Consider the following 139,218-nt stretch of genomic DNA (forward strand, 5'->3'; position numbering starts at 1 on the left):
GTAATAAAGGGTTATTTGGACTATGTTGGAGGGAGAAGGTTTGCTTGTCTTTTTAAATTAAGTTGTTGTTAAGGTCATGGCAGTCAGCCTTTAGGTTGGCCAGATGCCTATCCTTCCTCTCTAAAATCCGACCTACTTCCTTACTACTTCTTGGTAATACTCAGACCTTTTACAACCAACCATTTATCATGAAATAAGGCAGCTATCTAAAGAAATACTATCACGTACCTCATTATCAAATCAAAACATTATTTCACTTCCTCTATCACTCACAAATCCACCAAAACAAGTGAACAGAACCCATTCACCAACCTGAATTAAAACATTCTATTCTGTCGACTTTAAAATTGCTTTGAAAGGACTGAGAAGTGAGCATCTAAAATACTTAAAAACTATAAGATTAAAACTTCATTCATGGCCAACCATTTTATAAGGCACTCAGCACACTACTATATCGAATATTTTTTTCCACGTTCTTGGCCTCTTTTCTCCTCCCCTACTTTACATTTCTTACCCCCACAATTAGGTTTTGGGCCAGGTGTATGAGGCAGTGTTTAAAAAGACTAATAAAACTGTGACAGAGAGAAATTCGGCGACATTTAGTGTATAAGAGACATCATACATCTTTATTTTTTAAATCAAATTATAAGTGTCTTGAGTCTTTCCAAAGCTTTGAAGAAATCCAGTATTGAACCAGTTTCCTAGGATTTCCTTTTCCTTGAGATAACCAAGTATTCTTGGTGTCTGGCACACAGTAATCTCTCTATGTGTTTTCTCTATCATTGTCATTAGTATCATCCTAATTATCATTGTGTAATGTGCCTAAGAATAACTTGCGGGCCACATATGGTGGCTCACACCTGTAATCCCAACAATTTGGGAGGCTGAGGTGGGCTGATCACGAGGCCAGGAGTTTGAGACCACCCTGGTCAACATGGTGAAACCCCATCTCTACTAAAAATACAAAAATTAGCCAGGTGTCGTGGCACATGTCTATAATCCCAGCTACTCATGAGGAGGAGGCAGGAGAAACGCTTGAACCCAGGAGGTGGAGGTTTCAGTGAGCCGAGATCGAGCCACTGCACTGCAGCCTAGGTGACAGAGCAAGACTCGTCTCAGAAAAAAAAAAAAAAAAAAGAATAACTTGGGAACTTACTAAAATGTAAATTACCCCCTCCAACATGAGAAATAATGAATCAGAATCTCTAGGTGAGGACGTGAGAACCTGAATTTGAATAAGCATTCCAATAAGTGATTCAAAAGTTAGGGGTACAGTTAGAAAAAGGCAATTTTTTATCTTTCCAACACAAAAGCCTAGAGAGAAAATAGCACAATGGGAAATTTCACATTTTATCTGGCTTCAGGTGCAGTTTTGCACAAATGTGTTTGGGTTTGAGATTCTGATAATTCTTTACATAAAATTAATGAAGGTGTGTAATGAATAATGTTTCTAATCTTACTCTTTCAACAGCTGCACTCATCTTTTCATGGGCATTTTTGGGGCCAGAGCTGCCTGCTCATTTCTATTCCAGGCATGAAACTCAAAACAGCCCTTGCGGTAAATAACCCATGAAATATCAACAGGTTTGTTGGTGTATCTGAATTGCTACTACCAGGATTTTGACATACTAAACTTCCTAGACAATATAGCTTTCTTCCTTGACCATTAATATGGGATTGTTTTTTGTATTTTAACTCATACATTCTCAATGAGAGTAATATTGTTTTCCCAGGAAATGAAATTTGTTCTTGAGGGGAAAAAAGTCTATTATCCTTATAAACATAGCACAGGTAGACATATACGCAGGGGAGGGGGAAAAAAACTTTCTTCTACTTTCTTTATGTTTAGTCACCAGGGCCTGCGAATCAGACTAACAAAAGACAGATTAACAGGAGAAAATTACAAAGTTTATTCATTCATGCAACATGCGTACATGTGGGAGAGCTTGGCGATGAATAACTCAAAGGGGTGTTTAGAATTTGGGGCTTATATACCATTTTAGTAGGTAAAGGGATAAAGGCACTTATGGGAAACAAACGACTTTTTGGAAAGATAAATGCATTTGCAGGAGCACAAACAGGCAATAAGAAAGTTTGTGAAAATGTCTACACATGACAAAATGGTCTTTCATCTCCTTAAGGGTCATAAAAGTTCCTGGAGGAGAGATTTGGGGTAGGTTTTATTTGTTTTCTCCCTTCTGGGAGTAGATCTGCCCTGAAAAGGATTTGTGGCAATCTTGTTTCCCAGAAGTTGCTCCTTTAGTCAGAAAAGGGAAGCTTCAAAATTGCTTCTTTCTTTTTCCCCTTTTCTAAATTTGTTTGATCTCAAATGTCTTCAACTTAAAATAATCTTTTTACCAATGTAGCATATTTTGGAATGGCATATTCTGGTTCCCTTCAAGTACATAAATGGATAGACAGTATATATATGGTAATAAAATTTATGGAGGAAGGACAATTTAAAAGAAAAAGTCTACAAAGATTCCTTGGGGAGGAACAATGAAAAAAGATTAAGAAATCCTGCTTCAACTGATCCCAATTGATTTTCTAGTCTTTAAAATAAAAACTTCGAAATTTGGAAAATAGAAAAGACAGAAAATACCAAGAATTCTGCCACATACATATAATACACACACACACACAGCATCTTCAAATATGTAGATAGTATTTGTTGTACCAGAAAATAGTCTAACCCCTTTACATGTATTAATACCTTCAACAGGGTCAACAATCCTGTGAGGTAGGTACTATTATCACCCCCTTTTAACAGATGAGAAAGCTAAGACACAGAGACATCAAGTAATTTGTCTAGGGTCACACAGCTAATAAATGATAATACAAGGATTCAAAGCCAGGAGATTTCGCTTCAGTATCTATTACTCTAACCACTAAAGTATATGGCATCTCTTTGGGTATATAACCTAATCTCTTTCCTATGGATACGTACGCAATTTATGTATTTGCAAAAAATGAGACTTTGTGCACGTTTTACAACCTACACTTGCCTTTTAAAAGTATATGATGACATCCTTCTATGTTGTAAAATAGGCTTCAATATCATTTTTAGTGACTACCTAGCATTTACTTGATACTGATAAAACAGTCCTCATTTATTTAGCACGCAGCATATGCTGAGCCCTCTGCCATGTGCTTAACACATATTGTCTAGCTCAGTTATCATAATAGTCTCTTTAGATAATAATGAAAAATAATGTCTTTTTGGAATAATATTTGTAAAAAATAGTAATAATGTCTAGTATTCATTGAGTGATTCCTGTTCACTGGACATAGCTCATGAACCTTATCCACATGGCAGCCTTTAATGCTGTTTTATAGTAGCCCTGTAAGATTGACACTATTATTATTCCCTTTTTACTGATAAGAAAATTAAGACTGAGAGGTAAAATTATCTACTCAAGATGAACAGACATGAGGTGGCAAAGCCTAGACCCAAACTCCGATGTTTGCCTCTAAAGTCCTCCACCATACTCTTATACACTCCTGCTCCCTCTAGGAACTGTAGTTTATTTCATTTGAATGTGCTTTATTCCTTAAAGGCAAGTAGACTTTCTGCTATCATAATGGTTTCTTGGTTTCCGGACCTTGACACGCTTTGGCCTCTGAGAACCATTGAACCATTGACACTCCATATTGCTAATTGTGATCTTGCACTCCCTGACCTTTCTATTATAAAATACAACTTAACCAGCTATTGTCCTGTTGCATTACAACACTGGTGTTATTAACACTATATAAATGTGATGGTGGGCAAATTCACAATTCTTAATCTTTCCCTCTCAGAGCAAAAACCCTCTGACACTAGCCCAGAGGCAAACAGCATGAGGCAGAATCCGTTATAGGTGTTCCAACAAGAAGGCTGAATTAGCTAGTAGCTGATGTGAGATTTTCTATACATTTTCCCAGTCCTTCACCTCAGAGCTCCTCTCCCCCATGGCTCCTGATCACATAGAACAGGTGGAAACAATAATTAGTTCACCTCTGCCTCCTGGATGGCCAAGCACACCCAAGGGGCTCAACACTCAGCAGGTCATAACACTCAGATGAGATAAATGGGGAGCCCTGCAGGCATGGCCACAGATGCTGAGTTACTTCGGTGAGCTGGAGTGGCAGGTGCTTCTCTGGGGCTTTGGATATCTAAGACCAATATAGGACCTTGGTTCAAGCTCCTGCTCTGATCCCTGTAAGAATTTAAACCTATTTAGGCTTCACTTTTCTCATCTGGCCCTTGAACTCAAAGTTGTCTAAATTTACCCCTAAATTGTATCCTGAGCAATACTGCAAAAATGAGAAATGCTATAGGAAACGAAAAAGAACACTATCTTCTTAGAAAAAAAAAAAGAGAGAGAGAGAAGGAGATACATTCCCTGGCTTTATCATTACAAGATTGATGACTTTGGGCATTTATTTGACCTACAGATTTCTGAACATAAGTTTCTTCATCTGAAAAGTGGAAGAATAAGTTGGGCACAGTGGCTTATGCTTGTAATCCAAGCTACTTGGGAGTCTGATGAGGATTGCTTGAACTGTGGAGTTCAAGATCAGCCTAGGCAACATAGCAAGACTTTGTCTTTTAAAAAAACCATCAAATTTGCAGAACGGTGAAAGAATAGTCATCAAACTTAGATGAACTAATGATCTGAAGTGCCAAGAATATGAAGAGTGTTGGAAATTGTCTGCAAAGATGGCCACTAACAATTTCTCCCATATCTGTGCCTGCAGGCTGCTCTTGCCATCAATATGGGCTAGCAGAAGGACTTGCTTTGACCACTAGGATGTGCCAGAAGGGATGGTATGCGAGTTCTGCACCTAAGTCTTAAGAGGTTTGCCAGTTTCTTTTCTACTTTCTTTTGAAATCCGTCCACCACAAAAAGAAACCCAGAATAGGCTACTAAATGATGAGTGGCCATTATTTTTCCCTGTCCTCCAAATTTTTCCCGTATAATCAGAATAGGAGAAAGTAGGGATATGACTGTGGTATGTATATTCAAAATTTCTCAACAGATACAACATACCCTGGAAACAGAGGGAGAAGCCAACCTGATTAAGTGCACTTAATACGAGTTCTCTGCACTCAAGAAGAGGTTAAACCTGGGATGAACAAGGGACCAGCCTTAGATGGGGTAACTCACTGACCTTGAATGTTTCTTTTGCTCTTAATTCAATTTCTTGGACCCAGAGCTGGATTATCCATATGGTGTAGTCAGGATATTAAATGATACGTCCAACATGCTTGGTTGAAATAACTGCCACTAATTAATTTGCATCAATACATCAGCGATTCAGAGAGCCCAGAAAAACATTTGGATTCTCCTTTTAATGGATCTCCTCTCCTTCCAATCTCCATTCATCTCTTGTCTCAATAGCTCTTTATGTATCTTAATCTTGGTGGAGCTTCATCAATTAGTGTAAAAACTGAATTGAACACTTCTCTTCAATAGCACAGTGTAGAAATTAAAAGCACATGGTCTGAACTCAGAGTTGAGTCCACTTGTTGTAGAACAAATTACTTACTTTCATATATTAATTCTTTCCCTCTCAATTGATTGGGTAGAATTTACCCAATCAAAATATAAACATGCCTGCATCGAGACATACAAAAATGTTCAAGTAGCATTATTTGCAATAGACAAATGTTAGCTTAACCCCAATTCCATCAATTGTGGAGCAGATAAATAAAATTTGATACACTAACATAAGAAAATACTACATAGCAATAAAATCTTAAAAATTATTATTACCTGCAAAAGCATAGATACATTGCACAAATGTAATATTGACCAAATGAGCCAGACACAAAAGAAGATATAATTCCATTTTGATAAATTTTAGAAGAGGCAAACTAATGCATGATGTTAAAATCAGAGTAGTGGTTACTTTTGAGGAATGAAAAGGGATGGTAGTTGGAGAACAGCTTTTAGGGAGTTTCTGGGGTGTTGGCAATTTTCTATTTCTTGATTTGGGTTGTGATTTTATAGGTATATTCACTGTAGGATAATCAATTGACCTTATGATCTGTATATGTTTCTATATGTATGTTACTCTTAAATTTAAAATCACACACACACACACTCTCTCTCTCACACACACACACACACACACACACACACAGGTTGAGCAGGACAAATGGGCTTAAAATTAGTTCCCAAGAACTGTGATTTTCTAGGACCCTCTCCCCTGCATGCTGCTTTCTCACCCCCACTAACTCACCATCCTCTAAGAGAATTCCCATTCTCAGTCTTTCCATCTTCTTGCTGTCCCAGGTAGTAGTGGCTCAGTCCCACCTATGGTTATGTAAGGGCATGGACAACCTTAGCACATGCCTCATCCAAGCTCTGAATCACCTATGGCACCACTGGAAACAATCTTATTTAAGAAGCATGGTAGGAAAAACTGGGATGTATTCCTCTACTTTTCCTACTTTTCCTGGACTCTGATGTGCACTGACTTGCCCTCCTATCAATAGGCTATGGGGGATGAAAACACTTCATTCAGTTTAGTTAGAAGAAAACAGAAGTAGAATTACAACTTAGAGTGCCATCTGGTGTATTTTTGACACAAACAACTCTGCTAAGAGCCATGGACTTTAAGGCCTTTCCCTGAGGGATGTTATAGACCTATTTTTGTTATTGTTGTTGGAACGAGCCTTTGACAGAGTCAAGTTCCTATTATGTATCAATTTAAAGAATACAGAAAGACTACTAACAGTAGACATTTGTCTATGATTTTGGCTGTGGTCCCAAGCAAGCTATGTTTGGAGAATTTCCTACCATGGAAATTCTAAAAAAAAAAAAAAAAAAAAAAATTAGACTTCTCAGACTCCTTTTCACCTTAGACATATGACCTGGTGTCCAACATTGTAAAACAATTAGAAGTACCTGCTGTCTGAGCATGGCATTAGAAACTCAGAAGAGAAGAAGTTGATATTCTGCCATTTCCATTCCAGTGTCTGCCTCTAATCTCTAAAAGCAGTAATGGCAACAATTCTAGCAGAAAGGTGCAAAAACTGTGAAGGTTTTGAGATTTTACACTACTCGCTGGCTACCAGGTTAATCTGCCATTTTAAGGAATGCTGGTAGAAGACATGAGACTCATGGGTCATAGAAAAAAGTCTCTACTACTCAAGGCACATCAAACTACATGAACATCAGCATGTACCCTGTTGCCCTTGACCTGCATTCTTTTAGAGGTGATGTGGATGGGCTCACAGAGATGCCTGAACACACAATGGCTGTGTTACAAAAGAGGAACCTGAATCCTTTAAAATGGGCAGTAAGCATGTCTGCCCTTTGCTCTGGAGGAAAATACTATATCTTCCAAGACTTTTGCTACATGAACATACTTGAAAAGTTAATCTGGAACAAAGGCAAACCAGTGCTTCTGCTTCTGCTTGCAAGATGTGAAGAAATGCAAGACACCAATGAAGAATTGTCTCCTAAGACAGGTTTCAATAGCCAGTGTTGGCTCAATGATTAGTGACTCACCCTGACAATGGTGCCAGTGGTGTGTCCACCAGACCAGTTCTGCCGCATAATTTTCATCATTGGCCCTGGCTGCATTGTCTTCAAACCTGATTCTTGGACTCATCTGGAGTTTGGGAGCTCTAGCCAATATTTTCTGCTTGGTTTCTTTCATTCACGACTATTAATCCTGTCTAAAACACTAAAGAAGTGGTTGCTTCTCCTTAGAAAATGCCTATACACACTCATTTCTTGTCCTTTATTTTGGTTGATTCATTTAGCTTCTTAGACATTGGGTAAATCATCTGCCTTCCCATTTGCTAAAACCAGGTGTAAGATCTATCCTGGGTTCAGTCTTAAAGAAAAAGGAACTGGGTATTTATACCATCCAGAAGGCCTGGACCTGGGGTAAAATCTTCAAATAATATAATTTCTGAAAGTGTTAAATCCCTCACCTGCAAGTTTCTAGAATCTTAGAGGTTTTATCTGAATCTATATGAAAAAAACACTTTTTCATGAGGACCACGGATGACAGTGACTGTTGGTTGGTTGCTTACTCTGCAACAAGGCTTCCTAGAATAGTGTTTCTCAGTTCTTGTGAGATACAATTTTTGCTCCTTGATTTATACAAGTACATTTATACTAGTTGGGTAATGATCTAAGTTTTAACATTTCTTGTTTAATGTACACTTCAATGCTGAGATTATAAAATAAAGTGCTATATCTGAAGGATTGCTTCTCAAAAAGTTCATAATATAGACTTTCTGATCGAAAAGTGTTCTGCCTCATCCTTATAGTAAAACAAAATAATATTTTTTTAGCAATTTTCCAAAGTGAATTGTACATATTATATCATCTTCCTTCGAAGATAAGCTGCTTTGATTATGTTCCCATTTCTATGGTTTACATTAGTTAAATGTCACATTGCACTCTCTTAAAGAATTATAGACTGCTAGAGTCAGAAGGGGCCTTATGGATCATCTTCTGGTTTACTGCTCAATTGAAAAAGGAGGAGGGAATTCCACATGTTACAAATTCTTATTTGTACTACTATTTTTTTTTTAAACATAACATTTGCTATATTTTAATCAAAGCAAAAAAGTAACACTTGCTTATTTTTTTAATTGGAAAATAAACATGATTCTAAAAACTCATTCAGGGAAAATTCACTATCAATAACTGTGTGTATTTTTCCCAATCATTTTATTACTCTCTTTGTATATTTTCACATGCTTTGATTTAAAATGCATATTTCATTTACATCTTGATTGTTTTACCACTAAGCTGCATGTCACTTTTTGTTATTTAAGTGCCAATGTTTCTAAAGATGTGAAGATGTTCTCCCTCTTTCCCCTGAGTGGTGAGAATAGTGTATTAGTCAGGGTTCTCTTAGACGGACAGAACTAATAGGAGAGAGATATATATATACATCCCACAATAGGATGTCTGCAAGCAGAGGAGAAAGGAGAGCCAGTCTGAGTCCCAAAACTGAAGAACTTGGAGTCCGATGTTCGAGGACAGAAAGCATCCAGCACGGCAGAAAGATGTAGGCTAGGAGGCTAGGCCCATCTGGTCTCTTCACATTTTTCTGCCTGCTTTATGTTTGCTGGTGGCTGATTAGATGGTGCCCATCCAATTAAGGCTAGGTCTGCCTCCCCCAGCCCACTGACTCAGATGTTAATCTCCTTTGGCAACACCCTCACAGACACACTCAGGATCAATATTGCACCCTTCAATCCAATCAAGTTGACACAGTATTAAACACCACAAAAAAGTTAAGTTTTATGAAATAATTGTATGATATTAAATTGTTTTCAAATTTATTTTTTACTTTCATATGAATAGTCTGTCGTTAATTTTTTCCCAAAAGCAAGTTTGAATTGGGCTTCCTTAGATTTGAATGGAGTGGTAGGCATACAGTGTGTATGGCTATGATCAAATGTAAAGTTAGATTTTATGTGTCTTTACTGATGTAGATTTGTTTCCTGCTGCATTAAATATCTTTATTCTTCAATGATATATTTTTTCTTTTTTTTTTTTTTACAGTGAGCAGGAAGACCAAAATAAGAACATATTGGGGAAAGACCTAAGGTTTTACCATCTTAAGCCCAGATGATTGCTTCGAGTCTGTCTCCTCTCCAAATCATCTTGAACACAGTGGCCTGAAGCCCTTTTCAAAATGGCCTTTTACAGAGGTGTATTAGTAAGAGAGAAGATGTATTTCTTTTACAACTTTTAAAATTTTTATCATTATACAAATAATAGATTTTTTTCAGAAATATTGGAAAAGTAGAGAAATAATACCATTCAAAAAATAAAGAAAAAAAGAAGAAACTGAAGATCTCATATAATTCCATCCCCCATCATCCAAGAGCTTCTAGAAGTCAAATCATTCTCCAGGCACTGAGATAATGCTAAAGGAAGTTATTTATATTGCAAAAGCTTCCTTAGGCTAAGTCAATACAGATTTTAATCAAGCTATTATCAAATCTTAATGAAACATGTGCTGATAGATGCATTTTGTTTCATCTCCTAGCCTGCATTGAAAATGTCTCTTTTCGGCCCTGCCATCAGGGCTGAAAGAGAAACGAAATACTTAAGTAAAGTGCATCATTGTCCAGAAAAGTAAGCTTGGAAATTTGCATGCTAAATGCCCTGTAAATACAAAGACAGATTTTGCTTCCCCCACCACACACAACTTCTTATTGCTGTATGTGTGAATTTATGAACTTACGGGATAGCTTAGAGGTATCTCTTCATGTGTTTCAGCCTTAACTACTACTTCCTAATTGAGAATTGTCTTTTACTACTAACCATGATGATGACAATTTGTTGGGTATCCATACAGGCTAAGTACTTTAGGGACTAGCTCACGAATATTTACAAACTCTCTTTAAAGTAGGATTATTCTCCCTGTTGTATAGATGAGGAAACAGAAATTAATTTACTGGCTTAAAGGCCACACGACTGCAAAGTGGCAAACTAAGCTTCCCAGGTCTATCTGGCTACAGAGCTTTTTCTCTTAACTGTTGGAGTAGATAGCTTCATTTTCTGCCAAAGTGGCTTGTGCTCATGGTTCCAATAATCCAAGTACAGAAGAATATTTTGGATCAAGAGAGTGTAAAGGGTCATTGTCATTGACTCAATCTTAATTTTCTAAAGATCATACCTGATGACCTAAAATTCACTTTCTTGGGGTCAATAATGGCTGTTTGGTTCAATACAGGTGCCTATTGAATTTTTTTAATATACTTTAAGTTCTGGGATACATGTGCAGAACGTGCAAGTTTTTACATAGATATACATATGCCATGGTGGTTTGCTGCACCCATCAACCTGTCATCTACATTAGGTATTTATCCTAATGTTATCCCTCCCCTTGCTCCCTTCCCCCTGAAAGGCCCCTGTGTATGATATTCCCCTCCCTGTGGCCATATGTTCTCATGGTTCAACTCCCACTTATGAGTGAGAACATGCGGTATTTGGTTTTCTGTTCCTGTGTTAGTTTGCTAATAATGATGGTTTCCAGCTTCATCCATGTCCCTGCAAAGGACAGGAACTCATTCTCTTTCATGGCTACATAGTATTCCATGCTGTATATGTGCTACACTTTACTCAGTCTATCATTGATGGGCATTTGGGTTGGTTCCATGCCTTTGTTATCATGAATAGTGCAACAATAAGCATACGTGTACATGTGTCTTTATAGTAGAATGGTTTATAATCCTTTGGGTATACACCCAGTAATGAGATTGCTGGGTCAAACGGTATTTGTAGTTCTAGATCCTTGAAGAATTGCCACACTGTCTTCCACAATGGTTGAATTAATTTACACTAACACCAACAGTGTAAAAGCGTTCCTATTTCTCCATATCCTCTTCAGCATCTATTGTTTCCTGACTTTTTAATAATCGCCATTCTAACAGGTGTGATATGGTATCTCATTGTGGTTTTGATTTGAATTTCTCAACCGACCAGTGTTGATGAGGCTTTTTTCCCATATTTGTTGGTCGCATAACTGTCTTCTTTTGAAAAGTGTCTGTTCATATCCTTTGCCCATTTTTTGATGGGGTTGTTTTTTTCTTGTAAATTTGTTTAAGATCTTTGTAGATTGTGGATATTAGCCCTTTGTCAGATGGATAGATTGCAAAAATTTTCTCCCTTTCTGTAGGTTGTCTGTTCACTCTGATGATAGTTTCTTTTGCTGTGCAGAAGCTCTTTAGTTTAATTAGATCCCATTTGTCAATTTGGGCTTTTGTTGACATTGCCTTTGGTGTTTTAGTCATGAAGTCTTTGTCCATGCCTATGTTCTGAATGTACTGCCTAGGTTTTCTTTTAGGGTTTTTATGGTTTTAGGTCTTAAGTTTAAATCTTTAATCCATCTTGAGTTAATTTTTGTATAAGGCGTAAGGAAAGGGTCCAGTTTCAGCTTTCTGCATATGGCTAGCCAGTTTTCCCAACACCACTTATTAAACAGGGAATCCTTTCCCCATTGCTTGTTTTTGTCAGGTTTGTCAAAGATCAGAGGGTTGTAGACGTGTGATGTTATTGCTGAGGTCTCTGTTCTGTTCCATTGGTCTATATATCTGTTTTGGTACCAATACCATGCTGTTTTGGTTACTGTAGCCTTGTAGTTTTTATACGAGCAATTTGGTAAGATAACTTCTGTCTCCCCTCAGCCTTTACTGATGAGATTTCAGATATAAGAACTTCATATTGGAATGGATACCAACACATACTTTTGGCTCTGCACTTTTCTTTTCATCCTTTTCTTCTGCTTTGGTTATATGTGTGGCAAGGATACATGTTTATACATTAAAAAAAAAAAAAAAAAAAAAAAAAAAAAGAAACAGGGTCTTTCTCCATGGCCCAGACTGGAGTGCTGTGGTGGGATCATGGCTCACTGTAACCTCAAACTCCCTGGCTTAAATGGTCCTCCTTCCTCAGCCTCTTGAGTAGCTGGGACTAAGGTGCATGCCATTGCACTTAGCTGTCTATACATTTTTGCAATTGTCCACTCTCTTCTTGGACTCGGAGAGTAGCAGGAGGCAATGAGAGGTTTCTTGTTTGCTGACCTAATTTCTGGTCCTTTCTTGTTTAAAACCTGGATAAGGATAGCAGATAATGGAAAATAAGTCTAGGAGGCTACACTGATTTACATAATAAAGAGTCAGACCAGAAAGGGGAGATGAAAACACAGACACACACAACCCTGCACAGGCTGTGTTTGAGAGATATTGGTAAAGTTGGAGTAGGGGAGGAATACAAGAAAAACTTTGGAGCCGCTGCCATTGATAAGATACTAAAAAAATTTAGCACTACACAAACACGCTCCTCGGCATCTTTATGACACACAGTAAAATTTACATTGCTCTCTAAAGTTTGGATGCTGAATAAATATTTCTTGAATGAAAAAGTGTGCCAAGAAAAAGTTACAAGGTAGCAGAACTGACTCTAGTTTATTCCTCTTCCTCCCAAAAACCAATCTTCCTTCCTGCACCCTTGATCCCATCCTGTCCTGCCTCCTTGAGGTTCTTACTTTCTTCATTGTCTCTATCCACCTGCTATAGACTTCTGTTTCCCGCTTTCTACCATCCCCTTTCCTCTGCTTCTCCACCCAGAGGAAGAAGCTACTCTGCCCTCATGGCCCCGCGGTGACTAATCTAGTCCTCACCTTCCTTTGGGATTACTGGCCTGCAGTTGTCACCCCTATTTCCTTCTCAAAATTTATTTCTCAATTCCCTGTAACTGGCTTATGAGCCCACTCCTTTTCTGAAAATTCACACTCCATGACCAGTAAATTGCAAATCTAATTACCTTCTTTCAGACTTTGTTCTTCTTGTGATCTCTGCAGCGCATGGCCCTGTTCATCGTTCCCTCTCCCTGAGATTCTCCCCTCTGGTGGTTCAGAGCACCAGCTGTCATTATGGCTGCATCACTCCATTATCTCATGAACAAATGAAGAATGGGATAACATGATCTATCTCATAGGATTGTGTGGACTAAGCGAGATGATGCAAGCAAATCCCTCCGCATAGTGCTGGGCAAAGAGAAGGGTCAGTAAGGGTTAGCAACTGTAATTACTATTACCATCCTCAGTTATTTCTGGCTCACTACTGAGATCATACTTTCCTGGGCCCTCTTTCTCCCATTGCCTGGTACAGATAGGCATTTGTTAAGGTTCAATCTTTGGTGCTCAGGCCTTCCCCAATTACTGTCCTTGAGGCTCTGATCCATTACCTTGGTTTTACCTATCACCGCTCAGCAGATGACCCTAAATTTATACCATGAGATTAATTTCTCAGGATTACTAGGCATTTCCATTTGATTCATCTGCATTCATCTCAAATACATCACCATCTCACTATAGCCTATACTATTGCTTGATATCTTTTTTTGTTTGTTTGTTTGTTTTTGAGACAGGGTCTCACTCTGTTACCCAGGCTGGAGTGCAGTGGTGCAATCTCAACTTACTGCAACCTCTGCCTCCCGCGCTCAAGCGATCCTCCCGCCTCAGCCTCCTGAGTAACTGGGATTACAGGTGCATGCTGCCACACCCAGCTAATTTTTGTATTTTGTATAGAGACAGGGTTTCACAATGTTTCCCAGGCTGCTCTCAAACTCTTGGACTTGAGCAATCTGCCTGCCTCAGCCACTCAAAATGTTGGGATTACAGGCATGAGCCACCACACTCGGCTTTTTTTTTTTTTTTTCATTTCTAATAAAGATAATACCACTCCTTTTGTAGTCTGGGCTCAAAAACCTTGGATTCCTTCACTTCACTTCACTTGGACATAGTACTAGATGCATTATAAATGTGATTTCATTTAATCTGCATGAGAGTTCTATTGTATTTACTCATTAAAAAAATGAAACTTAGAGAAACTAATTAACCTACCCTTAAACTACAATCCTTTCAACCAAAAGTGCCCACTTTTTGTGCTTACTCTGCCACTTGATATCTTACTTTCATAATCACGTATTCCTTTGTAATATGTAAATAATGCCCATTTGCTTTCACATGGCATTTCAGTTCCACTTTAATTTTAACCCTTATTGTCACACATTTTACAGATTTGCAGTTACTTCTCGTAAATTCCTTTCTGTGTACCACTTCTAGAAACAAAATCCTTCATCCTTTGGCCTAATATGTGTCTTCCTATCTCCCAGGATTATTAAGGGAACCAACTCATATCATGCCTGGGAAAGTAATGTGCAATTAGTAAAAGTAGAATCTAAGAAACCTAGGTAATAGCAAGCTAATCATGTTTCCTGATCAGAATGGAACAGATAACTAGCTGTAGTACAGTCTTCAATGACTTGGATAAGTTATTGGCACTTTCAAGGTCTGTTTCCTCTTTTATAAAGTAAGGAAATTGGACTAAATGATATTTCTGGTACCATCTGATACTAAAACTAGAAGTTTTTTCTTGCTCAGAGGACACCTTGTTTTCTACCTCAAAGAACGATAGTAGTTTCTCTTAATAAAATTATTAAGTCAAAGAAAGACAATATCAACAACTTATTAGAAGTTCTCCTTCCCTTTTTGGAGAGGGGCATGCATTTATTTGTGTTCACTCAAGCCTCTGAAAATATAAATAATATATTATGATAGAGTGAATTATGATGACAAAGTTTGGCATTTAATCAGAAAAATGGAATAAATTAATGTATAAAATGACCAATCCATGATTACACTCCTTTGTAATGCTGTAGTTCCTCAGACACTGGCATGAAACTATGTGGCTTCATCCAAAGTCTATGTTGTACTTACTTTCAAATGGCAAATGACATGTAACCTCCTAAAATTCATACGTTAAAGTTCTAGTCTCCAATGTGACTATATTTGGAGAAAAGGTTTTTAGGAGGTAATTAAGGTTAAATGAAGTCATACAGGTAGGTACCAATCTGATAGGATTGCTGACCTTACAGAGATCTCTCTCTCAGCCTTATGTGGGCATAGCTAGAAAGCAGCAATCTGCAAGCCAGGAAGAGGATCCTTACCAGGACTGAATCAGCAGGTACCTTGACCTTGGACTTCTCTGTCTCCAGAACTGTGAGAAACAGATTTCTGTTGTTTAAACCAACTAGTCTGTGACATTTTGTTATGGCAGCCTGAACAGACTAAGACATAGTGTTACAGCATTATGAGCCTAAGTGTTAAGCCCAGAAGCACATGCCCAAATATGTACTTAGGGATTTGCAATTTTTAATATTTGTCCTTGGAAAGGTCATGTCTTTGCTGATATAGCCATAGATAAATTTAAGCGTTGCATTTTAAGATAGTATTATTTACTCCAGTGAAATATCCAGTGGTCACATTTTTCTTTAAACAGAATTTTTTTTCCTGACCAAAGAAAATTTAAATACCAATACAGTACCATCTTGTATATCTACCACTTTTCTTTAAAAGGAAGTTGCTCAAACCTACCATAAAGCTGTTAAATAACAGCAAAAGTCTATGATGGAAGGGTTTCTATTGCACTGGAGCAGCCCCAGGGGAGATGCAATTTTTACAGAATATATTTATATATTTTGATTGTGAGGATTAGATGCTGTTCTATGACCTCCCACCAGGTCTCCTTCCACCTTTCTGCCCTTGTAAACATATATTTTACATTTGTAAATCAGCCTGCAAAAAAAAAGTATTTAAAAAAAATCTAACACCCCAAACACTATTAGTATTTGCTCCACATTCACCAATGGCTTATGTACCTAAATCAAAGGGGTTAAATAATATCAGCAGAAAAGAGAATTTACATTTTTCATCAAATGTCTCTCTGTATATTGAAATGTTTACTAGTAGTAAGCTTTATATTAATACCTGCAAAGCACATTATAATTTTTCAGAATGCTTTTTCACTTCCTTCATACCTACTTTAAGAGCAATCTAGAGCCATTATTCCCTGTTTTCCAATGGGAAAAAAAAAGCTCAGGTAGATTAGGTCCAGGATAATTTGTAAATGGCAGCAGAGGAAAAGATTCCATGTATTTCCCAAACCTCATTCAGTATCTGGATATGGGGACATAATGGATACAAAATTGTCTTAGTTTAAAGTAACAGGAAGAAAGCACCAAAATAAATCACATGAGTGGAAAAAATCAACCATGCCTGCCGTTTCCAGTTTTGAAGCAGTTACTTCCTGCATTTAATGACATGGGCTAAATTACCATAGTTATAATTCCTCAAATAAAAAGAACAGGTTATTTGGAACTTACTACTCTTTAATAGCATAGACCAGTGTTTCTCAAACATTTTGGCCTAAAGGTTTCTTTATGTTTTTTAAAACTATCTTTAAAAATGATTGAGAATTCCAGAGAGCTTTTGTTTTCATGGGTTATATCTACCCATGTTTACTGCATTGAAAAATAAACCAAAAACTTTAAAAATATTTTATTAATTTATTAAAAAATAGTAAATTAATGACATGTTAAACTAAATATTCACATTTTTATTACAATTTATTTCTCAAAACAAAAATTAGTGAGAAAACTGTCATTGCTTTCTATTTTTACAAATATCTTTTGAGTCTGGCTTAAGAGATGACTGGATTCTCCTATCTGCATTTGCGTTCTAGCTGTGGTGATATCATACATGTAGCTGAGACACTCCACTGCAAATCCATGAGAATGAGAGTGAAAAAGCCAAATAATGTGTTTGTGTGTTTTTTAAATAGTTTTGATCTTATAGGCTGTCAGGAATCCCTGAGCCATATTTTGAGAACTACTGGTATAAACAATAACAAAGCCAGAATTTTAAGAACATGTGTTTTCAATAATATAACAATTTCTGACATACATACTTTTAAGTGCATAATAATCTCTGAGAAGGATATTTTTTTTCCAATATAATCATTTGAGTCCTAGTTCTTTTCTTTCCCTGGATGCTTTGTCTTTAGAGATAATTCAGAGCCAGGAAATTCTAAATTTAAAACAAAGAACAAGGACTCCAGCCTATCTAGTGTCAGGAAGAACAGTCAATGAGAACACCACTTTGTGTGCATACACCAAACAACTCCAGTACAGTATATGAAAATAGTTTTAATCTCCTGATTAAGGTAAATTCAACACTAAATGTTCTCTTTTTGTACCGTCAGTTCTAAGAAATAAGATCCTAGTCGGGCGTTGCCAGATGGGGAGATGAGAGATTACTCCAAGCTCGTGGCCTTCGGGGTGCCTTAAAGATAGAGTGACAGACCTCCATATTAAGACCAGTCAGAGGCAGGAAAGGTCCTCTTCGTCTGGAATACCAACACTTTGAGGCTATGCCAGCTTCTCAGAACAGATCTAGCTCTGACGTTGTGAAACAGAATAAAATCTGAGTGCTGGCTCCATATTCCCCATTCAGTGAGAAAGGTATTAATGTCTTGTCACTTGTCATCAGCTGGGAAATACTCAAACACAGCATTAGTTAATGAACCAATTTAGAATGTAATGGCCTATTCCTAGGTATGGCATAAACTAAGCAAATGACAGGGCAGTCACCATCACTCACTTCATCACTCTTCTTTATGAAATAATGTGCCTTTCCTTCGTCCCTCTCTTCTTTATTCTTACCTTTGTCCTTTTCTTAAATACTTAAATTGTACCCATCATGAATGAGGTACTGTAGCAGATTCCAGCTCATATTTATCTGGCTGCCAAATCTGGTTTCTCTTTTTTTCCATTTTTTATTTTTGGAGACAGGGTCTCACTCTTTTGCCCAGGCTGGAGCGCAGTGGCACTATCACAGCACACGGCAGCCTCAACCTCCCGGGCTCAGGTGATTCCCCCATGTTTGCCTCCTGAGTAGCTGGGACTACAGGCGTGCACCACCATACCTGGCTAATTTTTTGTATTTTTACTAGAGGCTGGTCTTGAATTCCTGGGCTCACGTGATCCACCCTCCTCAGCCACCCAAAGTGCTAGGATTACAGACGTGAGTCACCACGCCAGGCCTGTTTATTTTTAATTACTAAATGTTTTTTCTTCTAAAACAAAAGGAAAGTATGTCCTTTATAGAAAAATTAAAGTTAGAGTAAAGTAGAAACAAGTCCATCATAATTGCCCATAACCAATCTCTAGGAGGCCATTTAAATAATTTATCCTGGATTTGCTCCTGTATTCTTATCCATTGGAGATTTACATACTTGAGATATATATGCACGCAATTTTGTATCCTTGTTTGCTTAACATTGTATCATAAGCACTTTCAACGTCATTAAAAGTCCATCATAAACATAATTTTAATACCCAAAGTTGGTGATAAATATCTCAGTGCAGGAATCTTCTTCTTTATTTCAGATTTCCTTAGGATAAATTGCTTCTTAGAAGTGGAATTACTGTGGGCAATGGGAAGAGTACATTTTAGAACGTTCCTTGACACACTGACAAATTGCTTTCCAGCAGTGTAGCAAAATCACACCACCAGATAAGAGGGCTGATTTCATTGGACCCTCACCAATAATGAAGAGATGTTTATTGATAAGCAACATTTGTTAATATTACTGGTAAGGGGAAAAAAACCCTATCTTTTAAAAAAGTCTGGAGTTGGTTTAGTCTGAGACAGTACGGCTGCGGCGTTTTGGTCTTTCAGATAAGTTCTTCTGCCAGAGCTGCAGATTTCAGTGTATCCTGGCATGAGAGGCTCCGCCTCCACCTGCTGCCACTGTCCTCTTGGAGCTAAAAGATATCTACTTACAGATAATATTGTGAAATTATAAGAATTTCAGCATAAGAAGATGGTTGTTGCATATAATCTTCCTGGCACCAAATAAATCTGTTTTAGAAACTTGGAAGAGAAACTGACCTAGAACAAGCTCATCTTGAAGGGGAAGTTAAGAACCCTACTTCATTTGCGTGAGTCCTGGGACCACGTCGAACTGGCTAAAAATGTCACTTGCAAGTACCATACAGAAAACAGAAACGTCACTTTGGCGGATTATAAGTTTGGACCACTTTTCATAAGACTGTGTTATGACTCGAATCTTGAGGAATTTGCAATGGAGCTCATGAAAGATGAGCATTTACAAGGGTTCTCAGACTCCACACAATTTACTATTTTGATGGATATGTTATTTACCAAAAGCAAATATATAAGTGCTTTGAAAATATTGACAGAGATGAAAAACCCAGATGGGAAGTTCACCAGTATACCTATGTTCTTGCTTTTGCAATTGGCTACAAAATGAATAGCTCTCAATCTTTCAAAGTCTGTACTACATTAAGAAATGAGGCCCCAATCAAAAGAGTTCTCTCCAGGAGAGCATCCTGTTTCCTGTGGCATTAGAACCAGGTGGCAAAAGCTATGCCCATTTTTTTCTCACATCATGAATCCAGAAAGCATAAAGTTTACTAATTTAGATATGATAATCCATATCCAGTCAAATATGTTAGCAACTGTGATAGAGATAACAAAGGGTGTTGCAGAAGGAAGTGTATCAAGATTCGTTGAAAGGCCTGAGTTCTCAGAGGAACTGCTGGCCAAAGTGAGGAAAAAAGGGAAAGATGCGCTCGTCTTTGTGGCCAGATATCATGAGATGTATGGAAAACCGCATGTCGTTGTCCAGGTCACCACTTACACTTTGGATCCTCTGCCTTGCGACACCCCTTTAAAAATGCAAGGGACGGGAAATCCCACATGTTGCCGTAAAACAACAGGATGGTCACCAGTTAGACCTTCACCCTCTCTGCTAGTCCCTGCTGGCTGAGTAAATCCTAGTTTCAGTCCACCCGTGGGTATGAAGGACCTGCTTCTAGTGAGTTATTGGCTTCCCTAAGAAACAGGCATCACACTTCACCAGACACTACAGTGACACTTGATTTCCTCCCTAAAATCACTGAATGGTGGCATGCTGCTCTCTGAGAGGTTATGTCGTGTCACTGTGAAGATCTAGATACAAGCACAGAAAGCTTAGCTCCTTCAATAAGCAGGCTTCCCCTGTGCACACTATTGAGGAGCCTTGAAGGAATATGGTCACTGTCTCCAGTCCAGCTTCCAGTACTGGAGTGGAACCCCGCAGGCACCATCAGGAATGAATTTCACTACAAGTGTGGTCAACTCTGATTTGCAAGGGAGTAATTACTTGCAAATTATACCCTTGCTGAATTCAGGAGTTCCAAAACCCTATTCTACCATATCAGAAAATAGCCCAGGATTTCCTCACTGCTCTGCCTTCATGTATTCTGTAACTTGAGCCGTCATTTTCTCATCTGCAAAATAATAGTGCTTATGTGTATTTGCATATATATTTGAAATCTTCATTCAAGGTTCAGTAGGGTAGAATTTTCTCAAAAATAAGAGAAATAAAGGTTCTGGAGCAAAAAAAAGAAAATCTGGATTTTAAATTACTACTGAGATTGAATCTTTAAAAATGCAAGTAAAACTATAGGTCACTTAAAACTTCTCTAAGATAAATGTTGTATAAATACACTGGTGCTTGCTCTTCATTAACTCAACTAATAAAAGGGAAATAACTTAAATCATACGTAAAGTTGCTATATCAGAGTTCTTGGTCGCAACACTGAAATCATTTCTGGCTGACTGAACCAGAAGAGAAATATATTGGAAAGTCATTAAGTAGCATACCAAAGAGACAGGAAGTTTGGCAAATCAGGCTCCTTCCACAGGAAGGGAAGCTTAGCAGCTGAAATTAGAACAGGTGGGTCATCACACCATTCAAACAGCTCACTGAGGACACCACTGGCATTGCCACAGTGTCACCTCTGGCACTACTGTCTCTGAACACAAAACCCACTTCACAGATAATGGAGACATTTCTAAAATGTTTCTTCTTGAAACACATAATCCAGACTCAAATAACGGTACAGGAGTCTCTGAGGCTGGTGTTGGGTCACAAAATGATACTCTAGCTGCCAGGGATCGGGAGACGGTGGGTATTGGGCCATTTTGGCTTTTATATAAATTTGGATGCCAGATAGCAAGACCAGGATCAATGACTGCTCTAAACATGTATGTGGAATTTTTTGTTTCATAATGCTTTTTAGGAATCTGGCTAACCTTCTTAATTATCACTGAATTTTAAATTGTCCAGGAGATCATGAGATCATCTGGTCCAATACTGCAAACTCAAATGCCTACCATATTCTCAAATGTCAGTGAGGTGGGGGTGTATGGGAGTGGTGGGGACTGTGGAAAACTGAAGAGTGTCTTCACAGTCTAAAGGGGACACCCGCTATTCAGCTCCAGCTGATGGCTGCTAGAACTCGCCTTGGACCAAATATCTGATGTTACAATTTTACAGAAAATGTGAAAAGTCTGAATTTCTGTGAAGTCTCCTAACTTCAACATTTGGAACCAACTTCAAACTAAGAAAAACAACACTGTTGCTTCTTAAAAATCAAGGCTGCAGGCTGCCTCCAACAATCAAACCTCCTCATTTAAAAGAAAAGAATTCAGGAAGATGAGGCTTAAGAAGGTGAAATGCCTGAGACCAAACAACTCAGTTGGTGGCTGAGCCAGGGCTAGAATTTTGGTTTCCAGAGGAAAGACTAAGAAAAGCCAGTGTTTTGCCACCCCACTCTGCACCCATTTCTCTCACTTGGAGGTAAGCTCCCAACCAAGCTCAACAAAAGCGACTCTATTTCATCCAGCAGCAGCAACCTTCATAAAATGTTTATCAATTAATAGAACCTGTCAAGCCAATAGAAACAGCCTTCAGTATTGGATCAGAGTTAAAATTTAAGCTTCTACTACTTTCTTGGTGATTAACCTGGGAAAAATTATTTTACTTCTCTGTCTCTCGTTCATGGAAAAAACAAAAACAAAAAATGAGTCCTTTTATATATAGGTTGTAGCAGATGGAATAAGATCTTGTGTACCGACTGCCTAACACAGTGCCAGAACTGTAGTAAGAACACTGCATGTGATAGTACCATAACATCCAAGAGATATTCTAATAATTCGTATTTTCCAAGTACACACAAATTGGGGGTAGGGGGAAGAACTAAGGTGCTTCATGGTGGGCGTAGCCAGTTGTGAATAAATATCAAAAAGGAATTCCTGATATGAGGTATAAGTGGGATTTTCAACTAAAACCCTATCCTTCCCCAGACTCCAGTGACAGTTTAACGGTCAGCTGCATCAAGGCTTGTGTACTGTGCAGTCTTCAAAGGCACCACTCCTGTCTATCTCGGTGAAATTGATGGTGGAGCAAAGGGGACTTTAGGTGGTTCCGGGCTGGGGAGAAGACGTGCAGGGTTTCAGATGCGAAAGTGGCACCCAACCGCTTCACTCTCGCTCTAGGCCATCCGCAGGGGCCCTGCTTCCTTCCACCTGCGGGCTTTTTCTGCAGAATGCGGGAAGCTGCCGCCGCCAGGGAGGAGGGGGCGGAGGCAGAGGCGGAGGCGGCACCCAGGGGCCGGGGCAGGGGAGGCCGGGACCATCGCAGTGACAATTTATTTTCCTGCAGCAGCGGCAGCAGGGACGGCTGCTGAAGGTTCGAGGTCGGCCGGCCTGCGCGTGGGTTTGCGAGGAAGCTGTTCATCCCCTGCGCTGAGGTGTCCGACAGTGAGGAGGAAAGCGACGCACGGAGCCCGCGCGAGTGGAACCAGCAAAGCTCCATCGGTCGGCACAGGAGAAGGGGGAGGAGGCACGGCCGAGGCAAACGAGCGGACGCCTAGTCGCCGGGTACCGGTATCACCCTGCTGCAACGCCTTCCAGAAAAAGCCACCGCGGCCCGGGTTGCAGCGGCCGGACGGATGCCAAGGCCACACGGCAGGCGCGGGGGCAGCCGTCGCAGTCGCCGTCCCACGCGCGCTGCGGACACCCAGGGTTGCTGGTGAGTAGCGGCGCGCGCGCTTGAGAGAGAGCGCGCACCGGACGGGGAAGTACGCACGGCGGGTGCGTGTGCCTCGTGGCCTGGCGCGCGCCGGCCCTTCCGCTGGCAGCGTCCGGTCCCGGGCTGGCTCCGGGGGAGGAAAAAGGCACTTTGGCGGCTGATCGCTTCCTTCCTGCCAGTCCTGCGATCGGCCGCCTCCATCGGCGCCGCCTGCATGCGCCGCTCCGCGGGGCCCTCGGGGTTAGTTTCACCTTGATAGGGAGGCAGGAAGCCCTGGCTGCTGGTGGCGGGGCGGGACTCTGGCCTGACCTATACGTGGGTGCGCCTGTTTTTCTGGTTCAGCCCTGGGTTGCAGCCCTGGAGATGATGTCGACCTTGGGAGAGACCACTGCACTGTCTCTAGCGGCGCGGTGTGGAGGAGGGAAGGGCGAGGGTTAGAAAAACGGACCTTTACCCTGGCCGAGCAGGTGCCATGCCTTTCCGGATGATGTTACTTTTGTGCCGTTTATGAGCGACTAAGACATTGCGCCGCACCTGAATAACTTAAAGCCTTCACCTAAAGCCCCCAGTGAGATGCACAAAGAAATGGAATGTCTCCAAAACATATTTTTTTCAGAACTTTCTCTAAAACAACTCACGCTGCTGATACCCCAGAGCCAAAGGTGCCATAATTGCTGAAGTTTAAAAGAAAATTTATACAAGGAATAAGTAATTCAGGAAACGGAACCCAATCTAGAGGTTTGAAAAAAAAAAAAAAAAAATCCAGTGCCTGGGAAGTGGGGTGGGGTGGCCTGCTTCCTGGAAATCTGTGTTCCGTAGTAAGTAAAAAAGACAGCTTTCAAAGTAAGCCCCAGTGAGCACACTGCTTTCCAAACATCCTGCTCATTACTGAGAATAACATGAAGTCCTGGATTTTAAGCTATTTCCGAAGACATAATAGATATCACTAGGATGCTGGTTTATGGTCTCATGATTTAAGGCCCTGTCAAGGTCATTAACGTAGATTTGTTCCAGCTGATAAATTATACCTGAATGTTTGATTGTCCGTGTCAATATTTTTGAGGGTGGGTTTTGACGGTTGTTTTACACAGAAATTAAGCCACCGTGTTTTGTTTTTATCCCGACCTTGTTTCCATTGGAAATTTTGTGTTTTCAGGATGGATGCTACATTGTACTTCAAAAATATACTCTGCCACTGGATTATAGTGGGCATTGTGTAACTACGCTATCCATATCTTTATTTTTAATACAAGTTAATGTCGCTGAGCAGTAGACTCTTTTTGTTTACCATTTGCACCATGAGAGCTTCTCCATTCAAAGGCGTAAAATGTTATTGGAATCTACCTGGAAAATGAATTGGCTGATTGTTTTCTGTTCAGAAACGCATACAGCAAATTGCCACGGAGAATCTGCTTTTGCATATACTTTGGCTGTAATTTATGTAGCAACTGGTTCTTGGGAATTTCAAGAAGAAACTTGTTTTCTTATCCCCACCTGTAAAGTAAGCACCAAAATTTAAATTATAAGGCAGATAACCTAAGTCCTTTACCCCTATCTCAACCTTCAAGGCCTGTTTCTTGGTACTCTTTCCCTGTTTCATAGGAGTCTTACGGTTTGTGGGAGGCTTGAAGGGAGTAATGAGGGAGCTGTCTCCTAAGGATGTCCTCAGTAGAGAGATTTGCTTCTGGAGGAGAGAGTGTCTTTGGGGTTGGTTCTTAAGAAGGACTGATAAAAATATTATAAAGGATTGTTAATAATAGTTCCCTCTTCTTACTTTCAGCACATAGGACTTAATTAACACCATTTGATCATTTCCTTCCTTTAGGACCCTTCCCAGCTGTAAGAATTTACTGCTACAATCCAAGAAATGAGATTGCATTTTACACGAAAAGAAGGCTGATAATTCTTGCCCAAAACATGAGAAGTAGAAGGAATGTGAGATAAAATAATGTAGATTCCGTCCAGGAAGTGCTAGGTGCTTTCCTCGTGGGTACATTTACCAATTAGAGACATTTTAATTAATCTACTGGATTTGCGATTCTGTCTACTACTAACATCTTTTTCTTGACCTTATGAAAGATTTATAGATGGCTTCAACTGAAACTACAGGAAATGACTCATGGTTATCCCTGAAGATATTAGAGCCAGCTTTCCATTCCTTAGAGCTGATGCATAGCAGCTCTTTGATAAATATTTGCTACATAAATGAAAAATTTTAGAATGTCTTCCTAACCAAACTACATCACCTCTTTTGCTATTGATTTTTTAAATCATAACTTTATATGAGTCACCAAACATTCCATCAAATTGAATCCCAGTTCATATAATCAATTAAGAAGGCCAACATCCTCGATTGAAGAAACAATAATAAAATCAAAACAAAACAAAAACAAACAAAAAATACTATTGGTACCTGTTGACTTGCTTATTCCAGCTATCTGAACATGTGAACAGTCCAGTTGAACGTGTGAATGTACATTCAGAAATCCTGAGTTGACATCAGAATGTTCAACTCAGGAATAATCTGGATGTAGCTACATCTGGATGTGGCTTTTGTCAGAAATTATTTGCATTTCTAAGCAAATCAGATTAACTTCTAGTACAATCTTGCATCTCTGCATGTCAAGTGGACAGGCCAATTTAACATTTGGCATATTGCTGAGTCTTCAAAACACATATTGTTTGATTCTTTAACTTTTAAATTAAATCCATATTATTTTTTCTATTGATGTGGTTGGTTTAGAGACATTAAATTAGACTGGTGGTTACTTAGTAACTTGTGTTTGGTGGTTACTTAGTAACTTGTGTTTATTAAAAGAAGCCCGTTGATATAAACACCAGTACTTCTTATGTCTTGATTTGCTCTAGTTAACCTTTCAAGGTACTCTTTTGGAAATGGGTCCATTGTCTTGAATATTAAGGATGTTATGACTCCTTTTTTTTGTTTGTTTTAATTCTGACTTTCCATCTCCCATCATTAGAAAGTCTCCCAGTTATTCAGGTTCCAGTTTCAGGGTGACAGATTAGAAAGCTATCTGAAATTTACCTGGATATTAACTTTCTAGTGGATAATAATAATGCAAATCTTATTCTTGAAATTCTTCCTCTTATGTCCTTCTCTGATCAAGCTTGTTTCATTCTGAACAAAAGTAAAATAAGATTCTCAATTTATTTTTAAAAATTGGGCTATGTCCAAAGATAAATACATAGAAGTAAAATATTATGTAAAATAAAAAACTGCTTATCACTGTTCTGAAGTAGCACAAACACTGCTATTCTCTGCATAATGAAACGTGGCCATTCCTATCAAGTATTTATTTGATAAGTAGGCTCTTGAGCACTTAAACAGGAGTTAAAAGCAGGTTTCCTCCATGTCGTATTAAGGCTGGGGGAGGAATTTTGATTTGAGGTGGTAGCCAATTGTAGGTTCCTTGAAAGGGAGCAGGTGTGAAAAGCATCTTGTCAGAAGAACTCTTTGGCAGTTGGGTGGAGAGTGGATTAGTATTAGCGAGTGGAGGCGACAATCCAGTGTCTGATGGTGACAGCCTGATCTCAGATCCCATTGCGATGGAGAAAAGAAAACCTCAGGCAGATATCAGGATTCTTTGTTTTATGTAAAAGAGATCGAAAACCTGTGGCACAAGTGTGATCATTAATACCTTCCATACCCACAGGGACATCACCAGTGGATTACAGCATTCTTTCCTGTGGAGCCCTGGTGTAACCTCAGAATCTTGCAAACATTTGACAAATATTTATTAATAGCTGTTCGTTATTGAAGATGTGTATATGCCAGGCACTGTACTGCTTTAACACAAGTTTATCTCAATGGTGATGGAGTGGTTGGAAACAGGATTTTTCCCCCCACTTTCTAGTTGTGTATCCTTGGACAAGTTACTGACTTCTGTGAGTCTCAGTTTCCTTGCTTTTCAATTGAAACATTAGTTTCTATCTCAGAAGGTTTTAGGGAGGGTTAAATAAATAGCTGTAAATACAAAGTGTTTAGAACAATGTCTGGCACAAAATTAAGTGCTATATGTGTTCGTTGTTATTCTTGTTATTATTCTTTAAATAACCTTATGCCTAAGTACCATTTTGCAGATTTAAAAAATGGATGTACAGAGGAGCTATGTGAATTGCTCAGCATCATAGGCTGGTAAATGGTAGAGCTGGCCATCAAACCCAGGCAGTATGACTCCAACACCTCTTGTCCTGACTTGTATGGATCCCTGTCTCCTATACTGCATACCGGGTGCTGGGGATACTGATTGGAGCAAGAAAAGTAGGGGCTTGTCCTCATGGAGCTTCAGTGTTCCAATCCTGTCCAATGTAGATCTGTCATCTCCAATGTAGAATTAGTAGCCGGATTATAACTGTTTTTCCTTGATGTTTTGGTATTTTGTAGGTAATGTTTTTATTAAGTTCTTTATTAAGAAGTGCTCCAATTTGTGTTTTCATATATGCTTTAAAAATGGATTATTTTCTGGATCTTTACCCTAACACAGTTGGCATATACAATACTCATGTCTCTCCTTATACTCAAGGTTTCTTATGTCTCCCTCATATAATGTATCAGATTCTGGGGCAAGTTTTAGTATTCTGAAAAGCTTATATGCCATCCACTTACCTCCACACTCCCAGAGTCTCAGATATCTCCCATTGTAAGCTGTGGTGGAGTGAGAATGACATTTCTAACCATCTTTTAATTCAGCGTATTCAGAATGTTTTATAGAGTAATGGCAAAGCAAGTTTTAGTTATTCTTTGACTTGTTGAAGTAATTATGTCTAGTTATAAGAAGCCAGATTTTATTTATAGGTGGGAAGACTCCTGTGGCAGTGAAGAAGCAATTCTTAACTCCTTCAGAGCTTTAGGATGGAATCTGCCATCACTGGTTCCTGTATTTTGACTTTATTGCATTAATTCTTATAAACGTTTGTTCTTATAACTCTGAGAAATCTATAGCTAGTATTGTTTTCATCTAAGTAGGTGAAACTTTTTCTTGGTCTTGTATAAAGTTGAATTTGCCTCCAGCGAAGCATCATTGAGTATAAGGAGAGATATATGTGTTGTGTATGCCAACAGTGTTAGGCAAAACAAAAACAAAATAATCAATTTTTTAAAGCATATGTGAAAACGCAAATTGGAGCACTTTTTAATAAAGAACTTAATAAAAGCATTGCTTACAAAATACCAAAACGTCAAGGAAAACTAGCAGTCCTCTGGGTACTAATTTTACATTGAAGATGATAGATTTACTTTGAGATTTACTTTGGAGATGGTTGGAACCCTGTAGTGCCATGAGGGCAGGCCCCCACTTTTCTTGCTCCAGTCGCTATCCTCGGTACCTAGCATGCAAGTATAAAACACTAATAATTTTGTTGATGGAAATTTTGAAATCTCACTGTCAAAAATATACTCTGCATCCTTTAATTTACCTTTTTGTGTAAATTACACATTATATTATTTGGCAAAAGTTCAATTCTTTTTAAAGAAAGATTTTAAATTTCATGAGTCTAAATCTGATAAAAGATGAAAGAATTTGAGATTTGGTGAATTTGGCTCTTTGTTTTTTAAACTGTTGCGATACTTAGGTTTCGGTGGCATCACAGTAACTGAACCAGATTCAGCAAAAGCTCATGCAAGAGATAACTGTTAAGAGGCCCATCAGGAGTTATTCATTTTAATTGTGTGATTTGATGCTTCTCTGGGTTAATTTAGAAACAGGAAGCCAATGATGACTCATTTTTAACCCTTTCTAGCTCCCTGTGAACCCTGCCTGCCTGTTTTGCATTTGCCTGTGTTCAGAGACAGGCTCAGCTGCAGGTTCACTTTGAGAGTGTTACATTTCAAACTTGCCTGGCTAGTGCACTCATCAGCTATGCACGTTTAATTAAAAGTGTAGGAAAAACTATAGCCAGGAATGATGATTATGGCTAAATTTGGCTCATCTAAGGACCCTGTGATTCTATTTATCCTGTCACTACAACTATCATTTAACACTAGGAATACAGAGAAGTCGTTCTGCCTTTGGGCCCATGCTTCGGTCTTCTGGTGGGTTGACTCTGGCTTTTTTCCCAATCTGTTCTGTCCTTGAAAGGTTGGTTTATAAATTGTTCCACAAGATAAGTTTTCTTTAACTATAGGAACAAATGGACATGGTGGATGGAATGAGATTGGGAAAGAGAGGCCTGAAATATGCCCTTCCTGTGCTAATGTTCCCATTAACCTGGGCAAAGAAACTGCTTACTTAATCTATAAAGTAAGCTAAATAAATTAATTAATAAATAAGATGAAAATCACTCAAAATCATTGGTGGGTGTAGAACTTTTTTTTTCAATTCATGAAAAATTCAATAAATTAAAATGTGGATCTTGAAAGAAATATAACTATCATATTCTTATGGCACACTTAGTTATTTTTCTTTTGTCAAATATATTATTATTGAATAACTTAGGTAACTAGGGCAGTGATTCTCAAACTAGGCTCAAAATAAGAAAATGTCCCCCATCTCACCCCTAGAGATGATTATTCAAAAGATTTGGGTAGAGCCTGGCAGCCTTCCTTTTTATCTTTTTAAAACAAGGGTCTTGCTCTGTCACCCAGGCAGGAATGCAATGGTGTGATCATAGCTCACTGCAGCCTTGACCTCATGGGTTCAAGTGATCCTCCCATCTCAGCCTTCTAAGTAGCTGGGACTACAGGTGTGTGCTGCCACACCTAGCTATTTTTTTAAAAATATTTGTTTTGTAGAGATGAGGTTTCACTGTGTTGCCCAGGCTGATCTTGAATTTCTAGGCTCAAGTGATCTTTCCACCTCAACCATTCAGAGTACTGGGACCACAGGCGTGAACCACCGCGCCCAGCAGCCTTCCTTTTAGCAATCTTCTCAGGAGATTCTGATGCAGGTGCTCAGTAAACCACCCTTTTGAGAAGAATCTACTTAAGAGCTAAATCTAATCTTATATTCAAATTCTTTCTTCTACTTTTATGTTTTGAGCATTTGTTCCTCCTGATTTCGATAGACATTTTCATGTAATAACATATATGTCAGTGCTGCCTTGGAGTTCTCATGAAGGTACGATATATTGCCTTTCCTAGTCTTAATATGATCTATCTTTTGATGGGTGGAATCAAGATACCACAGGGTTGGTGGGAATTTTTAGAGATAATGTACATTCTTCTGAGTGGCAGATATTTGGATAGGGCAGAGATGGTTTTGATCAAACGAATGTAAGAGAAAACATATTCTTACATGAGTAGTGGAAGACACAGAGAAGAGGAAAGGCTCAGATAACAGAGGCCACTGAAGGGCTGACGAGGGTTTAGACCTCTTCTGGCAGGCACTGGGTTGCTGTAGTGCAGTTTTTGAGCAGGGGACAAACTGGATGCAAACAAGTGCACACCTGAGCTAGAGACACACAGTACCTGGTCCAGAAACAGAGGATCAAGGAACAGGTGGGTGAAGCAGGCGGGTTTGTCACCATAAAGGCAGAAAGAAACAAGGGTGAGGACTTGGGGCCCAGAATTTGGTAGGACTGATTTTCAAGGGTTTATGCAGTAGGGTTCTCCAACTCTGTATTCCTGAAGGTCTATAGCTTTTTGGTAAATTGCTTTTTTCTGCTATTGATGTTATGGTGTGTACATGAAGACCACCCAGCTCAGCCTCACGCCAGGATTTAGGAAGTCCTTGAATAATTGCTACAACTACCAGTACCTTAATATTGTGAGGCAAGGAAACCTCAATTATTCTTAACTTTGGGTCAGAGAAATAGACTCAGAGAGTTAAGTAATTTACCAGAATTTACACATGTAGAAATTGGCAGGGCTAGGATCCAAATTCAGGGCAACCTATTCAAAACTTGTAGGTTTTAAAAAAAAGTATACTTTGATTACAAAGTGATACATACTTATAACAAATTGTATAGCAATGAACAAATAAAAAGTGAAAGTCCCTCATAATGCCACCCTTGAGAGAACAGCTGAGAAAAATTCATTAATGTTGTTCCAGACTTGTTTCTTGAAAAATTCCAGTATACGTAATGAATACATGTGTATTCATATTATAAGGATGGAGCTATGTTTTATATGTTATTCCATAGCTAGCTGTTTTCACTTACTGCTGTAACTTGGATGACATCCTGGTTCAGTACAAATAGATGTAAGTCATTTCTAACAGCTTCATATGCTATAGAGGTTATTTATTTTAAATATTCCTCTTTTGATGGCTATTTATTTTTATTTCCAAAATTTTAATATTTTAAAACCATGCTGTAGTGTGTGTGTATATATTAAATGGTCAGGGAAATCTATTGGGAGATCTTAGAATTGGAATTGCTTAGTCAACATGAGTGCATATTATTTTAAAACGACAATTTTTTCAATCCTCATCCATACTGAGTTGGACAAATCATGTAAATTTTATCAATCAGATACATTAAATACCTGGCTTAAATTCAGTTTCTTAATTACTAGTGAATTTAGATGTTTATTTCTTGTGACTTAACTGTTTATATTTCTCTTATTACTTGCTCATGTCACTTGCCCATTTTACTCAACTCTTTCTTACTGTTATGCAAATGATTCCTATAGTTTAGAGATAATAGATATTATAGCTGTCAGTGGTGCAAACTTTTTTATTCTTGTTGAAAAGATTTTTAAAAGTACTATTCAAGCATTTACAAAATATTTTATTTAAAATAATTTTAGACTTTCAAAATATTTTGGAAATAGTACACAAAGCTTTTATACAAACTTTACCCATATTCCTCAAATATTAACACCTTGCAAAACCACAGTAGTTGTCAAAACCAGTAAATTAACACTGATACAGTACTATTGTCTAATCTGCAGATCTTATTCAAGTTTCACCGAAGTCCTTCTGGGCAAGGATCCTGTCGGGGATCATACATTGAATTCATTTGTTATGCCTCCTTAGTCTCTTTTAATCTGCAGCAGTTCCTGAGTCTTTCTGTCTTTCATGATCTTGACACTTTTTAAGAGCACTGGCTGAGTGTTTCGTAGAAAACACCTTGATTTGGGTTTATTTGATGTTTCTTCATGAGTATGTAATCAAGAGAGTGACCTAGTCTGATGATGGTCAAAAATAAGTTGCCTGAAAAAGAGATGCTTAAGCTAACACTGCAAAGATGGGTAGAAAGTGGAAGTGTGAACTGAGGATGGAGTGCCTTTGCATTGACTTTGCATAGTGCATCTCAGCAACTGAAAGAAGCCAGTGGAGGAGGTGGTGTGAAAGAAGGCTCTAAGGAGGCAGTCTGGTCAGACCCAGCTTTGTGGGACTCATTAAGGATATAGGATATTAACAGCAATAGAACATCATTCAAGTGCTTTAAGCAAAGGAATGGCAATATCTGAATCAGATTTTTTAAAGATCACCACAGGTAGTTTCTTCACCAGGTAGAATTAATCGAAGGGGAGCAAGACAGAAACAAATACAACAATTAGAAGGCAATTCTAGCAATGCAGGCAGAGAAAAGGGTGGGGTGTACATTAAAGAGCCTCCCTGCAAAGATGGTGAAAACCTGCAGCTTTGAGAGATGCTTTGGAAGGCGAGTCTGAATCTGCACATGCAGATGGTAGAATGGATGTGGGGTTAAGGGAAAGGGTAGGTGCAGGATTGCTAATATCAGAGTTTGCCAGATTTTGTGTAAATGACTGGATGTTGGTACCATCCATGGAGATGAAAGACAATTCTTCACCTTCTGATAGTGAAGTCAGAAGCATCACCATCTCCAATTCATTTAGATGTCAACATTTACAACATCTTTGCTTATTTATGCTCCTGTATCTCGTTACAGCCACTTAGCTTCCAAGTTCTATGGTTTTTCCTTCTGAATCTTCCCCAATAACTGTTTGTCCTTCTCCATTTCTTTCATTGCTCTTCAGTTTGGACAAGGGTTTCCTCATTCCAGTGTTGCATACTTGCTTCCTCTCTGGGCTACCAATTCCTCTCTTCTCTGTAACTTTATCCATCGCTTCCAGAGTATTTGCATTTAATAATTATGTACTAAGTGCCTCGTTAGGGCAGATCACCTTGTTGGGAAGAGTTGGGAATTAAGTAAGTTAAGTATATTTTAGATAACTGGAGTCAATTCCCAGTTATAATTGAGGCAGAAGGAAAAAGGCCATTCTGCCTAGCAGTCAAGAAAGGTCCATATTCTTCTTTCACTCTTTACATAAAAATAAATTCCACATGGATCAAATATATTTATCCAAAAATGGCTAACCACAGAAGTACCAGAAAAAAGATTGGTAGACATATTTATTTCAAGACCTTTTAAAGAATGTTGAGAAACCTAGATACCATAAAGAAAATAGGTCCACTTGAAAGCTTAAATTTTAAAAATTCTATGTAAAAATTAAACAACTTTCAAGCACGAATGTCAACTGAACTAATAATTATAGAAGGAATAATGGAAATAGAAAAATGGCCACTTTCAAACACCACAATAATTGTCTTGGGGAAAAAAATCTTTGGATGCTAAAATTAGTGGGCAATGGTATATTTGCATAGTCTCCCTACAAGATACTTTTCAATTGTAAAGAGAAAAATAGTATCGGGAAGAACCTGAGAGATATAACTTAAACAAATATCAAGATTAACATCAATAATTGAACAAATCAATAACATATGTCTCCTGATACATTATGAAGGATACACCATCACTTATAAGGTATTTTTGCCAAAAAAAAAAATGCATAACTCTCATTGTTTTCTGTATTTCATCTTTGTCACAGTTACCACAATCTTTATTAGATAATTGTGTACATAATTGTTTGTTATTTTTACACCTTTCTGCCCCATTCCAGGCCCCTAGCAGAATGTAAGGTCCATAAAAGCACAGAGTAGGGGCTTTATAAGTAACATTGAATAAATGAATGAATGAATAAATTTATTTGGAGCTATCAATATTTACAGGAAAGATCCATCTAGCCTTGGACTGTATCAAATGAAAAATCACAGTTGGGTGTCCTGGTGGAAATGGATGGAGGACATTTGAAGGTACAATGCTAAAGCTCAAATTAAGCCGAAGCCACAATTTAAAAAAAAAAGTGTCTTGTAAAATAAAGATTTATCAAGAGAAAAAGATGGAATATTAATATTTGAGATGCAGGGTGAGGGAGGAGAAAGGAAACACCTCCACTTCAGAGAGGCCAAGGCAGGAATTGATTTTAAATAGGGAATGTTCAGCAGCTCAGGGCCAGGTGCCTCGTGGGGGTTTGTAACTGTTTAATGCAGTGAGTCTCAAGTTTTAGTGTGCATAAAAACATCCTGGGCTGCTTGACAAAAACTAGAGATCCCTGGGGCACCCTTCCCAGAAATTTTGATTCAGTGGGGCCTATCAATCTGTGGGGTTTGTGTGTGTGTGTCTGCATGCGCGTGTGTGTGTGTGTGTGTGTGTGTGTGTGTGGCCAGCACACCTCTCCTCCACCAAGTCATTGTAATGCAGGCAGGTTATCCAGGAACCACTCCCAGAGGGAACATGGCATAAAAATCAGGGGGATGTCAGCTCTAGGGTAGGAAGGTAGGAAGCGGATGAGTGGTGAGCAAATAGGAACAGCAGATGACCACTTGCTAACAACTTTGCCAGAATAAGGAGCTCTTCAAGAAAACTCTTTAAAATGGATTGCCAGGGAAAGTTAAGAAGGAAACTGTCTTTTCTGCTTCTGCCTACTGCATCGGAGAGATTGTCCAGTGCACAACCAAACATATGAATACAGCCTCCATTGGGACATGTTCAACAGTTAAGATTCTTATGGTTGGAGAACAGTGGAGAAGCAGTGAATGAGAAGTACTTCAGGATAGCCCTCTTTTGCTTTTGAATAATAGTGCTGGACTCAGTTCATTTTGTTGAACTACTGTCCTTAAGAAAGTTATGAAACTTAAATAAAATTGATTAATAATGCCCAAGGACTAACTCCATTTCTGAGCTTTCAGGCAACTGGCAGGCAGGAAAATGATGCTATTTAAAACATTTATTTGGGACTCATTATACTTCATTGAACTAAGTATTTTTTGGATAATATTTTCTTAAAAGCAAATTGCAATAAAAAAGGAAGTATATTAAAATGTACATTAAAGTTTAGTGCCTTATGGGTAGCTTATCTTTAGAAATGCATTATTTCCAAGAATTTTAAGTATTTTAGCAGGAGGAGAGCACAGTTAGCAAGTTCATATGAATTTATGGTGAAAAAATACCTGTGTACAAATGTGAATCTCTCTCCAGCACCTCAAATTCATTTGCCAAGTGTTTTGTGATGCATATTAATTGAATCATCACATTTAGAAAAGAATCTAAAATGAGTACAATGATGAGCATATGAAATGCCTTTTATATACCACAAAAATGTAGAATTTATATTAAAAACCAGCAAATATTTTGAATTGAACTGTGTCTAGGTAGAATAATTATGGATTTGAATTTCTTAACTACATATACCATGTAGTCAGTCCACAGACACGAAGTCATTCTGCCGATGAAAAAAGTGAAGGGGGCCGGGCACGGTGGCTCACGCCTGTAATCCCAGCACTTTGGGAGACTGAGGCGGGTGGATCACCTGAGGTCAGGAGTTCGAGACCAGCCTGGCCAAAATAGTGAAACCCCGTCTCTACTAAAAACACAAAATTAGCCAGGCATGGTAGCCCATGCCTGTAATCCCAGCTACTCGGGAAGCTGAAAGAGGGGAATCGCTTGAACCTAGGAAGCGGAGGTTGCAGTGAGCTGAGATTGCACCATTGCTCTCCAGCCTGGGCAACAAGAGTGAAACTCCCTCTCCAGAAAGAAAAAAAAAAAAAAAAAAGAAGGGAATGAATTTCCTTTTATTTCTTTGGCAGGGAGGAGATTATGAATCAGATATTTGTAATGCTGAACTGAAATCTTCATTTCCACAGTAAATTTTGTCATTCTTGTCCAAGGCCCAAGGATGTGACCTTCTCTTGGATTTTCCCGATTACTATGAGAGGCCAGTCGTTAGTGTTGTTGTATGACTGTGAGTATGAGCTCTGGACTCCTGCGCATCTGGAGTCCCTGCTCTGTCATTTGCTTGAGTTACTTATCTCTTCTAGGTTTTAGTTTTCTTATCTGTAAAATGGAAATCATGGTCGTAATCATTTGTTGACTGTTTACTGTCACCAAGCATTGTGCTATATGTTTTACAAGCATTATCTCACTTCACCTTCTCAGTACCTCTATTCATTAGATACAATTATCAACCTCCTTTGCAGTTTGGGAAGCTGCAATTCTGCAGTTAGTGGTTCTTGGAGCCAGAATTTGAATTCAGATGTTCTAACCCTGGAGACTGCGTGTCTAATCCCAAGGCTCAACTGCCTCCTATTGGAAAAGGCTAACTGAGATCATGTGTGTTCATGCATCCATTAGCCAGGGAAGGAAAGCATTCTGTTAATGGTACCTGTTATTATTATATAGCCTCATTTTTTGTTTGTTTGTTTTTTTTTTTTTGCTATCTTTTTCTATTGAAGACGACATAGCACCTCACCTGCTCAGAATTCAGCTTGCTCTTACCTAGAAGACAGTCTGGGAAAAAAACAAGTAAGATAAAAGGCTTTTTGAGCAGCAAAATTAGAAATCATGTAGCACATTGACTGTAACCAGCAGGTAGTTCACACAGAAGATCTCTCCTGATGCACACCGAGTCTACACTTTAATTCATAAATAGTCTCAAATAATTTTATCAGTGAGAGAAAATAGATTAAAGGAGGAAAAAGACTGAAGTCAAGAAGTTTAGTAAATAAGTTGCCTTTTAATTGATTTTTTTCTAAATGAATGACAGATTAAACGGAGCAACTTAGAAATGGAGGGAAGCATTGTTATTGGCAGGTACATGAAATAAAATGTTAAATTATCAAGAAAAGGTTAATGTTTCTATATTAAGGAGTAAATAATATATCTTAGAACTGTTTCCCTTCAAAAATATTTAAATCTCACAATATTTTATTATTATTGTTTACTATTTTACTATTCAGAATCACCTTTTTTGTCATGGGATTCATATAGCTAAAGATTTTCTTGTATTTCCAGAGGAATCCTATACTAATTAGGGAGCATATTACAGAATCCTAAGTGTCTTATGTAATGGCATTTTAAATCTTATATAATCATACTTTAGAAGAGAACGGTTGCAGGTTAAGATCAGCAGCCCAGCCATGTGAGCAAGGAGCCGGGCTCATCCACCCTTGGGCTCTGCCATCCTCCAGACACTGGCTGTCCTTGGGCTTGACCCTTCTAGGTTGCAAAATGGCTGCTGCCTTTTAAGACTTATGTGAAGTCACATGTTCAGCTGATGAAAAGGCATATATTCCCGAGGCTGTCTCTTTGCATTAGAGATGGAAATTTCTCACAGAATCCTCCCAACAGATTTCCCCTCAGGTCTCATTGTCCGATATTTGGTCACCTACCAACCAGCCAAGTCCCGATTACAAGGGAGACTGAGAAGAAAGTGACTATCTCTAGTGGGACTGGGCCCTGCTGGCGAGGAAGAAGTAGTGGTGGCTAGGGGATAGATAACTGTTGTCAAAAGCTCATTGCAAAGAAGCAAGTAATTACACATCAACCAACCATCTGATATCTGTAATATAAGTCAACTTTTAGCAGAGGTCATTAACCTCACCTCTCCAACATTTGCTGTGAGAAAGAATCTGATTTTCTTTGAGTTTCTTCCTGCAAGCTGGGAACTATAATGGAACTTTTATGTGTTACCTCATTTAAGCTTTAGTTGAATTCTTCTGGAAAGCTGTTGTTAGCCCTATTTAATAGATGAAGCTAAGGTGCACAAAAAGGTTAAATAAGCTGCTGTAACACTCCCAACTAGTGATAGAAACTGGATCCTCCTAAAGTAGTATATGGTCCCCAAACCTGAGATCTTCATGCTAAGGGCACCGAACCACTTCATCTTGGTGGCTGGATAAAAAGTTTGTATTACGCTATGCAAAATAATTATTTTATGGCCCAGTGTGTGACTTGCTTGCCCTCAGAGTAGCCTAGATCTACCTCCAAGTAATTTAACACATACATCAGGAGTGGTTTATTTAATCATCTTTCCTGTAACAACTGCATTCTTGCTCATTGATCTGATAGAAACCATTCTGTTGTGACTGGTATATTTAATGTGGAATATACCTCTAAAAGTAACAGACAAGCACCTGGCACCTAGTAAATGATCATATATAGTACTTACAATTATGGGGAAAAATCCAATAAAGGCTATTTCTAATATTATGATCATTTCATTTTTATCTTATCAATATTTTAGTACAGATAATATATCATCTAGGTCACAGCATATTGCTGATTGCAGATATTACAGAAGATAAGTGTAAAAACAAATCAGTGTAATCTTTGCTTTTGATGGCTGAATTTTTATTTTTATTTTTTATTTATTTTTTATTTTTTTAATCAGCATTTTTATTAATTGCTATTTTTTTTAATTATTATACTTTAAGTTCTAGGGTACATGTGCATAACGTGCAGGTTTGTTACATATGTATACTTGTGCCATGTTGGTGTGCTGCACCCATCAACTCATCAGCACCCATCAACTCGTCATTTACATCAGGTATAACTCCCAATGCAATCGCTCCCCGCCCCTCCCCGCAATAGGACCCGGTGTGTGATGTTCCCCTTCCCGAGTCCAAGTGATCTCATTGTTCAGTTCCCACCTATGAGTGAGAACATGCAGTGTTTGGTTTTCTGTTCTTGCAATAGTTTGCTGAGAATGATGGTTTCCAGCTGCATCCATGTCCCTACAAAGGACACAAACTCATCCTTTTTTATGGCTGCATAGTATTCCATGGTGTATATGTGCCACATTTTCTTAATCCAGTCTGTCACTGATGGACATTTGGGTTGATTCCAAGTCTTTGCTATTGTGAATAGTGCCACAATAAACATACGTGTGCATGTGTCTTTATAGCAACATGACTTATAATCCTTTGGGTATACCCCCAGTAATGGGATGGCTGGGTCATATGGTACTTCTAGTTCTAGATCCTTGAGGAATCGCCATACTGTTTTCCATAATGGTTGAACTAGTTTACAATCCCACCAACAGTGTAAAAGTGTTCCTGTTTCTCCACATCCTCTGTAGCATCTGTTGTTTCCTGACTTTTTAATGATTGCCATTCTAACTGGTGTGAGATGGTATCTCATTGTGGTTTTGATTTGCATTTCTCTGATGGCCAGTGATGATGAGCATTTTTTCATGTGTCTGTTGGCTCTATGAATGTCTTCTTTTGAGAAATGTCTGTTCATATCCTTTGTCCACTTTTTGATGGGGTTGTTTGTTCTTTTCTTGTAAATTTGTTTGAGTTCTTTGTAAGTTCTGGATATTAGCCCTTTGTCAGATGAGTAGTTTGCAAAAATTTTCTCCCATTCTGTAGGTTGCCTGTTCACTCTGATGGTAGTTTCTTTTGCTGTGCAGAAGCTCTTTAGTTTAATTAGATCCCATTTGTCAATTTTGGCTTTTGTTGCCATTGCTTTTGGTGTTTTAGACATGAAGTCCTTGCCCATGCCTATGTCCTGAATGGTATTACCTAGATTTTCTTCAAGGGTTTTTATGGTATTAGGTCTAACATTTAAGTCTCTAATCCATCTTGAATTAATTTTCATATAAGGAGTAAGGAAAGGATCCAGTTTCAGCTTTCTACTTATGGCTAGCCAATTTTCCCAGCACCATTTATTAAATAGGGAATCCTTTCCCCATTTCTTGTTTCTCTCAGGTTTGTCAAAGATCAGATGGCTGTAGATGTGTGGTATTATTTCTGAGGACTCTGTTCTGTTCCATTGGTCTATATCTCTGTTTTGGTACCAGTACCTTGCTGTTTTGGTTACTGTAGCCTTGTGGTATAGTTTGAAGTCAAGTAGCGTGATGCCTCCAGCTTTGTTCTTTTGGCTTAGGATTTTCTTGGCAATGCAGGCTCTATTTTGGTTCCATATGAACTGTAAAGCAGTTTTTTCCAATTCTGTGAAGAAACTCATTGGTAGCTTGATGGGGATGGCATTGAATCTATAAATTACCTTGGGCAGTATGGCCATTTTCATGATATTGATTCTTCCTATCCATGAGCATGATATGTTCTTCCATTTGTTTGTTTCCTCTTTTGTTTCACTGAGCAGTGGTTTGTAGTTCTCCTTGAGGAGGTCCTTTACATCCCTTGTAAGTTGGATTCCTAGGTATTTTATTCTCTTTGAAGCAATTGTGAATGGAAGTTCATTCCTGATTTGGCTCTCTGTTTGTCTGTTACTGGTGTATAAGAATGCTTGTGATTTTTGCACATTGATTTTTTATCTTGAGACTTTGCTGAAGTTTCTTATCAGCTTAAGGAGATTTGGGGCTGAGACAATGGGGTTTTCTAAATATACAATCATGTCATCTGCAAACAGGGACAATTTGACTTCTTCTTTTCCTAACTGAGTACCCTTGATTTATTTCTCTTGCCTGATTTTCCTAGCCAGAACTTCCAACACTATGTTGAATAGGAGTGGTGAGAGAGGGCATCCCTGTCTTGTGCCAGTTTTCAAAGGGAATTTTTCCAGTTTTTGCCCATTCAGTATGATATTGGCTGTGGGTTTGTCCTAAATAGCTCTTATTATTTTGAGATACGTTCCATCAATACCGAATTTATTGAGCGTTTTTAGCATGAAGGGCTGTTGAATTTTGTCAAAGGCCTTTTCTGCATCTATTGAGATAATCATGTGGTTTTTGTCTTTGGTTCTGTTTATATGCTGGATTACATTTATTGACTTGCGTATGTTGAACCAGCCTTGCATCCCAGGGATGAAGCCCACTTGATCATGGTGGATAAGCTTTTTGATGTGCTGCTGGATCCGGTTTGCCAGTATTTTATTGAGGATTTTTGCATCGATGTTCATCAGGGATATTGGTCTAAAATTCTCTTTTTTTGTTGTGTCTCTGGATGGCTGAATTTTTAAAATCCTTCAAAAGGGAAGTGAAGGGTGGGCCTAGATTTATTTATTTTTCCTGAAGTAGGGCTCAATCTGTAAGGCTGTGACTTGGGAGATCCTTCTTTGTGTCTCTGTCATTTAACACCTGGGAATGACCCTTTACCTCCCTTTATCTAAATCAGATTAGGTCATTGAAGTCTGTAGACTGAGTTACAATAATTTTCTTTATCTATCTCCAACTGAGTAAATTGCACCATATTCTTCCTGGAAAACATGACCACTAACCCAGTGGCTGTTGGTTTGGCCAATTAGAAATGAGACTCCAGGAGGAGGTATAAGGTACTCTGTCCTCTCTTAACTGCCAGTGGGCCACACCTCCTTATCCAGGTCACTAGGGCACTCAAGTGCCTGGGAGAAAATGGCACATTTGGGTGATGGTCTCGCTGGCTTTTTACTGTATGCTGAGTCTCTTAGGAGACTGTTCGCTGCCTAGTAGTCACCTCCTTTCTGAATTCTGGAAAATATTTCTCTGTGGATGAAAATGGGTCAGGATTCTGAACTTTGCCACACACACACACGCACACACACTATTTTAAGAGAAAGAAAGAAAGAGAGAGAGAGACAGAAAGAAAGAAAAGAAAGAAAGAGAAAGAAAGAAAGAAGGAGTTAAAGAAATTAAGGCTGAAAAAAATCACAAAATAAGCACCATGCTGGGTCAGATATTTTCCTCTGTTCATTCTTGCATTGTTTGCTGCTAGTTTTAAAGGGCAGAATTGTTGAGACTCTTCCATGTTTCCGTGGGGGACTTCAGACTTGGAGACATTGCAGGGACACAGAAGCCAAGAGGATTTTGCTATGGTTATATAGAGAGTAAACTGTTACAAGCTCAGAGCTGTAAAATATCAGTTTGGAGAGGATACCTGCCCCCTCCCAGGCCATTCATGGATGAGAATGCAGTTTTGCCACATCCCCTCTGGGCACAGTCGACTGCTCAGTTGGTTCTGGGAGCTACTTGTTAGCTGAATCTCTGGGGCAGGAGTTGGCCTCCATGTGCTCACTGTGAATATGCAGGATTCTGACATCGTGATTCCCCTCATTCTTGTGAGTCAGGATTAACAGAAATCAGATACTCCCCTATTCCTCTATAAAAGGACAGATTAAAGAAAAAAAAAATGATGATGTCTTTGGAGGTTATGGTCAGGAAAAGGAGCTAGCAATAAAAGCAAGAAGGCAAGAGCTCTGAAGCAAGAACTTTCAAGAGGTATCTTACAGGTTAAATAGATCACAAGGCTGCAGTTCAGATCTTCAGATGTTATCAAACCATAAGAATGTGAGGTAGAGGTTAGGGAGTAGGCTGAGATTAAAACAGGCATTTCTGATTAATGTTTTCCATTAGTTCTAAGCCACGCTGAAAGCATGGCTTTGACAAGCCCCCTGGCGAATGAGGAAAGTAAACCTTGGAGGGGGCTCAGTAAAGGATATTTAGCAAGCAAATGATAGAGCCTAGACTCACACCCAGGCTTATCTCACTCCAAAGGCTGTTTGCACCATGTGCTTTATAGCACTTTGGACCTCCACTTTGGAGGGGGAATTTGTTTTATTCTTGCATGATACTGAATACTTCCCATTAATTAGCATCTGTGGATCTCAAGTACTATGAGGTGAAGTACCTCTTACTGTACCCTCAGTTCAAATTTTCTAATTGTTTTAGTAAGACCACAGTAGCACAAATGGAAAGTGGTACTTGCCATTAATGTTCCCTGTTTTAGATTCTCCTGGCCCACTTTATTTCTGATTAGATTGAGGTAGCATGGTGAGTTTTTATTTTATTTCTTTGCATTGTTGATCTAGAGCCATGGTTTTCAAACTTTGTTGGTCTTGGAACCCCTTTACAGTCTTAAGTACTAAGGACACTAAAAGACTTTGTTTATGTGAGTTATATCTATTTATATTTACTGTATTAAAAATCAAAACAGACATTTATAAGAGTATGCAAGTAAGCATTCCGTTAACTCTTGTACCCTCTGGAAATCTCCACTATACAACTGTGAAAGATTGATATTTAAAAAGCCAAATAATGTTTTAGTAATATTATGAAAGTAATATTGACTTCACAGACTCCCTGACAGGATTGTGGGAAACCTTGACCATATTTGGAGAGCCACTGAACTAGAAAACATACCTGTGTTTGTTGATATTGGCAATTCTTTATAATGCAACTATAAGTGCCGGAACTGGGGGCAAAAAATAAAGGAATTAAGGCAAGACCATCAGGTAATAAATGGCTTAAAAAATAGTTACTGACCAGTCTGTGAACTTCTTTCATCTTAGATTTGAGGGGAGTTGGTTTCTATTTCTGAATTTTGAATATATTCATATGTGGGAGTGAATAGTTTTTATCTATAGTAGTTTAATAAACTCTGATGTTTAAAATATGTTTAAACATTTCATACATATGGAAGCTCATTACGGAGATGTTTATTTCATTGTTTCTGCTCACAGTTACCATTGTTTTTTGGTCACCCAGCCCTGAATCCACCTCTCCTCTCTTGGCATATCCCACTGCCTCCTACAAGAGGATAAAGTGCTAGATATGTACATCTTCGGCCATCTTTTCAGCCAGGCTGCAGGCATGGGACCCAGACTCTGCCAGTCAGACACCTGCATCTCATGCTTTGAAATAGAAACTAGAGACATAGAGAAGTACATGGCAGCTGCACGTTATTCCCAGGGCAGCAGCTAGTTGCTGGAGTTGCTGGTGTTGGTGGTAGAAGCTGTAGAATCCCCTGTTCATCAAGTGATAGAGATAGCGGAGGTGTTTTCACCAGACCAGTGCTGCTGTGTAGTCTGGGACAGTGTTCTTGGATCTGTAGCTTCCAAACCTGATTTCTCTGGCCCTCCTAGAAGTTTGTGTTTCTTCATTATCCTTCTGTGAATTCAAGAGTCAGACCTTTGCCTGCAACGAAGAATCCTGCTTAATGTAGTGTCTGTCAAAGTATTGTTTGGAAACCTCATGTGTTGGAATCACTGGGCCATATCTGACAATACCTACTTGTGGGCTTAAAACCGATGGATTCAGAATCCTTAGAGTGGGTCTTAGGAAACTGCATTTTAAACAGATCTCAGGGTTATGTGATTTTAGATGCAGTAAAGTTTAAAAACCCCTATCCTAGTATTTTCAACTTTTTAAAGTCTATGCTCTCTCTTTATGAATCTGAGCAATCATTAAAAGAAATAATTCTACTCTTTTTTATTTATATTTTATTTTATTTTATTTTTGAGCTGGAGTCTTGCTCTGTCACCCAGGCTGGAGTGCAGTGGCGCGATCTCGGCTCACTGCATCCTCCGCCCCATGGATTCAAGCAATTCTCCTGCCTCGGCCTCCCTAGTAGCTGGGATTACAGGTGTGCACTACCACACCTGGCTAATTTTTGTATTTTCAGTACAGACGGGGTTACACCATGTTGCCCAGGCTGGTCTTGAACTCCTGACCTCAGGTGAACCGCCTGCCTCGACCTCCCAAAGTGCTGGGATTACAGGTGTGAATCACTGTGTCTGGCCAATTCTACTCTTTTATAAGGCCCTAATAAATGACTTACTAGTGTTTCCTTGTTCCCCTCCCTCCCCGGCTTCACATTCCCCATAAACCTTTGCTCTGTCTTTTTAACTCTTTTAACGTCTTTTCCTGGTTTACTTCTTCTCACTGAGAAGTTTTAATTCCTCAGTTGGTATTGCCTACATTCAGTGGTGCCAAAATTGTTAACTCGACTTCTAAACTGCACTGTGATGAACCATGTTTTTTCTTTCTTGGGCATTTTTGTAGCCTGCAGGCTTAGAGCTCAGTGTTTACCCCAGGGATTACTGGAGACAATGGAGGAGAAAGACTGGAATACAAGAGTAATTTTTCTTGAAGGGTTCCTCCACCATGGATTTAGGCCAGAAAACAGCACTGGAGGTGTTGATTGATTTACTTCTGAGATTTCTAGAATCACTGAATATTATAACTGAAAATAATCCATTTTAACCCCTTGTTTCCTTAATGAGGAAGTCAGGAGAAGATCCATGTTCAAAGTCATCTAAGTGATACGTGGGGTATAAAGGACAAAATAAATTTAGAAGTGGAAAGTGGTGATGCAGAGCTTGACCTAAATGAGCATAAAAAGGATGGGAATTACTAACATTTATTGAATTAATATTTGAACTTGGGTACATTCACTTGACTTCTCTGAGCCTCAGTTGTCTCAACTATAAAATAAAGATTCTAATAATAGCTAACATTGATAAAATATTGACTATATGCTAGGAGCTATTGATACTCTAAGGACTTTATGTGCTAACTCATTTGATCCTAGCACAACCACGTGATGTAGGAACCACTGTTTCTCCCATTTTGTAGATGCGCAGAAAGTCTATATAACTTCCCTGCAGTCACACAGCTAAGCGTATTTGTTTTCTATTGCTGCTTTACATATTTTTATGAAATTAATGGCTTAAATATACATGTATTATCTTGCTGCTTTTTGGGTCAAGAATCTAGGCACAGCTTATCTAGGTCCCCTGCTCATGGTCTCACAAGGCAGCAGTTGACTTGTTGACATGGGCTAGAGTCTCATCAGAGGCTTGGAGTCATGTTCCAAGCTTGTGTGGTCATTGGCAGAATTAATTTCCTTGCAGCTTTGGAACTTGTGGTGGCTGAGTCTTTAAGGCCAGCAGGAGAGAATCTGTTTCTTTTAGAGGTCTTACCTGATTAGATCCAGACCACTCAGGATAATTTTTCTTTTAATTAACTTAACATTATTAGGGGGGATTCATATATCTACAGTATCTCTTCATCTTTGCCATATGATTCAACATAATCATGGGAATAATATTACACGACCTTTGCTATCTTCTATTGGTTAGAAGCCAATCACGGGTCTTAACCATACTCAAGCAGAGAGGATTACACAAACCGACAGATATCAAGACGCAGGAATCACAGAGCTATCTTAGAATTTTGCCTGTCATAGTTCTAAGGTTGAGTTTAAATCCAGACCGGCTCTAGGTTTAACAGTCCATGCTCATAATCAATATGATCCTCTTTATTCCTTTGAAGAAAGCGAACCTACTTTATAACCTTGCATAGAGTTCTAAGTAAGGTATCCCCCAGAAGATTCATACTGGGTGCCAGTCAAATGTTAATTATTTTCACACCTTCACTTTCAAAGGTCAGCTTCGAGAAACCGTAACCACTTGCAGTTTTATATTTTCAGGAAGAGATTTCCAACAGTCTCTCTGAACACTCTGAACTTATAACTTAAGGTTATATAAGTTATTTCCATTTGTTCCTGTTTGTCTGAGGCAGAGATAACCCTGGGATTTGGGATTTCAAACTTGAGTCTCAAAAAATAACTTTAGTTCTGCTTCTTGTTTTTGAAACAGATGAAGTGATTGAGAAGAAACAGTGAACATCCTCATTTCACAGATAAGACAGCATGGATCAGCCTTTTACTGTGAATTCTCTGGTAGGTTGCACCAGCTGATATCTAACATTTGGTTGGAAAGCCCAAAAAGAAGAACAGAAACATACAAATGTGAAATGAGTCACAATTACTTTAAGAAGTTTAGCACTTGTAGTTTCTCATCCATCTGTGTGGTTGTCTCCTTTGAGGAAGTGACTAATAAAGCTATCTTTGTAAGACTTAAAAATACATTTTATTTTCCACAAAAGTCTAAAATTTTGGTTTATCTAGCTAGATTCCAGGAGTGTAGTCCTTTGGCAAAACACCAGGGAGAAGAATTTCAGAGCTGATATCTGAGGAGCTACTTAAAGCTCTTTGTGTCTCAGCTTCTTTATATAGATAAAAATTGGAGGCTCACCTTGTGTGGTGTTAGCTGAGAAAAACATACATAACACCTAGGTATTGCTTTGGATCCTTGTGTAAATGTCTTTGTACTTGACGCTCTTGTTCTTCTCACTTTTCCCCTCACTGCCCAGCACTGTGCACACTTTCTCTAGCTACATCACATGGGCTTATTCTGTGTCCTAGATCAGTCTCTGACTGTGAATATAGACACATTATGTAATCTCCATGGCCCTAATTTTGTACTTTTTGCCCAATGACAATTGGAAACAATATTTTTTGATGCTCCTAGCCTACCAAGATGGTACGATAAATGGAAACTGTCATTCCCATTTTCCTCCTCCCGAAGACCCTTCCCAACCACTCACAGCGACCTTGTACCAGTGTGCAGTATACTAAATACCTTGTATGCACAGAGACTAGCACCAGGACATAAAGAAAGAGAGAGCCTGGTTCTTGTACTGAAATAGGTTGTGACCTAATGTTTTTTCTTGACCAAGAAAGTCCTTCACAGAGCTTAGTTGTCTTCAGAGTATGTTTGGAAAGTAGACAGTTGCAGAAATGTTTTCATTTTCTGTCCCCATGTTGTTGTTCCACTATGGTTAATAAATACTGACCCATTTCCACCTCTTCAGAGGAAGGAGTCATCCTTATGAGATGTCTTCTGTGTTTTTCTAGAACATTATATAACAATAATTAAAATTTTTATTGTATATGTCACTGTAAAAATGAACACAAAGGCTATGTATCTGGAAAATTTGTGTTTTCATCCAAGAAGCTTGCATGCAAATGAAATATTATAGATTGGCCGGGCGCGGTGGCTCACGCCTGTAATCCCAGCACTTTGGGAGGCCACGGCGGGCAGATCACGAGGTCAGGAGATTGAGACCATCCTGGCTAACACCGTGAAACCCTGTCTCTACTAAAAATACAAAAAATTAGCCGGGTGCAGTGGCGGGCGCCTGTAGTCCCAGCTCCTTGGGAGGCTGAGGCAGGAGAATGGCGTGAACCCGGGAGGTGGAGGTTGCAGGAGCCGAGATCGTGCCACTGCACTTCCAGCCTGGGCGACAGAGTGAGACTCTGTCTCAAAAACAAACAAAAAAAAAAAAAAAAAACTATAGATTGATGAAGACTTTAGGTTATTTTCTAGCTTATCTTTGAAATCAATTTTAAATTTGGGAAGGATAGGACCATTTAGAAGAGGAAAAATAATCTAATTTTCATTTTCAGGGAAAAAACTAATTATAATCTCTTGTTGCTTCCTTCTCTCACTTCTTTGTCTCTTTTATTTGATATACTTATTATCACATATGTGGCAGGGAAGATGCTACAGGGAACAGAGATAAATGGAAAGTGATCCCTTTTAAAACCCCAAGGAGTTCATAAGGGATCAGACACATTTGTACAGAAATAATTGTAACTCAGTGTGGACTATATAGTAGTAAAATATGAACACATTACTTTTATACATATGAGAGGCTGGAACCCCCTTTAGAAGACATTCTGATTTTCATAGATTTTTTTCTCTAGTCATTTTCTGATATCATTGAAGCAATTATCTGTGGTCAAATGACAATATTTTCTTTTAGTGCTGTTGAGTTCTATAGGTGAGTGTGGTTAGGGAAAAGCGGATGGATTGCTGTAGGATTTGAGACATCTCAACTGGAAAAGACCATATACTGAAGCCTGAGGCTCAAAGTTCAGAACTCCAATTTCTGTCTTTGATGTGGTGAAGCCATATAATAAAACGTACAAGAGAAATGGTATGGTTCTTACTTAATGAAGCCTTGAGAAACAAGTTCGTGGGTCTCTGGTTACGTGTTAAACCTTTAGGACCAAGAATCATTTCAGATCTCTAGGGTTCTATTGGCTATACATTTACCACCAAAGTAGGCCAGATGGCATTGGAAGAACTCTAGATATCTAATTCACTATGCCCTGCCCCTGAAGGTTGGCTCAGTAATTCACGGCCAGACTAAAAGTATGCTTACCTTGACTTCTTTCATAGCTTTCGGCAGACCTGAATTAAGTGCTCCACCCCCACAGTAGTCAGACTTGCAACCTACCCTTAACTGACCAAGGAGGCCTTGAGAGGCTAAATTTGCTCTAGGCTCACTCTGTTCTGGGAGCATCCAGCAATGGTAGAAGTGGTTGGTCTAAAGCCTTGCTTCTCAAACTGTGCATGCATAAGTACCTCTGGAAAGACGGATTAAAACATTGGTTCTCCAGCCTACCTCCAGAGGTCCTGAGATCCTGACTATAGGTCTGAGGTGAGACCTGTTAGGAATTTGCATTTGTAAGAAACTCCCAGTTGATACTGATGCTGCTATTACATGGACCATGCTTTGAAATATGCTGATCTAAAGCAGGGGTCAGCAAACTATGGTCTAAGGGCCAAACCACCTGCTTGTTTTTATAAATAAAAATTGGGGGGACACAGCCAGGGTCATTTTTTTCCATATTGTTTATGGTGACTTTCATGCTGAGAGCTGAATTCAAGTTGCAATGGAAACCATATGGCTAGCAGAGCCTAAGACACTTGCTATCTGGCACTTAACAGAGAAAATTTCCTTTCTGAAGCACTGACTTTTTATTGAATAATCATTCTGAATTGTGTATGTTCTGTGCTTTACCAAAAGTGTATAGATGCTGTTTTTATTAATAAAATCCAAATTACTATCACTGACATTTCTTAGTAACACATCATTATTTTCTTGGTTAAGGACTAACTTAACAGTGTAATTACTATTATACGGAAGTCTGAGACTCTTTTTATGTTTTAAAAAAATGGGAGGGGCATCCTTATGCTTGAAAAGGCTTCTCCAGGACTTATTTGTGTTTTTTGGTTTTGGTTTTTTTTTTTTTTTTTTTAACTCAACGAAGATGCAGAGAGGCCCTGAAAACTTCTTACTAAACAACACTTATTCTGGAATAGAACTAAATCTTTACAGTAACTTGAATCCAAGTTACCTCCTTGGAGACCCTTCAGAGTAGACTGACATGAACCCTACAATGGCAGGAATTCATCTTATGACCTGCTTCACATGATCCCAGATAGAAGCATGCACAGGGATATGAGGGGCAATGATATTTTACCTAACATGACCTGAAACATTTGCATACCCTGGAACTTCCAGATAATTGTACCCTGAAACCTAAAGTGAGATCCCACTGCAATAAAACTGTATGTTTACCCCGGAGGTTTGTCTTTTTGTTGTATAAACCATGTTTACGCAAAAATGCTTTACTTTGATCACATCATTAACTTATGAAAAGATTTCCTTAGATGATAGTGTTAGGTTCCTCATAAAGAAAATACATCCGTAATATTAGTCATATCCTTTTCTTACTATAATCAGCAATTAATCAGAGATTTAAATTTTGCTTTACAGAAAAAGTTAGCTGCTATGCCTGACCATACAGATGTTTCCCTAAGCCCAGAAGAGCGAGTCCGTGCCCTAAGCAAACTTGGTTGTAATATCACCATCAGTGAAGACATCACTCCACGACGTTACTTTAGGTCTGGAGTAGAGATGGAGAGGATGGCGTCTGTGTATTTGGAAGAAGGAAATTTGGAAAATGCCTTTGTTCTTTATAATAAATTTATAACGTAAGTTTTTTAAAGGCCTCTGAAGTGAGAAAATTGGAAAAATATTTACATAGTTATTTTGATGTGGCAGTTTGGGTATCAGTAATGTTTTCATGTTCAGACCAATTGCACAGTCTCTAGGAGCTTTAAATGTTCAGGTTTTTAAATTACCAACTAATGTACTCACAGGCATCCCAACACCATCTCTGATGCTTAGGGTCAGGGAAGGCAGGAGGCTCCAAGGCCAGCACAATAATCTATTTAATACATGCTTCACTCTTCATAAATGTAATTTATTTTTTCATGCGATTTTCCCCAACAGAAACTGAAGCTTTATGAGAGCAGGAACTACAGTGTAGCTCCACTTAAAGCACCTAGAACATGTCATCAACATTAAAAAAGTTTGATTTGGTGGTTTGAGTCTGGGGGACAAGTTGGGAGACACAGGAAAGATCTGATTCAGGTTCAGGGATAGGTTCAGGAAACTCATTCAAGTTTCATATAGCATTTATTATTTCTTTTTTAAAAACATTTTATTTGGCTATGAAGAGCACTATGTACAAAAGAGCTGTCAAAATGTTGAATAAAAGTGGCTACATCAAAACAGCCATATCAAACTATCAAATTTCCTATTAGACAGATATTTGCTAGTGGCATATCCTAGTTGAAGAGTTAACAGAAGTGGGACTTGGACTTGCCTTACTATAAATCTGGTAACTTACTAGTTGAAAGGATGTCCTGTTATCAATAATTATATCTTCTAAGCTGAACCTTCTATTTTTTTATTTTAATTGAAAGTCACATGTCGATTACTTTTGCTAGCTTATTATTAATTTGATTTAAATTGACAAAAATTATATATATATTGTGGGTGTGCAACATGTTTTGATACATATATGCTTATATTGTAGAATGACCAAGTCAAGCCAATTAACATATTTATTACCCCACAGACCTTTTACTGAGACAGGGCCTCCCTGTTGCACAGGCTGAGTGCAGCGGCACAATCATAGCTCACTGCAGCCTCGACCTCCCAGGCTCAAGTGATCCTCCCACCTCAGCCTCCCAAGTAGCTGGGAGTACAGGCATGTGTCACCATGCTCGTCTAATCTTTTATTTTTGTAGAGACGGGATCTTACTATGTTGCCCAGGCTGATCTCCAGCTCCTGGATACAAGTGATCCTCCTGCTTTGGCCTCCCAAAGTCCTGGGATTATAGGCATGAGCTACTGTGCCAGACCCAAGCTGCATAATTATGCAATACATTGTTATTAACTATAATCATCATATACACTGGACCTCCTGAACTTATTCCTCCTGTCTAACTGAAGTTTTGTATCCTTTGACCAACATCTCACCCCTTATCCTCACCCACTGGAACTCTAATAGCCACCTTACTACTGTCTGCCCTGCTATAAATTCAACTGTTTTAGATTCCTTCTACATTATAAGTGAGATCATGCAGTGTTTGTGTTTCTGTGCCTGGCTTATTTCACATATAATTTCACTAGCTTAGTCAGGGGCTTAGCCTGAGAACATTTAAGTTGAAAGATACAATATTTTAAAAATTGCCTTCCATGGCTCAGCGCGGTGGCTCAAGCCTGTAATCCTAGCACTTTGGGAGGCCGAGATGGGCGGATCACAAGGTCAGGAGATCGAAACCATCCTGGCTAACATGGTGAAACCCCGTCTATACTAAAAAATACGAAAAATTAACTGGGTGAGGTGGCGAGTGCCGGTAGTCCCAGCTACTCGGGAGGCTGAGGCAGGAGAATGGCGTGAACCCGGGAGGCGGAGCTTGCAGTGAGCCGAGATTGCGCCACTGCACTCCAGCCTGGGTGACAGAGCGAGACTCCGTCTCAGGAAAAAAAAATTGCCTTCCATGATTCTACCAAGGGCAAAATTAAAGGTGATTTACATGGTATACAAATTGAGATCTGCATTTTATCCAAGTTACTGAACTTGAAAATTTAGAGAATGGTTGGCAGTATTTACCCTACCTGGGAAAACCACTTGTTTTTAGAAAGTTAAGTAATAAATATGAAATTGGAAGTTATTCTCCACCATTGATAGTCAAGCTTTTCCAATAAATTTTGTTTCTGAATAAGTTACCAATTAATAATTAATAATATTAATTGGTAATAATAATATCAATTAATAATATTTCTTTTTCACCTTCTGCTCTGATCTTGCATATGCTCCTATGTAATTGTGAGCCTGGTGAAAGGGAAAAGGCCCCTATATCTCAGAATTATTGTGTAATCAAAATATTTGAATTCTCTTGTGTGATAATTTGTAATTCACTCATTCTTCCTGGGCCTTAGTTCATCATCTACGAATGAAAGATTTATGGGAGAAAATCTCTGAGGTCCCCTCTGCTCTAAATGTCTTTGAATTTATTCTATTTATAAAGGCTTAGATAGCTAACAACTTTTAAAGCTTCTTTAAGCCTTAATTTTCTCATTTAAAATGGGAATTACTCTAACATTTCTGTCTAACCTATAGCCTGTCGTCAGAGGAAATTAAATGATGAGTATATGTGTGTATTATTTGGTTCACAGAATCAGTAAGTATAAGGCATATTATTTGATCAGAAACAGCATTTACAGCTCGTTATGATTTTTCAAGGAAGGGTTATTCATTCATTTTGCAAATATTTATTGAGCACTTATTATGAGCTGGATTCTATTCTTCAGGCTGAGGATACATCGGTGCATAAAAAAGAGAATTCCCTGCCCTTGTGGTAGCAGTTTCTTCACTTTACCTGGAAGCGATGCACTGGGTTTCCTGTAGGAATTTCCTTTCACTGCTGCTGTCTCTTGTTCCTCAAATGGTGATGAAAAATAATGAATTCCTAATTAGCACCTCCTAATTCACTAGGGATTCTGGTTGTCACTTTTCTTAGTTACAAGTTTTCAGTTAAGAGTTTTTTGATACACACACGATGGCGCTGCTGGTTCATCAGTGGTCATTTGAGTTTTTTTCAAGAGTGAGAAGGAATTTACATCACTCTTTCCATGCTCTGATATTTTTATGTGATTCTCTGTGTTGCCAGCAGTACACAAAAGTAAGATGGTGCTCTTTTGGGGTTAAGCATGCAGTACCTGAGAAAGATCAAACGACTTGATCTGTTTAGAGAGTACCCTGACCTTAACCTTGTTAGCTCTGGTGCTTAGTTTGTTGAGTTTAACCGTTAATACCAAAATAATACTCATGCCAGACTTTAGTGAAAAGGCAGATAGAAAGACTGTAGGTAAATAAGTTATTAAACATGTGATTTTTGAAAAAAGATGCTCATTCCCTTATTAGAAACCATGATTGAGCTTTTGCTGTTACATAATGCTAAGAACATGTTTTCTCTTTCTTAGCTTGTTTGTAGAAAAGCTTCCTAACCATCGAGATTACCAGCAATGTGCAGTACCTGAAAAGCAGGATATTATGAAGGTATTGTGGGTTTGCTTATCCACTGTGGAATCAAATGCTCTATAAGTATCCATTATTGATTCATTCTTCCCCTTCCTCCGCTTTCTCTTTCTCTTGAGAGTTTGAGCACGAGAAATTCATTCCATTAACCATGATGTTTCGATTTTTTTCTTAGACGTTTAATGATCATCATTGAGCCAGTGTGGTTTGTCTAATTGATGCTGGGGGAAAAGAAAGAAAGAAAAACGTTACCTAATGGTGTGAAGAAGGAATTATTTTACAATAATCTCTCCCGGAGATTAAGAGAATGTTGTGTATTTCTCCAAACTTTTTTCAGACATTTTGGATGCTTTTGATTATTTTATACAGCCCTGAACTCAATAACTGTTTGAAAATTAGTGTTAGTTATTAAGGCAACCACAAAGTTCTAGCTATTTACATCTTATAGAACTGTAACTATAGATTATAAAGTATTGTGGGGGAAGCAGGAGGTGGAAGGCTAAAATACTATCAAGGAAAAAGAGTGTTGCAATTTATCATCATTTTTTAAGTGATTTGTTTATCACCAATAATTGCTATATCTATAATTTTGGTTATGTCTAGCTGTGAATATATTCTTTTAAATAAACATTTACAATATTTCCCATTTATTTGTCTTTAATAGCTTGTGTTGGTCTTATATGAAGGAAGATAAAATCATGTACACAAAGCCAATTGTAGCATGCAATTTTAAATAACTTTTGAAAAACACTTTACCAAATAATGAAATAAAGGCTTTCCTATGAGTCTTTTCAGACCTGAGGATGCATAAGCAAAATGCAGATTTTGTCAGATGGTCATCTACATTATTTATTTATTTGTTTGTTTGTTTTTTTTGAGTCAGAGTCTTGCTCTGTCACCTAGGCTGGAGTGAAGTGGCGCAATCTCAGCTCACAGCAACGTCCGCCTCCCGGGTTCAAGCAATTCTCCTGCCTCAGCCTACTGAGTGGTTGGGATTACAGGCACCTGCCACCATGCCCAGCTAATTTTTTTTTTTTTTTTTTAAACAGAGTCTCACTCTGTCACCCAGGCTGGAGTGCAGTGGTGTGATCTCGGCTCACTGCAAGCACCACCTCCCAGGTTCACGCCATTCTCCTGCCTCAGCCTCCCCAGCAGCTGGGACTACAGTTGCACGCCACCATGCCTGGCTAATTTTTTTGTATTTTTAGTACAGACGGGGTTTCACCATGTTAGCCAGGATAGTCTCGAACTTCTGACCTAGTGATCCGCCCGCCTCGGCCTCCCAAAGTGCTGGGATTACAGGCGTGAGCCACCGCGCCCAGCCTGATTTTTGTATTTTTAATAGAGATGGAGTTTCACCATGTTGGCTAGGCTGGTCTCGAACTCCTTACCTCAGGTGATCTGCCTGCCTCTGCCTCCTGAAGTGTTAGGATTACAGGCATGAGCCACCACGCCCAGTCAACTTTTTAAATGTCTACAGTCACTTACCTGAAGTATCATTTATTATCATGTCTTTGTGTAGCACTCCCCCTCAATTCTCTTGTTCATTCAACCTCAGAGAGTTCTGTTTGGAAACTAAAGGTGCCAGGCTGTCAAGGTGACTTTCAATTTAGGGTTATGCTTATTATTATTATTTTTTTTGTAGGAGAAAAATTCTGCAAAACCATATACATTTCTCTTGTTTATGCTTATTGAATAGATATATGAATAAATACATAAATGAATGACAAAGGATTAAGAGAATCGAAATTTGGTGAAAGAGCTAGAGAGTCAGGAGACTTGAGTTCCAGTCCTAAATGGGCTGCTGGCTGGTTGCATGATACCGAACAGGAATTTCAATCTCTTCAGGCCTTTGCTCTCTCACCTCTAAAAAGGAAGAGGTAGTTGGCCTTTATAAGAATTCCCAGATATTCTTGCCATTAAGAATCTCTGAGGAAGCTGTTTGAGATCCAGATTCCCAGACCGCTTCTCTAGGTGTTAATTCAGTAGATCTGGATTAGGCTTGGGAATCTGTATTTTTATAAAAAGTGCCCCAGCTATTCTTTTTACAGTCTAGCATGTGTAGAAATCCCTATCCACCATATATTCTCTCACATCCCTTCTAATTCGGATGCTACATGATTTATGTACTGTAGAACGAATGATTGATCTCAAACTCACTGTCTAAAAATGGGGTACCACAAAGGTAGCCATGAAGTTCTAGCTATTTACTTTTTATAGCATTGGGCTATAACGAAATGCTTATCTAATCAGTGGGGCCAATAAAGTTCTTACAAAAGGGATAATAGTGTTTCTTTTCTGCTGGAAAGTTATATTTTGGACCCATAAAAAAGAGTTACTTTACTGCCATCATCTTTGGTTACTCATGACTTTATTTGCAACACACCTACCAGCTGTTTTTCTTTCTCACCTGAGGATCTGAAAAAGTGTATTGAAAATCCCACTAATCAATATGTATATATATTTTTAAAAGAAACTGAAGGAAATTGCATTCCCAAGGACAGATGAATTGAAAAACGACCTTTTAAAGAAATATAACGTAGAATACCAAGAATATTTGCAAAGCAAAGTAAGTTCATTTGGTACACTTATTTCATGACTATTTTATGTACAAGTGGTTTTTGAATTTCATTTTTATGTGATGAGTTTTTGAAATGTTCTGTGCATTTAAATTAAAAATTAAAGATGCAGTGATGTGAAACCAATACAAAATTTATGCTGATATCCAGGTTAAGCAGTTGCACCAACAATGTGGTATTTCTATTTCCCTACAACATCTAACAAAGCAATGTGTTAGAAAAGAGATTTCCTACAGCGATTTAAGTAGAACTTTTTGATCGACTCTTGCCAATATAACCTTGAGCCAGATGGCTGCTCTTTTGCCAGAAGAACAGCCAGTAGGAGGTAGGGAGAACAGAATATGGTTTTTGATGTGCCTAATGATGTAGGCCTTAGAAATGTGAATTTGATTCTTAGAATGTTATAGTCAGGATTGCATTGAGATGGAATAACAGCTAACCATGTGGTTGAAATGTAATTGTATCACCCAAAAGTGGTGGCTTCTGGGTTGTTATTAATAAACAGTGACCATTATGATAATGTCTGAGAGGCAGAAAGGCATTGGAAGAAGAAATTGGCCAGTCAGTGTATCGGATACTCGCATTCAACATAGCATTATTATAAAGCTATTTTGCTTTTTTGTTTGTGTTTTATTTGCTTTGGAAGTTACCACCTTCACTGACTCCCACTTCAGTTCAATCTCATCAGCTCTGAGAATGCTCATTGAGCTTTTTGACTTTCTATGGGCAAAGGTGGAAGGCTAGTTTCAGTGGTAAGTTTTAACGAAGTGGTAGAGGGAATGTTGAAATTGGAAATGTCCCTGAAGTGTGTATATTAATAATGTGACTTGAAATATGAAAGACAGAAATGATCTTGGAGGGTAAGACAAAGCAACAGCAAGGCAGACGAAAGCCCAGTTCAAGTCTCCCTTCCACAGTCGGCAATGTGTATGATCTTCCTCTTCATGATCTTCCTGGGAGGAACAGGCTCTGCAACTGTTGCATGTTCTGCCTTTGATACCAGTCACTTCATAGCCTACGGTAGTGTCCCATGTAGAAATCTCTGTGGGGTTAGAATAGCAGGACTGAGCCTAGGAGAGATGAACAGCGATGCCTGTGAGCCCTCGCTTCAGCCAGCATTAGCATCATTTGGAAGACTGTTAGACATGCAGAATTTCCGGCCCCATCCCAGACCTTCTGAATCAAGATTTGCAACTGCAATTAGCCCCAGGGTGATTTGTATGCACCTGAATGTGCAGCTATCAGCTGTGTCCCCTATGCTACCGCCATCTTACGGTAGCTCCCAAATCTAGCTTCTATCAAAATCACTTGAAAGGCTCATTAATACTTCATATTATCTGACCTAATAAGCCTGAATATTTTGTTAGGACTGGAGAGCTTGGGACTCCTCATTTTTAGCAAAACTCTTCGTTAGTGGTGACAGAGAAGGTTGGAACACATTTTAATAACCTTTTTTTTTTTTTTTTTTTGAGATGGAGTCTCGCTCTGTCCCCCTGGCTGGAGTGCAGTGGCGCCATCTCGGCTCACTGCAAGCTCCATCTCCCGGGATCATGCCATTCTCCTGCCTCAGCCTCCTGAGTAGCTGGGACTACAGGCGCCTGCCACCGCGCCCAGCTAATTTTTTGTATTTTTAGTAGAGACGGGGTTTCACCGTGGTCTCCATCTCCTGACCTTGTGATCCGCCCGCCTCGGCCTCCCAAAGTGCTGGAATTACAAGCGTGAGCCACCACACCTGGCCTTAATAACCATTCTTTTTAGTGATTCCTTCTTATCCATAAATTTCCAGCAGAGTATGAGTTCTAGAGTCAAATGCAAAAGGTTCTAGGGCAGCACTGTTCAATAGAACTCCCTGTGATGATGGAAATGTTCTGTTTGACACTTTCCAATATGGTACCCACTAGCCACATGTGGCTACTGGGTACTTAAATGTGACTAGTGTGCCTGAGATGCTGAATTTCTAATTTTGTTTAATTTTAATCAAGTTCAAATAATCACACGTGGCCAGTGGTCACTATATTGAAAGTGCAGTAGGGGTGAGGTATTTTGTTTCATATGGTCTTGTCGGTCTGACTGAGCAAACAACCTTAACGTTGATTTTCCAGTATTTACAAGCATAAGGGAATGGAGGGATCCTGATTGTCATGGCCTGTCTCTGGTAAAATATCAGTGGATTTAGAACTGCTGCATTAATCAGATCAAGGGGCTTTTGCCCTGATGTTATGTATTTCTCTCACTGTTCCCTGAGTGTCCCTGTGGGTATATCACAGTATCTAGCCTTTTCTCTGTCTGCTTGAAGACTGAAAATGTCTAATTCCAGTTCAATGTTTTTCCTTGGACACTAACCTTCTCTTCTGGCTGCCACACTTTATAGAACAAATATAAAGCTGAAATTCTCAAAAAACTGGAGCATCAGAGATTGATAGAGGCAGAAAGGAAGCGGATTGCTCAGATGCGCCAGCAGCAGCTAGAATCGGAGCAGTTTCTGTTTTTCGAAGATCAACTCAAGAAGCAAGAGTTAGCCCGAGGTCAGATGCGAAGTCAGCAAACCTCGGGGCTGTCGGAGCAGATTGATGGGAGCGCTTTGTCCTGCTTTTCCACACACCAGAACAATTCCTTGCTGAATGTATTTGCAGATCAACCTAATAAAAGTGATGCAACCAATTATGCTAGCCACTCTCCTCCTGTAAACAGGGCCTTAACGCCAGCTGCTACTCTAAGTGCTGTTCAGAGTAAGTGATGAAATGCACCCCCGTGAGACACTGAGGCTCATCGGATGGAACCATATTTCTATAGCATCTGGGAGGGTCCTCCTCATTTCATTACTAATTGTAGTAGGACCCCTGCATAATATGGTATGCATGACAGAACTAACCTTTCAATACTCTCTGGCTTTTACTATATATAACCTTAAAATTCAGGAAATATGATGCCCCCGATAGAGCAGAGACTCTGTCATAAATGGGAAGTATTTTGTCATTGAACAGAGATTTTAAATGAGAAGAATTTCAAGTCCTTTTGTCTTCTATGTATTTTAACTAAGAAATACATACATCTTAAATACATCCATCTTTCTGGAGAGAAAAGGTGCTGAGAAAATTGTTTATCCAGACCTTTGCTCAGCAATAAATGTTTATACTCGGTATGCTTAGCATCATCCTTGGACTGAGAGAATCTCATACACATAGATAATTAACCTCCAAATGGCCTGTGTGTTTCTGCAAGAATTAGTGCTGCTCCGTACTGCCAGATCGGTGCTGGCAGGTTTCCAAAATACAGAATTCTTCTTCACAGACACTGTCAGATGGAATTTGTGTTCCCATTTATTTGAAATGAGTGATAATAGGCGACCATTCTTAAAGTTACTTTACTGCTAATTGTTTACCAAAATGTTGTGCTTTGACTTGCTGATCACCAACTTTCATAAAGATATAAGTAACATGGTAAACACAATATTTATCATATGTCTTATGGGGTATGAGATGCATTCTATGCAGCCTATGCATTTAACCCTATATTTACTTCATGCCAAAAGATAAAATAACATGTAAGTAGTTGACCCAAGGTACAAACATGTAAAAGTGCTGGTACCTCCTCACTTTGCTTATAAAATAATTTATATACATAATTTAATTTTACTTCTAGTTAATGTTTACTTCTAAGAGTTTTAAAATAAAATATAGAAAGTGGAACACCTGATACTTTTATTTTTGAAATTTATGTCCAACTGCGACTGCTTGCCAATAGCAATTTTGAAAGATGGGACATACAGTTTGTTTTTTTAGCCTTTTCTCCCTTTTTTGTTTCTTAGATTTAGTGGTTGAAGGACTGCGATGTGCAGTTTTGCCAAAAGATCTTTGCCACAAATTTCTGCAGCTGGCAGAATCTAATACAGTGAGAGGAATAGAAACCTGTGGAATACTCTGTGGAAAACTGGTATGATCCTTATATTTATATATATGTATCTGCATAGGATACTTTTAATAGTACTAGATTTCTTCCGATAAGTGGAACAGAATAACAGCATGCTAAGAGTTATAAGTATTATGAAATTAACATTACGCAAATTAACTTTATAAAACTACTGTCATTATTAATGGAATGATCCTTCTAGAAAATAGATTGTAAAATTTCAGAGACTCTATAAAAACTTGTCCTAAAGATCAACCTATAAATCAAATCTTTGATTAGAAAAATGGTATGAAATATAGGTCTTCAGATTTCCAAATCTATCTGGTTGCCAAATCAAATTTTCATTGCAATTGTTAGCTTCACATACATTCATATAATTAACTTAATCTGTGGCATGTATTATCTTGCTGTCCTTTTTGAGAAACACATGGAATAAAACTAGGATTTTGTTGTTTCCTTTAGTTTAAGGCAGTAGTTTCAACAAAAGCCTATAGGCACAGGACATATTTAATTATGGAAGATATCATAAGTATGTAATGAAAGACAATGTCATAATAGAAGGAGATGAAAGAAAGGAGATGCATTCAATTTCCTATCTACAACAAAGATAAATAATGTTTCTTTGGGCGTGTCCTTTCATAGTCTGTTTTGAGTGCTAGTTTATATATCTGGGTCCAGGTATATTTTCAGTCCTCAAAATTTAGCTTAGGAACCTCTGCTTTATTGAATAATACTACATTGTATTCAATACACAATCTCCTCCTGCATTCCAGTATTCTGTCATCTCTTTCCCTCCAAGATAGAGGAAGCCATTGGTGGCAAGCACAGGAGAATGGGCATCTACAGTCACCTCTGTTGCACTTAAGGAGACAGTGTGCTATTGAAACATCCACCCGCACATCCTGTGTTGTATTCAGATTGATTTATTGATTCATTTGTGATTCATTCACTCCGTTGTCAGACAAACATTTACCGAATATCTAAATGTGCCAGGCAGTGTGCTGGGTATTAGCAGTGGGTGTCCAGCAACAGCCTGACTCACGATACTTATGATGCTGTGAAGACCCAGACAGATGACTAATGATAAGTGGGGCTGAGGGCTGTCTGTGCAAGTGCAGGGAATCATGGGAGTGTGTAACTGGTAAATCTAACCTTGAGGTTGGATGGAGGGAAGAGTTGAAATCAGGGCGAAGGAGCAGTGCATAGTGTGCAGGAAAGCCCTAAGGCTAGAGAGAGGATGGTCCTCTGGACAGAGAAAGGCCAGCCTGCCTGGGGGAAGACAGCCTCTCACTGCACAAACATCTCTTCCTTCAGGATCCCATGGCACTTCACAACCCTCTTCCTCTCAACTCTTACCTTTTGCCTAAGAGGAATAATTTGTTTTTTCCTTTCTCTTTATCTGATTGCAAATCCAAAACATTATCTTAATTACAGAAGATCCTAGTGAGTCCTCGCAACATTCGAAGAATGTCGTAAATCTTGAAGTGACATTCAATATAATTAGTAATATAAAAACAAAACCATCAACCTTCACAACCCTAAGAAATGCCTTTTGGTAACACCACAAAATTATTTAACTAGTATCTCCCCCTCCAAACAAATCTGTCCTTGTTTTGTTCAGTTTTTCCATTACAGCTATATCAAGACATCATTTATTAACTAAACTTCCACAGAAGCCTGGCATGCAAATTCCTATTTATGTTATGTTTTCTATTGTGAAAGTGGGTTTCAAGCTACAAACAACTGAGTCTCAAACTTTTGGCAAAGAATCCATTTTTACTGTTGGGACTTGTTTTTGAATTGGGAACGGTTGTGTGTCTCGGTACAGGGAGGGATAATGTAAGTGGTCCCTGTACCTAGACACACACCCCTATTGGCGGACTCTTTAGTCTTAAACATTGCACTTCCTGTTCCGTTGTTTTTTGTGTGTGTGTGTGTGTGTGTGTGTGTCAGATGCATGTCATTCTTTCTGCTACTTGTTTTTTAGACACATAATGAATTTACTATTACTCATGTAATTGTGCCAAAGCAGTCTGCGGGACCAGACTATTGTGACGTGGAGAATGTAGAGGAATTATTCAATGTGCAGGATCAACACGATCTCCTCACTCTAGGATGGATTCATGTACGTTTGACCTTTTGGGTTTCAGTTTATTTTTGTGTGGCATGCTATTTTCCTCCTTGAAAAAGTTTAGCTTCATTTAAATAGCTTCTTCTTTTTAAATTTTTCAAATGTAATAAAGGTCATCATTTAAGTAGTGGTTCTCAAGCAAAAAGAAAAGAATAACAGATATTTAAAAAAATAAAGTTCACCATATTATGGCATGTTTTTCAGTGTTAGATTGTGTCTAAATCTGTCAAATCTGGATTTGGAGAACGTGTATCTTTTGCTTTTTCGTATTATCTAAAGTTAAAAGAAGTAGGAAGAAAGAGAGTAACATTTGGAAATCAGGTGATTTGTTTTAGATGATTTTACATAGCCTAGTGAAGGCTTAGCCAAATTGTTAACTGATTTGGCTACACAACTATTGATGTGGGTCTAAATTAGATTATTTTAAGAAAATATCTGAAAATGTTTCTTTTAAACGTGTTTGTATATATCAGCTACACTCCCTGACACCCCTCAGATAGGCAAACGATGTATGCATTACTGTATAAACAGCCACAGAGTAAGGCAAGAGGATAGGGCCCAAAACATTGAATTCCAACATCCACCAGGCCATCATAGGAGCAAGTCAAATGGACATGAGGTTAAATCTTGGCTGTGCTAAGAATTTACTGTAGGGGCATTGGCAAGTTATTAAGCAATCTGAGCATCAGTTTTATCATCCATAAAATGGAGATCATAATACTTGACTTCACAGGATATTTCATATTAAATGAGATACTATTGGTGAATTTCACAGCACATTTTTTGAGGGACTCAGAAAATTGTACCTGTTATAATTGGTGATAATAATCTATCCTTTCTAGCCATAGTGCAATCCAGCTGAGGGAAATTTTTTCCATTCAGTCTCACATAAGCTGGATCTGGGATAACGTCTTGGTGTGTTTTTGCTGCTATAACAAAATGCCTGATATAGGGTGATTTAAAAAGAACAGAAATTTGTTTTGTCTGGTCCTAGAGGCTGGGAAGTCCAAGATCAAGGCACCAGCATTGGTGTCTAGTGAGGGCTGCTCTCAGCTTCCACAAGAAGCCTTCACTAGACACCAATGGCACCTTGTTGCTGTGTCCTCACAGGGTGGAAGGCAGAAGGGCAAGAGAGCACTCCCTTCAACCTTAAGCCCTTTCACAAGGGTCTTAATACCATTCATTAGAGTGGAGCCTTTGTGATTACTCACCTCCCAAAGACCACACTTCTTAATACTGTTGCATTGAGGATTAAGTTTCATCATGAATAGTGGTGAAGACCCCACCATTCAAACCATAGCAGGCTGGGATAAGCCATCCCTCTAAGATGGGATACTGGCCAAGAAAATTTCCAGGACACATTCTGGGGACCTCCAAGTGCCCTTGAGGAATGATACATGATCATTTTTACTTGCTTTATAGAGAAGCACTGGGGAGGGGCAGCATCCACGCACACACACACACACACTTCCTAAGCATTTGGTATTATGCAGTTCTGGAGGGTACAGGAGACTTTAGTCCCAACTCCACCTGTAAATTATTATGTTCTATCAGTCAGGACTTCTTGCCTAGTTTCCAGATTCCCTCATTGGCTGAGTGAGGCTCATGAATGCCTTCTCTCCTCACTGGATTTCTGTGAACAGGAAACAAGATACCAGGTGTGAAAACTCTTTGAAAAGTATAAACTGCCTCTCAAATGCAAGAAATTATTTATAATGAAGAGTTTGTAAAACTCTACATATGTGTATTTGCTTTACTTAACAGTAAGTAATATGCATTACAGTTTGCCTGGAAATTGCTATATTATTTAGCTTAACATGATTTCTGTAAAAAGAATGCCTTATTTAGCTTAACATGATTTCTGTAACAAGAATGCATTTTAAAGCAAAACAAATTCTAGCAAGAATGACAGTCCATTAAATTATGCATTTACATTGACAAGTCAATGTTAGCTTAGCTAACAAAACATTTTCCAAATTAGAAACAAAAATTTTCCCCTTATGAGGTACTGTGAACATAATGCATGCAATTATGAAAGTGAGTTGTTTAATAAGTTTAGCATAATTCTTGAATTCTAGGACTTTTTGTTAAACTCATTTCACCATATCAAATTATTGTGGTTGGATGAAAATACAAAAATGTTACATTTCTAAACCTCAGTGATTGTAATGACTTTTTATGATGTTTTTTATCAAGTGTAATAATAGCAACAAATTCCAGAGCTGGCTTTTTTCAAATACAAATTAGTCATCGGGAAAAAAGGTCTGAAATATAATCAGACAGACATGTATTTGAATTTGGACTTTTTGGTTTAACTAGCTTTATGAGCATCCACAAGTTACTCACTTTCTTGCTTACCTCAGTTTCCTCACCTGCAAAATGGAGATAATAATAGCACTTGTTGCTGTGAGAATTCAATGATATGACTCATGGAAAGTGATTAGTTCACATTATACAGTTGCAATAAATGGCATCTGCTGCCATTGTTATCATTGTCATCATCATTTTCATTTCCGTAGAGTGAGGGAATGGGAGCCTCATTCTCCCATGGGAAAACTGTTCTCATTGGAATAGACATAATTCCTTTTGGCAGAAATGAAGGACTCAGGTCATGTGGTGTGCATTCCGTGTGGAAATAAATTGACAAGCAGAGTGATTTGTCTGTATGATAACCTGCTTGCCGCCTCCACAGCACTATAGTTTCTTTGAACAATTTTTAATTTCTCACAAAGACATAGAAGCCTCTATTTTACAAAGAGAAGGTGTTCCTTGTAAGATAACAGGCTGTCAGATACTCCCACTCGTACCCCCTACTGAAGATTTGCATTTTAAAAGTTAGGATAATTTCCATTCCTTTGTCGATCTAAGTTTTTATAGGCCAAGTGTTATTTTTTCCTTGCAGAACATGTAGCTTTCTGTAAATAATCATCTGATTTTGCCTTCATTCTATTAAAGCAGAAAAAAACTTTTTCTTGCTTTTTTTTTTTTTTTTTCCAAGACAGAGTCTTGCTCTGTTGTCCAGGCTGGAGTGCAGTAGAGTGATCACAGCTCACTGTAGCCTCAACCTCCCTGGCTCAAGTGCTCCTCTCACCTCAGCCCCCTCAAGTAGTTGAGACTACAGGCACATGCCACCATGTCTAGCTAATTAAAACAACTTTTTGGTTTTTTTTGGTAGAGATGGAGTCTACCTATAGTGTCCAGGCTGGTCTTGAACCCTTGGGCTCAACTGATCCTCTCACCTTGGCCACTCAAAGTGGGGATTACAGGCATGAGCCACTATGCCTGGCCTAAAAATTGTTTTAAAATCTTACATTTCTTTAATAGAATATAGTTTTGCGTAAAGACATTTAGCTACTACTATGGATCTGTGCCTTTTAGTTAATAAAGACATTAGAATAACAACAGCAATAACAACAGCCAATGACTTTTATTTCTATGTGCTAAGCACTGTTCCAAGAATTTTAATGGACTGTCATATTTCATCTTCATAACAATCCCATGCAGAAAATATTATTCCAATTTTACAGATGATGAAATGGGCAAGAGAAGGCTAAGTAATCTTCACAGTGTCATATGGCTAGCGAGTAATGGAGTCAGGACCTAGACAGTGGTGCCAAGAATCTTTGTTTCATGATTAAAATAGTCACATTCTTTTTTTCAAGAGTAATTAGGGTTTAATATGAATTTTTAAAATAACTAGATGTGCATTTATTTTTTATATTCAAATATGAACCTCTGATTGACCATGCATAAACACATTTGCATGTAGCCAGAAACTTGGCAGATTTCTTTTAATTTATAATCCCCCTTTTTTCCTCCCTATATATTTAGTTGCTATGCAAGATTAGTCCCAAATACCTTTAACAACTTGGAGTCTCCCATTCTCCCATTTATAGGAAATGGCAATCCACAAAACGATACACAGCAACATGTGGTCTATTTAGTGAAAACTTCCTTTTAATGTTCCTAATGTTGTATATACATATCTTGTGTCCAGGGTTTCCAATCACAGCTCTGCTCCTTACCAGCTGTGTGACCACAGGCGCATTATGTAACCTCCCTTAGTTTTGGGATCCTTGTATGTAAAATTCAGATAATAAAATAAGTATCTCATAAATGAGTTGTGATAATTATATGAGAATCTATTTAAAGCCCCTAGCAAATTAATTTCCAGCTCGCTCTTTCCCCAAAAGAAGAAAGGACACCAACACTTCTAGGAGCCTCTTCTCAAAGTCATAGTTATTCCAAAATAGCAAATAATAGGAATGCATAAAGGGAAGGATTATGTCAGCAAAACCTTTTTAAAAATCCCTTATTTGATTGATGGTTAAAAATAATTTTTTATAAAACAGAATTTTCTATTAAAATAAGCTGTGGCCTTGCCTAAGACAGCTATCCTAGTAAGATTGTCTTCTTTTGTGTTTATAGACGCATCCCACTCAAACTGCATTCTTATCCAGCGTTGATCTTCACACTCACTGTTCCTATCAACTCATGTTACCAGAGGCCATTGCCATTGTTTGCTCACCAAAGCATAAAGAGTAAGTGTGACTCTTCAGGGGAGCCCAAAGAAGGCTTTGTCTAGGGCTGCTGGGTTCCTGTGTGTCCAGACACCAGGTTGTGGTACTTGGATTGACAAGCACACAACACCCTTGGGAAAAAGAGATGGGTGGCAGTCAGCTGCCATCGACCTGTAGCTCTGCAGTTTAAGGTCCATTCTGTGGCAGAATTACTGATTTTCTTTCTTCAGTTAGCGTGACTTTGAAGTGAATAACATTTAAGAAGGATGCTATCCCAGTTAGCCTTTTTAGGACTCATTTCTACTGTATTATGTTCTACCATAAGAAATGTTCTAGCCTTAGCTGAGAAAAAACCTTTCTAGCTTTGGGGACACTGATTATTGTAGAGTAGTTATGAGCATGGGAATCAAACAAACATATGGAAATCATGGCTTCACCCCTCAAGTGTTGTGTTAGGCAGGATACTTGACCACTGTAGGCCTCTGCCTCTTCATCCCTCATACCTGCCCATCAGGGATGGATGTAAAGATGAAATTAGATAATAGCCTATGTTCAGTGCTTAGCATAGTGCCTGGTACCACAGCAGGCACTCAATACCTATTTGCTATTGCTATAATCTGTATTAACATTATTAGAAGAATTCGAAATATCTGCCACTTGTAATTTCCTCTCGTGGGACTCTCTGGTGGGGCCTTGGCCTTTCCTGTGAGGTCACACACAATAGCTTATTTGCCTTGTCCCCTTAACGATCCTGCAGGCTCCTAGCAGCAGCATTGCCTCCTCCTGGGTTTCTCTCCTCTGGGCCAGTCATTGGTTAAAAAAAAAAAAAAATCCCTATGGAATTCCTAGTTTGTGAGTTCTCAATCCCATTTGAGGAATATGTATGTGTGTGCTGTTCAAATAAAGCATCTGGAATGCCCAAATGATCGTTAATTTTTCTACCTGTTTTCACTCTGAAATTTAGCACTGGCATCTTCAGGCTCACCAATGCTGGCATGCTTGAGGTTTCTGCTTGTAAAAAAAAGGGCTTTCATCCACACACCAAGGAGCCCAGGCTGTTCAGTGTGAGTACATCATATTAGTTATTTTTCCAGGTATTTCTTATTCACTGCCCCCGCAACCTGTTTTTAAATAAATAGTAGCAGTCTAATATAAGATAAAATACTGTACTGCTTAGTTTGGAGTTTTATCTCAGAAAATTAATCTATCGGCATACTTAATTTCTGATTTATTCTCAAAATAATTGTATTTACGAGGAAACATCAATATTTCTATAGCAGAATTAATGGTGCACAAAGTTACCTTTCCACTTATATATATGTATGATATTTAAAAGTTTTCTTCAGAGTCCAAATAAGTAAACAATTATCATAGAAAATGGCATTTAAAATGTTGCATGAATTCTTTCTGCTTGATATGGCCAAATTAGTTTTTTCATAGCAATTGTATGAAAACTACGATCATACTTCTTGATTACTTTTGCATAGTCCAAAAGAAACATTTGACTACGCCTTTTTTTTCCCCTAATTTTTTGGCGGTTCTGTGGCTGTAACATCAGAGAACATTATATTGAAATTAGCATTTACTTAAAATGAAAATTATTTGGCAACCCCTGTAAATATTTTTGTTTTTGTTGAAATTAATAAATGTGATTGTATTTGTTCTGATTGGAAATATTTTAAAAATCAGGAACAATTTAAAATTAGGAAATCTGTACTCCCTCCCTAAAGAAAATCATATGGTAAACATTATGCTAAAATCAAACATATAGTAAAACCAATTTTTTCTTTCCTAGATATGCAAACATGTGTTGGTAAAAGACATAAAAATAATTGTGTTGGATCTGAGGTGATATGTTCTGAATGTAAGCACCATCAACATCAGACACCTACTCACGGACATGTGGTTGCCGGATTTTCTTAAGATGTTTCCAGAAATGACTGATATTTTATATTTATACATTTTAGATCAGAAAGCTTGATATTTATTGCTGTTGCACATTTTGAAGTTTTCTTTTTGGGTTGCTCTGTGTCAAGAGAGGTTACATGGTGTTAAATCGGTACCTAATAATGTGCCCAAATACTATGACCAGATAATAAATTGTGCTGCAAACAACATGTCTGGTATTTATAGAGGTCTCTGCATACACTTTTAGAGCTTTAGATGATTTACTGTATTTTTTATTCATGTAAAATGTAATTCCAAATAAGAAATTCTGAGTGTATGTAGTCCCCAAAGCAGACCATCTGTTTCTGAAACCTTCCCCTGAGGTAGGTGAGCAGCTTCCGTGTGTAGATGAAATATGGCTGCCATTTATAAAGCTCGTTCTATGTTTTCAGTGTCATGAAATCCCAGGCTCAGAGAGAGATCTCTGCAGTGAATCATTGTGTAAGATACAAGAACAACAGGCTTCTACTCAGGGGATCAGGTGTCAGAGGGCCTGAGATAGCAGACAATTCATTAACTTGATTTAGAAGACTAAAAGTAGAGAAACTTGAGAGAGGAATTTTTAAAAAAGGGCTCAGATAAAAGTACAAAGCCTGTTACTGTGAACATGGACAGAGGTGATAGGAAGAAGAAATGAGACATAAGAAATAACTGGTAATTCTTAGTCGAAAAGATTGAATCAGAAAATAGTTTGGAAAGTTTTGTCATTAAAGGTATCTCTATATAAATTAGTCCCCAGAGAAAGAGAATCAAATAAGTTTGAAACTGAATAGGGTGACATAAATGTAATGTTTTAGTAAGGTGTGAAATGGCATTTGTGGCTATTACCTAGATAGTACAAGCATTTACCTGGATAAAAAGAGACAGATTAAATAGAAGGAATGAGAAACTTGGGTACTCTGTTAGCAAGCTGAATTGGTGGGAAAAACCTGAGGATGGAAACAATGTGGAGAAATTTTAGCTGCAGATACACAGAGGGCAGAATGGAAGTGATATTGTTGAGTTCTTTGAGAATAGGTCCTTCAGGACACTGAAGACTAGTTTTGCAGGTGACATCTTTATCTTGGAAGACATTGCTCCCAGGCATGTTGGGAAATCCTGGGCTGACAACCCTTTCCTTGATCAAGAAACTTGTGATCACTTCTTAATCTCCCTTCTCATCCTTTAGGGCCTTACCTTACTCTAGTCCAGCTTTCTTCTTTTTTCTTTTCAGCGCTTGAGTTTCCTTCTCCAGCCACCTCTTCCTGGATCTCCATGACTTTTCAACAGGGCCAAACTGACTATGTAACCTTCTGTCTTCCCACTGTCTTCTGTGCCAGCCTCAGCTATCCCTTCCTTTGCTTTCCTCATGACATTGTATCTGAGTTGCCTAAACGACTCATGTTTCCATGTACTAGCTTCCACTGCTTAGTTCAATGATTTCCACATTCCAAAGAGTGGTATTTCCTGTACACTGTGCTTGGATGGGTTAACATCTGATATGGTTTGGCTATGTCCCAACCCAAATCTCATCTTAAATCGTAGTAGGAGGGACCTGGTGGGAGGTAATTGAATCATTGGGGTGGTTACTTCCATGCTGTTCTCATGATAGTGAGAGAGTTCTCAGGATATCTGATGGTTTCATAAGGGGCTTTTTCCCTTTTGCTCAGCACTTCTTCCTGCCATTATGTGAAGAAGGACGTGTTTTGCTTCCCTTTCTGCAATGATGGCAAGTTTCTTGAGGCCTCCCCAGCAATGCAGAACTGTGAGTCAATTAAACCTCTTTCCTTTAGAAAGTACTCAGCCTTGGTCAGTTCTTTATAGTAGCATGAGAATGGACTAATACAACATCCCTCCCTGCTTGTCTAGTCCTCAATTCTGGTACCATGTCACCTGAATTCTGTTCCTGTTCTCATTTATACAGAATCACCTACTATGGGCAGGTGAATGGCTTGTTTCTGTTTCATGGCATCTTCTAGCTATGGAGAGCTTAGGTCTCAGACTTCAGAAGTAGAACTTGACTTACCTTGTGCATGTACACTTTAGTCTATGGCCACCACTAGTTAAGAGCAGATTAACTCTGCAAGGCTAGCTCCATAGACACCTCACTTTTTCCTGAGTGGTGCTGTCCTCAGTGTCTTAACACTTAAACACACCATGATATTCTGATATACTTGATCAAAGGAAAATATTATATACTTTATTCAAGTAAAAATAATTGTTGGGACAATGGATAGTTGAGAAATGAGTGAGATCCTCTGTATAGAATTAAAAATTATAGTAATACACTAAGAGGATATAAAATGAGAGTTGTCTGATGAAAAAGCTGGGGACATTGAATGGTGCCTAAAGATAGAAAGGACTCAGTTGAGAGCCAAGAACATTTAGCATCTTAGATTTCCAGAAAGATTAGAAAGAGAAGCTATGAGTATGCAAAACCATTATGTCCCTTCTGAATAGCAAGTTAGAAGAGAACCCATTTTTCACTAAGAAAGTATATTGCATTTCATAAATAAGGGAGACATTCTTGGCACTTTTTTTGTAGTTTTTTTGTAGGTTTTTTTTTTTTTTAAGTACAAACCAAATTAACCAGGATCTCACAGAGTGGGACTGTTGGAGGCGGCAAACCAGGGACCTGACTTTGGCTGCCAGAATGAGGCCCTGGGGCTGTGTCTGAAAGAAGAACCAACAGAAATGTGACCACATCACTAAGTAGTGAACTGGTCACGAGGCAGGTACCATGTTAACCAACCTGGAGATGCCAGTACACACACATGTGCATGAGCACCAGTGTTCATTGGATAAGCTATCTATGGAAGGTCTCTTTCACAACAGGCAAAGAGCACCTTCTCTTTTTTTGAGACAAGGTCTCACACTGTCGCCCAGGCTGGGGTGTAGTGGCACAATCATGGATCACCGCAGCCTTGATCTCCTAGGCTCAAGCTGTCCTCCCATCTCAGCCTCCCGAGTAACTGGGACTATAGGCACTCACCACCACACCTGGCTCTTTTTTTTCTATTTTGTAGAAATGGGGTCTTGCTGTGTTGCTAGGGCAGGAGATCCTTCTTTTGAATATGCATCAGTTCCAAAGCTCCATTTGCCACATCCTAAGGCAAAGATGGTTCTTCATTTCTTTTCAGATTTGTGTTTCTGTAGAAAAAAATGAAACAGTTAAGAACTTCCTTTGATTTTTCAATGCTAATTGGTTTGCATACAGTGCCTGACACTGTATATGTATTTGTTATAGGCTGAATTTTGTCCCCCAAATTCATGTGTTGAGTTCGTTAACCCCCCAGTACCTCAGAATATGACCAAGTTTGGAGATAGGGTCTTTACATAAATAATTAAGTTAAAATGAGGCTAGTAGAGTGGGCACTAATCCAGTATGAGTTGTGTCCTTATAATCAGAGATTAGGACAGACATACACAGAAGGAAGACCATGGGAAAACATAGAAAGAAGACTGCCATCTACAAGCCAAAGAGAGGGATCTCAGAAACCAACCCTGCCAAAACCTAGATCTCAGACTTCCAGCCTCCGGGACTGTGAGAAAATAAATTTCTGTTGTTTAAGCCATCCGGTCTGTGGTATTCTGTTTGGCAGCCCTCACAAACTAATGTGGTACCTGATAAATATTTGCTGAAGTTGTTTATTTCCTTTTTCCTTACAGACTGAATTGGAAATGGCTTTCTTTGTTGTCATGCCGGGCAGAAATCATGCTTTCCATAGACCTTGTCAGTTGTAGAAGAGCAAAGCAGAATGTTTGCAGATTATTTTCAGCTACTCAAATTGTTCCTAGTTTTTTTTTTAGTAGGATTTTGCTTGTGGAAATTTGACATTTTATTTGAGGCCACACTGGTTCACTTCTGTTTTCTCCCAATTCATTTCACATTGCAACCACATCAACTGTGCTGGAGACTGTGTTATTACAATGATTTGACCTTAGATTGAGGTTTCTGTTGCAAAACCAGCTGAAGAGGTCCTAAATGTGGAAAGCAGATGTTTCTCTTCTGGCATGTCTTGCAGAATTATCTGGCAAGAGAATATCTTCTGTGAAGAAAATGCTTGAGAAATGTCATGCATTTGGCAATGATTAAGAAAGAAAGGTAAACCTTCAACTCTTTGTTCTTAAAAGAATTTGGCTTGTTAGTTAGTGGGAAGACAACTAAGATGCAAAGAGCTTTTCTGCTCCTTTAAGAAATTTGTTTTCTTTTCTAGTCTTTTGCTTCTTCATAAGGCCAGAATATACTTTCTCAAGGACAACTGACAAAAATACGATCTAGTGACTGTTAGAGATTTAGCATACTGATGTCCAAGAAGACGTTGTTGTTTTTAAAGTATCGAAAGACAGGTCTTCATTTGGACTGCTATACAAAAATGCCATAAACTGGATGACTTAAACAACACTGTATTTCTGTCTCCCAGTTCTGGTGGCTGGAAATTTGATATCTGGGTGCCAGCATGGCCCAGTTCTTGATGAGAACTCCCTTCCTTATTTGCAGCTGACTGCCTTCTTGCCCTACCCTCAAATGGGGGAGAGAGAAATCATGTCTCTCATGTCTCTGCTTATAAGGACACAAATCCTATCATGAGGGTATGACTCTACCTTCATGACCTAATTATCTCCCAATGACCCCACCTCCAAGTATCATCACAACGAGGATGAGGTTTCTGCATATTAATGGTGGGGGCACCAACATTCAGTCCATAACTAGGCGAGTGCCAACTAGTTAGTTTCTTGTCTTTTTTCTGTGCCATATGGAGGCTCTGCTGTACATCTTCTGAGATCCCATAGTTACTATATTAAAAAGTAACATTCCAATGAGAATGTGAATAGCTTTTATTATATTACCTCTGATCTAGTGTGAAGATGCTTTCAAATAGATTTAAGAAATTACTCATTAAAAGGATATTTTGCAAAAGGAATTGCCAGTTGATTAAATCATACTAGGTATTAAATTTTGCCTCATGGAAAAACAAATTTCTTTGACAAAAATAATTTCTTAATTAAAGCCATATCTTTTCATATTAATAATGTTGCTGTATAATTATAATGTTTTAATTTTACAATGTTTTTATAATTAAAGGACTTAGTAAAATCCATATTCCTGTATATGTTTGAACAACCAGAGATACAGAAATGGAAAAGGGAAAGAAAATCCAGGGAAGGGAACATTATTTAGAAAGGAAACCTGTGATACTCTTAAGGTCTGTCACTACAGCTTACTAGATTTCAGGATGGGGATAGGAGATGCAGAAGATGAGAGAGAAGAAAACAGAGCAGGACCCTGGGGGAGGGAAGGTAGATTAAGAGCATTGCAAACTGTCTTTATTTAATTTGTTTGCTAGAAGTAAATGCCTTGACATTATCTGGACCACAAGACATTCTAAAACCAAATGGAGATAATTAGATTTTTTTTTCTCTATCAAGGAGGATTACCCGTGCATCTCTATCAGGTAAACAAGAGTTAGCAGTGAAAAATTACAGTTGTTTACATGAATTAGTCATTGTCTCACTGGGTCCCAGATGTACCAATGGAATGCATGGTTAATTCATATTCTTGAGTCTGAAGAGGATGTTTAAAAATTATCCTCTGTATTTTCTCCAAGAGAAAAAGGCATTTACAGATTGATTTAAAAAGAAAAAAAGCTCAATTATGTTTCCTCCTAATATAAAGGCTCACAGACAAGGAAAGCAAAGCAAACAACTAGAAGAGATTTGCTGTGCTCTTGACTTTGGGAAAGGCCATGGGCAAATTATATCATTTTTAGGGAATTTAATTTCCTTACCTACAGAAATAAGGCATGTGAATCAACTGATTCATCTGGCTCTCTTCAGCAATAAAATTTTGTACTTATCAAGGTTCTTCCCAAGGCAGTATGTTTTTTATTTTTAAAAAATAACTTATTGAAGCTCAATTCACGTAACTTAAAAGTAATCATTTTAATGTGAACAATTTAGTGGCATTTAGCACATTTGATGTTGTGCAACCACCATCCCTATCTAGTTCCAAAACATTTCTGTCACTCCAAAGTAAAACCCCTTGTCCACTGTATTAGTCTGTTTTCACCCTGCTGATAAAGACATACCCGAGACTGGGTAATTTATAAAGAAAAAGAGGTTTAATGGACTCACAGTTCCACTTGGCTGGGGAGGCTTCACAATCATGATGGAAGACAAAAGGCATGTCTTACACGGCAGCAGAGAAGAGAGAATGAGAGACAAGTGAAAGGGATTTCCTCTTATAAAGCCATCAGATCTCGTGAGACTTATTCACTACCATGAGAACAATATGGGGGAACCACCCCCATGATTCAGTTATCTCCCACTGGGTCCCTCCCACAACAGGTGGGAATTATGGGAGCTACAATTCAAAATGAGATTTGGGTGGAGACACAGCCAAACCATATCACCCACTAAGCAGTTGCTCCCCTTCCCTCCCTCTCCCCCCAGCTCCTAGCAACTGCCAATCTGCATTCTATATGGATCCATCTATTTTGGATATTTCATACAAGTAGAATTGTACAATATGTTAGCTGTTGTGTCTGGCTTCTTTCACTTAGTGTATCATTTTGAAGGCTTATCCGTGTTGTAGTATGTATCAGTCCTTTATTCATCTTTATGGAATAACATTCCATTTAGGTATATACCACATTTTGTTTATTCATCCATTTATGGACATTGATGGACATCCATTGATGGATATTGATGACATTTTGTTTGTTCATCCATTAATGGACACAATAAACAAAAAGACATTTCCTTTTGGTTATTGTGAGTAGTAGTGCTCTAAACATGCTTGTACATGCATTTGTTTGAGCACCTGTTTCAATTATTTTGGATCTATACCTAGAAGTGGAATTGCAGGGTTATCTGGTAACTCTAGGCTTAGGTTTTTGAGAGACCTCCAAACTGTTTTTCACAACAGCTGTACCATGTTATATTCCCAACAGCAACATATAAAGTGTCTGATTAATCTACATCCTATTATAGCCATCCTAGTAAAAAGGTAGCATCTCATTCTCATTTTGACAGAGCAATATGTGGTCAGCTTAATTCCTCTAAAGTCAAATTTTAATAGTAAAATAAAGTTGATGATGAAGATGTCTGAGGCCTCCAGAATTCACTCACTCCTATCACTCTCTTAGTGTTGTGGGACACCAGTCCCAAGTCCTTATCAAGGTCACTACCACCATGTTTAGAGGGAGAATTTATTTTTATCAAGGATGGTTAGGTCAGCTGTTTCAGCTGGGTAGGATTAGAAATACAAAAAGAGAGCAACCAACAAAAGGCACTAGTCATAGCACTTTAGAATACTACTCTTGCTTTCCATCAAAGTCAGTGGTTTAAGCATTCGTAAGGAAGAATACTATGTTGAGGCATCTCTCTGAAATCACAGACTTTTTTAAATTTTAAGAGCAAGGGCTCATTCTAAATTTGAAAAATATAGTTTACCTGTTTAATATATTTTTGCCTGAGTAGGGGATGTTATTTTTTTTTAAAGGAAGGCCTGAAATTACATGATTTTAGGTCATTTTTTAGGGAATTTCAGGTTGTGGCATATGCAGAGAGGTCTTAAAGGAGGAAAAATAATTGATTCAATGAAAGGATAGGGGACTAAGTCTCAAAACTAAATGTGGAGGGGAAGAAACAGAAGGCAAGAACTAAGAAGAGTAGTTCTTTTGACGTGGTATGTCTGCAGTACCACATACTTTTCTCCTAGGATCAGGAAATCTCTTAAGGACCCCTGAGTTTTAGGCCTCTGGAAAACTGTCATTAACCTCATGATACGGAAGCCTGTTCCATCGTCAGTTTTCCTTGAGGACAGCATTGTTTCAAACCCAGACAAGTAGTAATCATTTTTATTCCCTTTAGCCCAGAAGGGGCTAGAAATTGCTCTAAGGAGGACATTCTGGAAGAACTACAGCCTCCATGAATAAATTAGACTGAGAGGTGGCGAAGTTTGCATGTTCATTTCCCAGATATAAGATGATTAATTTAACCTCAAAGGTGAAATGCTCAGGAAAAGCAGGTGGTCCAGAGATGCCATACTTCTCATTCAACATTGCCTCCATTGCTTGAAATTGGTATCTGATTTTTTCATAGAAAAAATGTTATGAATATTACTTTGGAAAATCATAGTGAAGTCGTGGTCACACTTGTGTATGTGGTCCAGTTCTTTGGGGTTCCCTTTTTCCCAGCTGTGCAGCACTCTTACATCTCTGGGACTCTGCTGGGAACATGTCCCATGGAGGTCCTACTTCCCCTTCCCAAACCTCAACCCCCTCTAGCCCCCAGCCCTTTTTATGGTCTACTCAATTCTTACTCTTTAAGTCTCTGCTTAAGCACTATCTTCTCAGAGAGGCAGCCTCTCCTGAGCCCCTGGCTCAAGTTAGAGCCCATGGCTACAAAAGCCAGTACCCCATAAAATTCTTCTTTTGAACCCCTTACAACGTGCCCAAGTGCTTATTTAATGCCCATCTTCCTCACTCGGCTGAGGGTTCCATCCAGGCAGAACCTTGCCTAGTTCTATTTCCTTGACACTGCTGTCTGTCCTAGCTCATAGTGTTCTTCAGACATTACTTAAGTTGACTCTGATCTCCCAGGAATAAGCATTACTTCATACTCTGATAAGGAAGAACCCTATCTCAGGCTGCCCCATTTTCTCTCTCTCTCTCTCTCTTTTTTTGGGGGCGCTATCTCTTTCTGAATAAGCTGAACTACAGCAATGGCTTCTGGTTGGACTGCAAGTGTATGTTGGTCCAGACAGCCTCCTCCCTAACTACAGTCAGATGTTCTGTGTTAGAAATTCTTCTAAAGAGAATTTCCTAGCTGCACAAAGGATACCACATTGACAACAGAGGATTATTAATATTATTATTATTATTATTTTGAGGCAGAGTTCCACTCCTTTTTGCCCAGACTGGAGTGCAATGGCACGCTTTTGGCTCACTGCAACCCCTGCCTCCGGGTTTCAAGCAATTCTCCTGCCTCAGACTCCTGAGTAGCTGGGATTACAGGTGTATGCCTCCACGGCCAGCTAATTATGTATTTTTAGTAGAGATGGGGTTTCACCGTGTTGGCCAGGCTGGTCTTGAACTCCTGATCTCAGGTGATCTGCCCGCCTCGGCCTCCTGAGACAACAGAGGATTATTTTTAAGTAAATAATGCCTCTTCCCACACATCTGCTCACAATAATGGCTGCATGATGTGAATTAATGTCATTAGAAACCCATGCTGTCCTCCAGAGTTGCAGAAGCCTGTCATGGGAAAACTTGGTAGTCATAGAAGGATGTTCCTCTCCTTCGAGAGTGTGGTTTGCTATTGTTAGAGGAGAGAAGAGGATTCCGAAGGCTGTCAAACCTATATGTTGCTGGTTTTATCTCCTCTGGAGATTGGTGTGACACTCATGAAGGGGACTCAGCCACCTGTGCAAAGCCCAGCCTCTTAAGTCACTGGGCATCTAGTGGAATTAGGGGAGGAATTACTGATGGATAACTGGGAGGAGGGTGCTTAGGCACTGCAGTTGAGTGGCTCACAAGGACAGACCATTTCACTAATGCATATTCAGTGGGTGCTTCTGGTTTGCCTGATTTTTGCCTCTGGGCATGGCTGTTTCAGTCTGAGAGGCTGTTCCAAGAATGTTTCTTTACTAGAGCGCTCATGCTGCCTGGTGGTAAATATGAAGTACAGCAGTGCAACTGACCAGTTTTACTCCAAGGAAACCCTGTAGAGATGACAGCAATGGTTGGCAATTTCTGCTTCAGTTATGAAAGTGATCTGGTGGCAAGTATCTGCACACTAATCCTTAAGTTTAAATCTAGTGGCTATGAGGTGTCCTTGCCTGGGAAGCATGAATTTGCAGCTGAAAGATTTCCCTCGATCATATTCCAGTAGTTCTTAAATTTTGATGTGCATAAGAATCACCAGGGAAATCTGATTGAAGTTCAAGTTTCCAGCCTCAACTCCAGAGATTCTAGCTCAGCGGGTGTTAGATGTGACCCAGGACTCTACCCATTTAAAATGAGCTTCCAATGAGGTTGGTCCCTATAGCCTATTCTTTGGGAGATGCTGGCCTAATGGCTAAAAATATAAGTTGGAAACCAAGCACAAGAAGGAGCAAGCTGATATCTTTGCCAGCAGCATGACATTGGGCTGCTGCTAGCCTCAGTTACTCTTCTGTAAAAAGGCAGTAATGTTCAGGTGCTGTGCCTCATGCATGTAATCCCAGCACTTTAGGAGGCCAAAGCAGGGGGATTGTTTGAGCCTAGGAGTTCAAGACCAGCCTGGGCAACATGGCAAGACCCCATCTCTTTTTTTTTTTTAAAGGCAGACCAAAATAATAGGGCTGTTGTAGGAGAAAATAAGATCCTAATATAAAGAGCTTGATACAGGCTGTGGTCATGGCGGGCACCAGTACATCCTAGCTCTTATTATTTGTAGTATTAACCCTAATTATCTGCAAGTTACAGGGCCAGAGAATACTAGGGAAGTTTGGGTTTTCTGGACCAAACAGACACTCAGTCCTGGGCCTGGAGGTCTCTGCAGTGAGGTGCTGCCACGGACAGAGCCACCTTCGCTCCTCAGGACAACCAGTAGCTGCTGACACACACTGTATGCACTGGAGGGCAAGCAGCTCCCAGCTTGGGAGCAACTGAGGGTGGTGAACAGCCTGGGCAAGGAGTGGTCTGAGGCTAAGACCCTGAACGGCAGGGTTGGTATTTTTTTATATCCTTGTGCCTCAGGCCAAATGGGCAAAGGAACAGCTGAAGTTGGTAACTCTCCTATCCAGTTGCGTTTCTAGAGCAATCTCTGTCTCCTCATCTATAAAGTGGGCTGATAGTAATACTTCCCTAGATAGTTGTGAAGAACAGCTGAGAGATGCTATGTGTAAAACCCTTCGCCAGATGATTGATGCTAATAGTCCTTGGAAAGTATTGTTATCTCTCTCATTCCTTCTGGCATGAATATATCCATAGTATCCTTTTCAAAGACAGAGATCAGGAGAAGGGAAACAGATGGTCCAGATGTGTAGTGAGATTTTAAGGCAGTGTTTCTCAATGTTTTTTAAAAAATCCATGTTTCCCTCAATGAACATAGAAGTCAGACCTGTTTCTATATGTACATATATATGTGTGTGTGTATATATATGTTTAATACATAGTGTATGCATTTAAAGTCATATCTTGTATATTAAAAGTCACACACATACATGTGTATACATATGGGAAATGTATATGTGTGTGTGATTTTTAATATACAAGATATTACTTTTAAGATACATAGGCACAGTGGCTCATGCCTATAATTCCAGCATTTTGGGAGGCCAAGAGGAAAGAATTGCTTGAGCCGAGAAGTTCAAGGCTGCAATGAGCTATGATTACACCATTGCACTCCAGCGACAGAGTGAGACCTTATCTCTAATATATATAGTGTATATATATACACACACACATATATATGTGTGTATATGTATATATATATACGTGTGTGTATGTGTAATTGTTTTCGCCCATCAGGTTACCAGTACTGGGGTTATGAGTGTAAAGTAATATAATCACTTTGCAAGTTATGAGGTACTGTAGATTATCCCATTGATACACTGTAGTCCATGTTATTTTTTAAAATCTCCAATGTATTCTCAAATTATTCCTCTTTACAGAACCGAAATGCAGCTCCCCACTTTAGGTAATGTGATTCTACCCTTTGCTTGAGAAACATATCCATCCTAATTGTCATGTGCTCAGCTGGACCACTAGAGGGAGCCATCCTGTAACGGGTGAGGTCAACCTAACGTGATCTCGGTCGGGTATTGATCGGAGGCCAACGCTAGAAGTTACCAGTAGCCTATTTCAGATTTATTAAAAAACACATAGGTAACGAGTCAGAACTTTGGCTAGGAATGACTTGGAAAAGAACTGAAGGCACAATTCCACAGAACATTCACAGTTGTGTGCTAGAGACAGAGAGGAGCGGGAAAGTGTTTTAGAAGCATTTGCGGTGGACAATGGAAGGCCCGGCTTCATCGTATTCCTGTTTGCTGATCCACATCTGCTGGAAGGTGGACAGAGAGGCCAGGATGGAGCCACCGATCCAGACAGAGTATTTGCGCTCCGGAGGGGCAATGATCTGTCAGTCAAGATGAAAAAGAAGGGTCATTAATGTCATCATGAGTGCAGTCGTTAGTGTGATAGGACAGAGCCTGGGTGTTCTACCATGGCCTAGTTTCTTGTTCAGCAGGGACACAGGCTTGTCTGTTAGATGCCAATTGTGTCCTAATTGTGTCATGTTCTTGGCAGGACCGCCAGAGGGAGCCACGGGTTTAGAAATTCTTCAGTAAGCACATTCGTTTTTCTCATGTGTAACTCCTCAACCACACTGTTGAGCAAACAGAGTTGGCTGCAAATCTAGCCATGGCCCCCACTTAAGAACCCTGGCAATGCCTCTGATTTCCATGAACTCAGCCTCAGAATTCAACACGAAGCACTTTCTGTAGAAACTCTAGGCTATTCAAAGGAGAAGTTGTAATTGTGCTAGGACTTACTATACAAATGTTTTTCGACGTGGTGAAGTGAACTACCACTTTTCACCCAGATGCTCTGTTTAACAATGGGGGTGGTCTCCTGCTGGGGACATTCCCTTGCAATAGGTGCCTCTTAAGCTGCACTGTTTGGCCTTTCCCAGTGCATAGGCCTAACATGCAAGGCATGCTCATGTTTCTTAAATAAATGAATGGTTTAGGCACAGAGAACAGTGAAAACTGGTTAACCAGTTTAATCTTTATCTTCTGAGCTCTGCTTGAGCATGTACTTCTTAATACAAAGTACTGATATTTACTGAACACGTAATTATATGTCAGACACTATGCTAAGCATTTTACATGTATTATCTCATTTGATTCTCATAAATATCTTGAAGAATAAGTCTTAAATTACTCCCATATTACATATGAGGAAACAGAGGCTGAGACAGTTTAAGTAACTGACCCAGGTAACACTGGTTATATCAGTGTCAGATCTAATATTCAAACCTGGGTTCTCCCAGGTGGTTTTTTGTTCTGTTTTGTTTTTAAAAATAACCTTTTTATTTTGAAATAATTTTAGATTTTCAGAAAAGTTGTAAAGAATTTAATATAGTTTGGATGTCTCCTCCGAATCTCATGTTGGGATGTAATCCCCAGTGTTGGAGGTGGGGTCTGGTGGGAGGTGTTTGGATCACAGGGGTGGATCTCTCATGAATGGCTTAGGCTATCTCCTTGGTGATAAGTGAGCTCTTCTTCCGAGTTCACATGAGAGATCTGGTCATTTCAAAGTGTGTGGCACCCTCCCCCCAACCCCTGCCCTCTCTGTTACCCCTGCTTTTGCCATGTGAGGTGTCTGCCCCTGCTTTGCCGTCCACCATGATTTGAAGCTTTCTGAGACTGAGGCCTTCCCAGAAGCTGATGCTAGAGCTATGTTTCCTGTACAGCCTGCTGAACTGTGAGCCAATTAAACCTCTTTTCTTTACAAATTACCCAAGTCTCAGGTATTTCTTTATAGCAATGCAAGAACAGCCTATGGCAAATTCTATGGGAGTTCCCATAGGTCCCTCATCCAGTTCCGTTTTCACCAAATGTTATCATCTTATTGTCCCAGGTTTTTCCTGGTGCTCTGTACTATCTCACTACATTGGGGCCCAGAGTTTCACATTCATTTCTATTCAAGAAACTAAGTTTAGAGAACTAGGAACTGCCCAACTCTAGCAATAGCCTCTTTCTGTTATCGACCCTCAACCAGATTAATTCTGTAGTGAGCCCAGCTGCTGGCTTCATTCTCCTCCCTCTGCTGTGAAAATAAGAGGGAGGTAAGAGCTGATCAGAACGGCATCCAAGAAACACAAACCCTGTTGGAAAATAGTCTCTCTTCTCTCACGCTGAAGTGTTTTAGGGCAGGACTAGTCAGAGCCTGTCATGGAGAGAGAAAGTGTGCGTGTTTCAGTCTAGCACACTCTCTAATGTTAGCTGCATACTCCTTCTAAAAAACAGAAGGGAGTGCAAAGAGGAGAGAATTTGTTTAAATACCCACATGTGTGAACTGCACTAGAATTGCCCCTCTGCTTCCTGTGACATGAGTCAGAAAGTCCCAAGTGTGGCCTTCTTACTTCAGAGAGTGATAATAGCCTTTGAGAAGTGACCAGCCACAGGTTAAGTTTGCCTCCAAAGAATTATCTCCATTTAATCCCTGAGTTCCCTTCACTAGGGCTCAACATTCACACCACATACAGGGGTCCTGGGTGGCTCAGGGACTGAGCTTGGTCATCCTGGAGTCATTCAGTGCTTCTGAGCGCCTGTATCAAAAGATGTGCTAGACAGAGGAATGAAGATAAAATTCGAATTCCTGGCCACGGGATTGAGGTTAGTAATGGAAGAAGAGTATAACGCTCCTGAATCTACAGTGTTTAAAGTTCTTCAGAAATAAGTCTAGGTCATCTGTATTTTTTTAAAATGTGTTACATGCACGATGCATTATTTTTTGTGTCGAGTAAGCAAAATGCATATTTTAAAGAGATATGAACATGTGGGGAGCTCTGCTGATCTTGATTGCAGCTGCTGAAAGTAGCTGATAAGGATAAACAGAGATCAAATTTTGTATAAAGTCACTCAATTTTTCTTATGAACTGGATTGACTTACATCCTGTAAAATATGGGATTTGTGTCCACTACCTACCCCTAAAACCCACAATTGCGTGTCACCAAAATACAGTCTCTGAAGAGTTCTAGTCTGTGGTTATAGGGCTGACACTGCTGGCATCATTGCCACTGAGTCTGTCACTGAACAGTACCTTGATCTTCATGGTGCTGGGCGCTAGGGCCGTGATCTCCTTCTGCATTCGGTCGGCAATGCCAGGGTACATAGTGGTGCCTCCTGATAGGACATTGTTAGCGTAGAGGTCCTTCCTGATGTCAATATCACACTTCATGATGCTGTTGTAGGTGGTTTCATGGATGCCTGCAGACTCCATCCCTGGAAAAGAGACACAGGCCATGGTCCTTAGGTGGAGAGTAAAACCCAGGCTAGACGTGGAAGACCAAACTTGAGCATCTGGATGATCTTGCAGTGGACTGAGGCTGGGATGACATAATAATCTAGGAACCACCTGTCTGAGAGACTAAAGGGTCTTGTTACGCTCTATGTCTTCCTGACTCCCTTCTGATGAGGAAGGCCTGCTGCAGCATCCTGAGGCACAGGCTACAACAGGTATCACTGATTTTTTTTAACAGACTCACTACTCACTCCATGTGGTTTAAATCAGGGGTGAAGCCTTCCGATTCCCTGTAAAGCTTCCATGCTGAGCCAATGTTGCAGCCACTCTTCAGAGCTCTCCCAGGTCTCCATTTGACAGCTACCTTGCATCTACCCCAGCCCCCAAAGCTAATGGGGCTGGATTATCAGGAAAATTTTCTATCCTGTTCAGACAAAGGATCATTTTTTCCAATCTTGCTAAAATTTTTTTGGGGGGCGGGTCTGGACTTTTGTTAATTTCTGATGCAGGTGTTTTGAAAAAAATCTCTAGGTGCCCCTTCATCTTCTGCGGTGCTGTGATGTAATGATAACGTTAACAATAGCACTACCTGATTATTAATTACTAGTGATATCTGATAATTATTGAATGCTTGCTTTTGCCAGGCAGTGGGCTAAATGTTCTTTATCGATCTCATGTAATTCTCACAGCCATTCTAGGACATAAGTAATATTACAGTCTCCACTTTATATATGAGGAGACAAATTGGGAAGGTTGTGACTTTCCCAAGATCAAGACAACTAAGACTGAAACCCAGGCTCATCCCTCTCAGAGCCTGCCTATGTAAACAACTATACAAACCTGTCTCTCCAAGACAATGTGGATGTAGGAACAGACTCACTTTGAGTGCTCTTCTATTTTTCTCTCCCCCAGCATTCCCAAATTCTCAGCATTCAGCACACTCTCCCTACCCTTTCCACTGTCTCCAAAGCATAGGCATTATTTAATTCTTTCATCATACACCAAGAATGCTTTGGGCTTAACTGCAACGTATATATTGTTTTCTTCGAAAGAAAACCTCTTTCCTGGCCTCATTATGTCTTCTCACCTTGAATATGTGGCACTTTCCCTTTTTCTGGTTTAGAAATGCTTTTGGTCTTGGGGCAACCATCACTTGTCTCCATGTTCTGGAGGCTGGCTTGATACGGGAGAAGACAATGACTCCCCTTCCCAGGAAAAGGGCGTTTGTTGCCTACCGATGAAGGATGGCTGGAACAGGGTCTCTGGGCAGCGGAAGCGTTCATTTCCGATGGTGATCACTTGCCCATCAGGCAGCTCGTAACTCTTCTCAAGGGAGGAGGAGGATGCGGCAGTGGCCATCTCATTTTCAAAGTCCAGAGCTACATAACACAGTTTCTCCTTGATGTCCCGGACAATCTCACGCTCAGCTGTCAACCAGATACAAACATTGTGGCAAACATTAGGGTCTGCACAGGTGGTAAAGATCTACCTACCCTACTTCAGTCTCTCCCTCAAGATATACGCCTTCAAAAAATGTGTCAGTTCAATATTCTTCAATCCAAAATCCATGATGACAATGACGTAGTAGGGCCACCAGGGAATCACCTCTGTTCCTAGCACACTGTCTCATGCATAGTAGGCCCTCAGTATGCGTTGTCTGGGAAATGTATAACAAGAATAAAATGAGCTAGCTAGAGAAAGGCTCACAGTAGGGGATCCTTTTTTACCATAACTTTTATTTATTTTTTTTTTTTGCAGGATAACTATTCTCTATTATAATTATTTTATAACAGAAAGTTTGTTATATTGTATTTTCAGTTAACCAGGAAGTCTTAGGCTGAATCAGCTCTGCAGGGGCCCCAGAATTTTCTAAAAGTCTGAGATCATGTTGCTTGGGCCAGTAAATAGCAGCTCAACCCTTTGGCACATTTCTCACCCTCCAGGAAAGAGGTGGTGCTGTCTCAGGACCAGGCCTAGTCCGGAGGTTTTCAGCAGTGCATCCTGTACGAGATACGGAAGAGGTGGGCAGGCAGAGACCTTTCAGACTTCTGCTCTCTCAAGTTACAGGCTATTAATTCTATCTGAGGCTCTAGGAACCTTTTTGAGGCATCTTGAGATTCTTTGTAGGGAGCAGAGGAGGAATGCAATTATTCAACTTCATATTGCAAGTGGAGACTTTAACAGTGGCAGGGTTCAAGTTTCAAGCCTCAAATTTGGAGCATAAAGTAAGCCACAGGCACATTCAGAAACCTAAACGTGTGGACAATACCAAATTGCTAAGGGGAGGGCAGGTAGCTGGAGCCACCAGCACTGAGGACATACCATGTTTCTGGCAATGCTGACACTTTCCTCTTGTGAGGGAGGACTGGGTGCACCGGCTTAGAATCTGAATACATATGTGTCACTGTGTTAGCTATTAACACGTATCACTGGTAATAGCTAACAATTATTGAATACTTACTCTATGTCAAGTATTCCACATGCATTCTTCCATTTAATACTCCTAACAATCATGTGATACAGGATCTATTATTATCTGCATTTTACAAATAAAGAGACTGTGGTTGGTTAACTTGTTCAAGCTCACAGAGCTACTGAGTAGCAGAGTTGGGACTCAAGTCCTATCACAATGTCTCCTGCCAATCACCACACCGTGCCATCTTCAGTCTCTGCACAATCTTCTTCTATTTGCTAATGGAGGGGATTTAAAAAAGATCAAGTATACAACACTGACTAATGCATAACACTGGGTGTCTATAACTGTTCTCCTCAAGGAAATAGTGTAATCATTTTGCAACTTCACATAGCAAAGAAAGATGTGCTTTGCTCTGTGCATTAGAGCCAGGCCTTGCCATTTGCAAATCTTCATCCCATCATCTCCTTGGATAGTGAGGATTGTCCTGGAAGTTGCTGAGCAACACACTGATCCCCTCTGTCCCTTATCTCCCACAGGCCTCACCGGTAGTAACGAAGGAATAGCCACGCTCAGTCAGGATCTTCATGAGGTAGTCAGTGAGATCTCGGCCAGCCAGATCCAGACGCATGATGGCATGGGGCAAGGCATAACCTTCATAGATGGGGACATTGTGGGTGACACCATCTCCAGAGTCCAGCACGATGCCTGGGAGACAGTTGGGCATGATAGAAGTGACCATGGCAGCTGGCATGTGGTTACTTGCTGGCCAAGTAGAGGGAAGCCTTGGGGAGAGGGAATTTCTGAGCTTCTTATTTAAGAAGAGAAAAGAGGGCATGTGATAGGAGAGGTGAGGTGGGACAGGGCTTGGGGAAGATGAAAAAAAGGGAAGAACAGGAAGAGGAAAACAGTAGAAAAAAGTTCTGCTAGAAATATGAGGTCGAGGGCTTATTTTGAACATGAGAAGGTGTTTCAGGGCTGGGTTCAGCCGTGTCCATTCTAACTCAGCCCCAGTCCATCACCCCCACGTGTTAATGACCATTCAGTCCCATCTCTGGTGGTGCGCTCCGACCAACTTCCTGCCCCTCCCAGTCACCTACCAGTTGTGCGTCCAGAGGCGTAGAGGGACAGCACCGCCTGGATAGCCACATACATGGCTGGGACATTGAAAGTCTCAAACATAATCTGCAAAGCAATCCAAAGAGCTGTTAGTGAAGGTGCCCATCTGACAAAGAATGGTCAGGAGAGCACACCTGGTTGATGGATGTAGAGGGGCCTGACCTGTTCTGGGCAGAGGAGGCCAAAGTAAGGAGGATCAGAACAGCCCTGGTCACATAAAGAGGAGAAATGAAGGTGTGAATGGGGAGCCATGACATCAGTGGCCTGACAGGGTGGGGAGGGGAAGAAGCAGTGTGCACACAAGGCTTGGCCAGGGGAAAGGAAAGTCTAGCTTCTGTCTGTGGTCTTGGCTTTGACTAATAGTCACCAAACTAATAGTTGACTACTAGTGGCTTCATTCCAGGTCTCTTAACTATAAACAGAGGAGGAGTTTGGACTAAATGAGATCTCCAGTTTTTCCAGTGCAGACAGTCTAGGGCTTATTAACTATGTCAAAGCCAGAAGAAAAAGAGAAGACAACATTCAGGTTTTGATTTCTCTGGTATAAAGAAAGAAAACTTTTAAATCTGAAGCTCAGGCTGGCTAGGATTAGCCCCATTTCTGTGATTTGCCTGAGGTTCCATTTAATCGATTCCACCTTTTTATGTAGTTGCTGGGTCAATGCTAACCCTAGAATCTGAGGCCATTCTGGCTGCAGTGGGAGAGGCCCTGATTCCTGGAAGACAGGACCTGCCCACGGGTAATAGAGGACCACATAGAATGTCAGTGTCCCAGTTGGTGCAGTCCAGGGACAAGATTAGAACCAAGCCCTTCCAGGTCACTTGTGAGAAGTTTGTGCATCAGGAGATGTCTGTGGGTCTTCATTTCTCCCTCTGTAAGACCCTTCCTACTCTATTAACCAAACTGTCTGACATCATTCACTAGCGAGCCATAATTTCCAACCTTTTTTTTTTTTTTGCCTTCACACCATTGACAGGAACAATAATTCATCAGAAGCAACATCTCTTGCGACATGCAGTGATTTTCAGGCCTACAGATGTTTCCCTGTGGAGAATAAGTGCTAGTGGGTTGGTGCAAGCACCAGGAGCTCTTCTGAGGAAAAGGCCTTGCAGTTATTTACATTTATGATTCTCCAATGCTGGAAGATCATGGATCAATCCCAGGCTCTGCCAGTTCTGGCTATGTGACCCTGGGAGAATCATTTAATGTATCTGAGCCTCAATTTCTTCATTTATATAAACAATATAATCATTGTTCCTGCTTCACATTGCTAGAACTTAAAGAGACAATGAATGTAAAATGCTGAGCCTAGTACCTGACCATAATGTTGTTATTTAATAGCTCATCCAAACTAGAAAACTCCTCTGTCTGGTGGACTGGATGGGATTCTATCATAAGGTCTTTAGCTTCAAACAAGTAATAATAATGACAATAATAACTATTATTTGTTGGATGTTTATTAGGAACCATGATATACATCTGTCGTTTCATCTTGTTGTTAATGTTCACATCAATCTTTTTGAAAAATAATAGTATTAATATTACTTCCAACTTATAGACAAGGAAACTAAGGCTCTGAGAAATTAACGGAATTCTTTAAGGTTACATAACTGATAAGTGGCAGATCCAGTTTTCAAACCTAGATATGTCTGACTCTCGAACCCAAATTCCTAATGTATGTGATGCTGCATTTTGAAGTGACTTCTCCTTAGACATTTTAACTTAAACGTGGCCTCTTCTCAATGAAATATTTTAAATTTCCTATTGCTTTTGGAGGCAAAGGGCTGGTCCCTGCAGGAAGGATGCAAGTACCATCAAGCTGTTCCTGTCCTTTGGGATCCCTGAGTTCATTGAAGGTTATCAGTCTGTTGGTGGACTCCTAGCTCTGGCCTTCTCTCTGCTGTCCTGCATAGCCTCCTTCTAACAGAACTTTCCCCAGACCCCAAAGTGTTGTGTGCTGGGGTAGCATACTTACCTGGGTCATTTTTTCCCGATTGGCCTTGGGGTTCAGGGGCGCCTCCGTGAGCAGGGTGGGATGCTCTTCAGGGGCAACACGAAGCTCGTTGTAGAAAGAGTGGTGCCAGATCTAGTGAGTTGGGGGACAGAGAAGAAACACAATGATGTGCTGTCATGAAGCCCTGCATTTCCCAAAAAGGGACCAGAAGCTACTTGACACCAAGACCAAAGGAAATGCTACAAATACTCATCATGTGTCCATGGTTTTATAGATGCAGAGACTGAAGGTCAAAGTGTGTGAGTACTTTCCCAAATGATTCACATCTAGTAAGTGACTGAGCAGAATCCCTAACCCAGATCTGTGAGGCAGGATGGTATACTGGTTAAGGGCACAACCCTTGATCAAACCTTGGGTTCAAAGCCCAGCTCGGACACTTCTTGGTTGTGTGAGTTTAGGCAAGTTTTTAACCCTTCTCAGCATCAGTCTCATGATTGGTAATAGGGAGATGAAAATAATTAGTGTGTACCTCATTGGGTCTTTGTGCAAATGAATAAGGTAACCCTTGAGTTATTGTTCAGCCCAGTGTCTGGCCCAGAATCAATGTTATTATCATTCAACTCTATTTTCTTTGTTCTCTCTTTCCATTTTAATGTTCATGGGAAAATGATTTAATTTTGTAAATAAAAAGACAAATGAATGTGTATATGAATAAATGACGCTTACTTGGAAACCTAATTGACACTTTTAATGCTTCTAGAGAAGTTGCCCTTTGCAATGTTATATGAAGAAGAGAACAGGGCTCCCTGACTCTTGCCTCCATCACCCTTTTTGCTCTCGAGGGATGAGAAAAGCTTCCTCTATCAGCACACTCTGGATCTTTCACTCACAGTGAGACTTTTGGCCTTCAGCTGTTTCCAAAAGGCCCACACCTACGTATAGTGTGTCTATGTGAAGGTACTTTGGACATAACTACATTTGCTTTATGGTTGAGCACTTTCTTTAATTCCTAGATGCCGAAAAGAACAAACCATTGCAAAAAGGACTAAATTGATTAATCTTTAAAAGCTTGAAAATTCTCCACCAGAGCCATGAATATGAGATTCACCCAAAATCAAAACAGAGCAAAACAAGAACTGCTGATGAAAGCTTATAAATTAGCTAAAGCAAAATTAGCTTTCAAGACTATCTTATTCCACTTTCTTTTGTTTTGGATTTGTGGTTGATGGAAAGGAAATGAAACTTCTCAAAGTTTTGTTTCTTTAGTGGATTGAAAGCAGCAGACTGCTCAAAAAATCCTGCCAGTCTCAACAAGCAACCCTTCTCCTTCTCTCTCGCTTTCTCTTCACCCCCACCAGAAGATACTTTGAATTTAAATTTTAGAACTAAGGGAAGTTTTTTGTTCTTATAGTCTCTCTCTAGGAGGATACATTCTAAGATATTGTCAGCTCCATGGAGAAATTCTAAAATAATATTTTCCTGTTGATATTGATATCTTTTTCTCTGTGCAAACTGCAATCTTACCAAATCTAGAATCCTCAATTAAGCAAACCTACTGATAGGAAATTTTTGTAGAAAGATGGAGCTTGGAGCATTACTGCTGATAAATTCTGACAACATTGTGTATTTTTTTTTAAGTGACAAATTGTGTGTGTGTAGTAGTAGTAGTAATAGTAGTAGTAGTAATGAGCTGATAGATAAATAAAAGGCCAGATGTTGTGATTCTGATATATCTTGCTGCATTTAAAATTTGTATGTCACTTTCTCATTATTTCTTCTGTTTTTTCTCTGATCACTGGTGTCTGTAATGTTTAATGACCAAACATCAAAATCTAAGAATTTAGCTCTTCTTCTCATTAGCTCTTCTATAAGTGTCTGGGAGATAAGGCCTCATGTAATACAACACAGAGAAATAATTTTTAAAATATTTGTCATATAGCTTTTTTCAGTGGCTATTGTGCTTCGGTGTGTGGCGAGACATTCAGAAATGTAACAAATCTGCAATGTTACAGTCCTGTTTACTATAGTGAAAACAAAAACATTTTTAATTTAGATGTTTAGAGTGAGTTAATGAACACCTTTCAAGAATGGGCTGTTTAAGGTCCAGCATTTCAAGCATTTCAAGCCCTCTTTAGCTGTATTGCACTGAGAGGGATAGCCATACAGCCCCTGATGAGAAAGAAAGGAGGGTTATTCTCTGAGCTGCTGCTCATGCACTGCTTGTCCTAGGAGGGCAACCGAGTTGACATGAGCAACAGATGATTAATTCCCTGCAGTGGCAAAGGGCTACTCTTCTCATCTACAGAACTGTCATCCACTAATTAGTTAATAAACCCTAATAGGCAAGGACATTGTTTTTCCTTTTCTTTAGAGACAGAGTCTTGCTCTGTTGCCCAGGCTGGAGTGCAGTGGTATGATCAACTCACTGCAGCTTCGATCTCCTGGGCCTGAATGATCCTACCACCTCAGCCTCCTGAGTAGCTGGGACTACAGTTGCATGCTACCACACACTGTTAATTAAACATTTTTTTTTTTCTTCTTAGTAGAGACAGGGTTTTGCTATGTTGCCCAGGCTGGTCTCGAACTCCTGGCTTCAAGTGATCCAAAGTGTTGGGATTACAGGTGTGAGTCACTGTGCCCTGCAGGATTTTTTTCTTCTTTTTTTTGAGATAGAGTCTCACTCCCTCACCTAGGCTGGAGTAGGATCTTGGCCCACTGCAGCCTCCATCTCCCAGGCTCAAGTGATCCTCTCACCTCAATCTCTCAAGTAGCTTGGACTGAGGTGTGTGCCACCATGCCTGGCTAATTTCATTTATTTTTTGTAGAGATAGGATCTCACTATGTTACCCAGCCTGGTCTCAAACTCCTGGGCTAAGCGATCCTCCCACCTTGGCTTCCCAAAGTATTGGGATTACAGGTATGAGCAACTGTGCCTGGCAAGGGAATTTTTTTTAAAGAGACAATTCAGGAATTTTTTTTCAATGGGTAATAACCCACAATGAACATTAACAAGTAAAAGTAAAGTTGAACAATGTGAGCCAGTTATTTCCCCAGCAGTAGCGTGGTGTTCTGTATCAGGGAACACAGGGATTATGTATCCTGAGGGCCCAAGCTGCAGCAAACCTCCCATACCTTTTCCATGTCGTCCCAGTTGGTAATGATGCCGTGTTCTATCGGGTACTTCAGGGTCAAGATTCCTCTTTTGCTCTGTGCTTCGTCACCCACGTAGCTGTCTTTTTGTCCCATTCCCACCATCACCCCCTAAAAAGGTTCAACACATTATGAGTCAGCATCTTCTAGAACTTGTGAATTAATTACAGTCAAGCCACAAAAGGTTAAATCATTGAGATGGAAAGTTTCTCTTCTGATTATCAGCAACAATAAACATATTGAGTCTCATTGCCACTATGCTCTTAAGCAACATTCTGTAGTTGATTGGAAAAAGACCAGAATTGCCTTCAAATAAAAGGAGATGTTGGGGGAAAGTCAACTTTACTTTGTATTTTTATCTCCTATGTTCCTTGATGAGCTTTTTTAGGGCAGAGATCATGTCTGTCTTGTCCATCACTATAGCAAATTGCATGGCATATTTGTGGCACTCAATAATTATTTGTTGAGAGAAGGATTAAAATTTTACATATTTGTTAAATTGCATTTTGTGTCTTATAAATCCTTTAAACTGTACTTTTAAAGTCATCACCTACCCAAAAGAATATGAGTATTATTTTCTAACTATTATAAGCAAAAGCATTGCATCTACAACCACTCGAGGCTTGATTTCTAATGGATAAGTTCATACCAATCAACTGTGAAGACATTTGCCTAAATTAGTCAGCTGCATTTTAAAAAAAATCATTATGGTGAAGCTCTTAAAAACTTACTGTTACTAGATTTTAAATTGCACTGGAGTGACTATTTCAGAACTACAAAACAGCCGTGGCTACTATGGACCCTTAAAAGAGCGACTTGTGCAGAATATCTCCACTGCATAAAGATCAACGAATTCAGACAGACTGCATTCATTGGGAGAGGTTTCTATTATTTATTCTCATGAGTATATCCCAAGCAGAGAGGCATAAACATCAATCAGATAGCCCCAATGCACAAAATACATTTCTGATGTGAAGGAGATTTTCTGAGATGAAATTACTGAGTTTTTACCATGTGATGCCACCAATGCTTTGTTTACACATAATATGTAGAATTACCATGTGGCTGTCCAAATATATTTTGTTGACAGCTAATATTATGTAAAATTGCATTTGGTATTCATCTAACATCAACTCTATATGGTTAAGTGACCTGGACTTTTATTGTAGTTTCTTTCCAAACAGTAGCTTTGGTATGCATCAGGATAATGTATAAGCATTTCTGATGGTGAGGAAATGATTTTGATGATGATGATGACTATATTTAGACAAAAAGGACACATGAAAAAGGGGCAGATTTTGTATCCGATAGACACCCATCAGATAATCTGTCTACGTTGTATGTGAAATTGGCATTTACTCCTGGACCTTAATCATGAGAGGTATATTTTTAACAAGGATACATAACTTCTGGGCAGAAAGAGATAGACAATCTGTGGATAAACATGGGCACAGAGGAACCTGCTCTGTGCCCTGTTATGTTCCAATCATAATTTTCCTCACCTGATGTCTGGGACGTCCCACAATGGATGGGAAAACAGCCCTGGGAGCATCGTCCCCAGCAAAGCCGGCCTTACAGAGCCCAGAGCCATTGTCACACACCAAGGCAGTGCTGTCCTCTTCTTCACACATAGCTGGAGCTGCTTCACAGGATTCTATTGAAAACAGGGAGGAAGCAACCTCAGCTGCAATTGGGCATTTGTGGCACTTACCTGACAACTCCCACCTCCAAGGCTGGGTTTGGGGGCCCTCCTCTGTTCTCCTAGTGCTCTCCCGTCACCCTTATCTAATACAGCACTTATCTGGAAGTACTTTAGTTAGACTGTAAGGTTTCAGTAAGGTGAAACTCTGACTTCCGAAACTGACTTCTGTGTTTATACAACTTTAGTGTAGTGACCGGCATCTCATGTGTTCTCGTGAGCACTTTAAAGGTGGACCGAGCCAGTGAATGAATAAATAAACTGCAGAGCACAGATGGGAACTCCAGACTCTGAGACCAGATCTTTCCAGAGAGTTGCTTACCTTACGTTAAACAAGCATCTCGATTGTCCTGTCTGTATCAACCCAAATATACATTTTTCTATATATGCTTTACCTTTTTGAAATTTTTTCAAACAGCTAGATTTTTGAGGGAGAGGCAGCATGTAAAAATTTAAAAATGTTAAAATGTCAAGTGTTTAATGGAGAAAGCTTTTTGAATCATAAGGACTTTTACTTTACCCTCAGAGAAGCTTTGAAATAAAATTTTCGGAGAAGGTGCTTTAAATTTTAGGGGCTGCAATTATCCACCGTTAATAAAAGTCACTGTTAAACTAAAAGTTCAACAAGTGAGGGTGAGCCTGATGGATTATATATCATATGGTAGAATACTTTACTGCCATTAAAAAGGTAGAGTAAGAGGATAAGCAAAAGGTAGTTCTTATGTAAGTCATCAGTTAGAAAAAGTAACATTGTACATCTCATTAAAAATGTATTTTTTATGCATTGCAAAAAGATTAATCATATTTAGCAAGATGTTGACTGGGGTTGTGATGAAGTGGTGGGTTTCGTAGGTGTTTTTAATTATCTTCCCTTGGTTCTGTCATATTTTTTAAATTTTCTATATTGAATGTGTATTTCTTTGGTAATAAAACAAAATTTTAAATAACCTACTTTATACTTGGATCCTTTTGTAAAATTAGAAGGGCTGCAGCAGCATATCAACTTACAAATTTGAGAAATTGAAGGCATTTTAGAGGACATTTTCATCCAATGCTCTCATTTTCACAAATAAGGAAATCAGGAATTGATTGCTCAAGGGCACACAGGGCATTAGAGGCAGAGCTCCAACCAGACATCAGGTACCCTTTAGCCACCCTTGGTTTCCAGTTCAAGCCCTCTTCCAGTTTTCTAATCACAATTAGGTTGAAATGTTCCGTTAAGAGAAGGACACCCAGAGTTTTCTGCCTGGCACTGAGATCTCAATTAGGATTTCAAATTGAGAAAATTTCTTCTTTTAAATGGGTGAACTGATTGCACCTCCAAATTCATATATAAAAAAGGCAGTTCTTTAAGGATACGTCTGAGAAGTAGGGAAATAAAATAGCTATTACAGAGTTGGAGTTCTGCCAAAACATTCCCACAAAATCAAACCTGCGTCTTGCCAAAGGCCTAAAACTTCCTTAGCAGTGCTTCATGTAAAATAATTCTTTGCAAAGAACATAAAACTGCAATTGAGATGACATATTTTAAAGTCAAGGCATGTAATATTGTATTCAACTGACAGGGAAACCAAGCCTTAAGGTTTGGTTTAAATTACTTGTCCAAGAACCTTGAACTGATACATTTAGGACAACGAAGATTTCAGATCACAGTGACAGACTGCCTGGATTTGAGTCCAGGCTCCAACACTTAGATGCTGTGTGATTTTAGTTATTTAACATCTCTAAACCACAATTTCCTTGCTATAAAACAGTAATGATATCGAGACATACCTCATGGAGTTCTTATGGAGATTGGATTTTTAAAGTACTTAAAATAATTTATAGCAGCAGAGATGCTCTAAGTTTTCAATAAATACTAATTTTATCATATTATTATTACTATCACTGTGTGATTATTTTCATTATCCAGATCTCTTTGTTTCTAACCTTTGCTTTCTTTCCACACTGCTCCAGGCTTAGAATACAAATAATCAACATGTGGATTCCACTTGCAAGAATGGAAATGGGACTTAGGAATGGCTTGCCCTTTCCTTTCCCACCCTTCTTTTCCCTTTCCAGATGCTGAATTATGTTTGACATTCCTGTGATTTGACTTCCCCCATAGCAGATTAAGAAGCTTTAGAAAAGAGGCGAGAACTATAAAGGAGACAAAAGGGAAGAAGCTTAAGAGCCTGGGGTATCTGTCAGAAGCAGCCAGCCCCAGGGGATAAGCAGGCGCTCTATGGATGTGCTGAGTGCACTTTCCAAACCAAAAGTAAGGGCTGAAAAGAGGACAAAACATTTCAAATTAGGATGGTCTCTGAAAATGGGAAGGTATGGTGACCATGAATGCCGGGATATTTTTAATAACTGTTTTGTTGGGCAGTGATGGCTTGGGAGGAGGGGTTGACTATACTCAGAAAAAGTAGGCTGACTCTCAGCATCAGCAAGAATGCAGAAAAATAAATCTCAAAATTCAGCAAATTTTTTTTACTTGGCCAAAAGAAAAAAAAAAAAAGAAAAGAAAAAGAAAATCCAGGAAGAATGTTATAATGTCCAAAAGGAGCACTGTCATTGAAGTCACTGTGTCCCTGGAAAGAGTCCGCTCAGTGGTTTGGAACTCTTCTCTAACCTGAATGAGCAGCTTGGTTTGGAGCAAAGCATTTCCTAATTAGGTAAAACATGCTTGAGTGTCTGGTTTTGGAACTGCACCCAGGTCAGGGGGTTTGCTCCAACTGACTAGAGTTCATCTTGTGCCAAAAATGAGTCGTTGATGGGAGGGGAAAGAAGATTACAGTTCCCAGCTCATTCGTCTTGAAACGCAAACCATATTTAGTCATGAATCACAAAATGCTAGGAAAATCTCAGCATGAAAACTCCAGTCTGGGCTGAAGCTGCCAAGCCTTGATTTGCAGTGAAGCTCAGCCTGGGGTGGCAGGGCTGGCTCCACAGTCACACTTGCCTCACCAGGCTGAGGGGAGCTTTAAGCTGAGAGAGATGCAAACCAGATATCCCGCCGGGAGGCACACACAGCTGTCAGATGCAGACTCTGCTCCCTCCCTCTTTCTTTCCAGAGAAAAATTCAGTTGGTCACCTGCTGTGCTCTGCTGCAAATGACCAATGATGCAGATCCGAACATGTAAGGTCACACATACACATTTCCAACAAAAAAGAGATATACATTTCCAACAGAAGACACTACCAGTTAGAGCCAGGGAAACCCAGAAGTGAATACACAAATTCAGGCGCAAAGACTAGGCAACTATTCTCTGTTCACTTCCGAAATCCACTTCCAGACACCTTAGCTGCACCAAAAATACAGCCCAGTGAAAAAAATCCCTACACCAAATCAGAACCAAAAACAAATCTCAGAGTTTCCAGTGCCTAAATACAAATAAATGTATAACTTACTGCACACAGCTAACCTGCATACCTGTGTTGTGCTGCAAGATCTGGGCTGCTTGTTTAGTATGAACGTTTTGTAAGTGACATGGATTAATAAAATTTTCATATTCTTCTCCACCCCTTCCATCATACCAAACTACATATTAGCCTTGTCTTTAATGTTAGATCATTGAAGCCAAAAGCTACAATCATTTTAGTAGAACAATCTTCATTCAGAAATATCAGTGCATGAACCCAGCCAAATCCCTGCAGATGATGTTTTGTTATTCTGGGTAATTAAAAGAGCCACTGGAATCTATAAGTCATATCCCTGGGCTGGCGCCACTTACCCTGACAGTGCTTGGCTGGGCTTCTCCACACTGGGTGGTGTTCAGGGAAGCTGAACGCTGAAGGGTTATATAGCCCCTTGGCCTGCTCTCCTCCCACTTGCTTCCCAAACAAGGAACAAAGACAGACTTGAGCCTGTCGTCAGTCTAACACAGCCATATAGGGACCTCAGCACAAAACTCTCTAATCTGGGTGGCCGGAGGCCTGGGTCTCTTCCACTGCATTCCACTGCTCTGTTCATGAAACGGGAGGCGGCTCAGCTGCCTGTGGGAGATAAACACGCCAAGCCTTCAGAACAACTGCAGAAATGCCCAGAGACACTGAGTTAGGGTAATGGGCAGATGCAGGCATGGTTTGCACATTCCACGGAGGATGCCAGCTTGCCATCATGCTGGAATTTCAGGCCATTTTCTAATAAACTGAGAACAGAAAGGGGCAGAAAGGGCTGCCTCTGCCTAGCACGGACTTTTAAAACTCTTATACCATGGTAGCATGCAAGGAAGAAAGATATTCCTTCAGTCGTCTATAAATACATAGAGAGAGTGATGATTTTATGGTAGGCACACTGTTTATAAATCAAGTTCTTGAGGGATGTGAGTGGAAGTAGGAATTGAAGTTAGAGACAAGGTTGACAGGTCTATGTTTTACAAAGAGGAATTTGGTTGTTAGCTTTATTATAACTACATTCATTTTGTTGTTGTTGTTGTTGTTTGTTTTTTGGTGCATTAGCTTTGTCTACTAATTTGTCACTGAGCAAATTAGCAACATAAGTAGGGACCATCCTTTGACGAAAGAGTCTACCCAGCAGCCGGTCAAAGAAGTAGTTTGGAAAAGAAAGCAGATTGTTCAAAGGAAGCCTCTCTAGCCCTCCTCTTTGCCCACTAACCTACTTGACAGGAAGTAGAGAGACCAAGTGATATGGTTTGGTTCGATGTCCTCACCCAAATCTCATCTCGAATTCTAATCTCCATAATCCCCACATGTCCAGAGAAAGGCTAGGTGGGAGGTGCCTGGATCATGGGGGCGTTTTCTCCCACGCTGTTCTCATGAAAGTGAGTGAGTTCTCACGAGATCTGATGGTTTTATAAGGCAGTTTTCCCTGCTCTTGCTTGCTCTCTCGTGCCTGCTGTCATGTAAGGCACACCTCTTCCCCTTTTGCCATGAGTTTAGTTTCTTGAGGCCTCCCCAGCCATGCAGAACTGTGAGTAAATTAAACCTCTTTTCTTTATAAATTACCCAATCTTGGGTATGTCTTTATAGCAGTGTGAAAATGGACTAAGATACTAGGTGATCCTGTCATTTCTCAAAGATACAAGCCCTCATCTCAAGCATCAATGAATAGCTTCGATGATTTTGTATTTGTCTACTAGGTTCTCACTAAACTCATAAAGAAATATTTTTGTGGGCACTATGAGTGTATCTGGACTGTGGACATGTGAGAAAAATCCCAGAATGAGTGGCTTTATTTTACAGCCATGACCAGCTGCTCACTCATATTACTATGTCAGATCTGTTTGATTAATGGTGCCCACACATATACATACATTTATATCTTTGAAGATTGCACTATTGATTATTAGAAAATTTTAAACAGCATAAGACTAGATCATAACAGGATTTCTCTATACTGCTTGGGATTTGTCTAACTTTTACCAACCAGAAAACACAGCCATTGAATGTTAAAATATAAAATCTACACAGTATAACATAAAGTTGGCCATTTGGGGTTAATCCATTAGTTTTCATCCCAGGAATCATGTGAAGCAAAATTTCCATATTTTCTTGAGTAGGAGAGCAATTTGAATGGAGGAAGGATTCCCCTTCCTCATGTTTCTGACTCACGCAGTGTCTGTGTAGTCCTTGGGATCTTTATGAAGTGACTGTTCATCTAAACACCAAGGAGAAGAGTTTTTGCATTCACCTTTATGATTCTTACATCATTTCTTCCTTGATTATGGTAGTGTATATCCAAAGCACTGATAATAATCAGACTATGATGAAATAAAGAGACATACTAAAAGAGGACTCAAGGTTTAGTTTTTCTTGCAAGTTTTTTTTTTTTTTTTTTCCAAATAATCTATGATGCTAACCAGGAAAGACTTATAATTGAAAATAAATTTCTGAGTAAGTGATTAAATGATCTTATTGCCTGGGTTTGAGATTTATAGTTTCACATCCCACCCAAACCTCTTCAGTGAGAGAAACCAACACTGTATGGGTATGAGTGTGTGTGTGCAAAGATATCTCCAGTCAAGCGGCCAGATAATTCCTGGGGCCAGCAGCCATGTATCCAGGGAGTTATGGAACAGTTAGAAAAACAGTAGTGTCAAAAAAAAAAAAAAAAAAAAAAGAAGAAGAAGAAGAAGAAGGAAAGAAAGAAAAACAGTGGTGTCTGGTAACTTGGTTGCAGTTCAGGGATACTATAAAATAAATTCCAAGCTAAAGCACATATCCAAGAATAATTTCCAGACACGTTGTTCTACAAACATCATGCACCATCTTAGTAAGATTATTTCATTATGATTTATTGTAAATTGCTTGAGCACTGGTGCAGCACTGTGTAGATTTAGATTAGGCCATGTAAATACTGACAAATATCCATAAAATATTGATGTCTGGTAAGAAAAATGATTTTCTGCTGGTGCTGAAAAATTGGGCTGTAGAAATTGTTTTTTTCTAGACTGATCATCCTCACTGACTATTTTCTTCAGCTCATAAAATTCATTTTTCTGAGAAGACACAATGAGAGCAAGGCACCCTTTCCGTTTCCCACCTTTGAAATTCTCCAGGAGAGTCACAAACAGTTCTCCTAAGACAGCCCACAAAAACAAAGGCATGGAGTCTATGCTGGCACAATGGCCATCCCGCCACATTTGCAGGGATTTACCAGGCTCTGCTCTGTCCCTCATTTGAGCATAATTAATATTCTTTATGGGAAATTTGATTGGACACTTTCTATGAGGGTGTAAAGGCTGGTATTTCAGGGTTTTATTTTCATGTTTTCATTTATTTCAAAATGTGAGAGGATCAGAGAGAAGATACATGGTATATTAAATGTGAGAAGAACCATGCAACATGAGGATGTGAGGAAGGAATGCAGTGACAATTGGCCCTCAGACCTTGACTTTGTGTAAAGGCAAACATTTTGGATCAGTACACGGCGGTTATGATTCAGAGTTGAAATTCCAAAGCTATCATTTACTACCACTGTATCCCCTCTGTGCCTTAGCTTTCTTATAAGAAAAATAAGGTTAATATTCATGACTTATCACAAGGTGGCAATGAGATATGAGGAGTTAATGGGAAGCACCTAGAACACTGCCTGGCCCATGGTGAGCACGATGTAATTATTAGCTATTATTATCGTCGGGTGCTCAGTAATGAGGAAGTTAGTTCTAGAGGTGACACAGACACTTTTTCAGACAACAAAAGTGCAGAGGTAAACTCTTACCCAGAAGACTGTGACACCCTGTGCTGGTTTCCTATTGCTGCTCTAACAAATTATGACAAACTTACTGGCTTCAAACAGCACAAAAGTATTCTGTTATAGTTCTTGAGGTCAGAGGTCCAAAACAAATTTTCAATGGGCTAAAATCAAGGTATTCCTTCTGGAAGCTCTTGTGGGGGTCTATGTCTTTGTATTTTCTAGTCTCTAGAGTCCACTTGGCTCATGGCTGCTTCCTCTTTCTTCAAAGCCTGCAGCAGAGCGTCTTCAAACTCTCTTTCTGACATTAATCCTCCTGTTAGAAGGACCTTTGTGAATATATTGGACTCTGATGGATAATCCAGGATAGTTCATTGTAATCTTCCCATTTTAAGAGTTTGATTTAATCATATCTGCAAAGTCACCATTTTGTGTGTAAGGTAACATATCCACAGGTTTAAGGGATTAGTAGTTGAACATCTTGCGGGAAGGGTTCATTATCCCACTTATTACATACTCCCATCTCACCACTCAATGTGTTTGCCATTACATGTCAAGGCATTTATACCAGTTTCTCAGTTTCCAAAAAGTATTTCTACCAATGGTGTTAGCATCAGATGAACTTACTACACTTAATAAACACTACCTTAGACTGTTTATTCTGCTGTAACTAAATAGCTGAGACTGGATAGTTTATTTAAAAATGAAATTTATTCCTCACATTTCTGGAAGCTGGGAAGTCCAAGATCAAGGAGCCAGCATCTGGTGAGGGCCTTCTTGATGTGCCATCCCATGGTGGAAGAAAGGGATGGACCTGCTCCCACAAGTCCTATTTATAGTGGCATTAATCTGTTCATGGAGGTGGAGCTCTTATCAATTAAACACCTTCCATTAGGCCTCATCTCCCAACACTGTTGCCCTAGGGTTTAAGTTTCCAATACATGAATTTTGGGAGACATATTAAGATCATAGCAGACACTTAAGACATGGTACATAAGTCTTATCTTAGGAAAGGGATCAGAAAACTGTAAAGCTACAGGCCCATAATCCTGTAATGGCCAACTAGGAAAGTGGAATAAACTTGTATCCCTCCTTTATGCTTTTCAGAGTGTCTAGATAATGTAATGCATTTATAAGATTCACAAGGCACTTTCAAGAGCCTTACTGTATTTTATTTTTGTTTATGAAAGAACAAAATTACATGTCAGATTGCAGAATAGCACCTGTTAGATTTGAGAAACAGAACAACTTTTAACATCCTCTTTGTCACCAAAGATAACTTGAGAAATTAGGTTTAACCATGAAGAACAGAGAACTTTAAAATATGTTTTAAATTCCTGGAAAAGAAGGATAATACCTATTTTTCCTTTGTCAATTGCACTTACATTTTTTTCCTGCCTCACCTACCTTATCTACTCCAACTCAGAACTCATATGTGCCAACATTGCCCCAGTGATATGGAACAATGGACTTTCCCATTAACAAGTCAGACAAGCTCATAACCGAGGACCTCTGCTCATGCTGATCCTCTGCCTGAAACAATATTTCCCCCATTCACTCCTCTAACTCCTTTCCTAATGCCATCTCTTCTTTTAGCATACTCTACATATCCTCCTAAACTCAGTTTAAGTGTCCCCTTCCCCTAGGAAGCCCTCCCTACCCACTTCCTTTTTTTTTTTTTTTTTTTTTTTTTTTTTGAGCTGGAGTCTTGCTCTGTCACCCAGGCTGGAGTGCAGTGGTGCAATCTCGGCTCACTGCAACCACCACCTCCTGGGTTGAAGCAATGCTCCTGCCTCAGCCTCCCGAGTAGCTGGAATTACAGGTGCCTGCCACCATGCCTGGCTAATTTTTGTATTTTTAGCAGAGACAGGGTTTCACCATCAGGCTGATCTCGAACTCCTGACCTCATGATCTGTCTGCCTCCCAAAGTGCTGGGATTACAGACGTGACTCCCTACCCACTTCTACCCCACTCATTTTGGTTAAGGGTGCCTCCTATATTTATCCATGCTACTTTGTGTTTGCCTCTCTCATAGCACTCACTATATTGTTCTATAATAATATGTCCAACTTTTATGCTAGACTATAATGTGTTTGAAGGCAGACTAAATTGATTTCATCTTTGCATTCCTAGAGCCTGGAACATTCAGTAAATGTTTCTTGAACTGAACTGAATTAAGCGCAGAAAATGCTTAGCAAATAGTCTAGGATGTTCTGAAGAGAGGGCAAATAAAAATAAATCAACTAACAGTTATCAGACAATGCTATGAGCTATTTGCTCTAAATACATAAACTCATTTAATCTTCAGAGCAGCCATAAGGAATACTATTTTTCCCATTTACAGATGAGGAAATGGAGGCTCAAATAAGCCAAATAACTTGCATGGCCCCGGAACTGGTAAGTGGTAGAGCAGGGATTCAAGCCCAGACCCATCTGACACCAGAGATTGAGTTCAAGCACATGCACAGAGGTGTGGGTAGTGGCCTGTGTGTCAGGCTCCACCAAGGTGGTAGGGAGCATGAGGTTAAATCATCAAGCCAAAGCCGATTACCTCACTATTCAACATCCCAGCCTCATGAAAGCCTGGGCACACAAGACAATATTAGCACCAGCTAGCTCAAGTGAACCTAATATTAGCTCTTTTCTCTCAAGCTGACTAGACCAAACTGCCCCAGCTTCCTACTGATTGAAGCTCTCCTTCACAAAAGACCTTGAATCTACAGGATGACCAAGGTTGCTGGTGTACCCAAGGGGTTTCCTTGGTCCTGGCGGGGAAGGTAGGATATGGGACTTGCAGTGCCTTAAAAAGTCCCAGGAAATCCAGGACAAATTGATTATTTGAATAATTACCAATGATTAGAGCAGCCTGTCTTGTATATTACTCATAGGGACTCTTCCTTTCAGAAGCCTTTGAAGAGGACCACAAACAGCCATTTATACCAATGGTATTGACCAGTGTTGTCTAACAGAACTTACTGCAATGATGGAAAATTCAATAGCACCGTCCAATACATATGACTATTGATCATTGAAATGTCTATAGGAATTTTTAAATTTTATTTAATCTTAATTAAATTTTAATTTGAATAGCCACATATGGCTACTGACTTCCATATTGGACAGCACAGGAGTAATAAGTTTTAAATTTGGCTGCAACTGAAATTGCCTAAGGGGCTTTAAAAAATCCCAGTGCAGAGGCTACACTCTAGATCAATTAAATCAGGGCATCTTAGATGGGATACAGATGTCTAATGTGTATCCAAGAATAAGAACCTTCGGAATAGACCAGGGATCCCAAAATATGGCCTATGAATTGACTGCATCAGAATCAACAGAAGAGTATATTAATAATACGCAGAGCTGACTCTCTTTCCCCTTAAACACACCTCCTAAATTATAATTATAATCCCTGGAGAAGACCCTAGAGTCAATTTTCCAAAATAAACTTTTCATCTTAGAATAGAAAAGTTGTGAAGATAGTACAGAGAGTTCTCATTTACCCTACACCTAGTTTCCCCTAATATTAACATCTCACATTACTGTGGTACATTTTCCATAATTAGTGAACCGATATTTACACATTATTAAGGAATCTTCAGAATTCATTCCGATTTCCTCAGCTTTTACTTAATGTTCCTTTTTGTTCAAGGATACCACATTGCATTTAAGTCAAGTCTCTTTAGCCATGTCCTCTTAGCTGTGACAGTTTCTCAGACTTTTCTTATGTTTAATGACCTTGACAGTTTTGAGGAGTATTGGTCAGATGTTTTGTAAACTGTCTCTCAGTTTGGATTTGTCTGATGTTTTTCTCATGATTGGACTGAGATCACATGTTTTTGGGAAGAAAACCCTAGAGGTAAGTTGCTATTCTCATCCCTTGATATCAAGACAAGATGCTACCAGAATGACTTATCACTGTAGATGTTCATCTTAATCACTGGACTAATGTTTGCCAGGTTTCTCTACTGTAAAATTATTTTTCTGTCAGCATCTTCCATACTATACTCTTTGGATAGAAGTTACAAGTACAGTACACACTTAAAGAACGGGGAGTTACACTTCACCCCCTTGAAGACAGAGTATTTATATAAATTATCCAAAATAAAAATCTATTTTTGATACAATCCTCAATGATTCTTATTCATAACAAAATTTGGGAATCACTCAGACAAACAGCTGAAGGAGGCAGAACCACATGACATCCAGTTTGACCCTGATTCTCTGGGTGTGGATGACATGGTGAACTGGCGGATTTGCTAGACTTCTGTGAAGACTAGCTGATAGTTCCTTATTTAGTCTAGAAACCAGATCACTGCTCATCTAAACACAAAACAGTGAATAAATATAGAATTGTTGATATTACCACCAAGGAGTGTTTTGGAGTTGGAATCCAGCATATTGGAGGAGAAAGAAAGCCATACCAAGAAGGATACATATAGTGCTTTGGACCAAAATCACAGCAACCAAGAGGCATTCCCTAAAAAAGAAAAAAAATATCAGTAGTATCAGGTAGAGAACTAGGCAACTGGTGGCCCAAAGGATCTTGGGATATATATGGCCATGTGAAGAGGACCACCATGACCCATTGGCATGTACAGGACACTTCAGAGCTACAATACCATTATTGACAACAATGACAAACATTCACTAAGTCGTTAGCAGAGTTAGTTTATAGTGTAAAGGGTGATTCAGAAACTCATTTGTCACTAGTGGATTCCTTGAACCAGTAACAAAGCTATCTTACCAAGGGGAAAGTGTTTTACTATTGCTGTTTATAAGCCGCAGAAAGTCTCTGTTCTCTGGATCCCTGCTTGGCTTTGGTAAAGCTACAGTTAGAGACTCAACCTCTTGGTTTCTCAGAACATTAATTAGTGCATTGTTCAATTTTAATACTCAAGGAGTGTGTGTTGAGAATTGTGGGAGGTTCAGAAGCTTGGCCACACACAGTAGCAGCTCTGAGTAACTGAGAATGCTTCGTCAGAAGTGACAACTTCCAGGAGACACGAAGGCTGCCTTAATGCACTGAAGCGATGTGAGGTAGAAAAGTGAGCATCTTTCATGTTCCCTGTGAAAATATAAGTAGCACACATGGGTTATGTCTACAAAGAAATAGATTTCCTTCACCTTCACCTTCACCTTCACCTAGAAACGTAAGTTAAAGTTTCTAACAACCTAGCAGCACAGAGGACAGATTGCCTTATGGGATAGTGAGTGTTTTGTCTATTGAATTAAGTAAGTGGATGCAAGATGACCTCAGGGCTATTGTTGAAAAGGTTTGTGTACTATGTAGAAAATGTGAAGAGACTTTTAAGGATCTTTCAATTCTTTCACTTTTCATCCTGTTGATATAGGATGAGTGACACCATGCCAACTGTCTGGGATGTCACTGCTCATCTCTGTTTCTTCATCAATGTCAGCTGTTACACATATGCAATGTGCAGTTAGAAGAGTGTGATGCTTTTCTTAAACTGGCTGATTTCTACACATCAGGGAAGACATAATTTAGGCAAGAATAGCCACAGAGTAAGAGAGAGACCCTCAGTGTAGAGATCCACAGTCCTGACTTTGCCATGAAGATGCTATTATGAAAGAGGACAAGATCTTTACATCTCTGAATCTCAATAATCTTTCCAAAAATGAAGACTTTGTGCTAATTCATCTCTCAGTTTTCTTCTAGTTCTGACATTCTATGCAGTCTTTCCTTTGTCCTTATTCTTAAATGGTGTTTGCTAGGTTTCAGTGAAAAGGCGCTAGTCTTTATTATTCAATGAAAATCACAAACCTTAGTGTTTACTGATGGTGCCTTAGAAAATATAAATGACAGGATTATTATGGCTGCATTGATTTGCCTTTCTACTTCTTAACTTCTCTAAGTGTGTACACCCTTTATATGATATTTTTGCCATGCATCAGTAATCTATATTCCAAAATCTAAGACAAGTTTTACAAATTCAGATGCCTATTGGGGCAGGGATAACTGAAAAGGCCAAGTGGTACTTCTGATAAACAGAGGACCTAGGTCTCCTGCAAGGGATGGGTCACCACTCAACCCCATCTGGTGTTGTAATGCTAGTTCAGAGTTGCCAGATCTTCCACTTTTTATGAGAAGGAAGAAATTGTAACTTTTATGCAAAAATCCCTTCATTTAAAATGATGGCAATTAGCTAACATTTTAAAAAGAGGACAACAGGCTAAATCAATGTTTTTTTGGGTCTTCAGTTTGTAAACTCTGATCTACAAACAATAATAACATCCAATCCAATCACAGCTCCAGTGCTCCCTGACACCCCAACCTACAGTATTTCAATAGGTAATTAAATAACAAGAAAACAAAAGTATGAAATGTCATCAAGGACATTGATGAGAGGAGATAGTCTCAGTTAGAATATTTCAGACAGGTATCTTCCTGCCTTACTTTGTTATCAGCTTCTTAGATGTGGTTCTGTAACTTTCGCTTAGGAAGGAAGTAGTAACAAAAGCTCTTGGCTAATTGTCTTTGGTGACAAATACCACAGATGGTGTTATATCCCAAGTGTATTAACATAAGAGTGTCACACACTATTTCAGTGTCTAAAAAAGAAATGACCATTTTATCAGCACGTGATTACCATGATGTGGAATAAACTTTGTAAGTGTATTACTCTGTTCTCACGCGCTAATAAAGACATACCTGAGACTGGGTAATTTTTAAAGGAAAGAGGTTTAATGGACTCACAGTTCCACATGGCTGAGGAGGCCTCACAATCATGGTGGAAGGCAAAGGAAGAGCAAAGGGACTTCTTACATGGCAGCAGGCAAGAGAGTGTGTGCAGGGGAACGCCCCTTTATAAAACCATCAGATCTCGTGAGACTTATTCACTGTCAGGAGAACAGCTCAGGAAAGACCCACCCCCATGATTCAATTACCTCCCACCAGGTCACTTCCATGACATGGGCATTATGGGAACTACAATTCAAGATGAGACTTAGGTGGGGACACAGCCAAACCATATCAATACGAAAATCTGGGGAAATTTCCAGGATGCAAATTTTCTGGGAAGCTTTTGAGGATCATAGGTTTGGAGCAAATGCCTACTAATGCCTTAGTGTAAATTTATTTCCAGAGATTCTCAGAGGGGAATGGAACTTACATTTATTTAATGCCTACCATGTCCCCAAGTATAGTACTTATTACATAGATAATAAGATGAATAAAGTAGTTTATTTCTTACTCTTCAGGAGTAAGGGATTAAACAGTAAGTCTGACTTACTAGGAAAAGAATGACTAGAATCTCATGAAAATTTTAAATTTTTGCACTCACCTTATTTTATTTAGTCAAGATATTTTTGTCCCTCTCCTAAAGGTCACTCTGGGAAGTTAAGCAGTTTCAGCAATGCTTACCAATGCTTGGATCTCTGGACCTATTTAAACCAATAGCAAATACTTTCAGATCACTGTAGTGTTGGCACGTCTCTGTCCCTGGAGGGTGAATTTGATTTTTGTCTGCAGACAAATGCCATTCTCATTGGAGGCTAGTGAAGAAGGTGAGTTGACAAGCTTGGGCATTACAATTTTGGGTCAAAAAAGAAGTAGGTTCTGGAGTAATCAAACTGATATCCGTGTTTGACTTTCAAGGAACCAGGATGTACAGTCTCCGTTTAGCTATACATTCTGGCAGGTTGTCTTAAACTTCTCTTTTTTTCTGCATGTCCACACTTTATTACAATGCTACAGTTTCTAATCATCTTTTAGCTAGAACTAAAAGGCTCTTTCCTACTTTGGCATCTAATTTTGTATTCCTAGTTTTCCTAACAGGCCCTGTCTAAGTTTAGTTCTATGTATTTTAGTTAAGTTTACTTTGGTTTAGTTTCATATGTTTTTATATTATTTTTACTTTATTTTATAATTTCTATTTTTTGTTATATTTTTTATTTTAGTTAAGTTTCATATATTTACTTTAGTTTAGTATATTTTAGTTTAGTTTCATCTATTTTGCATTGTATGGGAGGAAAAAATAATTCTCAGTCTATTCTTCTGAATTATTATCTGGAACCCCTGCAAAAAAAGGCAGATTAAAAAGAAAAGAGCAAACAGAAGTTTATTAACAAATAGGCTTCATATATATATATGGGAAGTACCCAGGGAATGAGCAATCCTCAAAGAGGTGACTTAGAACTCTGCTTTATATGGCATTGTCAACAAAGAACAACAGATTGATTGGGAAGTGACAAGACAAGGGGAAAGGATATTGAGTTTCTAGGGGTGGCAAATTGTGGGAAAACAAATACATGGGAAACTAATGGTAGACAAAAGGTTATATAGTAAAGTCTGTTCCTCTTGCCATATTCAGGCAAGCAAGGGCCTAAGGTCATCCCTGGTGATCAACCTTTGTCCTTCTTGGTAGAGAGGGAAGGAGGGACACCTTTGTAAGTGCACGTCCTGCTTTTAAGCAAATAGGGGTAGGGCAGAGAGATTTTTTGTATCTGCTTCTCGATTGCTTTCAGCTCAAAATAATCCTTATGCCAGAAAGGCATATTTTGGGGTGACATATTCAGCTACCCCTTCAGCATATAGTATACATATCTTGTACCAACTGGTCTCTTTCCCTGTCTGCAGCTATACAAATTAAACTATTAGGAAAGCATGAACATTCAAAGGAGGCATCCTTTTTGCTGCTCCTTTGCAACTTTCTTTTGCTCGCTTGTTTTTCCTTTGCCCTCCTGTTTTGCTCCTTGGCAGCCTTCACTCCAAGCTTTACAAACATTTTTAGGGTCTTAAGTTTCCTCCTTCCCCACAACACACAAATTCATGTAGTCCAGCCCTTGTGTATTCTATTTCCAGAGCTGGGGATAGCTTCCCTCTTCTTCTGCCAGATCATGTTTCTGCCTTATCTTAAAAGCCTACTCAAAATTCATCTACGGCAAACCTTCTTAGATGCATTTTTTCCACAGGGAGAATTCTCCAATCGCTCCAGTGATTTCATCAGCACACTTACTTGATGTAAGCTCTTATATTCTCTCACATTTGTAGTATATTCACCACTAGGCTGTAAACTTTTGGAGGCAGCCAGTGTGTTCATTTTTCCCTTAGGGCACCCTGCCCTTCTGCATATAGTAGAAACTCAGGAATTTAGTTAAACAACTTTCTATTTTCCCCAAACCTTAAATGAGCTGTCTGCAATGACCATCTCAGACGTTGTTATTTTAAGAAAGTTTCCCTAATCTATTTTAAGGAAAGAACAGATAAGATGCATAAGAAAAGGGACGTTCTCTGGCTGTAGACTTTCTTTAGCACATTTCAGGATTATTACAACAGAAAAACCTTGCCCTATTTTCCTTAAGCAGCATGCAGCTGCCTAGTGTACTTGCTTTAGGAGGTCAAACACATTAGGTATATCAACATATCGACCACCAAAAGCCAATGCACAGAACAGAGGTCCTCAGGCAAGCAGGTGGAACCATAGTTGCAAGGTCAAGTCATTAAGCAAAGGATCCAAGGGTGACCATCATGCTTCCTCCTGGTTTTTTGGAAAAGCACAGATTTTCCGAGGAATTGCTGAGCAAAGAGCCCCTTACTAAAGAAACAGCAGACTCCATGGAAGTGTCAACTTTATGATCCACTGCTGGTTTGGGCTGATTTGCTTTTAACTAATTATTGATCACTATAATGACTAACTTTTGAGAGAGCCCTGCCAAAAATAAATATTCCTTAAATGAGGTACACCAATGTTTTTTCCACTCCAGTCCTTGAAAATAGTGAGTTAGGGCAGAGTTTCCTAAAGCATGGCCTGAATTTACAGAACCATAGTCATCAGAATCACTTGGGCAATTTGTTAACATTTATTAGGTTGGTGCAAAAGTAATCACGGTTTTTGCCATTGAAAGTAATAGTCCTAATACATTCCTGGGACTCACCTGAGCCAGGCTCTCTGGGATGGGGCCTAGAGATCTGCATTTGTTTTTTTGTGTGAATTTATTTGTATGTGGTTTACAGTATTGGTACTCACGCACCATGCACAGTTGTCTTAAATGTAGTTTTTAATGTTTGGTAAAATAGTACATGCACATAATAAATAAAAATGGTATAGTTAATAAAAAATAACAGAGGGGTTAGGATGCAAAGCAATCCTGTTGCCTCCTCCCTCCCTTCCCCAGTCCTGATCCTCAGAGACGGCTGCTTCTAGCCCTTCTGGTCTTTTCTTCTGGTGGTTATGACTTTCTGTATTTTGCACCTGACATGGGTTTGCCACCATTTCCTGCTTATCAGTGTTGGACCTTATCCACTAGACTTCCTGCTCTCATGATAGGCTTCTCTATCCCCGCCTCCCAAAAGGTTATAATTCCTTTATTGGTTACTTTTTGTAGTAAGCTAAGCAATAAACATTTATCTTTTTAATCTTGTTCTATCAACTCTACAATTATTTTGACCCTTGCATCCCCTTCTTCACCTAGCCCCAGGTGACTACTATTTTTGTCTGTTCCAGAATTTTATTTTATTTTAAAATTTTTTTATTATACTTTAAGTTCTAGGGTACATGTGCACAACGTACAGGTTTGTTACATATGTATACATGTTCCATGTTGGTGTGCCGCACCCATTAACTCATCATTTACATCAGGTATATCTCCTAATGGTATCCCTCCCCCCTCCCCCCACCCCACAACAGGCCCCGGTGTGTGATGTTCTTCCTGTGTCCAAGTGTTCTCATTGTTCAGTTCCCACCTACAGAACATGAGGTCTTTGGTTTTTTGTCCTTGTGATAGTTTGCTGAGAATGATGATTTGCAGCTTCATCCATGTCTCTACAAAAGACATGAACTCATCCTTTTTTATGGCTGCATACTATTCCATAGTGTATATGTGCCACATTTTCTTAATCTAGTCTGTCACTGATGGACGTTTGGGTTGGTTCCAAGTCTTTGCTATTGTGAACAGTGCTGCAATAAACATACGTGTGCATGTGTCTTTATAGCAGCATGATTTATAATCCTTTGGATATATACCCAGTAATGGGATGGCTGGGTCAAGTGGTATTTCTAGTTCTAGATCCTTGAGGAATCGCTACACTGTCTTCCACAATGGTTAAACTAGTTTATAGTCCCACCAACGGTGTAAAAGTGTTCCTATTTCTTGACATCCTCTCCAGTACTTGTTGTTTCCTGACTTTTTAATGATCGCCATTCTAACTGGAGTGAGATGGTATCTCATTGTGGTTTTGATTTGCATTTCTCTGATGGCCAGTGATGATGAGCATTTTTTCATGTGTCTGTTGGCTGCATAAATGTCTTCTTTTGAGAAGTGTCTGTTCACATCCTTTGCCCACTTTTTGATGGGGCTGTTTGTTTTTTTCTTGTAAATTTGATTGAGTTCTTTGTAGATTCTGGATATTAGCCCTTTGTCAGATGAGTAGATTGCAAAAATTTTCTCCCATTCTGTAGGTTGCCTGTTCACTCTGATGGTAGTTTCTTTTGCTGTGCGGAAGTTCTTCAGTTTAATGAGATCCCATTTGTCAATTTTGGCTTTTGTTGCCATTGCTTTTGGTGTTTTAGACATGAAGTCCTTGCCCATGCCTATGTCCTGAATGGTATTGGCTAAGTTTTCTTCTAGAGTTTTTATGGTTTTATGTCTAACATTTAAGTCTTTAATCCATCTTGAATTAATTTTTGTATAAGGTGTAAAGAAGGGATCCAGTTTCAGCTTTCTACATATGGCTGGGCAGTTTTCCCAGCACCATTTATTAAATAGGGAATCCTTTCCCCATTTCTTGTTTTTGTCAGGTTTGTCAAAGATCAGATGGTTGTAGATGTGTGGTATTATTTCTGAGGCCTCTGTTCTGTTCTATTGGTCTATATCTCTGTTTTGGTACCAGTACCATGCTGTTTTGGTTACTGCAGCCTTGTAGTATAGTTTGAAGTCAGGAAGCGTGATGCAGCTTTGTTCTTTTTGGCTTAGGATTGACTTGGCAATACGGGCTCTTTTTCAGTTCCATATGAACTTTTAAGTAGTTTTTTCCAATTCTGTGAAGAAAGTCATTGGTAGCTTGATGGGGATGGCATTGAATCTGTAAATTGCCTTGGGCAGTATGGCCATTTTCACCATTTTCACGATACTGATTCTTCCTATCCATGAGTGTGGAATGTTCTTCCATTTGTTTGTGTCCTCTTTTATTTCGTTGAGCAGTGGTTTGTAGTTCTCCTTGAAGAGGTCCTTCACATCCCTTGTAAGTTGGATTCCTCGGTATTTTATTGTCTTTGAAGCAATTGTGAATGGGAGTCCACTCACGATTTGTCTCTCTGTTTGTCTGTTATTGGTGTATAAGAATACTTGTGATTTTTGCACATTGATTTTGTATCCTGAGACTTTGCTGAAGTTGCTTATTAGCTTAAGGAGATTTTGGGCTGAGACGATAGGGTTTTCTAAATATACAATCATGTCATCTGCCAACAGGGACAATTTGACTTCCTGTTTTCCTAAAGTCCAGGACCAGACGGATTTACAGCCGAATTCTACCAGAGGTAAAAAGAGGAGCTGGTACCATTCCTTCTTAAACTATTCCTATCAAGAGGGAATCCTCCCTAACTCGTTTTATGAGACAGGCATCATCCTGATACCAAAGCCTGGCAGAGACACAACAAAAAAAGAGAATTTTAGACCAATATCCCTGATGAATATTGATGCAAAAATCCTCAATAAAATACTGGCAAACCAAATTCAGCAGCACATCAAAAAGCTTATCCACCATGATCAAGTGGGCTTCATCCCTGGGATGCAAGGCTGGTTCAACATATGCAAATCAATAAACATAATCCAGCCTATAAACAGAGCCAAAGACAAAAACCACCTGATTATCTCAATGGATGCAGAAAAGGCCTTTGACAAAATTCAACAGCCCTTCATGCTAAAAACGCTCAATAAATTCGGTATTGATGGAACGTACCTCAAAATAATAAGAGCTATTTATGACAAACCCATAGCCAATATCTTACTGAATGGGCAAAAGCTGGAAGCATTCCCTTTGGAAACTGGCACAAGACAGGAATGTCCTCTTTCACCACTCCTATTCAACATAGTGTTGGAAGTTCTGGCCAGGACAATCAGGCAAAAGAAAGAAATAAAGAGATCTGCATTTAAACAAGAACCACACAGAAGCACTTGGACAGAGGGTAACAAAGGAGTGTGATATTGAACTCTTGAAAGTACAGAACAATAGTGAGGAGTGATCTTCATCAATATTATCATAGCTTTTTCTTGTTACATTATAGGATCCCAGGCTTATATCTCAGAGAACAGAATGGAGAGCAGATTTATAGACAGGGAAGTGGATTGGACAGGACTGTGGGTCTCCATTCTATTTTAGGCCCTGCCTCTGACTGTGTAGCTTTGAAGAGTTCACTAAGCCCTTTGGCCCTCGTTTTGTAATCTATAAGTGTGTGGGCCTATTATTTTAATATCCTGTCTACCTCTAATAATTTCTGATTGAATACTGAATTTGAAAATATAAATAGGCAGTATAAACTCTTCTATTTATCTGTGGTGTCTGTGAGGTAATAAGCAGAAGAGGTTGATAGCTTCACAAAAGGAAAGCATGACTTAGATAGAGTGCCTAAAATTGTGTCCCGGGAACCAGGGCCTCCTTGCCTACTGACTGTCTGTGTTTGGCCAATCACCTGCATATCAGTTTCCTCATCTGCAAAATGACGATGGCACTTGCCAGCCACCACTTTTCAGGGCTCCTGAGCAGGTCAAAGACATAACCTGCTCAAATGTTTTGAAAACTACAAAGTGCCAATCAGATTATCAGTTGTCACTCAAACTTGGATTAATTAGGGCAAATATCAGGTGTCAGGTGGTGTTTAAATCCTTGTTGTCCAGAGTGACATGGGAAGCACTGGAAGCTTAGGATACCGTTAGGAGATCCTGAGGCTTGAGTGAGAAGATCCCATAAAGAACAAGATGGCTTGAACAGCGCCGAGAGGGCAGGCTGTGTGCCAAGATCAGCCTGGGAGTTTACACAACAGTTATTTTAGCATCAGACATACTTTAGCCCCTAGAAAAGAAAGTGAACAGGAAGAGACCCTTGAGATATCTTTGGATGCGTCAAGAATTTTAAAAGCTGCAACTTGGAATTCAAAGCATTCACTTCCTTTTCCAACAAAATTGAGACCCTATAGGGTAATTTTATACTGAAGAGCTCCTACTTCTTTAAACCTGATTGGAATTTGAGATAGTTGGAACAGGACAAGACTCTTATTATCTATAATAAAAGGCATCGTCAGGTAGGGGCAAGAGTATGGACTCTGGAGGTAGGTTGGATTCAAATCCCAGTTTTCAACAATTTATTTTGAGTCCCTTGGCAAATCATCTATCATCTCACCTTGGTTTTTTCAACTATAAAATGATAAGGATGTAACACCTTCTTCATCAGGTGGTGATGAGGACACATGGGAAAATACAGTGGAATACTGGCTTTCAATATTCTATTACTCAGCACTGTCTCACGCTTACATGCATTTTATGACAATCCACATTACCTAAGCCCAAATTATTAAATGCAACACAGCTTGGCAACCTTCAAACACTAACCAAATCAGGTATCAGAGCACTTGTTTCTTGAACTTTCAAAGACAGAAGATAAACATATAAAACAGAATATTTTGTTTCATGATTTTGTTACTGTAAGCCCTGTCTGGTAAAGGCCAATACAAGGAAAATGGGCTGAATCTCTGTGAATTACATCAGTAGGTTCAGAAGCAATGATGGCTCACACACCTGAACTCATTTCAATCATCACTAAATTTAAAACAGGAAAATAGTTGGCAAAGCTGTTCCCTTTCTTCCTCTGGAGAAACTACTTGAAATACATACGAATTTGAATTTTACATGAATGATATCTCAAGAGTTTGTTAGTATGACTATCATACTGAACGTTCATGGCTTATCCAGAAATCAAGCAACTATAGTAACCAGATAAAACTCCTTTTTTTTTTTTTCTGTAACATATAACAAAAATTGGAGTCTTCTGCTTGTGACCTTAAGGTGTGTTGTCATGGTCTTCACACTTCTGCAGAAACAAACTATTCAATTCAGCAGTTTCTGTGTTTGCAGTTATTTGTATTTAACTTGTGTTTTGCATATTTAATTCGTATTTAAATACTTAAAAACTGATAACTCATAAATGTTAGGTATAGACATCCTCATTTATCCAGAACATTTAACTAACCAGACACCTAATTATGTTTGGAGTGGTCCTAGCTACGCATTTAATGAATGCTCTTATTTTGTAGCCAGGATATGTAATACAGGTGATTCCTTTCAGCGATGGGAGCTGGACAAATCTATATGCAGGGTTTTTGATCATCTTGGGTTTAAAACTCATAATGGAACAATTAAAACCATGTTTGTTTTCCTGAATCCATGACAATAACTTTATCCCAAAACCAGCTGTGAATGTTGGTAACACGGGCGCTCTGCTGACCTGAAAGAATGCAGGCACGGCCTGCATTTTGCACACATATTTGTCGGTAGAGTACTTTTTTGGTAGAGAGGAAGAGAAAATTCTGGCTTCTTTAGAGAAGTGGATGTAGGCAATCCCTCCTCCAAAAGTAGTCAAAATACCACTCCAGAGAACCTTGACTTTATAAGGGAAGGCAGCTTCTGAATCACTGAAAGGCTTTTCCGCCTTAATTCTCGCTGGCTGGCCTGGAATGACGCTCTGCTAAAAATGTTCTGGGCAGCTGTTGATATAGGCATTTCTGTCCTCTTTTCTAGTAACATAATGTGTGCATGTTAAGGAGATTATGCAGGTCTCTTATACATTACTTACCCCTTTTAAAGCCTTCTTCTTGGAAAGTAGATGTGGAGGAAGTCCTAGACTTGGAAAAGTTTCTGTCTTTCAGAACTTTGTGTAGGTTTGGTATTCATAAAACATTACATTATTTGATGTCTCCCCCCCCCATCCTCTGCCCCGCAATACTACACAGAGAAGAAAAATGTGTTTAGGTAGAAGATCCTCCTAAATAAGAAGGAAGGGTTTGGAAAGCTGTTTTCTGGGTTGTATTACAACTTTGTGGGTTTTTTTTTTTTCTCTCTCTCTCTCTCTCATTAAATAATATTTAAGACAAGTATTGTTTTATAATACTTTTATAAGTAGGATCTTGATTATTATTGATTATATTGAGGCAAGAAGTATAATCCTAAGCAGTGAGAATGGGGGAAGTTGGAGCACATTATTATTTCCATAGGATCAGCATAGAGTTTTGTAATGTCCAAATTACCTTGCCATTTCTTTCCTTTCCCGAAAAAGGTCTTTAGTATCAATTTTTTCCATTAAAAAAAAAATCTTTGGAAGAAGTATTTTCACGTTCTGCTATGCCTTAGGGCATCAGCTGTGCCCAAATTCATGCTTGTAAGGCTGAATGGTCACTCTGCTTTTGATGTCTCCATTTGAAAAAGCCTATAAATCCAAAGAAAGCGTGCCCCCATTGGCATAGTCTCTGTTGTGCAAAGGAGACTTTCAGAGTTTTAGGCTCCATCTGTCATGATCATTTTTCAAGCAGACTATTTTTTTTTTAATCAGTTTTATGTTCACAGCATCAACCAAAAAAGCACGACTGTTTTTTGACTGGTTTACTCCTACTCAAATTGTTTCTGGCTCTCTGGGATAACCAGTTTCTCAAGGAAAGAAGCCTCCTCTGACCACCATACCATCCTCCCAACTGTATCTTTTCATATACGTTAATAGCACTCTATCTTTCCTTCATAGTACTTATTGTAGTTTGTAGTAATACATTTGATACAATTATTTCCTTTGTATACATCTTCCTCACCAGCCTAGGGCAGGGACTCTGATTGTTCACCATTGTATCCCCGTATCTAGCACAGTGCCTAGGGGATAGGAGGGGCTCGATAAATATCTCTAGAGAGGATGTTGTTTAATTGTAAACTCTGCCAAGGCCTTTATGTTGAATGAATGAATGAATGAATGAATGAATGCCTCTAACTCTTCATAAAATAAACACTTTTTGGAAAAAGTATGCTCATGGCAGACCTCAGATGTAATCACACCGATAACTGGAAAGAAAAATGAATTTAGATGGGTTTATAAAGATAGAACAATGTTTCTAATATATTCAGGCAGTCCATAAATCCCTTATACTTAATGTTAAAATTCAGGATATGATACCTAAAGAAAGGTTTTGCTGTACCTGGATCAAGGCACCTACCAACTTTTTTCTACTCATAGGCAAAGTCACTACCCTGTTTAAGTAGGTCTTGGGATGTTTCCATCCCAAGAAACATCTCTTCAATCTCTGCCTTGTATTCCACCTTCCAAAACCACCCAGAAATTCCAGTAAAGTCTTATTGACCTGATTGTCTGTCCTCTTCACTGAGTTCCTTTTGAATGCAGCAAATTGCTGTGCACTTTTCTGACTTCCATTTCACTGTTATCCAGCTTCATAGGAGCTTAGGCCCCTGCAGTTAGCAGTGCTGAGACTATGTGAATAGGTCTGATTCTAGCTACTCACAACTCAGAGAGGTAGTGAGTGTTAGGAGGTAGGAAGAAGGACATTAGACCAGGATACTAAAATTGCATTTTAGATAGTACATAAATTAGACAGTTTGCATAGCATTAAAATTCCCCATTTAATATTTATACATCCAAAAACTAACAAAAAGAATGTCGGAGCTCAGGTCTGGCATTCGGATTCCTCTGCCCAAAGGCAATAAATAAAATAATCCTAAAACGTAAAGACAAACCTTGTCTTCTCCTGTCACGATCTATAGAGGGCACAAAGAATAGACATTTTCCCGAATAATGGAGTCTGATTTTCAAGCAATGCTTAGCCAACTGTAGATTTGGGCAGAAAACGTTTGCGCCGAGCATCTGAGCTGGAAAAGACAGATACTTTTCTTGACCTCACTTTTCCTAAAGTTCACAACTTCTGCTACTTGAATGGGTATCTCATCTCCAAGTGTGTGAAGTAACAGGTGATGTATCTGTTTTCCATCCTCAAAGAGTTAACTTGATAAAATAAGTACAGCTAAGGACAAACACAGGCACAATATGAGAAAACTTCATGCAGTATGTTTTGTAAAGGGTGTCAATGGCATGGAGCCATCTGATTCTGTTGCAGTCTTTGGCCCATTTAAATTCAAGTTAGGATCTGAGTGTTTGGGTAAACAGAATAAGCTAAGAATGAGTGGCAGACATATTTCCTCAAATCCCATCTGATACAGGTTTAGATCCAGATTTTGTCATTGACTAACTCCTTCCTTTTTTTTAGATGATTTGGATTTTGCCTTTTTTTCTTATAATAAAAGTCATAATGCCAACCATTTTAAGAGTTCTTTTGCTGCTCTTTTCTGTTGCTACCTTTTTGTAATTAATAGGACATTTGTAAAAGTAAGACTATAGTACAAATAGGAGTCATAGCATGTAATGGCTTTAGTAATTTGTGCAATATCCCTCTTTTTGTCCCTCCTGCATATTTTCCCCCTAGAAAGCAGCCAGGAATTGGTGTTCAGAGGGTGATGCTCTGATGGTGAGCAGAGCTACAGTTTGCCTAACAGTTTATTTAAGCCAAATTTATAGTTTCTGAAGCGCTAGAAGGCTGCTGTCCAAGGGGACTCCTTTTTTTTTTCTTTTTTTTCTCTAGATGGAGTCTTGCTCTGTCACCAGGCTGGAGTGCAGTGGCTTGATCTCAGCTCACTGCAACCTCTGCCTCCTGGGTTCAAGCAATTCTCCTGCTTCAGCCTCCTGAGGAGCTGGGCTACAGGCTTGCCCCTCCACGCCCAGTTAATTTTTGTATTTTTAGTAGAGACAGGGTTTCACCATGTTGGCCAGGATAGTCTCGATCTCTTGACCTTGTGATCCACCGGCCTCATTCTCCCCAAGTGCTGAGATTACAGGTGTGAGCCACCGCGCCCAGCCAGGGACTACTTATTAACTGGCCATTTAAAATGAAATGAAACAAAGTCCTTCATTGCTAACGATTAAGGGGAGAGGAGTGTATTGTCTGCTCTTCAGGCAGCAGGAAATTAAGGGATTGGCAACTGTTATTTGTAATAGTAATTGATGTCACAGGAGTTTTGAGAACAGGGAGTTTAAGGGAAAAAATGATCTTTTATTTTTAGTCTGTTAATATTTAATGTAATATTTGATATCGTTTGATTTAGATTTACTGTTCTTTGATCTATTTTTATTTGTTGCCTTTTTTGTTGTTCTCTTTCTTCTCTCCTGCCTTCTTTTATACTGTTTAAATTTTTTTCTAAATTTCACTGTAATTTATCTATTAGCTTTTTAACTGTATCTTTTGGCATTATTTTTACAAAGTTGCTCTAGGGATTACAATATACATCCTTAAATACTCACCATCTACTTCATGGAAATTACTGTAACTTTACAAATGTATAAATCGATTTTATCCCTGTTCATTCTGTTATAATGTATATTATAAGCCTCATACAATGGGATGATTTTTACTTTAATATTCTCTGCGTTGTTTCTAGTTAACAATATGTGCTATCAAAGTGAGACCCCATTTATCTTTTAATCTGATTCTGATTGTTTTTCCAGTGTCTACTTAACTGAGACTCTTACAGGTAATTTTGTAGGATACTAGGTGTTTTCGATGGCAAATACAAAGATTGTGTTTGTGTATGTGTATGTGTTTATATGTCGGGTCAATCTATTGAAAAGAAGCATTGCAGAATACTAAAGCAAAATTGAAACCATATGGAGTTTGTAGTTGTTTTATTTTAAAAGCTAACCTTGTCAGTACTTAGTCTTTCAAAAAATAATTTTAACTTCTATGTTTTATTTTTCTATTTTAATTTTTCCTGGGCCTTGCCTCCCAAACCTCCCACCCTCCCTTTCTTTTTTGTGACCCATAGAGTCAGAAATTCCTTGTTGGGATAATTTCTGGCACTGCTTTGAAGACAGAGCCCCTGAAAATTGGCTATGGACCAAATGTATTCACACTCTTGGGGATTTCTAGGTCATCATCACCATCTGAACAGCTCTGAGAGAGACAAGAAGTGGAATGGAGAAGGTGATTAGGTAATCCCAGAGTTACCAGGGGAAAAATTGTGAAATCCTTTCATAGAGTTCCCAATGAAACACTCTCTTTCTTGTTAGCCATTATCTTTGCCTTTCCCGTCTAAAGAAAAACACGTTGTTTCATCTTGATTATCAATTTCTCAAGTACTCATGGAAGTGAGGCCAGGTACCCTGTCACCTTGGCTCTGTTTGGGATGCAGTGTTGTGCTTGCCACCACTCCCCATTCCCCAAAAGTGTCTATAACATAGACCATTCATTCTTCAGATTCAAAATGCTTAAGCTGAACTAACCTCAAAGGGCCCTCATTAATTTACAGACATTTGATTAACACCCATATTCATTTCTGCTACTGAACCAGTCTTTTCCCAAAAAATAATCTAGCAAACTAGTTTCTGCCAGGCCAAATATTAACAGGTATATATATTTACGTACATAAATATTTACCTCTATGTCTTGTGTGTTTTTGTTTTTGTTTTGATACAGAGTCTCGCTCTGTTGCCCAGGCTGGAGTGCAGTGGCACAATCTCAGCTCACTGCAAGCTCCACCTCCCAGGTTCAAGTGATTCTTGTGCCTCAGCCTTCTGAGTAGCTGCGACTACAGGCATGCACCACCACGCCCAGCTAATTTTTGTATTTTTAGTAGAGATGGGATTTTACCCTGTTGCCCAGGCTGGTCTCAAACTCCTGACTTCTGGTGATCCACCCACCTGGGCCTCTCAATGTGCTGGGATTACAGACATGAGCCTCTGTGCCCTGCCCCTGTTCTGTGTATTTACATAAATACATGTCTCCAGAGCTTTAAATTCTTAAATTTTAAAACTAGGACTAACCTAGACATTGAGAGAACCCAGAAATATACCCTGACTAAAGTCGGTGGAATTTCATTTGGCTTGACTCTTTGGTGGAAAAAAAAAAAAAATCAGGTTCTTAAGGACTCAATTTAGTGAACCGATGACAAATAGAAAAATGTTCTTGACATTTTCCCCAAAATAGATGTCGAAAGATTTTGCACTTTAAATTGGTACTTTATTTACTAAAAGTGATATTGAAACTAAATTCCTACCCAATAGTTGGAAAATATGAAAAAGCAATTGCCACAGAATGCAATTTATTAAATGTTGATGGTCTTTTTTTTTTTTTTTTAATATACTTTAGTTCTAGGGTACATGTGCACAACGTGCAGGTTTGTTACATATGTATACATGTGCCATGTTGGTGTGCTGCACCCATTAACTCATCATTTACATTAGGTATATCTCCTAATGCTATCCCTCCCAGCTCCCACCTCCCCACAATAGGACCTGGTGTGTGATGTTCCCCTTCCTGTGTCCAAGTGATCTCATTGTTCAATTCCCACCTATGAGTGAGAACATGTGGTGTTTGGTTTTCTGTTCTTGCGATAGTTTGCTGAGAATGATAGTTTCCAGCTGCATCCATGTCCCTACAAAGGACACGAAATCATCCTTTTTTATGGCTGCATAGTATTCCGTGGTGTATATGTGCCACATTTTCTTAATCCAGTCTGTCACTGATGGACGTTTGGGTTGATTCCAAGTCTTTGCTATTGTGAATAGAGCCACAATAAACATATGTGTGCATGTGTCTTTATAGCAACATGACTTATAATCCTTTGGGTATATACCCAGTAATGGGATGGCTGGGTCAAGTGGTACTTCTAGTTCTAGATCCTTGAGGAATCGCCACACTGTCTTCCACAATGGTTGAACTAGTTCACAGTCCCACCAACAGTGTAAAAGTGTTCCTGTTTCTCCACATCCTCTCCAGCACCTGTTGTTTCCTCATTTTTTAATGATTGCCATTCTAACTGGTGTGAGATGGTATCTCATTGTGGTTTTGATTTGCATTTCTCTGATGGCCAGTGATGATGAGCATTTTTTCATGTGTCTGTTGGCTGTATGAATGTCTTTTTTTGAGAAGTGTCTGTTCACATCCTTTGCCCACTTTTTGATGGGGCTGTTTGTTTTTTTCTTGTAAATTTGATTGAGTTCTTTATAGGTTCTGGATATTAGGCCTTTGTCAGATGAGTAGTTTGCAAAAATTTTCTCCCATTCTGTAGGTTGCCTGTTCACTCTGATGGTAGTTTCTTTTTCTTTTGCTGTGCAGAAACTCTTTAGTTTAATTAGATCCCATTTGTCAATTTTGGCTTTTGTTGCCGTTGCTTTTGGTGTTTTACACAAGAAGTCCTTGCCCATGCCTATGTCCTGAATGGTAGTACCGAAGTTTTCTTCTAGGATTTTTATAGTTTTACATCTAACATTTAAGTCTCTAATCCATCTTGAATTAATTTTCGTATAAGGAGTAAGGAAAGGATCCAGTTTCAGTTTTCTACTTATGGCTAGCCAGTTTTCCCAGCACCATTTATTAAATAGGGAATCCTTTCCCCATTTCTTGTTTTTGTCAGGTTTGTCAAAGATCAGATGGCTGTAGTTGTGTGGTATTATTTCTGAGGGCTCTGTTCTGTTCCATTGGTCTGTATCTCTGTTTTGGTACCAGTACCTTGCTGTTTTGGTTACTGTAGCCCTGTAGTATAGTTTGAAGTCAAGTAGCGTGATGCCTCCAGCTTTGTTCTTTTGGCTTAGGATTGTCTTGGCAATGCAGGGTCTTTTTTGGTTCCATATGAACTTCAAAGGAGTTTTTTCCAATTCTGTGAAGAAAGTCATTGGTAGCTTAATGGGGATGGCATTGAATCTATAAATTACCTTGGGCAGTATGGCCATTTTCATGGTATTGATTCTTGCTCTCCATGAGCATGGAATGTTCTTCCATTTGTTTGTGTCCTCTTTTATTTCACTGAGCAGTGGTTTGTAGTTCTCCTCGAGGAGGTCCTTTACATCCCTTGTAAGTTGGATTCCTTGGTATTTTATTCTCTTTGAAGCAATTGTGAATGGGAGTTCATTCATGATTTGGCTCTCTGTTTGTCTGTTACTGGTGTATAAGAATACTTGTGATTTTTGCACATTAATTTTGTATCCTGAGACTTTGCTGAAGTTTCTAATCAGCTTAAGGAGATTTTGGGCTGAGACAATGGGGTTTTCTAAATATACAATCATGTCATCTGCAAACAGGGACAATTTGACTTCTTCTTTTCCTAACTGAATACTTTTCATTTCTTTCTCTTGCCTGATTGCCCTGGCCAGAACTTCCAACACTATGTTGAATAGGAGTGGTGAGAGAGGGCATCCCTGTCTTGTGCCCGTTTTCAGAGGGAATGCTTCCAGTTTTTGCCCATTCAGTATGATATTGGCTGTGGGTTTGTCATAAATAGCTCTTATTATTTTGAGATACTTTCCATCAATACCGAATTTATTGAGAGTTTTTAGCATGAAGGGCTGTTGAATTTTGTCAAAGGCCTTTTCTGCATCTATTGAGATAATCATGTGGTTTTTGTCTTTGGTTCTGTTTATATGCTGGATTACATTTATTGATTTGTGTATGTTGAACAAGCCTTGCATCCCAGGGATGAAGCCCACTTGATCATGGTGGATAAGCTTTTTGATGTCCTGCTGGATTCAGTTTGCCAGTATTTTATTGAGGATTTTTGCATCGATGTTCATCAGGGATATTGATCTAAGTTGGTGGCCTTTTAAAAAATGAATTCCTGTTGCAGCCAGTGAGATCAGCTATTTATTTATTTATTTATTTATTTTAATAGAAACAAGATTAAAATTTATTTTGATAGAAACAGCCTGGGCTATATTGCGGAGGCTGATATTGAACTCCTGGCCTCAAGCTATCCTCCCATCTCAGTTTCCCAAAGTGCTGAGATTATAGGCATCAGCCACCATGCCTGGCTAGTTACTGGTTATTAAGTAATAAAAACATTTCTGTGAATTCCACCAGATCATTGACTTTGGCATAGTTCACTTAAGACTTTGTTTGGCAAAATAAATCTCTTTCACATTAATTATGAAGCATTTTTGGGAACCTGATTAATACTCTAATGTTGTGGGGCCAAAAAATATGTGGAATGTGGCCCTGCAGTTAGATGAACTGAGATCATTATAGTACTACACAGAGCTCTAACTCCTAAATCCTAGATCCACTGTAATACTATACAGATCAGCCACTTGCTGACTTTGTGACTCTGTGTCATTTACTTCACCTCTCAAAAGGCATCTTTAAAGTGAGGAAAATAATAAGGTTATTTTGGGAATTCAATTAGATGATGCAAATGTTTATTGTAATTTCTAGCATGTAGTTCATGCTCCATGCATTTAACTGTTATTACAGGTTGTTTTAGTATCACATTAAATTACCAACTGAAGTGAAAGTAGAACCAGAATGCTGTCAACGATTAAAAAAAAAAAAACTCTCAAGCAAGAGCAGACAATGACACTGCCTCTACATTTTTCAAATCTTTGAACACTTGGCTATTTTAAGGTTTGTGAAGAAAACATTGCTAAATTTATACAAAAGGAAGGAGATAAATTAAAGGTGGAAGAAACCGTGTACAGAGCAGCATGTGCATTTGAATGAGGTATTAGCTCCACGCAGAAAAATTAGTTGAGAAGGAAAATAGTAATGTCATACTTTTTAAAAACTGAAAGTACTGAAAGTGTTTGTTTTTTTCTTATTACAGACTAGACATAATAAAAATTTTCCTGTCATTCCTGCTTTCCCAGTGCTCCAATATGTAAAGAATCAGGTGGAGCAGGAGAGAGGGTATAGGAAGGGGCATTGAGGGCAAAGGGAGCTATTAGCAAATAAATGTGTGGGCTCTGGGCTTAGGAAAATGGGGCCCTGACTACTTTTCCACTGGATCGTAAGTTCCAAGGGAGTAGGATTTTTTTTTTTCAATATTGGTCAATGCTGCACCTCCAGGTCATAAAACAGTGCCTGGCACATAGTGGCCTCTTAATAAATATTCGAGAATTAAAGTAAGGCCACAAACTAGGAGATACTTGACAGAGCAGGAGGTGCCTTGGTGACTTGAGCTTTTGAGGCTCATCTCCATTGAATCTGTCCTCTACGCTTAGATTTGGGGAGTTTTTAGTGCACTGTTAGGATATAGTACTACTCTCATTGTGTTATACCATAATGCTATGCAGTGAGATTAATAGAAGCCTCATTTTGTCCCTCTTCATTTGATTGACAAAGTAATTATCACCAAAATCTGATGTATCTCTCAAGTTTGAGGTAAGATCAAATGACCCAGCCACTGAATCTTATGCCCCATCCAGATTAAGACCCAACCATAATTTCTATTATCAATTAATTATAGTGATAATATAATGTATAGTACAGGGGTGTCCAATCTTTTAGCTTCCCTGGACCACACTGGAAGACTAAGAATTGTCTTGGGCCACACATAAAATATGCTAACACTAACTACAGCTGGTGAGCTAAAAAAAAAAAAAAAAAAAAAAAAATCGCCAAAAATCTCATAATGTTTTAAGAAAGTTTGCGAATTTGTGTTGGGCTATATTCAAAGCCATCCTGGGCTGCATGTGGCCCACGGGCCATGGGTTGGACAAGCTTGGGGTAATGGATAACATATAATTAATATATCGATATTATCACAAATGCCAGAGTAAACAAGGGGAAACTATTTAGTCTGTAACAAAAGGATTGATATGGCCAAGGAAAATATATTAGTTCATTATGAGGATCATGCAGAATGGAGAAAATCAGTACATTAATTACATTTGAAAAGTCCTTCCATTGTACTGAACTAATTCAAGTGTTTTGACCCTAAAATTTTGTAGTTTTACAGCAAAAACCCACTTCCTCTCCACTAAATTGAAAATGACTAATATATCTCTAACGTACCCTGAACATAATGAGCAGTAATTCAGTGATATTGTGTTATTTTAAAATATATGCCAAGTATTGAGACTGATTATAATTTTAAATTAACACAATTGTATTCATAATTAAGAAGCTATGATAGAAATAAAGTGTTGAACAGCATTTCTTGAAAATATTTTTACTAAATGAAACCAAATGTAAAGTGCCAGGTGTTGGGTAGAGTTGAAGTTTGAAAATTGAATAAAATAATTCTTTCATTAAATATTATTAGAACTTCTTAGAGGTTCAAACCAATGCTGATGTTTGTAGAGAAGTTGCATTGTGCTTGAGATCCTTATATCTGGTGGAGGTAATTTTTGCCCACATTCCCCAGATTCCTTTAGATTCGAAGTAAAATGTATACCTACATATCCCAAAGGAGAAGCTTATTTTCTGCTCTTTTGACATCTAATGAATTAACGGTTGTGTGGACTGAATTGTTAAAAAATCTAAAATAAGCTCTTGACTGTTCTTTTCACATAAGTGGGTGAAGTTGAGAAAACATAACTGTGAGTAAATTTGTTGTACTCTGCTAATCTGCTTGGGCTTTCATCACCCTTGCTCTGACCTGTCAGAAAATGGTAAGAGAGAGAAAAGATTCTGTTCTATTGAAAGCCAATCTCAACAGGAAGAAGTGACAACCAGTCAGGCTCATGCTGAGAGATGGGCCTACTCGTGGGCCAGGCTCAGTTCATTTGCACCAGGGCTCCAGCTCACTCTACTTCAGGGAACCGAAGATGTCTAGGTGTCTGGGTCACCTAGAGAGGGGGAGTTTATTAAAATGAGTCCTCTCTTCTACAAATTCATGCTAAATTGTTCCACGTCTAACAGTAATTTCTCCAAAAAGCCTTCTATAATACCTGAAGCTATTAGAAGCAACCTTCCTTATTCTTTCTGTCCTTGAATTTGATCTCTTCTCTATTATTATTATTAATAGGAATTAATATTCATCGAAAATTTACTGTTTCTGGCACTGCATAGCATCTTTTCTATGAATTACCTCCTTTAATCCTCCTAATAAGCATGTAAAGTTTATTCTGTTAACATTTGTTTTACAAATCAGAAAAATGAAAGCTCAGAAAACCTTTTTATGTTTAGAAACACTGTCCACTGCCTGAAACACTGAAAAAATGGATAAAAATTAAGTACAGTTAAAAGCATAGATTCTTTAGCTTCTACTAAGCTTTAAGTTTTAATGGGTTATGATGTTGTGTGTAAGTGTAGGGGTCTGGGGAGAAGAGATAAGGGAGGGAAGAAAGTGAGCGCTGAGGTAAAAATGCAGTAAAAAAAATGGGGTCAGTGAGTTTTCTGGCTCTGCAGCAGGGTGCCTTGCCAGCCTTGGCTCCTAGGAAGGGAAGGCTTGTGACTTACCACAGACCAGATTCTTGCTGCCTTCAAAGAGAGATGTTCACAAGCAGAAGATGCCAGCATTCGGGAGAGATGGGAGTCTGGCCAAATAATTGTCAAGAACCCTTAAAATGCAGGCTACTTATCTTGGGATTATTTTAAACAGTAATAAGCGTAGGCAGCAATAACCCTCATGAAGTATGGGGAAAGAGAATGTGAGTCTCAAACTAGGGCTGTTCTCTCTCACTCTCCCTCTCTTTAATTGTTATTGATGACGTTGTTTTTCCTTAACAAGTCTATACATCCTGAGAGATGGGGTGAGGACAGCATAGATGCTATGGTTTTGATCTTTCTATCAAAAATCAGGACAAAATCCAAACTCAATTCAATCAGAAAAGGTTACATGTGCTTGACTGTATAATTTGCTAGCTATGTGTTTAGTCCTGACTCTCTAATCAAACGCCAGGAGGATCGAGAGAGCAACAGCAAAAGTCATTTCTAGTGCCTGTGTCCTCACCACACACCTCCTCACATGTGTGTAAAGCACGTACGAAGGCTTTGGGGTAGATCCTGGCAAAATGGAATAATAGAAGATATAGTTCTTACATTCAAAGAGCTTCCAAGCTATTTATGGAGCTTGACAGATGCAGAAAAAGGCAAAGCGAATTTGCAAAGTCTGTAGTTTCAGAAGATGGCCAGATGAGCCGAAAGATAAAGTGGACTTCTTTCCACTGGAAATTTTATTTCATTTATTAATTTTTAAGTTTTGTTCACCACTTCTACTTTTCTCACCCTTCTGGTCTGGATAGAAATGAAATAGTTGAGTTTTAGGCACGATAAGAATTCAAGGTGGTGAGTGGAACATGAGCAGAAATTAAACATAATGCACTTTAAATGTAAAACTAAGAAGTCAGGGCATGAGGTGTAGATTTGAAGAGCATCTGGGAAGAGGTGATGGTTGGCACTTCAGGCCATCTTTGAAGCTAGGAGACCTGAGGACTAAGGAGAGCACTTTAGGAAGCATCAGGACACTGAACATAACCACAGTGAAGGTGGCACGGAAGCAACAGCCAGGGATAAATGAGAGCCAGAACTGTGGTGTCTGGTGAGTCAAAAGAGAGATGCATTTCACAGGCAAAGAGAGGCCAGGCCTGATGCTTATAATTAATCTAATTTGTCATTCCCAGTAATCTGTAGAGTCCAGGAAGGCAAGGAATGTTCTTATCCTGCCTACTGCTATTCCCTGATGCCTAACACAGTCCATGGTACAAAGTAGGTACTCATAAGTATTCGTTTAGTTAAGGAAAATTGTTGGGATCTTAGACTTAAGCTCAAAGCCTCCATTCAAAGAAAGTGACCAGTATGTCCCCCCTCTGGAACAAGTTGCATTCTGATTAGGAATGAGACTCAAGCCATATAAAGTCAAGTACAGTTACAATGCAATGATAAGAAAGAATGGGATAGCTCAATTCCAAATGCATCTGGATTTATCTGATGTGTAAATTTAAAAAGAGAGAGATAATTTTCCCAGACTCCAAATGCCAAATCAGTTTAACTTCCTCCTCAAAAGTGCTGAGAAAGTTCTAAATTTGGAAAGGTCACAAAGGAATAAAGTGAGTCAGAGGAGGCTTTGGTTTTGCCTAATATGAAAAGTGGGATTTGGACTATGGAGGAAGAGTGTCCTTCCAGAGGGGATGTTTGAATGACAGAGTAGGAACAGGGCATGGGGAGGCCAACTGCGAGGAAGTCAGCACAAGCAAAGGGCAGGCCCAGCAACATCCAAGAGAGAGCAGGGCCAGACCACCGGATGTTTGGTTTGGAGCCTCCAGACCTGTGTCCTAACCCAAGCTCTGCCACATACTAGCTGTGTGCAAATTACTTAAACTCACCCAACCTATGTTTCTTAATCTGTAAAATGAGGATAATATTAGATGTTAAGATTATGTGAGAATCACATGAGACATTGTATGCATAAAGCACTTTTCCAGTGCAGTTAAACCCTTGATAAATATTAGCTACTTATTAACCATGGGGTTAAGAGAGAAATGACTTTTTTTTTTTTTTTTTTTTTTAAAGAACTGGCCATTGCTTTATCTTCCATCATTGTGATTTATACTTTTTAATTATATTCACACCAGGAAAAGTTGATAGTAAATTCATTTTGGGTGAGGTCTAGACTAGTATCCATGGAAAGGAAGGCAAATTGAAGAGGTGTGATCCTAGGACAGGTGAAAAACCAAGGTCAAAAGGGGGACAGTTCCCAATTCAATCCAACAGCTGCTTTGTTAACAGTGCCACAGGCAGTGGGGTGGGCAGGGTGGGAGATGCATCATGTCCTGGGAAAGGAACACTGTGGGGAGCGAGAGAGAGGCTGGATGGGGGAAACGGTGGATAAAAAGTTGGGCGAAGTAATTTAGTACCAGTCCCAGAAACTACGTGTTTCAGTCTGTGCTGGGTATGTAAATGTTTCAGATGGGCTTTCTATGAAAAACAGCAATGAGGCAAACTGTCCCATTCACTAAAAAGATAGGAATTATCATGATACTGTGCAAAGAGCCCAGGCTTTAGAGTCAGGCAAATCTTGATACCTTTACTTGACACATGAACTTGATCGAGTAACCTCTTTATGTGAATCAGGAAAGTTATTCTTTCCCTATAGGTGTGGGTATGAGAATTAGATAAGTTAGTATATATAAAAGGGTCTAACACATAGTGAATGCTCGATTAACTGGTATGTGTTGGTTCAAGAAGGCAGTATGTTATATGTGAGAAGCAATTGCTTTGGTTCAAATCCCAGCTCTACTGCTTACTGGTTGGGTGATTACTGCAAGATCCTTAAGCGCTTGGGCCCATGATTGTTTCATCTATATCATGCACACAATAAGAAGACCTACCTCCCAAGATTTTTATGAGCATTGAATGAAATCATATTTATAATACCCACTAAATGGTACCCAGCTCATATTAAGTGATCTAAATGGAGAGGTATTATCATTAAGAAGCAATTAAAAGTTGTATGTGTATGAAGTGAACAGCTTTTAACATAAAAGACAATGGATTATTTGATGAGAGATCTTACCGAGCTTAATTTTTTTTTTTTAAAGAGGAAAGTAAGACATAAAAGGCAGAATATGTGGTACAGAACTGTAAAATACATGTCCCACGACAGAAATAAAAAAGGCAGAGATTCACTGAGGGGGGAAATTCATGGACATTTATGGTCACATTATCCTGATTGGCTGAGGAATTCAGCAGGCTTCTAGCCAGTTTTCTTGCTGTTCACAGAAATAAAAGCTCAGTGTCTTTGAAAATGAACTAAGTTTTTTTTTTTTTTTTTCTTGATAGGAAAATGTATTTATGTGGTCAAGTAAGACTTGTTTCTGCTAAGAAAAAATTCGGCCTAAGTAGTATAATATGAAGCTAAATTGAAACTGGATACAAATATGTTTATAATGAGATTATTGAATTTGTTGATTTCCCCACATTTCCCATCTACTACCACTAAAGAAGTGCTGTAATAATAATAAAACTGGCCAAAGTGGTAAAAGTGGGGTTGGTTTGTCCTTATCTGTTTGAGGTAAACAACTGAACTGACGGGTGGTTTCCCTGAGCAAAGACTCTTGCTACTTCATGTGTCCTTTCCAGAAGGTGGCATCAACATCACATGGGAGCTGGTGAGAAATTCATAACCTCACGCTTCTTAGACCTACCAAATCAGAATATTAATCTTAATAATATTGACAGGTAGTTTATATCCATATTGAGGTTTGAAATGCACTGAGTTAGAGTGTGGAGTTATGGCCACACTATCTTAATTAGATTATCTTTATTTCAATCCAATTTGCATGGCTATGTGAGCTATGATTCTTAGATAGAGGAGTGAAAATTAACAGCAAAAATTCTTACTTAACAGACTTACTCAGTGCAAGAAAGAGTTCCCTTAGCTCACTGTATTATGATCTTGGTCTATATGACCCAGAATTTAAATAATATGACAAGAGTATGGTGTTAATCAACCGGAAACCGTGTGTTCAACAGAACAACAAAGCAAGAAAGCTTTGTACTTACTTAGGGAGTTTACATCTTGATGATAAGGCCACTGAGGTAATTGAAGAGGAAGTGGATTCAGCACAGGCTTTGGAAGTTCACCTCTGTCACCTAGTAACTGTGTGACTTTGGGCAAGTCATTCCAAGTTTCTTTTCTGTAAAATAGGATGGTAACAGTTTCTTTTCTATAAAACAGTTTCTTTTCTATAAAATAGGATGGTAACAGTATCTGCTTTATGGGGAGTTGTAAGGTTCAGATAAGTTAACAGGTATGCCAAAACAAGCAAACAAACAAAAACCACACACACACACAAATGTTCTGGACATTATGTAAACATTAGATATTACTGATATCTTATTTTTGTTTATTTTTAAATATCTGTCCCTTTAAACCATTCTTCTCAACATTTATTTGATTTACTTGACTTAAATAAAAATAAATTTGAGGAAATTTCAGGAAGAACTTTGATAAACCCATTGAATGACTTGGAAATTCTAAGAGGATGTCAAAGCCAGGTGGAGGAATGCCTGCTTAGTGTCTTTCCTCAGTGTAAAGCCTGGTAAAGGCCTCAATTTCTCCCTCAGTTTACTGTGATCAGAGAGTCAGGCTGCCTAGATATCCTTGTTGCCTGGACAAAAAACTCTTTAGAGGTAGGTTTGTGTAGAGTTTGTGGGGAGTTTTCAGACAGTAAAATGCCTCTTCCTACGTCAGGTGACGGGAGGGTTACTATCATTCCCTACTAGCTCCTTTTACAAGGAGCTATTCCGGTTCTGTTTATAAGTAGTGTTCTTTGTATAGTGGATGTTGAGCAAACACTTGTCAAACTATAGGAAGTTATAACATCGGGAGAATTTCTAACCACTGCAAAGTGTTCTGATATGTAATAAATTGCCTTGAGAAATAGTAGGAGCCAGTGCTGGAAGGAGTCAAGCTAAGGCTGGCATAGTCTCCTAGGGCTGTTGTAGAGAAGAGTCTGAAGTGGGAGGTGTTGATCTTATGGTCCCAGAGGTGTCTCCCACACTACTTTTCTGCCTGTATAGGTCAGAATCTATTAAGAGTGAGTAGGAATGGGTTACACCTCACATCCATGAAGGGCCTTAAATGATAGTAGCACACTAGTGTCATATGTCAAGTGGCAAACGACACTAGCACCAAATGTGATTCTGCATTTAAGTTCTAAGTATTAAATGCATCTATTTGCTCTATGAAAACACAAGATATCCCACAGTGTTTGCAAACTGGTTCAATATTGTGTTGATTTTTGTTTTGCTTTAATACACTAAGGGAACTTCAAAAGACTGACGTAGTCCATGCTCTCTGAGCCAGGCCTTTCTTGACTTCTTGTGTTTAGTTATTCATGAAACCATTGGGCCTGTCTAAATGGGCAAGTCATATAGGAAGAGACAGAGTGAAAGGGAGAACAAGAGCAAGAGCTAGAGTGAGAGAGAGAGAGAAAGACACCTTCTCACCTTCAGACCTGATCAGAGGCAATAATGGGAGACCATGGGAGGGGAGAGACTGATCCAATGATTCATTTTTAGTTATTTTCTGGAAAGTTTTAAAAATATGGTATTCTTCATGGAGAAGCCAAGATGTTAGGCGACAGGCAATGCTTATGCTGTCTAGCCTAGTGAGGAGGAAAGCAGTATGGGTAAATAAAAGGGCATTTAGTTGGCAATATAGGCAGGGACTATATCAGTTGTCACCTATGAAAGGTGTTGGTGATGGTCTTTAGGGGGCCATTGGCAAATTGCTACAACAAAATAATAAAATAAATAAAATAACAATATCCAAGTTTATTTTCCAGAATCTATCTGGGCATATCATTACTGTTGGAGAGACTTATATTTACCGGGTGAGAAAATTGAGGCTGAGAGATGTTAAATATTATGCACAGCTTCTCACATCTAGTGAAGTAACTGAACTAGGATTTATATCTAGAGATGCTATCCTTCATAGGACAAGTTGCTAATTCGGGGATGTTCTCAGGGAGAGGAAAATGTCTATATGCTCATATACACACATTATCCAAATAAAAACTCTTACTCCCCATTCTTCTTTCTCAGTTTAACTAGATATTAATACCACTATTGTATTAGTTGACTAAGGTTGCCTTCTGCAGAAAACCATCTATGTCTCCTTTCTACCCAAGTGCTCTGGGCTCCCCTGCCCTTTCTCCTCCAACATCCCATTCCACATTCTCTCTCTATTTCTGCAGGACTCCCTGTAGTCCTCCCTACCCATCCATTATCTCCCTCAAGCTGTCCCCTCAGCCTTTTCTAACAAGGAAAGGCTGGTGCCCTGGTAAAGAGTCCCCCACCCCTATCCCACTCCCCAGCACCAGAGGGGCTTGGGAGACAATGACTGCCCCTCCCTCATTCTGTTCCTTCCAGTCACCTCCCTTCCAGTCCCATGAGGAGGGCCTGAGGCCCACACTAGCTAGTCTTTTCTCTGGAGGTTGTTTGGGGGCAGGGAGGAAGTCTAAAGCAGAGAGAAGGCGCTGCCATGTCTTAAGCCAACCTTTCCAGAAGTATAATGCCCTTGCCACTAGTAGTTTGGGAAACAATTTTTATTGGCATGTAGGCAAATATTTTGTTTCAATAGTGGCATATTTATTTTTATGGATACCTTCTATTTTTGGCAAGGAATGCTGATTTTCCATTTATGGTTATAATGTAATGTTTTATTTTAAAAACAAAATGACTTAGGGAACAAAATAAGTTGATTTAAAAATACATATTAGTTAAATATATATTTAGTATATACAAGTAAACTACAGAAATGGCAAAATAGACTGAAGTTGAAGAAACATTGCCTTAAGCTAAGCCCACTCAGGATTAAGTTTTATCTGCCCCCAAATCAACACCTCTTGAAAAGTGGTCCCTATCTTTCCTTGTGTCAGTTCTTAACACCCAGGGCGTAGGCATGCTTCTCATGTTTGGTTTCATAGAATATCTGTGTTTTCAGGGGACCACCATATGCAAAAATGTCAGGGGAGGGGTACTCAATTGGATTAAGAAGCCAGGGTCCACAGAACAGATGTTTTCACCCTACTAACCCAATTGCTCTCTGCTTCTTAGTTGCCACAGTCTAAACATTCTTTACTGCATTGCATTTTTCAGTCATTGCTCAACAGGTAGGTTCGTATACCAGTTTTCATAGTGGGAAAAATTAGGAGACTTAATAATTTGCTCCATATCTTGGTGGCCAAGCTTTCCAGCCCTGGTCAGTTAGGCTTTAGGACACTTTTACTAGACCTGTGCTGCCCTAGCCTTCAGGAATGTGAGCATGGAAGTAGTATAGAAAGGAAGTAGCACAGGAAGGAAGTAGTGTAGGAAGGAAGTAGTGTAGGAAGGAAGTAGTGAAGGAAGGAAGTGGTACATGAAGGAAGTAGTGCAGGAAGGAAGAAGTATAGGAAGGAAGTAGTGGAGGAAGGAAGTAGTTCAGGAAAAGTGGTTGTAAGCCATTTAACTTACTTTTTTTTCCATCTGAACTGTGACCCCAAATTATCAATTTGTTTTGTGAAGGCACTTCATTTAGGAAAAGCAATGTAAAAGTAAAAATTAGATTTATTGTGTGTACTAGGTGCTTTGCATATGTCATTTCTTTAATCCTGTAGGAAAGAATATGTTCTCTGGGAAGTGAAAATGTCTATATGATTAGATTCACAGATTACCTATCCAAATCTAAGATCTCCCTCCTCTCTATTCCTTTCCCAAGAACCCATACACATTTCTGTTAATTGGTAGAAACAATTATTAATAGATTTTGTCACTTGGCTGCTGTGGGCTCTGACGCCCTCTAGTGACAGAAAAATTCTTTGGTAGGAGAAGTAATGTCCCTAGATACTCAGCCGTCTACAGGATTGTTTATGCAATTATCTTCACTTGAGCTTGAAACTAGAGTAGCTAATTTGTAACAATTAACTTTTATAACAAAAGAATTATTATACAGATCAAAGTTCTGATAATTTATCAGTTAAGATTTTTTTAGTTGTAAGAATCTAGCTTAAGCAAAAACTAAGAATTTGTAGAGTTGGGTAACTGGGTAGGGGGTGGGGGTGGCGGGGGGAGGGGAGGTGGCGGGTGGGGGGGGGGGGGTCCAGAGTTCAATTTCAGAACCAAATGCACCCAGAACTTGGATGACTCTACCAACCTTGATCTTTCAGCATGGTTTCCTCTCAGTGTGGTTTCCTCTCAGCATGAGCTGACTGTTTTCAGCTCTGGCAGGACCACAAGCTCCCTTCACAACCAACCACATCAGTTTCACATCTCACATATTTCTACTTCAAATCCAGTGAAAAATAAAGGGTTTGTGTCCCAGTGTTTCCGTAATGGTCCCAAAATCTACTCCAACTGAATGCGATGTGCTGACTGACTTAAGCCAAGTCATGTTTCCCACCTACTACCTCCCTCTACCTACGTGTATACCCAAGCCCTGGGATTGGTACCAATGCCACTGTGATGGTTAATTTTATGTATCAAATTAGCTAGCCCATGGCACTCAGCTATTTAGTCAAACACTATCTTAGATGTTTCTGTAAAGCTGTGTTTTGGATGGGATTAACATTTACATCTTTAAACTCTGAGTAAAACATTTGCCTTCTATAATGTCAACAGTCCTTATCCAATTAGTTGAAGACTTAAAAAAAAAAAAAAAACCATACTTATATGGTATGGTTTGAAAAAGGATGATTGTCCAAAATCTCCAACATCTGGTAGAGTGCCTGAAATTCTATTATTAAGATTTTATTACTTTGCCCTTGAAGGACTCTCAGGAGTATGCTGGCAAAATAAAAATAACCTTTAGAGATGCCCAAACTGTTTTCCCCAGAAACACCAGCATTTATTAGGTGTTCATTCAATAGATTCTTCAAAGAGTTCCATAGACAAAGAAGTTTGGGGAACAGTATACATAATTACCCCACCCTTTAATATTAGCATGTTAAAGGCCCTGAGAAGTTTTGGATTAAGAAAGTTTTCAAATTAAATTAACCCAGAATTTTCTAAGATTATTTGACCATGAAACATATTTCTCCCCACACAGCACCTATTCCTATCTCCTTGAACTTGAGGATAATTAGATGTACAAGGGTAGGAGGTAGGGGAAGGGGGTATGGCATAGAAAGAGCAGGACCTTGGAAGCAAGAATAACCAAGTTTAATTCCTGACTCTGCTGTTTATTAACTAACCAACGTTGCCAATGTTGCTGAAGCTTTTTTTGGCTACTTTTTTTTTTATTTGTAAAGTAAGTTTAATAATCACTCACCTCACTGGGCTATAATGACAAGTATTAAGTAAGGAAGATCCACATATGCGAGTTTCTGGCTTATAATTCACATTCAAGAGATACTGATTTTGTCAGATGTCCTTTCCCCTTTTTTCTCTCTTCCCTCCTTCCATTCCTTCTTCCCTTACCTCTCCTTTTCTTCCTTCCCACCTCTTTTCCTTCCTTCTTTTTACATTTTTTATTTAAATGAACTTTTTATTTTGGAATAGTTTTGGGATTTCAGAAAAGTTGCAAAGATAATACAGAGAATGCCCATATACCATCTTCCCTGTCCCACTTGTTTCTGTGTCTATTAGATGCTCAGAGTGTGTGCACAAGGCTGGCACACCCAGGGTCTTCCTCATGGCACTAACAGTCTACTGAAGGGTGGAACAGAGACAAACTAGTTATTAAACTTACCTACAAGACTGCTGGTAAGTGCAGTGACAGATGCAAAACACAGGATGATGGAAAGCACTCAGGAGGGTAACCTAACCTAGATTTGAGGGCCCCAACAGGCTCCAGAAGAAAATGTCAACTAAGAGGAAGCCTGAAGGATGAACAGTGAGCCAAGCAAAGGGTTATTAATGTGTTACTAATGGGTTGAATCTAACTGGGAAGGGAGAGAGGCGGCAGAGGGAGGTGCACAGCTTGGTGGATGATGCCAAAGGAATACTGAAACCTTCAGTGTGTCCAAATTCAGGTTCAGTAATGATGGTATTATCCAAACATACCTTCTGTAAAATTCATGCAAAACTACCTAAGAGCTATCTACTATTCCAAAAGAATAGTAACTTTGAACAGTGTTCACCAGAGCACGAAAGAATTAGAAGTTGTTTTTTTTTTTCTTTAAAGAAAACTGGCCAGGAAATAATGAGTAACGAAGGACAGGAAGTAATTCTGAATGTTTAATATAGCTGGGGCTGTGCAATCTGCCTTAAGTTGTTAGATTTGTTTTCCTCTTGAGAAATAAAAAGGGGCCCTCCCTTTTCAGAGCCCTATGGCGCAATATCTGTACTTTTTCATATGGCGACCTGTCCATTGCAGGAACGTCTGTGAGCCTCTGTTGCAGCCACAACATGGACAGCTCAGTCAAAT

At 39.1% G+C, this 139,218-nt stretch overlaps 2 protein-coding genes and 1 long non-coding RNA gene across 6 annotated transcripts; 1 reads left to right on the plus strand and 2 right to left on the minus strand.

Moving 5' to 3' along the window:
- Nucleotides 1–22,865: 22,865 nt before the first annotated feature.
- On the plus strand, nt 22,866–80,956 carry STAMBPL1 (STAM binding protein like 1). 4 transcript variants are annotated; one of them, XM_065521121.2, is made up of 11 exons: nt 22,866–23,257; nt 46,619–46,701; nt 50,433–50,650; nt 53,997–54,072; nt 56,525–56,620; nt 59,002–59,359; nt 60,439–60,563; nt 62,527–62,664; nt 67,099–67,211; nt 68,155–68,254; nt 80,779–80,956. In XM_065521121.2, the coding sequence occupies exons 2-11, from the start codon at nt 46,672–46,674 to the stop codon at nt 80,806–80,808; spliced, it is 1,284 nt and encodes a 427-aa protein (XP_065377193.1). In that variant the 5' UTR covers nt 22,866–23,257; nt 46,619–46,671; the 3' UTR covers nt 80,809–80,956. The 4 variants fall into 4 exon arrangements, with proteins under 4 accessions (XP_065377193.1, XP_065377192.1, XP_005565953.1 ...); XM_065521120.2 differs by lacking the exon at nt 80,779–80,956 and adding an exon at nt 70,787–70,971; XM_005565896.4 differs by lacking the exon at nt 80,779–80,956 and adding an exon at nt 68,986–69,305.
- Nucleotides 72,066–75,371, minus strand: LOC123566832 (uncharacterized). Its single transcript, XR_006689480.3, has 2 exons — nt 75,252–75,371; nt 72,066–72,266 (listed from the first exon to the last, which is right to left on the minus strand). It is a non-coding gene; the product is annotated as an uncharacterized lncRNA (long non-coding RNA).
- ACTA2 (actin alpha 2, smooth muscle) lies at nt 80,953–98,231 on the minus strand. Its single transcript, XM_005565895.5, has 9 exons — nt 98,189–98,231; nt 94,276–94,427; nt 92,756–92,884; nt 89,645–89,755; nt 87,651–87,735; nt 87,097–87,258; nt 85,373–85,564; nt 83,937–84,118; nt 80,953–81,245 (listed from the first exon to the last, which is right to left on the minus strand). The coding sequence occupies exons 2-9, from the start codon at nt 94,402–94,404 to the stop codon at nt 81,102–81,104; spliced, it is 1,134 nt and encodes a 377-aa protein (XP_005565952.1). The 5' UTR covers nt 94,405–94,427; nt 98,189–98,231; the 3' UTR covers nt 80,953–81,101.
- Between the last annotated feature and the right edge of the window lie 40,987 nt (nt 98,232–139,218).

Source organism: Macaca fascicularis, chromosome 9 (assembly GCF_037993035.2).
Source record: "Macaca fascicularis isolate 582-1 chromosome 9, T2T-MFA8v1.1".
NCBI classification, from domain to species: domain Eukaryota; kingdom Metazoa; phylum Chordata; class Mammalia; order Primates; family Cercopithecidae; genus Macaca; species Macaca fascicularis.

Excerpts from the sequence above, each read along its gene's own strand:
- STAMBPL1 (XM_065521120.2), top strand. The coding sequence starts at position 46,672 with ATGGATCAGCCTTTTACTGTGAATTCTCTG. Across the intron at positions 59,360-60,438 it reads TACTCTAAGTGCTGTTCAGA|ATTTAGTGGTTGAAGGACTG; the intron begins GTAAGTGATGAA and ends TTTGTTTCTTAG. Across the intron at positions 60,564-62,526 it reads GAATACTCTGTGGAAAACTG|ACACATAATGAATTTACTAT; the intron begins GTATGATCCTTA and ends CTTGTTTTTTAG.
- ACTA2 (XM_005565895.5), bottom strand. The coding sequence starts at position 94,404 with ATGTGTGAAGAAGAGGACAGCACTGCCTTGGTGTGTGACAATGGCTCT. Across the intron at positions 89,756-92,755 it reads ACTGGGACGACATGGAAAAG|ATCTGGCACCACTCTTTCTA; the intron begins GTATGGGAGGTT and ends CCAACTCACTAG. Across the intron at positions 87,259-87,650 it reads CGCCTCTGGACGCACAACTG|GCATCGTGCTGGACTCTGGA; the intron begins GTAGGTGACTGG and ends ACTGTCTCCCAG.